The sequence below is a fragment of the Astatotilapia calliptera genome, chromosome 22, assembly GCF_900246225.1.
Source record: "Astatotilapia calliptera chromosome 22, fAstCal1.2, whole genome shotgun sequence".
NCBI classification, from domain to species: Eukaryota; Metazoa; Chordata; class Actinopteri; order Cichliformes; family Cichlidae; genus Astatotilapia; species Astatotilapia calliptera.
Window position 1 is genome coordinate 19,757,384 of NC_039322.1, and position 113,057 is coordinate 19,870,440.

The following is a 113,057-nucleotide window of genomic DNA, read 5'->3' on the forward strand; positions in this document are numbered from 1 at the left end:
TAAAGCTAGTGGGATTTGTGCTTCCCACTTTGAATTACACCTTTTCTCTAACCCCAACTATGTCCTCTCTGCTAATCCTCTCTTATCACATCTCATTAACTCATAGAAAGGACTTTTATAAATGGAACGGCTTCTTTAAATATCTCTCTATAGTTTCTTAACTTAATGGCAATGTTGGTTTTCTCCATTGACTCAGAAACTGGGAATCAAGCCAGCTGTCCCACAGTAACTCAGCAGATATCCTTGAGTCATCCTGTCCCACAATCCTGCCCTTCAGTTATAAAATGCTTCAAATCTCTACAACACAAAACCAAATATTTCCTATTTAACAAAAAACAACATTCCTCTTTTTCACTCGCAATTCAGTGACCTTTTACTTGATATAAAACACAATTCCTCCTTAAGTGGAATTTCAGGTAACCAAAACAAACATATGTCACTTTTTTCTCCAAATCCTTCAAAGTCACATTGAAGTAGCTCGCATGCACAAACTCATTGTCACCTTTTTTTCTTCCGTCATGAGCACAAAGGCTATTGTTTTAGGCTGTGTATGAAGTATTTTGCCCACTTCACACCTGTCATTCTCATCTATCTCAGGAGCGTGAAGGGAGGGTTGTATTCTCCTGTGAAATGCGCAGATTTCCCCAGTGAATGAACAAATGTGTGATTGTCCAGTTTACACAAAAGACACTCTACTTTGTCATTGTTCCCGCAAAGGCAGGTTCAGGGACAGCTAACTCTTGTGTTCTTCTACAGTGTCTGAGGGTAGTCTGTCTTGAAGTTGTTGTACTAAATGCAATAATATCATAGCTGCTTCTGTTTCCCCCACTTCCACACAGCTTCTCTCTGAAAGCTCCAATAACTTTGTAATGTGAGCCTGGTGAGTCAAGAGTTCTGGTTTCGTGATTGCTGGCCCGGAGGAGGTTGTGGTTAGGAGTGATAGGGCAAAAAAGAGGCCATGTGGAGGGTCCATGAAGATGATTACACTTTAAGAGCTTTTTAATGCTCATTAACACACGCAGCTCTCCTCATTCCTTGATTTATATACTGAACGTGCTAGCTAACATGCAATACCTCGGGTAGAACATGTATCGAAGAGTCTACATCACTCCGACACCCCTGAGTGGGTTTTTTGTGCCTCAGAGTAAAACCTAATGTAGACATTGTCCAAAGCACACTCAAGCCTCCATAAATAGAATTTATATGCTGCTAGTTATATTTCTAATACCACTTATGTGCTACCTATGTATGTTTCTTTTGTGACATTACAATCAAGTTTGCCACACCTTTTAAAAAATGTGCCAATGCACGATTTGTTCTGCAAAGTTTTCCTTCAAGCTGCTGAGAGCTGTATGTCTCATGCAGTGATTGTTAGTGCATGTACTATTGTAATTGACGTAGAAATAGGTATTTTCCACCTTGCGTGCATGCATAAATGTGACTACGGTGAGAACAGCATGATCACCTACTGGAATTAAACATAGCTCTATTACACTACTTAAAATTATTACTCTGTCTCTCAGTTTTACGAGCCACCATCAGCGTCTCTCCACAGTTTTCTCTTTTCCACTTTTACTCCATACCTCCTATAGTTTTGGCAATTTAGCATAAATAATTTCGTGATGGCCACATGCTTCACTGCGGAAACATTAGAAAGATGCGAGGAAAGCTCTGTGTGCTGGAAACTTAATCTAACAAGGAGTTGTTGAAATGAAAGACATAATTTCTGGTAGAAAATATAGTCCATTGTACAGTTCTCTGTGCTAAAACCTCAAAGTTTTTTGGGTTTTTTTTAACATTTTACAGCAACAGCCATCTTGATTTTTCTGCTGGCATGACTTGGCGTCATCAAATTGGTTTTAGGGGGACTAAATGAGGTATAGTACAGCTGGCAGGCCCAAAAAAAACAAAGACTAAGCTCTTTACCAAACCATGGCACTGACCAAGCCACTAATCACAGGCTGCTAGACCAAGCCTTGATAGCTTGTGTATTTATGAATGTACAAAATCACCAGGAGACTAAGTGAAAATAGTCAGTTAACATAAACTTGCAATGCTTCTGCTTCTTTTTTACTTTTAAACACTGCTTTTAAACTTAACACGACTTTTAAAAGGAACTTGTTACTCACCTGTGGTCACAAGCTGAGAATAGTCACCAAAAGAACAAGACAAGAGATACAAATGATGATTAGCTTTCTCTGAAGGTTGGCTGGGACTAGGATGCCTCCTGAATGCCTCGTAGGTGAGGTGTTTCGAGCATGTCCCACTGGGAAGACGTCCCATAGCAAACCCGAGGCACGCTGAAGGGACTGTGTCTCTTGACTGGCTTCATAGAAGCTGTAGATGGATGCTACATTACAAGATTACTGCCACTAAAACAGTTACAGTTTTATGTCCTGTGGAAAGTAAAATGAAGACCTGTAATGTTCAGACAGAGTTTATCCTGTTGAACTTTATGTTCATATTGGCGGCATCCCCTCCATCATCTATATAGCAACAAGCTCATTAAGAGAGAAATATTTGGCTGCCTAGCTTGGGTAAGCTAACGATACTGTTACAAACTTAGCAAACAGCCACACCGTAATCTGCAAATGTTTCCATGTGTGCTGTCAAATTCAAACTACAATCACACAATACTTCTCAGATGCTTTGATTCACTCACGCAAGATTCTTCTTTTTTTGTTAGTCGTCCTAAATTAGCACATACAGTAGTTCCCCCAACTCCACTATTCGTCTTACATTTTACTTACAGTTTAATTGGTATAAGTGTCAGCTTGTAGTAGGGTTATTTTTCACTTTGGATTCCAGTCGTGACTACAGTTGAGGATGTTTTGAGTTCAGGTCTGTAAAAGCCATGGAATTTATCAGTCTACTCAGGTCCCTCTTGGTGATTCCCCAAATGTTCAATTACTCATTTAATTATATGTTAATTCAACTCTTGAACCTGATCTCAGTGCAAATAAGTCTGAAAAAACACTGCAGGATCTTCCATCATCACTAAGTTCATTGTCTGTGATTGATATTTCTGGGGTTTCTATCAAACCGTGGTTTACTTAACCGTTTAAGCAGCCTTTCAGTCAGTTGCAAGGATCTTGTGCAACTCCCACCAGTCTTGATTAATTTGATTAATTGATAACACAGCCTACAGCTGAAGCTTACTACAGAGGATTTATTCAACGCCAAGGTCTAACATATTATTGAAAAGCTAGAGTTGAAAAATGGCAAAGGGACATGTTGGTTTGTTTTGGCTTGGGAGACTTGTTCCATTCTACAAAAATGGGTTTGCAGACTACTAGTGTGGAGCCACTCTCTTTTATTTGACTTTGTGCTTCACTGCGAGAAAGGAAAAAATGGCTTTGTATAATCACCAACCAGCCATATGACCTGAAAAAAAAGGAAAAAATGTTGGCAACTGTTTTTTGTGCAGAGCATTAAAAAGAGAGCAAGAGAGAGGGGGTGGGGATGGTGGGGGGGGGGGGGGGGGGGGGGGGGGAGACATTTCTGACCACAACTCATAAACCGCACTTTATTTAGACTGGCGTGCACCCATTATTTGTTCACAGGGGCTTTCAGTCAGTCTGAGGGAAATATGTTCCAGCATCTAGTGGGGGTGGGGGGGGCAGTGGGAGGGAAAAAGAGGGATGATGGTGGAAAGAGAGAGAGAAGAGGTGGGATGAACTCTTGCCAGGTGTCGGTCGTTGCCATGGCGTTCCATCAGCCGACTCCATTGTGGCTCAACGGACTCATCGGTGACTGAATGCCAAAGGGAGGGCGTTTTCGCTGTGGAGAAAGCGGCTCTAAAGTGGGCTCAAACCAGTCTGCACCCACCCACCCGTCCCACCCTACAGGAATGCATAGAATGAGGGCCCGTTTGCGTGACGTATGATTGGCAGGGACAGTTTGTAGTAAGGCACTCATTGCTGGCTTTCTCGGTTAAGTATGTCAGTTCAATGCTTACTGACACAGATCACAGAGCTGGATTTAAAACAAGGCTTGATAATTCCTGATACGCTGTAAGAAAATACAGTTAAAATACAGTAAAGTGCTGCAACTGGATTTGCCAGCATCTAACTGTTATTTTACAGTGTGCCCACTGCAAGTTCCATACCTTATAGTTTGTATTTTTTAAATACATATTTTTCATTTTATTTTATATCATTTTCATATAAATAATATTGTATGATCTTTACGTTACAACATAAAGCGCCTTTAGGTGGCTGCTGTTGCGATTTGGTGCTTTATAAATAAAATTGTATTGATTTGAATTTCATTGTATTGATTTTAGTTTTAAAAGTGAGTTTGCTTGTTTCTGTTTAGTTATTATTATTTTAAAACTTTATTAGTTTCAGTCCTGTTTTACAGTATGGAGGGCATATGCCAGAGGTAAATTTGAGTAAAATCAGTACAGGTGTTACAGTAAAAACACAGAACTCTTTGAAAGCAGCTGACTCATAGATTTGTAAAAATGCCCAGAATGAATAAACAGATCCAGCAAAGGCCTGTCGGGCAAATTGCGATAACAAAATTTACCAAATTAACAAATACTGAACCTTTTATTGAATATTTATTTATTTTTCAATATTCTCTTAATTAGTTTCCAAAGCTCATTTTCATTTAGATTTATTTATTTCAAATTATGAAACAATTTTCATTTCTTTTCATCTTATTTTTGTTTAGCTTTGCAGTATTTTATAGAGCATGCTCGATATGTTGGCCGATATTAGCTGTTTGCCAGCGTACTGATATCGGCATTTATAACAGCCAATAAATAGAAATATAAAAATGTGAAGAAAATATTGAAGAAACACATTTCAACCATGTTATCAGCCCTGACGCTGCATCGTTGTCCACCAGGCCAATCAGCAGCATCCCTGTTTAGAGCAGCGCACACAAATAATCTGAGATTTTAAAACTACGTTTTTCTACTATCTTAGTAATGACTCATGAATACCGAGATATGTTAAATGTTTGGGAAATCTGTTTATGATTCTTGTATTTGAAAGAAAAAAGTCAGCTTTTTAAATCACCAAATATTGGTATTGGTATCGGTTTTAAAAATACTATTTCAGTCAGGCCCTAGTATTTTACTGTGTGATGTTTGGTTGCCATGGCACAGTTATTTTAGCTTTCTGGTGCTAATCTCACCCAAAGGGTTTACTGTACGATATAACCCATCAAACACTAGGATGACCTAGTTCACCTGCTAGTTTTCGTTATAGTGAACTGTTGATTGCTCACTGTTCTCGCTCACTTTAAACCACATCACTCATCAAAAACAATCAAAATGTTTTAATTAATGATTCACAGTCCCATGAGTCTTTGTTCTTATCAAAGAAAAAATACATTATTATACTATACTATTATAATGTGCAGTGGGCTTCTACAGGATCCAGCTGTAATCACTAAGAACTGTTGCATTACTGTTTTAAATCTCCCGTACTTTTACAGAAATTTCCTAAAGTGTAATCATTTGCTGGTGAGCAGTGATGGGTATGATTTCTCCCCACCAGGCTGTAGCCTGTGGGCTTCACTTTGGGTTGATTCTTCACAGCGATGTGCTCCAGCTGCAGCCATGGCAGGGATTAGGATGTCATTTTCACATCCACAAAGATTTGCCTCAAATACCAAATATCAGTGACATTTTGTCTTAGCCACTCTCATGCTGCTAAGGCATGAATGGTTTACATTATCATCCTCTCCAGTACCCATGATTCCTAGCTGTTTTTCGGTGTTCATGAATATTATGCTGCATTGTTGGAAATGTCACAATCATCATCATTGATACACAAAACAGCTCTATCTCTATTCACCTATATTCCTGCTCAGCACCAACTGTACATATTCACAGACTGAATAGGCCTCGCTCGCTGCAACTCTTAGCAACTGTTGCTGTGTGTAACATTGTTGAACTCCACCTCTCGCTCGCTCTTCAAACGCGAATGACTAATCCATCACGGAGCACACTGAAAGCTCTTCGTAAGGCCCCTGGAGCCGCTTGACGCCCCCCGTGACCCTCTCCTGGATGTTTCCTCATTACTTTATAATGTATTCACGCTTATGCTTCCATGGCGCTCGCCCTGGCCTCGTAATGGGAGGAAGCAGTGAGCTGTTCCAATGCATGCGAGCCTGCCACAATTTGCACTTCATTTTATTAACAAAAAAAAAAAAAACATAGCCAGCCCAGCTTCTGGTGATGCCTTGCCAAAGCTCACCAGGTTCCAGTGCGCACTGCCGAGAAATTTCCTGCAATGTGACGACAGGATAGAGTCTCTCAGCATCAGTGGGGTACCTCCGCTGGCCCCCGGGAGATGCTGTCATTATGCGTGTTTGCAATCATGGGAGCTGAATACCTTGGCTGGAAGTGAGAGAGAGGACTGACAGAGGCAGAGGGAGAGGGGGAAGAAATTTAGAGACACAGAGAAGAGGGAGAGAGAGAATGTTTCGGCTCCTCGGCGGTGTTTTGAGCTTTCTGAAATGCATGTGCTATCATAGCAATGTTGTGTTTACCACAGCAGGAGGCAAACACAGAGTCACAGAGGAGAGGCGCGGAAACGCCAGACACAGTAAAATGAGCAAAATACATACATTAGGACTCTCTGTATTCACTACACACAAGCCGAGCAGAGGGGGGAAAAACTCATTTCAATATAAATGGAAGAAGCAGGGAGTGTGTGTCTTTATATCGGCTTTTGAACATTTTTTTTTAATGCTCACCACATGGAAATATCCAGCAGAAGCCCTGAGACGAGTTTTGCTGGGAAGTCAGGATGTCATTCTTTCTGTTGCTAAGGAAACTCTCTCACAGAGGGCCTGCTTCCCTCCCCCATGGCCACCGAGCTTTCAGCCGCTCTCTGTTTCAAAGAAGCCTTTCTGTTTCCAGCCCTCTCCAGTTGTGCAATCAGACTGAGGAACATCTCTCCATCAGGCTGGACCGGGAGACCCCAACATCTGGGGGGGCTGTATTGATGTCTCCCCAGTGAGCTATTCAGAGCCGCTACTTTCAGCCAGTCTTCTCCTGGCTGTGATTGTCATGCTTGTGTTTTGATACCAGGGTGTAGTAGCCGCTTGTCTCGCACAGACAAGCACTTTAATATATCAGTGCTATACCCCCGACCCCCCCCCCCCCCCACCCCTTCTGTGCCAAAGACATAGCCACATCAAGAAAGGGGGGGGGGAGCTAATGTGAGGACAAGTTGCAAGGAAAGCATTGTAAACACTAAACATTTCAGTCTGTCAGCGCCGAGCCAGAAGTGGAAATCACTGACACAAATAGCTGTTGTGTGGCTGCCTTCGAAATGACCCCTCTCAGTCTCCACGGCCACCTTTCCGACTGTGCTAGTTATCATGTAGGCTAACACATCAGGAGCTTAGTTTTAGATGATGTGTTCTTTGGCTCGCATCCACTGCCATGCATAAACCCCCTTTCACCTCAACTGAGCCGCTTCTCTCTCCCTGCAATTGCACAGAAACGCTCAGGTCATTCAATTACCACATCTCTGACTCTGCAATCATATTCTCAGCTGCTTTTGCTGGTAAAACATTTTCCCCCCAAAAAGTAAAAAATCAGTCCGTATCAATCAGTCACCAAAAGAATATAGGGGTGACAATAGTCAAGATGCACCGTGCTGCTCAAAGTTTTGATTTCATTCTTTTCCAATATTAAGTCTCACTCCAGCTGAAAAGCGTTTTGCTCCCGTGCTTCCCCTTTAAGTTTTCTGCAGAAAATCCAGTGTATAGGCCGGTGAATGTTTAAAATAAACAGCAGAGACACTGAATATTGCATGGAGAATTTTATTCACTTTTGAACAGTGAGATACACCCCGAATGTCTCATTTGCACTTGACAGGTTTAATTACATTGCAATTATACAGGATTATTCATAAGTAACAATATAATTATTGAATTTCACACATTTAGCAACTTGGTTTAGCTACAGAATTTATGTAAATATGCAATGCATGATTCAAAAGCCCAAATTTTTACTCTGAAATATAAAATACAGGGTAGATTCTTATGTAATCTTTGAACTGACAACAGTTAGTGTGATAGATCTTAACTAAGAAAAGACTTTCATATTGCATACATACAGTGGGAAACATAAAAATCCGAACACCCTCACAGTGGAAAGGAAAGGAAAATCACTGACATTTATTATCATTCGTTTTCTGTCAGTTGATCTCTTTCCAATTAAATGTTTTTTTGGGGGGGGTTTTTGTATTATACACGCAGGATTCAAACAGAATGTCAGTTGTGCGCACGTCAGCACTGAAAGTGGCCGAGGCGAGATCTTCCGCTGATTTCTCCTAAGTGCATACATGCAGGCAGAAGAGATGCTGGCTGAGGGCTAAACAGGGAAAAGACAAAAATGACAGGGATTTCACCACCGAATCCTTTTAGCGGGCCACTGACACATGAATGGGGGCAAAAGAGAGAGAAAGGAGAGAAGAGGGAGTGAGGGAGGGAGAGAGAGGGAGGGTGGGGGGTGGGGGGGGAGAGTAGACAACCAATTTGTGAGTAATGCAACTAAAAACTGACAAGTGTAATTTCATCCATCTGGGCCGATGTGTAAAAAGCGCTGCTCTGAACATTCCCCATGATTCCCCCTGATTGATCTTCCCCCGGTCTGAAACACCTATTATTAGCCACGAGCCTAATAGCACCAGGATGGCTCAGCGCTCTCCCAGGGGCCAATTCTCCGGTCATCTGCCCCTCACTCACCACAGCTGTGGAAACCAACCAGGGAGAGGGTGGAGAGACAGGGGGAGGCGAGGAGGAGATGGAGCTGCCAAGAGGGGATGGAGGCGTACCTATTGGATGAAGGGTGTGGGAGGGAGGGAGGTGAGTGAAAGAAAAAAGGGGTGGGGGGTGCGGGGGGAGAGGTTGAAGGGGAAAGGGAGAGAGGGGTAGAGTGGGCATGAAGAGAGAAATGGAGAGGAGAGAAGGGGGCAGAATGGAGAAGAGATGGAGACAGTGGCTGGACATGGATTGGGGGGTGGTGATGGTGGTGTGGGGGTTGGAGAACATAAGAGGAACTGAGAGGGGGTGGGGGACACAAAGAGAGACAAAGTTATTCACAGGTATTTATCTTCCTTAAAAAAAAAATCAATCAATCTCACTTTTGCCAAAAGTTGAAATGAAAAACATGCCACCGTATATTTATGCCCGTTTTAATTTTTCAGTCTGACCCATAATCATCTTTCAACTTCCAGGTGAGGAAGCTGCACTTACGCACTGAAAAGGTTAAGCACAAAGAACGATTGTCTGTTTTAAATTGAATGAAAACTCCAGCCAATCAGGTCGTTTTAGCGTTGATTGTAAAGTCTCAGTGCTTAAGGAAAGCACTGAGATCTGTATTATCCTTAAGCAATAACACTTCATTATTTGTCACTCTTTATATATTATTTTTGATTTTAAGCATTTCAATAAATCTTCTATAACCAGAAAACCCATAAGTTTGAGCTTTTGTTGTTCATTAGCAACACTTAATCGTATTTATATCTACTTAAAATTGTATTACAGTCTTTTACAAACATACTGCAAATCAGTGGCTCATATGGTAACCTTAGAGCTGACACTTAAATCATAAAATGTGATACATTTTTTAATAACCCCCCTGACAGTGTCAGATATGTTTGCAAGCAGTGAAGATAAAAGTCAATGTTCAAGGTCCCAATGCCAGAGCTGCCATCCGGATGCCCCAAGGTTAGATGTCAACAATAAGAAAGTTTGCACGAAACACAAAGCTGAATGAGAAATGTTGATTGCTGTCTGCCCGTTTTTTTGGGTAATCTTTTTTTTTTGTTTGCGATGGGTTGAGGTCAGAAGTCATCTGTTAATCGCCCCTTCAGTCTCTTTGATTGAGTGAGCCCTCAGGTGAGGCGTAATGCATTTTCAAGGGCAATGATGACAATAATTGGCTACCTTCACTTCACCAAAATGGACAAAGTCCTAAAAATGTCTCCACTCAAATCTGACAGTTCATTGCAAATGAAAATAAAGCCTGCGAAGGTTTACCAGGCGATGAATTAATAGCTGTGATATTATGAGGCTGGCTATAACCATGATCTCCTGGCCAGATTATTAAGTTGATCTGTGGTCTGTGGTTTTTGTTAACTCAGAGGACACTGGACACTGCTCACTAGTATTTCACAGCAGTGTAAATGCATGGCGTTGTTGGGGTGGGCTTTGCATCCATGTGCCTGCTCCATATTTTAAGGAGTTTGTGTGTTTCATTATTTTTGTTTGTTTTTTTTGTGTGTGTTAGATATAATTACATATTAAATAATTGGCTTCAGAGTAATTTAGAGAAGCTTGAGATTAATGCAATGGCTGTATCGCTGAGTGTAGCAATAATAACAAACCCAGGAGGGCCAAGATATACACAAAGGGTCTGATAATGATTATAGGGATGTTTGATTTATATATATATGTATATAAAATATGTAACATTTTATCTAAATAAAAGCAAAATCTTTATAAAGGTTTTAGCTTTAAAACTATATTTCAGGAATAATTTCTGCAAATGAAAAAAAAGCAGATTTTTTACAGATTTTTTAAAAGATTTTACACTTTTATCCACATTCACCTCATCCGAGGAAGCCTGTGTGTTTCTTGCAGGAACACGACCATATTTCTTAATAATAATAACAATAAAGCTACACTTAATCCACTGAGTTACACAAACTCTCTGTGAGCACAAAACCTTAAAAAAAACCCCAAGGCCTACGAGAGCAGCAGGTTTCAGGTAGGAGTGTCCAAAGGTTCAGCAAAGGTGCGCACCACCTATCACCTGACAGGCTCCTGCTAAGAAGCAGCAGAGAATGAGACGGGCTCTGCCAGCGCACTAGATTTCACCAGGTGTGACTCCCTTTCTCCTCACTTTCCTTCCACTTCAGCTCACACTGTGCTCTTAAATTTCACGCTCTTTTATTTTGCAGTCGGTGTCGGCTATTGTGAGCAGCACCTCCTTCAGCGGGGCATTCATCTCTATACGTGAGCCAGGACTTTCCTGTTTGAGGGCACGCTATTTGGTTATTAGTTTGCACCGTGTGCATTGGGGATATGTGTTGTGGGTGTTTTCTAAGGAGCAGTTTTATCTGCATGTATAGCCCCAACAACAGGATTAAAAAAAAAATGAGGCTCATTTTCTTATTTCTTACAAAGTTGAATCCTGTAAAAGACTAAATATATGTGCATATGTGCATATTTGTAGTCTAATATAACAAAAACATATTTTAAATATTCCTTTTGTTAGATTCATCTTATTTCCCAAGCAGATGAAGCTTATCTTATATGTTAGTGGGATTTTAAATGCTTAAAATCCCTTCATTTGGCCTGCCTGTGCTCTAAATCTGAGCATTATTGGACACATGTGTGTTGTGATCCACAGTTTAGACACACAGATTTAAATTTCTTTCTCCATTCTGTGGCTAAAACATCCTTTTCATCCCTCACATCTGTAAATGAGATTAGGTTCCCTAAGTGGCCACACTTTATTAAGAAGCCAACCATTTTAATGATTATTTCCCAAACAACAATACTGCTGTGTGCTACAGCCTTTTTTATTTTAATTTTTATTTTATCGTACTAGAGAACTCCTGCGAGGACGGACCAAGTTGTGATGGGATGTTTAGTGTCCACGAACAATTTATGATACCCCTTCCTAAAGGTTCACCATAATCCGTGTGACATTTCTCCATCCATCAGACTGCATGCCACATATGACGCGCACCGGTGGCGCGCTCAGACTCTGTGGAGGTTGCAAAAACCACCTGCCTCCTCAGACACAGACACTAAACCCTCCTCCTGCACCGCTGGCCCCTCAAACACTGACACGTAAAGCATACATTTAATTATATCACCTCAACGAAAATGATTTAATTAAGTTTGTAGCACGTTATTTAGATTCATATTATTTTTTAGATCAGGCGCAGTAGAATACCTACTATATGAACTGCAGAAGTGATTAACGTGATAATAATGACGAGGACCGTGACGATAATAGTAGCAGCAGCATAAATGTTATTATTAATAATAATAAGATAAGATAAGATATATTTTCCATACATGCTGTATATAAATATATAGCTACCAATTTAAGGAACGTGTATATAATTATATTTCGCTCTTTAATCTGCATCTTTTTTTCTGTAAAGTTTGCTCTTCATTTGTGCCTAATGGCCAAACATTTCAGGAGTTTGCTTAATGCTCCTCGTTGTCAAGTTTTCTTTACTAATTTCTGTCTTTCATTCTTTTTTCCCCCTTTCTCCTCTCTGTCACGACAGATGAAAAGGCGCTCTGATTATTCCAGAAGGTTGGGAAATAAATGATTGTCTTTGAAGTAGGCCCGGGCCTTGGACTACATTAGAAGCCAAGCATGTGATTTGCAACTGTTGAAGTAAAACCTTCACTCTGCTACAGAAAAAAAAAAAAGGAAAAATGAGGAGGGTGGCTTCTCGGCAAAAGAAAATGGTATCTTTGTTTGCTCCCCTTTGTTTATCAGGGGATTCTTTCTCATTTCCCCCCCTTTTTTTCATTTTTACTAATTCATTTCAATGGCTTTCAAACTGGAAAATGGAAATGTTGCTCCTGCCCTCTATTTCGGCGGCAGCGTCCTGGCAACAGAGCAATTTTCTATCATCAGGGATAAACGGCATCGAACAGTACATTCTGATAAAAAAAAAGGAAAGAAAGAAAAAAAGCCCATGATTGCTGGCCTTCCTGTCTGTCATCTACCGACCAAATCCTCTCCTTCAAGACCGACCACTGTGCTGTCAGACCTAATAATGTCGCGTATTAAGTCGAGAGAGGGGGGAAAGGGGGGACTACATGCACCCCCGGTTCTCACTAGTCTTATTTGTCACCAACATTAAATTCAGATCAACTTTTTGTATGTAGCTCCTTTGTTATTTACTCCTTTGTACAGGAACAGTGAGTTAGGCGTGTGCTCGCCGAGTTATAGCGTAACAGCCTAAAATAAAACAAACTGCTATATTGTTAATTCTTCGCAACAAATGCCCTAAGCAGCCTTCTGCAGTCTTCCTTATTATTATTATTATTATCATTATTATTATTATTATTTTACTTTCATCGCGTTATCAAATTCAGTGGCTTTGAGGCCGTTTTCATTAATCCAGTTACGCTTCACCAGCTCGTTTGCCTTCGTATTTTGCCACCATTTCAGAAGCAAACGAGCAAATATAAACACCATATGACTGGTGCAGGAAACTAAGCAATGCAATCACTCAGGTGGACCTAAACATTCAATATAGGAAGGCGACAAAAGAAACAAGCGGTCTTAATTAGAACATGGGCCCTAAGTGGGTCCAGTGCAGCTTCAGTCGTGCCAAATTAAATCCATTAGTCTACGAGAGGCTGTGAAGACTCAGTGATGCAAGCCTGTGCTTATTTGTGGTCATTTAGCTCAACTACGATGGGTCCATCTGAAGGCCGTTGCCTGCACCTGGGGGCCATCCATGCATGTGCCAATTTTGCTATTTAACCGAGAGATAATGCAATCCTAATTTATGATGCAAAAGTTATGGTAAACAGTCGTCTGCCTGGCAGCGCTTGGTTATCTTTATAGCAAAACCACACTCATTTTTCTCGGTGTAGTTGCACGTTTTTACAAATCACATCAAAGCCTGGCGTAAGCGAGTTTGCATTAGTGCGCTGTGCGCAATTTGCGTGCGTAAAAGCGTCGAGCCGCCATTTGGACACGGATGAACTGTACTGATCGGTGATCGTTTTCGGGCGGTGTGTGTGTGTGTGTGTGTGTGTGTGTGTGTGTGTGTGTGTGTGTGTGTGTGTGTGTGTGTGTGTGTGTGTGTGTGTGTGTGTGAGAGAGAGAGAGAGAGAGGGCGGTTTGCTCCAGTGAATCCAGTTACAATGAACCACGTTATGCTGACAGCTGTGTGTGGCATGCATCTGCGCTTCTCTTTTGCCACTTCCCGCCCTTCGCACGGCAGAGATGGAGAGCAGTCGACGCCTGGCTGTCTGTGAAGCGCCAGTGGCTTTGCGCTGTGGAGAAGGGAGACATGTTGTTTAAGTGCCTCCCGGTGTCTTTCTGCAGTGACTTGCCTCAGCGTCCTCAACCGCTCCTAGTCCCTGGGAAGCCAAAGAAGTGGCTTTCCATGGGAGCCAGTCAATAGCTGTTAGTGGGACCGACCGCAAACACCCAGCCTCTCATTTACAGTTATGACCTATGTTCTGTTGGAACTCTGTGTTAACGCTCAGATACGATTAACACGTGTGGCCAGATAGACTGAAAAAGACACGCGGTGCTAAAACAGGCAGTGACACGCATTCAGAAAGAGGTGGGGAGATCACATTTACGCATGTATAGATCACCTTATCCACAAGCGTGCTGATATTACCAATTTAGGTTATGTCCTATCGGCTGTGTTAACCACAACATGCCGTTAAGTTCCACCTGTAAATGCAGGCGTGCAAATCTTCTCAGTTTCCATGTACTGCCGTCACAGACAGTGGATGTTAGGGGAAATCCCAGGCCTGATACAGACCCGGCGTTTGGATATTGGAGTGATTTTAAAGAGTCATTCATCAGCGTTTATAAGACAGCAGGAAATAAAGACCACTTCTGTTAAACCAGCACGGCCATTGATTGTGCTGAAGGTCAATCATCTACTTAGGGACAAAGTGATTTCTAGATTTGCAGCTGAACGCTGCTCATTTTGTGATTGACATTTTGTCGAGCTGAAATATAAAATAATTTTTCTCCAGAATAAGGCCATGAACTTGTATAATCCAAGATTAACCGGAGACATGATACAGCAGGTGAAGAATGACTCAAGGGTGTCATTTTTAAAATATATAATTTTTATAGGATAATTGTTTTTGCTTCTGTTCTTTTTAGTAATAAAGTACAATTAAAGTTTTTTTAAACAGTCCACTGATTACATGTTATATGGGTCGCTGTTTGCAATCAGACACGGCTGTCAGCACGCGTGCAAAAAGCCCAGATCTTAAACATTTCAAAAACACCAAGGTCGAGTATGTCATGTTCTCTCCATTCAAGCAAATCCGTCCTTTCACCACTTCACTTAATCTCGGTGTGCACAGAAACACGCCTGCAGGGACGTCGAGACTTTGACATTACCCGCACAGTCATCTTAATCTTAATAATTCCGACGGTGGCGCGCTTGTGATGCTGCAAAAAAACAAAACAAAACAACAACAACAAAACCTGGGGAATGAAGATGTCTCATATAACGAAGGCTGGGGTTTTAAGTCCGCGGGGAAGCGGCTAACATCACTGCAAAGCATGTTCGTGTTTGTAGTAGGACTCAAAGGCGATTAGAAAAGCTATCGGATCTGGTTTCTCCTCTGCGTGTCCAAGTGGAACACGGGCAGGGGAATTGGCCACTATGCTAGATCACTGAGGGGTGACCAAGGTGGGCTGACTCATTCCAGGTCTGCGAGGCCACACTCTTTGCTTAAAATAGCGAATTACAAGAGGCAATAAAATCATTCGTCAATGTCAGCAAAAGAAGCTCTTACCTGCAGCCCTCCCGACGACAAAAGAGCAACTCTGATTAATCTGAATCAGACTCGCTTAATCTAAAGGACTCTGCAGGAATAAAACAAATCCATGTGGATGCCTTCGGCTGCAACACATCCCTGCCTCTGTGCTCCCCTCCTTGCTCCGCTGCTGTAAAATGATTATCCGGCTGGGTTGTGCACTTTTAAATCCCACAAAGTAAATAACAACCGTAGCTGACGATAATAGCAAGGTACCAAGTTCTTGTTACAGAAAAGGAGAAAATTGAAACTAAACGCTGCATTTAGACAACCATTTTTGATAAGAGGATAATTGAGGCCACACTGGCGTATAATTAGGGGATAATTTATGCTATATCCACTTTTATTCCACCCTCCCAAAATAAATCCAGTCCATAATCATTACAGGCGAATTGTTCTTAATTTTATAGCTGCAATTTGAGTAAAGTGTGGCCGCTAATCAAATAGGTTTTCGTAGTAACTTGATTGCAACCATAATTATTTTGCGTCGCCTTTTTTTTTTGTTAAATCGCTAAATGCCACATTGCGTGGAAAAAAATGCTGAAAGTGGTGCAAAACATGATTTGAATACCTATTGCATTATTATAAGCGGAAATAGCATTTTATTCTTATTTGCTACTCGAACATGGCAGCCCTTGGAGACAAACTGTATAATTTACATATATTGAGGACCCTATCAGGCCTCATATTGCAACAGGGATAAAAGACACTGTCAGTTTATCCGGGTATCCACCCTTCTATCTGCAAAATAACCTATTGTACCTCAGGCATATTGTTATTTGATGTGTCACATGTACGGTATTTTGAATTGTCTGAGGATCCTTAATCATATGGTCAGTAGCCCCGGGAAAAAATGAACAGTTATAATATATGTTACTTTCAGAGCAGAAGAGGGTGGGGTTTGAAGAGGGGGACAGCTCATTAGGCAAACATCAAAGCAAATACTACACTGCAAAAAACAACAAAAAAAGTGTTTTTCTTATCAAATAGGCTGTCAAGATAAAAAATAAAAATGAAAAAGTTAAATGAAATTAAGAATAACAATTCAAGTCTAAGATAAACTTTCGCTCACTTCCAGATCTACTCCACCTGTTCCAGGTGTTTCCTTGGCATTAAACGCGTCACTCTCCCGCTATAGGCATTAATATTTTAAGTGTCACAAAATGTAAAAACCTTAAAAGAGCCACATAGTGCAGCTGGGATTATTCTTTACTCTTTTATAAATTTGACTGAAAAATCCTTTTTCAAATAAAATTATTGCTGGTTTGAGGAGATTGGTGTTAATAGTATTATTTTTTTTTAATGTAGGGTAAAATAATTCAGTTTCGGTTTGAAATCGATTCAGCTATTCCCGAACACGTGTTTGTGTGATGCTTTCCTATATGCAATTACTTCCTCAGCAAATGAGGACCTAAAGCCAGAAAAGTAAATAGGGGAAACGTAAAGACTGCCCGCTTCAGATTAAATCAAAGTGCACGCTATATGTTGCGCGTCGCGCGTAATTTGGAGTTTGGGTTAAAAAACAAAATCGACTCGGCAGTTTCCAAAAGAGCGGAGGTTTTTTTTTTCTCTCTCCCTTTTTTTTAAACGTGTGGGGCTTGTCTGTAGGAATTAGGCGTCTTTCCCACCACATATTATTTCCCCCATAGTTGTGGTGGGAGCTGGTAAGGTGGGTTAACTCCAGCTCAAGTCTCCGTGAAGCGCAGAGCAGTGATGACGTTGGGTTGGATGACCAATCGGGAGGCGCTGCCCTTTGGAGACAAACCATTTTACTTGTAGTGTCTGCATCAAGTCTGGAAGCAAGGGCTCAATTTTAACAGAATCCACCTTAAAATCTCTCCCTTAACTTATGCCTACCTTCCACCACTTTGAGTGAGAATATCACAGGACAAGGGGGGGAAATAAAGACGCCTCTGGAAAAATCGGGTGTTAATAGGACAATATCTGCTCGCGGTGGAGAGAGGGGAGAGAGACAACAGCACAGCGAGAGAGAAAAAACCGATTTGGTCTTGAGAGAGAGGGGGGTGAGTGCTCTCAAGGCAGAAAATTCGATGATGACCATGACTACGATGGCTGACGGTCTGGAGGCTCAGGACTCGTCCAAGTCTGCTTTCATGGAGTTTGGACAGCAGTCGCACTCACAGCAGAGCTCCCCATCGATGGGCAGCGGCCACTACCCGCTGCACTGTCTCCACTCCGGCTCACACTCTCACCACCAGCACGACAACACCCCGTACCCCGGGAGCAACACCTACAACAGGTCGTTACCTTACCCTTACGTGAGCCATCCACACCACAGCCCGTACCTGCCGTCCTATCACAACAACATGGGAGGACAGACAAGGTTAGACGGCACAGGTAAGAGACCCGCGTTTTTCGCCAGCCAAATGGAAAATGCACCACAGCGTGCTCGACAGTGCCATTAGAGCATACCTCCTTCTTCTTCGTTTTCTTTTCTTTTCTTTTTTTTAGTGCGGGTGGTCCACAGTGGGGATCGAACATTTCTCCATGCCAGCCTCGTGGTGTCATGCCCAAATCACCGCACGGCCGCTCCAAATTCGGGAATTATCTTTCGAGCGTAGGCGGGCGATCGCGAAAATTGTGCGTAAATGGCACCGGATAATTCAAGATCCAGCCTTCTTTTTCTTCCTCCGCCGTCCCCTCCTAGCACTCCCTTCGGTTCCCCCACAAAATCTGCTTCAAATGCCCGGGGTGTGATCATGTCGACCGTGCAATCCTCACCAACTACTCGTGGAAATTAGGCCCGCACGCCTTGAATGTTGTAATTAGCATTTAATTGACATGTCATTACCAGCAATATCCTAAATATGACAGCGTATGAGGATTGCGGGCTGCCTCGGCGCTTAAAGCCAACGAGGGAGAGAGAGATGTCAGCGTTTATCAGCCAGAATTTTCATTGTTTTTTTCTCACATTGTTTGTCCCCCCTCGATTTACTCTTTACCGCAACTATATATTTTTTTCAGCGTGCTTCCTGCACACAAATGAACGCGTACAGCGTGCCTGTGGGCTTGAACAATAATAATAACGTTTGCTTGTTTTTGTTGCAGAGCAGCAGAAGACGACAGTGATCGAAAACGGGGAGATTCGTTTTAACGGCAAAGGCAAGAAGATTCGCAAACCTCGGACAATTTATTCCAGTTTGCAGCTTCAAGCACTGAACCACCGTTTCCAGCAAACACAGTACCTCGCTTTACCGGAGCGCGCCGAGCTGGCCGCCTCTCTAGGACTGACGCAAACACAGGTATGAGGAGAAACGCGCACTGCTTTACATTTTAACACTGCCTCCAGAAACAAAATGTACTGTATCAGTTTGGTAATTTTAATAAACGTTGTATTTTGATTTCTCACTTTATTAATCTTGTGTGCTTCTATATTTTGTATATTAATTATATTAAAAGACGAAATGTTGCGTAAATACAACTGACCTCCATGTGGGATCTTTATCCTTAACTAACGGCGCGCGCCCCTCTCGTCCTCTCCCGCAGGTAAAAATTTGGTTTCAGAATAAAAGGTCAAAGTTCAAGAAGCTGCTGAAGCAAGGCGGTAACCCGCACGAGAGCGAGCCCATCCCGGGCTCCATGTCCCTGTCCCCGCGCTCTCCGAGCATCCCCCCAATCTGGGACGTGTCGGCCTCATCCAAAGGAGTAAACATGCCGGCCAACAGCTACATGCCCGGCTACTCTCACTGGTATTCCTCCCCACATCAAGACTCAATGCAGAGATAGACTGACGACGAAAGCAAGGTCAGGGAGCCTGTCTTGGAGAGGCCTCCGGATCTCGGCAATGCAGTTTCCAACGTAGCCTACAATTTGTGTCAGCTCAGAAACTGGATGCTGGAGAGGAGCAGGCAACAACAACAACAACAACAACAACGAAAAAAAGCCCCCTCTCTCTTCCACTCCTTTGCTGAAGGATGAGACACAGCCAAGCCTCGGTGTGTGATGATGATGACACAAACAAGGGAACTAACCATTTTTAGCGTACATGGCTGTTCAGTGGGCTCGCATTTGTTATGCTTTCATTCTTGTCACCATCTGAACCGTCAATATACCAAATATTATCAGTGACATTTTAGCCACTTTGGACAAAGACTGCTCACACTCTCTATGCGCTGCTGTGGCGCCCAGAAACCTTTTTTTTTCTTTTGCCATGGTGGACTGCTTTTTTTTTCAAAATTTTCTTCCTTCAATTTTTTTCCCTCCCTGATTGTTTCTCCAACATGCAAAACCAAGCAAATTGTCTGTCTGTAAATATAATCTGCGATTTTAGTTGTACATACACTTTTTATGTTTTGTCAGATTGAGTAAACGGTGACTCAAAAACAGACTCCTGCTGTTCCATGATTTCAAAAAAAAAAGAAGAAGAAGAAATGGGTGGGGGTGGGGGGAAGAAGAAAAAGATATTCATTTTAATCTAGGCCTTTTTGTGCGTCATATTGGGCCAACATCACGTCCAAAAAAGGGCCTATTTCCCGTCTCCCTGGTGTGTGCAAGCTCAGAGCAGACAACACGAGCATAAGTTAATGACACGGTGCTCACTGAAAAGCCCATTTCACTAGAGTAAACATTTTAAATAAATCCAATGAATGAAAAACTCCACAGTATATAGATTTATCAAACGCACTCAGCACCAGAGGAAATTAACTTACCCTCAACCCGCCGCTGCCTACATTCACCTCGAAAGACATTTGCTCCAGGTCCAGCTTATCTTGTCATTTTCACCCTCAATTATTAGAAGTATTGACAAAATGTTTTCTCCCTTCTCTCCGTCCTAATGCAGGCCGTTAAATGCCAAGCTCCGCGGGATCGATGCTGAACAAAGCAGCCAGCTGCAGCGGCGTTCAATATGAAGGAGATATTTGGGACAATTTGTGGGTTTTTATCCAAGTGAGGCTTTTTTTCTCTCTCCCCCATTCTCATAAATGCAGACATAATTAGGGTAATTTTTGATGTAGCCCGCTGATTACAGCGTTTTTACCGTCAAAGATAATTACCTGTAATTTTCTACCACTTTTAATACTAAAAGGCATCTTTATTTGGATTTGAGGTAGCACAGATGGAACAAAAGGGAAAATTATTCGGTTATTCATATACAAATTGCTGAGAAGAGTGAGCGCTCGGGATATTATCTGAAATTACAACGCTGAAAAGCTTCATGCAGCTGTCAAGTCGCGGATGTCCCACTGGCGCACATTCAGCATACCTGGGCCCCCAGGCTGGGGCCTATCTGCTCCTGGGCCATGATCGGGCTGCAGGGAGCCGAAAGCAGCAGTCGAGTAAACATCAACAGAGCTCATAAATACGCAGTCGCGCATATTCAGCACCAGAAAATGACGATTTTTAATGGCTTTGATGAGTTTCAGATAGATAGATAGATAGATAGATAGATAGATAGATAGATAGATAGATAGATAGATAGATAGATAGATAGATAGATAGATAGATAGATAGATAGAGCTACAGTAGATGGGGGTGGGGAGTGAGAGATGTGTCACTTGCTCTGCGATGCTCACACTTCTCACATAAAAGCTGCAAGCACTGGACAACATTTCATACAAATTTTCATACAAATTGTACCACATTAAATCTCGAAAAGGCTTCCACAATCCAAACAGCCTCTCTTTAAAAGAATATATATATTTATATATATAATATATATATAACGTAAATCAGATTTTAGATTTCTTTGTCTAAATCTATATAATAAAGTAAAGTGAAGGGTGAAGGGTGTCGTCGCACCTTATCTAAGAATGGAAGCTGTGACAGAAAATATAAGACTCATCCTTACCTTCCTCCGCTTCTCTAACATAGACTAAACCCCCCAAAAAAGCGCTGCACGGTTTTTACTGCTGGTGGTTGAATAAGCAAATCCAGGTGGAAAAGTGTTTGCACACCCCGGTAAGCTCTTATATATTGCCTGCAAAATTAGCTGTTATTACTGTCACTGTTTAGTGATGGCGAGCTTGAAAAAAAAAAGCCCTCTGCAATCAAGAACCAAGCGCATCTTTGCAAATTATAGGTAATTGTCAATGTCCAGATTATGATAATGGAGGCCCTAATCCTGGAGAATAATTATTGTGGAGTGTTACAGTTGAAGCTGTCCAGTAAAGCTAACTGTCATTATTTAGACTCGATTTGCAAAACGGGGGGAAAACTAGCTGAGTGGAAAATGTTCGGTTGGGAAATAAACGGAGGCTCTCGATATAATGGCACCACAAGTGTGTGTGTGTGTGTGTGTGTGTGTGTGTGTGTGTGTGTGTGAGAGAGAGAGAGAGAGAGAGAGAGAGAGAGAGAGAGAGAGAGAGAGAGAGGTGTGTGTCTTTGTGTGTGTGTGTCTGTGTGTGTATGTGTGTGTTTGTATGTGTAGGAGACATATAAACCCGTGTGTGCCCGTCTGTTCGCGCGCCAAAGTGTTCTTGATCACGTGCACGTGCCCTGTTAAATTTTTACATTTCTGGAGTGACACACTAGCATCGCAGTGACCGCTCTGCAGTTTCGTTCACAGCAGAAATCGTGCTTAAAGCAGCAGAGCTGCCAGTGCTTTAGGGACAGCGTTTCCTATAGCTGTGTGTGTGTGTGTGTGTGTGTGTGTGTGTGTGTGTGTGTGTGTGTGTGTGTGTGTGTGTGTGTGTGTGTGTGTGTGTGTGTGTGTGTGTGTGAAGTCTATTCAGTGGGCTGCAATCAGGAAGAGGGTTCTGTGTCAGGTGGAAATGGTAACTTGCATGGGTCAGTGTGTGGGTCAGATGCAGCATTGTTTAGTGTATGTTGTGTGAGAGAGAGAGAGAGATAAAGTGAGAGAGAGAGAGAGAGAGAGAGAAGGGGAGGCATTTTGTGTGCAACATTTGTAAAAACTCACTTATGTGATCTTGGCGCATATGGTCGGGCAGATTCAGTTAGATCAATTCTCTTAAGTTTGTCACAGTGGCACGGTTTGTTTAATGGATTTTTTTTAACCCCCACTGGCAGAGCTGGTATTATCGGCTGCTAATGACATGTTCAAACTGTGTAGGATTTTCTTCCTTTTTCTTTTCAGTTCTTGCATTTTTTAAGCAGGAAGGTGGGCTGTGTACGGCGGCCGGGAGTGGCAGAGCTCTGGAGCCGGTCTACCCCCACAGGAATGCGGATTGTCTCAGATCTCCGTGCCGCCCCCCTCGCCTCCTCTCTTGCCATTCAAAGCGACTAATTGTAGGGGACACAAAGAAGTGAGAAAGGCTGCAGACCGTCTGCAGGAAGAAGCGGGCACTTCCCTTACAGACTATCTTAAAGACTCAATCAGGTGCAATAATAATAAGAATAAAAATATGAAGAAGAATACGGGGACTGACTGAAAAATATGAATTATTACTGTATCATGAGCAAATCCTATCATGTTACCATTTGTCTGATAAAATTAAAAATGACATTAAGAAGATAAGCTACTGCCGACTTACTGTAGCATTAATAGATGCAATATTACAGAACAAATACACCCAGCTCGATTCAGTAAAATGTGATTGGTGTGGTCGGCTGACGCTTACCATTGCCTGTACCGTTCCTTTTACAGGTATTTATCTTGACAAATGTTTGCTTGATGTAAGCTCAGTCAGAAATTTGCCCTTTAATTTTTCCGATTTTGCATTCATCGCAAATGGATAAACTGCCTTCATTCAAATATGTTTTTTTTAAAATTGTCATTTCTTAGGAAAAAAATAGACTAAATTTTACCTGCAAAAATCTTTTCAGACAAATACCATTTTTTAGTAAATATAAAACATAAAAAACCCCCAAACGACGCACTCCTAGGCCGTAATTGCACATGAAAACCATTAAGATTTGATGCTGATCGTTCAGCTCGACGTACCTCGCAGCCGTGATTTACAACCTTGTGGAAGCAAACAACAAAAAAATGTCACCTGAGGCTGTCTGCGAGCTTTTGTCGTGATTTTCAGAGAAAATAACTGAGGGTTTAAAATAACAAGAGACTGCAGGGAGGCAGGGGGGTGGGGTTCAAAGTTCCATTGTCCATTTAAACGTTTAATAGTCTTCCAAAATGCAATAAATTACATGCACACATTTACACATTTTACACGTTTCTTCTATGACTGCCATCAAATACATTGCATATTCCTCTGAAATTTGAACACGAGTCCCATAGAAGGAGGGGGAAATGAAATCAACAATAGGTTTGTTTTTTGTTTAGTGTAGTTTTCTTTCTTTTCTTTTTTTTCAATATAACGTCCCCGCTCCAAGAGCCAACGAATGCTGTATTGAGTTAGGGGTCTGCAGGTGGGAAGTCATGGAGCTGCCGGCTGAGGTGTACCATGACCCCGTGTTTTCCAAAAAGTTAGAAGCCGTCGTGTTGATGCTTTGTGGCTGTAGACTGTGCGGCCTGGAGGGACCCTGTGTGTCCCAGACGGCCGGGGACTGTGGAGAGTTGCAGGCCATGGGGTCGCTGGAGCTGGGGCTGTGTTCCGGGGGAAGCTCGCCGTTTTTCATGATCTTCTTCATCTTTGATCTTCTGTTTTGGAACCAAATTTTCACCTGTAAGGAGCCAAAAATCGCATTATTATTATGATTACTTCCGAAATCACCTCAAAAACAAATGGAGCTTAAAAAACGCTCCTTGCGTAAAAGCGCACAAAGAAAGCCAGAAAACATCGCAAAATCATTATTTTATTCTCAACATTTGAAACACTTAAAACACGATAATTTCTTCCAAATTAAAAGTGATTTGAGAGATCTGAGATGTATTTTTCATCGAAAATCCCACCTGTGTTTGCGTTAGCCCCAGCGAGGCGGCCAGTTCGGCTCTCTCCGGCAGCGCCAGGTACTGTGTGTTCTGAAACCGCCTCTGCAAGGCGGCCAGCTGGAAGCTGGAGTAGATTGTCCGGGGTTTTCTCACTTTCTTCGGCTTGCCATTCACCATCCTCACCTCAGGCTCGCTTATCTCTTTTTCTATTAAAAAACAAAAAAACAAAACCGTGTATAACCATGTATCCATTTCCCCCAAAACCGCATTATCGGAATTTATCTATTACGTGTGTGTGTCATCGTTCAGATGTATTAAAATAACAGTAATAACAAAAAAAACCATACATTTTTATGGACCAGATGCATTTCAGTCCAACTAAAAGGAAAGTAAGTGGTTCCTTTAAATGGACTTAAATGAAATAATTTGAAGCATGCATTTGCATTTTTTCTTTTAATTACGCATTTATAGACCTTTAGTGCAAATCAGCAGTCGACAAAATGGTAAACCTGGATAAAAAATTTAAAAAACCAACCATATATTTATTTTTTCTTCATAACCCTCTAACAATCTGCTTTTATTAAAATATAAAATGTTAGGCCCGTACCTTGTGGACTCGGCTGGGCTTGCACTCTGCTGTAAGTCCCAGCATACTGGTGGTAGGAGGGGGTCGTGTAGGAGCTGTAATCTGTGTAGGATTTTGTCGAGTAATTTCCAGCAGATCCGTTTACACCCGGGTACTGGTACTGATAGGCATTCAGAGGCTTCCCGTAAGAGGTGGAGCTGGGCGAGCAGTAGCCGTGAGCGACTCCTCCAGCGGGACTGTAGTAGCCAGAATCCGTGGCGGAGGATTCGGGTAAAGTAGGAGATTCCTGAGACGGATGGTGCATGCTGGAGAGTTGAAAGGAGCTCTCAAAGTCTGCAGATTTCACACTCGGGATCCTCCGGTCAAAAACTCCGGTCATACTTCGAGAGAGAGCGCGTGGGTTCGTTTTTATTTAATCAGCAGGGGAAAAAAACACGAAAGAAAAAAAAATCAATAATAAAAACCGAGAGCGTCTGTCTCCAGAGCGGTGTAGAAAAAAAACTACACTGGCATTGTTGAAAGGCTCTCAGGCCGTCGGGCTCTGGTGAAGACTGCAGCCAGCCCCGCAGCAAAGACTTGGTTAAATCCTAAATCGCGCTCTTACGCACTGCAGGGAGGATCTGGTTCCATTGGCCAAGGCGCACACAGACACAGCTACACCCAATTCACTCCGCCAGCTTTCTTATAAGGGGGGAAGCCACCCGGGCTGCATGTTGGCTGCATTGTTGTGTTTTTATACTATCAATCAATGGCAGCAATTAAAGTGTCGCCAATTCATCAGAAGGATAAATTAGAAGGACAAATCCTATTACCAAAAAGGCCCGTGCTGCAAGAGCCACCGATTATCACGCTTGTCTTTATTAATCTTTATTTACGCTTTTTTATCAGAACAGAATTCACTAGCTGCTCTAGTCAGGCATGGAAACATGGAATCAAATTTAATAATCTAATAATAAAAGAAAATCGCAAAGACATGAAACTGAGCAGCTTAAGCCAATGAGCTCGGGTTTTTTATACATACATATATATATTCTCATTTTCGTTTTAAGAGGCACATAGCCTAACCCCCATGGAAATTTCAAAAAAGCTTTTCTTGCATCAAATGAATGATGCCAAATATTCTGTACATCATCGGCAAATCAAACACGGTCTGTTTACACAGCTCGGCATCAATAAACGTCTCATTAAATATTAATCCATGTTATTCCCTCCTGAAGCATGCTGCCGAGCACACAAACCAGAGCTCCGGCCGTCAGCCCACACATTCAGTGGTAAACAGCGCCGACAAGAGGACAAAGCGAGGGGCTGCACGTCGTTCACCTTGGCAAACCCACAACACAACATAAAATAAATGCACTCAAATTTGACACAACCCAGACGCCCAGATTAAAAATATACCCATTAGATTAAATTAACGGGGAAAGGGGAATCACGTGACACTGGTAACAGTTTAATCTGATAAAAGAGCCTGCAACTGTTTCAAAGTTTTGGAAGACTACATGGGCGTTTCAGCAGGTGCTGCTAACTGGATGCACACATGCGGAAACATTCTGCATGTTTCATAACTCAAATCTGCAACTCATACAATAAATAATTTAATTTAAACGGCATCAGCTACGCGAAACCAGGCTCACAGTTAAAGAGACATGCAGCACTATCTACTCTCCGAAAACAGAAAGAGAAAGAGCACCCGAAAACAATAACGCAGATTCATTTAATGTGACATAAATACATAACTACACATTAATAAACAAATGGCTTACACAGTGACACCCCTCCATGTCAGTCATATCATTTTAAATAGACCCTCTAAATGACCCATGGATGGACAGGATTAGAAATGAGTCAATTAGAAAGAGGCGAGGCTGAGATGGTTTGGACATGTGCAGTGGAGGGATAGTAGATATACTGGGCAAAGGGTGCTAAATAAGGGATAGGAAGAGATGGCGGTTGTGGCAATCACTAAAGAGACCAATGAAGAAGGATCCCTCTTATTATTGTTTTTCTTTCACCCCAGTCAGATGTAAAATGGGGAATCTGGATGAGCAAATAATAAATAAACATACACATTCAAAAACATTCAATAGAAACAACCTACCTGTGTGTATCGTCTTCAGCTTTTTTGTTACTATAGACAATAATTCACTTCTTGAGCGTGTACATCTAATTTTATTTCATTCATTCCGCTTAATTAAAGTTTAAGTAATTTTTAGCATAAGTAAAATTCAACGTGTAATATAAAATCACATGGCTTGATAAATCTTCTGTATGTACCGTCGTTATATTATAATGAACTATAACGTTGGAATTTCTTTGTGGATCCATTACCATGCACTAGCTATGGGTATTATAAAAAAACAAAACAAAAAACTTTGGTACCCCGGAAATGCTTCCTCCGCCGAAGAAACAAACTACTTGGTATGTTGCTGTGCTTGTTGACATTTTTAAAAACCGAGATTCGTGGCTATATACATATATATGTACGTATTTAAACCAGACCTGTATTTTAGCCAGGTTATAAAAAGTCATGTTGTTTTTTAAGCCAGGTAAGCGATCTCTGTGGTGTTTTTTTTTTTAAAGATTTGAATTAGCATCACTACTGAGACCGCGCAGCGTGCGTCTGACGTCACCGAAAAGCAAGATAGTTCCCCACTTTGCATAAATCTAAACGTTAATATTTCCCCTCAAGTCGAAATAACCGTATTTGAAATGTTTGCAACCGTGTAAAATGTTAACTTTGGCTAATAAAATACTAAATCTGATAGGAAACGTGATTTTTCTAAATTGTGTTATATTGTGTGTACGTATGTGTTATATAGTATGTGTTTTATTTATTTTAAAAAAGAATCAAATTTCGTGGACTGATGCGGATACTAGCTTTTTGACCACATTCATGACTACACTGATGGGATGAATACATATATCTTGTAAAAAAAAAAAGGGTGATTAAAAAAAGAAGTCCAAATGTAAATATATACACTACCTAAAGTAAAGTGACCAAAGGCGGAAGGAATGGGAAGGAATCATCTTGAAGCGCGTGGTTCTTTACCCTGCGCTCTCTTTTCTCTCGGCTCTCGTTTTGCGTGTTGGGGGGATGGGGCCGAGCCGAGGATGAGAGACTTCAAATATTTACCACTTGGCTAACTAAATATCTGTTTTTAGAACCGAGTTTCCTTCCTTGCACTTGGACATATAAATACACTTCGACTACGGATGAGTTTTGGTGGAATTCTGCGAAAAACTAAGTGGAGTGTTTGTGCGTCCACGACACACGCTTAAAAAAAGTCGACAAAATGTATTCCTCTGCTGGAGGTAAGTGCTGCGGCTAACGTTAGCATCGGCTACGTGATGCGGCCAAAGAAAACTGACGATAACGGAGCGGCATTTTTCTGTGCTGCATCGATGAAGTGCTTGCTATGTTCCGGCTTCACCCAACTCGTTACGATAAAACTCAACAACGGCTTTGACGAGGAACGTGTCGTCCCAGTTTTAAGTGTTTTAGTACTAGAGGCAAGCTTAGCTAGCTTCCAACAACAAGCTGCCGCTAGCCACGCTAGCTTCAACGGCACCTGGTTTCCCGAACTTGTTTTTAGTTAACTCACTGCACTTTCACCAAGTGGGGGTTGGCTGGCTTATGTTTTCTTAACAAATCACACGAACGTAAACGCATATCATTCATTTTCTCGAACTGAAGCGCTAAACACACTAGTTGAAGCAATATTTCGAGGCCGACCTAATCTCATCACCAGTCTGGGATACGATTAGCCTGACAGTTGAAATCGCCACATTTACATATGTCACATTAATACACCAGCTGTATAAACGCACTAACGCCACCGGATCGTATTTTCAGTGTAACACCGGCTTTAAGACACTAAACGATATAGGAGAAGTCTGATTAAGTTTGACGTTAGGTAGAGTGATAGTTAAGCGACTGAGCCGCCTGTCGTTAGTCAGACAGACGCTGTGTTTGTGTGTGTAGATTTGCATACATGCGTATTTCATGTGTGCGTTTCGGGGTTTTTGGCAGCTGGCTTTTTTTGGCGGAATGAAAGAGAGTACAGGCGACATCAACACTATGTTGGATAATTTTTTCCCCACTTGCAGTTATTTTAACGAGGATGTTTTGTTCAACCAAAACACGACTCTGTGTGTTGAAGCAGTTTATTTCTAGGGGGAAGGGGTGGCTTCATCCGTTAGATTGCCAGCTGCTCAATACTTTTTGCGTGTCTATTGATAAGACTCCTGTGGAAGTGATAAGAAAGGCCTGCTGGGATGTATCTAGTGTAATAAATGAGCAGCGCTCTCTTACTGCTTACTACATAAACAAATGGTTTTGTTATGTTAAGCAGGAATCTTTGGTTTCTGGGCTGTACTATGTTATTAGGTGTACACATTTGTCACTCTTTATTTTAAAATACAGTGTGTATCAGACTGAGCGGATCTTTGAGCATTTATAACATGTTATTTTTGTTCTCTGTAGCTGCTGAGATGCTTGAGGGACCTCGTTCTACTGGGTCAGTAAGCTCTGGTAAGCTTTTCCCATATTCGGGCTTTAACACTTTAAATTGACCCTAGTAGTGGTCCAGTGTAAGTGGCAACATTTTTTTTCTCGCACATCCTTCAAGCATCACAATATGTACTCATCTGAAAAACAACAGGACCTGATAGTGACACCATCCAACAAAAAGCATATAGGTATTTTGATTCTGTAAGTGAGAGTCTACAGAAGATGCTTTTCTCTTCAACTAGTCAGCACTAGTACACCTCATTTTGTGCGCTTATGTGCAGAGCACTTAACTAAAGGGCACTTATTAAAATCCACCATATATTGCTAGGCTTTATTAAAGGTTTTCTGTTTGAATGAACAGTGCTGGAGCTAAAAGATAATGCACTGAAGGGAATGGAGTGTGTCCTGACTGAAATAACTGAAGTTGCAGATATTGCCGAGCTTGTCCAGCAATAATGAGAGCTGTGTGCATCTCCTACAATAAGTTGCAAAAATGTTAACATTTAAAATAATCTTTCAGGGTATAATATAGTGATTTGATGTAGATTTGGTACATGTGTTAATGTTGTTGTTGTTAATATTAATAAGAATAATTCAACTACTGTATCAAAATAATTACAAATGTGAGATTAAAAAACGTTTTTCTTATATCAACTTGTATATTATTGTCAGTGTGGCTACATAGTGTAGTGGTTTACTGATTTGGAAAAAAAGAACCCCTTTGGGGATGGGCCAGGAAGGGGTATCCAGTGTAAAAAACAAAAACATAATTTAAAAAGAAAAGGTGACAAATCAAACATGTTAAGCTGCCTGCTGTGGTGACTTGTTGTGAATAAAGGCACAGGTGAAAAGTAGCTGTATTATTTATTATTTTTGTTCCAACAAAGAAATCAGAAAATATGAAGAAACATTTTTTTCTCAATTTGTTTAAAAAAGTAAATATTAAATTCCCCAGAAGGCTTACTGCAGATAAGTTAAAACAGTCAAATTATGAATGAGAAAAATAATCTGAGCATTTTAATCAAGTTTGAAAAAGAAATTATACAAGTTGCCTTTTTTTGTCTTTTTTCTTTGTAATTTCAGTTACATTGAAAAAAATTTTAATTGAAGTTCTCTGAAGAATTTATTCAGTGGTGTATTTATACTCCGTATGAGCTCTACATCCACAACTGTGCGGTCTGTTGACTAAAACTTGTTCAAAATGACAGCTGCAGCTTGTGCTTTTTCATTTTTCTAGGACAGCCTGAACACATTTGTGAAAAGTCACCCATTATCACTGTTTTAGACAGATTGTTAGCAGATGAGGCACAAATTTACAGTGGCTGATTTTGTGATGGCTAAATGTTTAAAGCAGAGTCCAACCGATTGCTCAGCCAATTTTAGCTATTTGCCAACTTTCAGTATCAGCAATTATAAAATCAGATAAGTTACAGAACAGGCGAGAGAAACACCCTTTCAAACACGTTCTGAATGTTGATGGTGTATAGCTTGTCCGCTAGTGGGTACTCTGCAGCTTCCCTGCAACAGTGTTTGGGTCACCATAAATGAAAGAAGGAGCTGATCTGAGCAGAGTCAGGCAAAGCATAAACTAGCAAATAAATAAATATACATACAAATTTTTTGTGTGTTTGAAAGAATGAAAATACCAGTCATATTTGAGTTTAAAATACCCCAATATTGGCTTCAGTCTTCAAAACCCTACATGAGTCAGGTTCTAGGTCAGAGATGGTGTGATGAAGAGTTAGCGGATGTCAGATAAATTATTTATAATTTTGTTTGACTTCTCTGAAACACTGAATCCTGCAGCTGCTAATAGTAGCAAAAGTATCAGATGTCACCCAGATCCCCTCCACTGCCCCCCATCCTCAGCCACTGTTCACAAACATACAGTTTTGTAAACATAGATTTGTTTTTCTGTGTGTTTTGGACTTTCGTCCACATGTAAACGTTGTTTCAGATCACCCAAAGCAGCCTTTGCTGCTTCCAGGGGTGAAGATTCACAGATACTGTGCTTCTGTGTTTGTGTGTTGACGAGGAAAACTGACATTTTGTCTTACATTCTCAACATGCCTCGGTTTTGTTTTTTGACATCAGACTGTGAAGCGTGTTATTGTATGTAACTGGCCAGCGTTCCTGTACAGTTAGGGCTACATCATCACATGTTGCTTAGGCATGTTCATCACAGCGCTTGATGTCACTTTGTTATATTTCATGGGGGAAATCCTCGTTTAACCCTGGAGAACCCATGGGGTCAAATTTGACCCCATGGGTTCTCCAGGGTTAAAAAAAAATCCCATGCACACGTGGACATAGCTTTGGTGTGTACCCATTTGTGAAAGTACTGAAATCAGCTGACATGTTGTACCAGATGGAAGAAGTTTTATACAGAACCTTTTATGCTGAATCAATTGAGATGCACACACTTGAATTTGCTGCAGCCCTAGCATAGGAAGAACAGATTGGTTCTGATTTGGAGCTGGGGAGGTCCAAATACTACGATACTGTGTATCAACAGGTGACACTTTTAGTTTTCCTAGTGTAATTGATGGAAGCAAAGCTACAAACATTCGGAGGATTATTCAGTGTATTTGGATAATTAAGTCAGTGTCCTGGAGCTGCAAAACCATGTGGTGTTGTTTAAATTATAAATTGAGTCATTCTGTTTTATTATAATATTAGTATAATATTTTCCAAATAGCGCATATATAATATCCTTGAAATGATGCCAGTTAGAGCTGATGGGTAAGTCATATTGTTAGTGCACATTCGTGATGCTCCTGACTTTAAAAACAAAACAAAAAACCTATTTACCCCTACAGTACATCTTGATCACTTGATTAAAATGATCATACTGCATTATGCACACTGTTATTACTGCTTATGTATGCCTAATCTCTGAGAATTTTTTCAATTGTTTCTTTCCTAACCCTAACCCACTATTAGGCATTATTATGTGTATTCCAATTAGTGGTGCAACGGATCAAAAATCTCACGGTTCGGATCGGATCACGGTTTTAAGTCACGTATCGGATCAATTTTCAGATCAGCAAAAAAAGAAAAAAGACAAAAAATTAACATTTACTTATTCACTTATTGAAGTATTTTTTGCCTGTTAAAAACATTCAACTCAAGACTCATTCCACGCAATTATTAAAAAACAAAAAAATTATGGTTCAATATAGGGCAGTATAGGGCTTTGTATCTACCACCCAATTCAATTCAGTTTTATTTATAAAGCACCAAATCACAAAAACAGTCGCCTCAAGGCGCTTTATATTGTAAGGTAGACCCTACAATAATACATACCGCTCATTATATCGCACTCCGCTGTGATATAATGAGCTGTCATGGTCACGTAGCTTTCCGTTGCCCTGGAGGTCCACTCATTTGTAGTAGTAGGGCAACAGAAGATGCCTGGGACAGTTCAGCCATAACTTTAAACTTTTCCTGCTCATACATGCTTGGAACGATCTTGCCACTAAAGTGGACGCGCAACAGGATATTATAGTGTGGCTCAAGCACGTTCATCATAGTTTAAACCCCTTGTTTTGCACAAGGGAATACGGCCTCCCGTCTGCAGCTAAACACCCCAATAGCTTTTGTAATAGCTTTAGCCCGGTCGGACTGGGCAGGAAAGGACTGCTTAAATACCGCAATTTCCTCTGCTCCTCCACTTGGACTGCTAGCACTGGCCATAACTATCGCTTGACAGACCGACCACGCGCACCATACACATACTTTTTTTTCTTCTTTTTTCGAATCTTCAGATCACGTGCGTCCCGAACCGTGGAGTGGGATCGGTTCGGATTAGGGATCAACTGTGATCCGTTGCACCACTAATTGCAATGCAAACCAACAGCAGATTTTTGTTTTACGTTTGATTTAGATCAGTGAAACATGCTCCAATTCGTTTACATGTGCAACCACAACTCTTTGTTTATAAGGCAGTTTATTGCTGGTTGGGTCTTAAAGGTCTTTTTGATGCCATTCTTACCATTTATTTTGTTGCTTCATTTGATTCACATGTTTTAGATCCCCCATCTTCCCCAGTGCCAGAATATGTGTTCAAGCCACCATCACGGCCAGACTTTGGCACCATGGGCAGGACAATCAAGCTCCAGGCTAACTTTTTTGAGATGGAAATCCCCAAATTGGAGGTCTATCATTATGACATTGACATCAAGCCTGAAAAATGCCCCCGGAGGGTCAATCGGTATATCCTTGTTGATATTTCATTATCGTTCAGCAGATAATTACCTGGGGCATTGCTGGTAATTTGTCCATTTCATTTTCTTTTCAGGGAAATTGTGGAGCACATGGTCCAGCACTTTAAAACACAGATCTTTGGTGATCGAAAGCCGGTGTATGATGGAAGGAAGAACCTTTACACTGCCATGCCCTTGCCAATAGGCAGAGACAAAGTATGTATTCCACACATCAACCTGTAAGAGTAAAAGCTCTATTTTGAGTACAAAACAAAAAAAGTATGAGTATTTCTGCAATATGACTGCATTGTATCTCTTCATTTCCTCCCAACTGATCACACAGGTGGAGCTTGAGGTAACTATTCCTGGTGAAGGGAAAGACCGCAGCTTCAAAGTAGCCATCAAGTGGGTGTCCTGCGTTAGCCTGCAAGCTCTGCATGAGGCACTGTCAGGACGGCTACCCAGCGTCCCTTTTGAGACTATTCAAGCCTTGGATGTGGTCATGAGACATTTGCCTTCTATGAGGTACATCAGAATTTCTGTCATTGTCAGTTATAGTTTTGACTCTTTATTTTATCCTTTTATAATACTGTTGGCTTTCTGCTGGTGCTTTTCTTCTGCAGGTATACCCCAGTGGGACGCTCTTTCTTCACTCCTTCAGAGGGATGCTCAAACCCTCTTGGTGGAGGGAGAGAGGTGTGGTTTGGTTTCCACCAGTCTGTCAGGCCGTCCCTTTGGAAAATGATGCTCAACATCGATGGTAATTTTCACAATAAGATTCATTTCTCATGCAAAATGTGTCTAAAGTTGAGCTTTTTCCATAAGCTGAAACTCTGTGTCTAATTACTTTCAGTTTCGGCCACTGCGTTCTACAAAGCCCAACCTGTAATTGAGTTTATGTGCGAGGTCTTGGATTTCAAAAGCATAGAAGAACAGCAGAAACCCTTGACAGACTCTCAACGAGTGAAATTTACAAAAGAAATCAAAGGTAAGATAAACGTAGGAGCTCATATTTTTAATGATTTTGGGAGCTTTGATGTATAAAAAAACATTTATTTGTGAGTTCAGATTCTTATCTGATACTTTTTTAGATTATTTTCTCATCAATTTTCTTCAGATACAGGTTGTAAATAGTTTTTTTTTCCCCAATTTTGGTTTTTCTCTAAGCGTGACCTGCTGCTGATTTTCTTTTTAGCAACTATAACTGACAGCATACATATTAAAGTATTCTGCTACAGTAAAGAGGTGCAAATATTTGAGTGGAAATTAGTTACTGTCCAAACACCTTTTAGCTCACATAGGCTACGTTTACACTGCAGGTCTTAATGCTCAATTCAATTTTTTTTTGATCAAATCCAATTTTTTCGTCTGCCTGTTCGCACTGCAAATAAAATGTGACAGCAAACGTGCTCTAGTGTGAACCCTCAAAGTGACCCGCATGTGCCAAAGAAGATGGCACACACAATGCACTCTGCTTAGAGCCAGACCAAACAGTATTGTTTCACTGATGGCCCTTAATATAAAGACTTGTTTTGCACTTTACGTTTCCCAATTTTGCTTTAAGTTATAAAGTTATTTTGTTATTTACATATGGCCTAATAATTATTCTTATTGCTGTTTTAGAGCGGAGCAGTGCTTCAAAGGATAGTTGCAGATTCCTGTCAGAATCTGCAGATTATACAGTACAAATAAAATGTTCACGTTTCTCCAACGTTGTCTTCCCAACAGTTTCACTAACATCTACACTGGATGGCCAGGAGGCGTTCGCGATGTCTTCTCGGGCGCTTCTCCAGCGCTGATAATTGGCGTCTGTCTTGTGTCAGTGACGTAAAAGACGGATTTAATGCGATCACTTTCTAAAACATCAGATATGTATCGGATTCAGTACCACGTACGAAAGTGACCCCGGTCGGATTTGAAAATATCGCATTTGTGCTGTTCACACTGTCATACCATGATCGGATATGGGTCGCATAAGGTCAAAAAAGTCGTATTTGATGCGCTTTTGCGTGCGGTGTGAATGTAGCCATAGTTTACCTTACAAAAAAAGCAGGCTCAAACAAATGTACTTGAATCATTTTCTAGTATGTTTATAACTTCACCAGATAACAGGAAAATTATTCTCTTCTCTTCTGCTTTGCTCAAACCAAGGCTGCTGCCTTTAGCTACTTGTCCATTGTTAGCTTCTTTAAAGTGTCCATGTTCAGTTGGCTGAAGGTGATTTAAATGACTGGTTAGGTTTGCTGTTATGAATTTTCCCTTAATTTTATTTAACAAAAATGTTTATGTTCAACCTTTGTTTCCTTTTATTGTGATTGCTTTATTCAGGCCTGAAGGTTGAGATTACTCACTGTGGGCAGATGAAGAGGAAGTACAGAGTGTGCAACGTGACAAGAAGACCAGCCAGCCACCAAACGTAAGAATGCTTTTTTAAAAATATCATTTTTCAATTAAATTTTAAAAACAAGATAAATAGCATGCTTAAAATTCAAATATCAGGTTTGCTAAAGGTTTACAACAGCAACAACAAAAAAATCACCTACAACTGCATTTAGCCCTGTTAGATTAACTGCAAAATACTATTTAAAACCAAACTTTCTGTCTAGATGACTTGTCATGATTATAAGTAGTACAAATTTGGAAACACTGGTCTAAGAATATTCCTGCTGACTGTAGATTTAAAAGGTTTCACATGTTGAATGCTTTTTCTTTTTTTTTTTTTGGGAAATCTTTAGGTTCCCTCTGCAACAGGAGAATGGCCAAACTATAGAGTGCACAGTAGCTCAGTACTTCAAAGACAAGTACAAGCTCATCCTGCGATACCCCCACCTGCCATGTTTACAGGTGGGGCAGGAGCAGAAACACACCTACCTGCCTCTAGAGGTAAGCATCATCAACCTCTTGTTCACCAGCTAGGTGACTTGAGATTTTTGTTTTTTTGTTCTTCTAAATGATTTGCGCGTGTCCGCCCCAGGTGTGTAACATAGTGGCAGGACAGCGCTGCATCAAAAAGCTGACAGACAATCAGACCTCCACTATGATCCGTGCCACAGCCAGATCGGCACCAGATCGTCAGGATGAGATTAGTAAACTGGTGAGTTATATGAACTGTAACAGACACTGTTTTTAAAACTTAAGTTTTCACAAGTTTGACACCATTCCTGCAACAACAAGTGAAGGAAAACAGAGAATGTTTACATTGTGCCAACGGCTACACTCAAGTGATTCATCACTGATGTTTGCCCAGAGTTCTAAGGCCAATAGCAAGCACTGCCAACATGATAAACTTAAAAATTAATGGGTTCAGTGAGGCCAGTGCTGGAAGGACTGCTAATAAAGACAACAAAAGTCTTTGAGATTGATGGTTGTAGTGAACTGCTGATGAATTTGCTCATTGGTATAGAATGTTTACAATTATAGTCCATAATATTAGGGCTGCTCAATTAATCGAATTTTAATCACGATTACGATCTGGGCTTTCAACGATCATTAAAAATGACTGAGCCGATTAGTAGCCCCTCCCTCATTTATCCGCGACACCTTAAAGGCCGTCTGTGAAAATATTGTCGGGCATAAACCGGTCCGTGGCGCAAAAAAGGGTGGAGACCGCTGATTAAGAGGGCCCGAGGGAAGCTCGGAAAGCTAAGCAGAAGTTATTTGGAGAGTGACTGCCGTTGGTTGAAAAGAGAGTTTAAAAAAAAAAAAAAAACTTCAGTGGTGTTGCACACCATTTTACATTATTTTTTTAAAGTCATTGTTAACCCTTTAAAGCCGGTCAGAGCAGCACGCTCCGTTTTGCGTAACTATTTTTAAATCCCTGTAGAACCTGAACCGTGTAAGCTAGCGCAATAATTTGTTTTGCATATGAAACCGGAGGAGTTGTACTTACATCTGATGCCATCAGCTTGTCCTCGGTCACGGTTTCGTTCCACATATAGCTTTGCAAAAATTGCATAAAAAGCGCTTGCAGGAACAAAAACATAATATTCCAGAAACACGCTTTGCCGTTCCTATCAGCTGTTCGTAACACTTCCCACAGTGAAATGATGCACATGCTGTTTTCTTTGCAAATTTGCATCATAGGATTGTTTTTTGTTTTTCCTGCAGTATATAAAAATTGGTGTATCTCCAAAATAAAACTATGAAGACACTCAAAATAAATTTCCTGTGGTGGGAAACTATTTTTTTGCAACTTTATTGTATTTAAAGTTTTGAGGGATAAGCCTCTTAAATTTCTCCAAGTAGAAATATATGTAAACAAAACAAAAGCGATTTTCAATTTTTTTTGTAGTTTATTGCACTTTTTTGCAATTTATGTAATTACTATGGACTTAATGCATACATATTATTAAAATATGGGCTATAACAGTTGTATTGATGTATAGCAACTTGAAATGCTCCCACAAATGGCACTACAACATGTAAAAAAAAAAAATAATATAAGCTCTGGTGGACTTGGTTCTATGGTAGGTCTTAAAGGGTTAAATAAATATCGTCAAATAATCGTGATCTCAATTTCAGTGAAAATAATCGTGATTATCATTTTTGCCATAATCGAGCAGCCCTACATAATATTATGATTATCATTAATAACAATACAGATTACCTTTAATATGAAATGAATAAACATGAATAAAAGAAAATAAATAACTTGACTAAAATCTTAAAGTTTGCTGTATTATGCTAATGAGTGTGTGTGTGTGTTTATTCAGATGAGGAGTGCCAACTTCAACGCTGACCCTTACGTTCGTGAGTTCGGAGTGATGGTTCGGGATGAGATGACGGAAGTGAATGGCCGTGTCCTACAAGCTCCTTCCATACTGTATGGAGGCAGGGTATGTGTTAATGTGCTTTTAATGCATGAATTACTTTATTCGTTTTTATTCAAGTAACTTCATCGTGGATGGTGTGATTAGCACTTATGATGTTGCTCTCATTGCAATTTGCAGAACAAAGCAATAGCCACACCAATCCAGGGAGTGTGGGACATGAGGAACAAGCAGTTCCACACTGGTATTGAGATCAAAGTGTGGGCCATTGCCTGCTTTGCGCCACAGAGACAGTGCACCGAACTCCTACTTAAGTAAGCGCGATACATTGAACGTATGTTATCTATCATATGCAGATGTATGTCATGCCATCGTGTGTGCGTGTTATTGTTTGATAGTAGACAGCTTAAGGCTTATGGTGCCGGGTGTGTTTAAAAAGTTGTAAAGCAGAGCGTAGGTCCTGTACAGAAGTGCGTAAACACAGTCACACAGTCCTTTTTGTTTTTTCTGTTAAATGTTGACCAAGTTTACTGTGCAAATATAGTTCTGTGTAAAAGCACGTGCCAACTACATACAGCTGTGCTGTGTATTTACAGTGTGTAAGCCAGGCTTTGTTTACTGCATTCATGTTATTTTTGTATTTAAGCAAGTCAGTATGTCCTGACTTTTCATGGCACTCACCAAGACTGACCAGCTCCTTTTTAATTGAAGTCTGGAAAACCAAACTTTCACTGTAATTTAAAAATAAATGTTAGGAAAAGCAGTCCAATGGGATAATTTGAAAACTTCATACAATGTATCTAAGGCAGGCAGGCAGCTCTCAAATGTCATCTAACCTAAACTAGGACTGTGTCTTAACCCGTTTATCTTTAAATTAACAAGATCTCCACCTGTCAGAGCTTTCACAGATCAGCTGAGGAAGATCTCTCGAGATGCAGGAATGCCTATCCAAGGTCAACCTTGCTTTTGTAAATATGCCCAGGGAGCTGACAGCGTCGAGCCCATGTTCAGGCACCTCAAATACACCTACCAGGGCCTCCAACTGGTGGTAGTGATCCTACCAGGGAAGACACCCGTTTATGGTGAGGGATCTTCTTTTACTATGGTATTTATTTTGTCTGAGAAATTTATTTTTGTTTGATTGTTTCCAAACAAACAAACACTGTGGCTTCTCCAGCCAGGTGCAGTTTAAATTTACCATTTTAAAAGCCGCTGGTGTGGCTCTTCACTCAGAAACAAGTATGGTCATTGTTGCTTCGCCTGGATGCTTGCATTTAGCTCTGTAAAACAATTTGACACTCAAGGGCTGTTTTCAGAGTTTCTCTGAGTTCCCTTTAAATCTAGGTTAAGTGGTTAAAGTTGTGACATCACAAACAGATGTGAAAAATATAAGCCTGCTTTGTAGAGAATGAGAGTTGGTTAAAGTGATTGAGTTTGGGTAAAGTTAGGCATCATGTACTTGTACAAAAGTATCTCATTTTGATAATTAAACTCTTATTAATAACTGAAGCATTAACCTTTTATAAAGAACAGAAATCAGGGAACAGTTTTATTCATGTTATTTATAACTCTCCTTGAACCTGAAGGGGGTCTTTAATTAGTCCCTACCACTCCAACCGCATTCTGCTGCAACTTCAAAGACGACTCCCCACTTCTAGTGTATCTGAACATGCTGCTGCGCTATTGCCTACTCAACAAGTTTTACTGCTTCTGTATCTGCTTTAGAAGTAAACCACAAGAAATTACAGAAAAAGTTATATACTCCGCTTCATTTTTGAGCTTCAAGTTAGTTATTTTAAGTCATTTGTGCATAAATAAATAAAACAGACATTTATCCTTTACGTAGAAAATACTTTTAGTCAGCTTACTTATGTGCACTAAATCGTCTGGGGCAGATTGTGCAACACTCCATTTTTTTATTTTTTATTATAGCAGATCAAATTATATCTCCCCCTTGTCCTGATGTGTTTTTAGCTGAGGTGAAACGTGTTGGGGACACGGTTCTTGGCATGGCCACACAGTGCGTGCAAGTGAAGAACGTTCAAAAGACGACGCCTCAAACTCTTTCCAACCTGTGTTTGAAGATTAATGTCAAGCTGGGCGGTGTTAACAACATCCTCCTCCCACAGGGCAGGTTAGTGGAAATTCTGGTGAATTCTTATCATGAAACTAATGAGTTGCTTTTATATTTTTTCAACACATGAAAGCTATGCCATTGTGTTAAACTTTTTTATGTACATCTACTGTTCTAGGCCGGTGGTGTTTCAGCAGCCAGTGATCTTCCTTGGTGCAGATGTGACACATCCACCTGCAGGAGATGGAAAAAAGCCCTCTATCGCTGCAGTAAGCAACAACACATTACGACCTACCCTTCACAATATGTTATATTTTTGTGTGTGTGTGTGTGGACTGACACAGAGTAACAAGATACTGTGTTCTAGCTTAAACACACACTTCACATATTATGCAACAGGACAGTGACATCACTGCCTCAAAAACAAGAAAGAAAACTGTTTGACCTCCAAGCTCATCCTAATCAAAGTGTCATCAAAATGTGATAGACTGAGAAAGTCCAGTTGTCTGTCATGTTTTTGTTTTTGTTTTTTTTGTTTTTTTGCTTGTTTGTTTTCATTGTAAAAAACTATGTGGGACGGGACATCAAAAGGATGAAGCATCTATCACTATCATTTGTCATTCTCAGTAAATCCTTTTTAATGTGGTCATACCTGTTTTTGTTCATTCTTTCTTTTCATTTTAGGTGGTTGGTAGCATGGATGCCCATCCCAGCCGGTACTGTGCGACAGTACGGGTGCAGCAGCACCGCCAGGAAATCATTCAGGACCTGGCTACCATGGTGAGGGAGCTGCTGATCCAGTTCTACAAGTCCACCCGCTTCAAGCCCACCAGAATCATCTACTATCGGGATGGCATCTCTGAGGGCCAGTTCAACCAGGTGATCCATATATCCAGGACCACACAGAATAAACTATAACAAACAGGAAAAGTGATTGATTTTCCTTATGCACTTGTGCTGTTGTAGGAAATTAATTGAGCTGGCAGAAGTTGCTGTTAAATGTTAATCATGCTTTTGTTGTACATATATTGTTTTATGGGTTACCTTTAAGATCTTACGACTTTGTTGCGTGCAGGTTCTTCAGCATGAGCTGCTGGCAATCCGGGAGGCCTGCATCAAACTAGAGAAGGACTACCAGCCTGGTATTACCTTTGTGGTTGTTCAGAAGAGACACCACACGAGACTGTTCTGTATGGACAGAAATGAGAGGGTTAGTACTCTGTCACTGCTAGTGCTGGGAATTTATGAATGATCTGGGTCAATTATTAACTGAGTGCATATAAGTTTAGGAATAGAGTGATGTAAGATGCTCTCACCAGTGTCCCTAATAATGCTTCAGAGGAAGTTTCAAAGATTTTTAAGTATCCCATCATCATATGCAGTCACTATGAAATGCAACAACTTGTCTTATAACAAAAACTAAAAACAATAACTGGGATAATAAAACACCTTGACACACTAACTTCTTGTCTATTAAAATGTTTATGATCCTTCAAGGTTTTAAATGGACTGGCGGTACATTAATTAGCTGAACTCTTGCTTTATCATAATCAGGTTAGAGCTCTAAAGCCAACCAACCAGATGCTCCTGTATGTTCCATGATCCAGGCATAAAAATAGAGGTGATCTAAACCTTTGTGGTGGCTGCAAGTAGAGTGTGGCACCTTTGACTTTATCTCCTATCGTGCTGCAACTCTATTCTTGTTGTTTTTCTTTTCTTTAGTCACTGTGGGGATTTTCTTGTTGTGTTTCATGGTTTGGATATTTTCATAGTTGAGAAATTTGGCAAACTCTTGTATGTATGTATGTGTGTGTGCGTGCGTGCGTGTGTGTGTGCGTGCGTGCTTTTTCTTTTATATTCACCAGCTTGGGAGGTTTCAAAGTAATGTAGGCTTGTTGGGTCAGAGTGCACTTAAGCAATTCCAGCTTAACAAGCATTTCCATGGATGTCAAAGGAGCTTGCAAAGAAAGGCAAGCTCCTTTGACTACAATGACCTGGATGACTGAGAACCTTCACAGACATTTCCATGGATATTTTTTTTATAGGTTGGGAAGAGCGGCAACATTCCGGCAGGCACCACAGTGGACACCAAAATAACTCACCCATCAGAGTTTGACTTCTACCTTTGCAGTCATGCTGGCATTCAGGTAAAAGTCAAGTTGGATAAGATGTATTGATAAAGGCGTCTTCCACTGTGTTTTCTAATGAAAGCAGATTGTGAGTTAAAAACAACCCATTATACCTGACATCCGCTTTACTTCCGGACAGGGAACCAGCAGGCCGTCTCACTATCACGTGCTCTGGGACGACAACCACTTCTCATCAGATGAACTGCAGGTCCTTACCTACCAGCTTTGTCACACTTATGTGCGCTGCACCCGGTCAGTGTCCATCCCAGCACCAGCTTACTATGCCCATTTGGTGGCTTTCCGGGCTCGCTATCACTTGGTGGACAAAGAGCATGACAGGTGAAGAAATTAAAATCTCTTAGTTTGCAGATGTTTGTCTCCTTGTTGGAAAAACTGACAGTTCTGCAACTTTTTTCTCTTTCAGTGCCGAGGGCAGTCACACATCAGGTCAAAGCAATGGGCGTGACCACCAGGCCTTGGCCAAAGCTGTTCAGGTCCACCAGGACACCTTGCGCACCATGTACTTTGCCTGAGAGCACCCAACTCCCAGGAAGGCGTGGGTGAGACATCACTGATGGAACGCACTACCCTCCGCTGTCTCACTGTCAGCTGTAGATAACATTACAGTGGTTTCACATTGTGATCTCCCTACCAGACAAACATGTCAGTAACCCAAATGTCTACAATTGTACTTAAACCCACCAAAACCATTCCAGCAATTAGACTGTAACATGCAAAAGAGTCATTCTTTCTTGAGGATTGAGCTGGAAGAGGCTTTATTTACATGTCGTGCATTAGTTGTATTTGTACTTGTTATCTGTTTAAAAAAAGGGTGAAAATTATGAAAAGACAAGGCAGAGTTTGTATGTTAATAGAAGAATTTTCTTTCTTTCTTTTTTTTTTTACTAGCAGGTGGAAACAGTATACAGTGGGGTGGTTTCACATTTCGAAGAAGCCAGTCGCCCTCCTTCTCCTTTTGTTTTGTTATTAGGCTCTTGGTGCTTGAAGGGAGAAGGCAAAAATCAAAAGATGTGGGGGTCCATTAACTGTTATATGCCTAATGATTTAGTCCTCCCCACAGACATTATTTATCAGCCTATCAAAGCAAAGTGCACTGACCAGGATGAGCGCTTCAATCAGGACAAAAGTACTTATATATATATATATATATATTGAGGGTTGTTTGTGTTCGTTTTCCCCCACATAGGGCACTATGTGATGAAAAGTGCCATTTAAGAGTATCTTCTTTCTTTTTTCTTTTTTTTTGCCACTTCTATGTAAAACAATGAATTTTTCTTCCAGTATTTGTCCTCTTGACACTGATGATCTTATTATGCCAACTCTTTTGACAGTTAATGATCTTGACATCAGATTTGTTTAACCCCTGAATCTACACTTTTTAATTTATTTTTTTTTAATGAAGCTCTTTTTGTATTTAGAAATTTGGGGGGGGGGGGGGGACAAACATTTTTTTTTCCTCCTTTGCCCCACTGTTAAGTCTGAACTGACAAACCAGTGACCTGAGATGTAATATATTGGGACTGGTTCCCAGTAAGGACACATTTCTAATGTATTCTGAGCCATGTTGACAAAAGACACTTGATTAGGAAGTCACCATAGTGGGGAACATGTTAAAATCTGTGTGATTCCCATCTGTTCTTACAGACTTTTTAAAATTTGAATAACTTCTCCAATGGATATGCATGTAGCTGGCTCATGTTTTAGACATTTTAGGCATTTGTGATGATTGTTTATTTCTCCCTTTATACACATCAACCCTACTTCTATTTTTTTAATGTATATAACACAGGATCGTGTATTCTGCTGTGTCATTTGTGTGGCTTGTCGGTAACCAGGCATTCGGTACAGTGGAGTCAAAGCTGCAACATTTTAGAGTTTAACTGATTGAAATTCCTTAAAACCTCTTTAACGTAGTGTTTGCTCCAAGAACTAGGGGCTGTCATCGCACAAAAGCTTGGGTTTTATGCAAATGACTTTTTTGTGAGTCTTTATACTATTTAGTAATGTTGGTAATAAGGTATATTTTGAATAAGCCTTCAGTGGAAGCTGCTGAAAGATTATAGTTTTTTTTTTTTCTTTTTTAAAAAACTGGCCCACGTGTTAAAAAAATTGTCTAAATTAATATTGTCTTTGTATGCAGATAAATGCAAATATATGGCCTTTTAAGACTGTCATGTCTTACTAATAACATTATTATATAATAATATCCCACCTAAGTTTTACTAATGCTATAAGCAGGCGAATGTTGACATAGTCTTGAGTGGAGGCGAGTAGTTTATCTTTTCTAACTATGCATCATTTTTAACCAAGAGATTTAGCAGTGGGTATCTCACATGAATTGGAGTCATTTCTAGAGGTAGATAATCAGGGCTTTTTATGTTGTTTTTAGCATATTGCATTTAGTAGCGTTTCTTAGTGCTTATCAACGTCTTCATACCTTTCTAATAGGATGAAGTATTTATGTGGTCATTTGTAACATTGTAGATTTTATAGCCTATAAATTGGGTGGATCCTTTGTAACACACAGTCTTTCCTAGCCAAACAAGATTATGAACTTTTACATGATGAATATTAAAAAAAGAAATATATATATATAATTATATGAAAGCACAAAAGGACATCTCGATTCTAGGTGCTAGATGTTTTCACTGTAAAACACCTTAAATCCTCACTGGACTGGTCCACAAGTCTCTGTAGTTGCATGCTAAAAAACAAGTAAGCATCATAATGTTTTGGATCTTTTCTCTCCCTTTGATGACCTCTCTATGGTTCCCTTTGTACTCATGACCTGTAAAAGCAACTAGAAATCCGACTGACTGTGTTTGTGGGGCATTCTGAAAATTCTGTACTTGATATTTACTGTTATGATGTCAATATTGTTCTTATCGGTGCTGGTCTCACAACATGTAAATTTGGATGCACTTTTGATAGCAATGGTGTGACTTTTATAGATAATCAATTGAAGCGAGAGGCTCGGCCGTTTTGCGTGACGCCGGCGTAATTGTGTGGAAATGGCCGTGTGTACTACCTCTTGTTACCTGTTTTAAGTGTTATGGTAACATCACACTGCTGGCCATTTCTGTATAATTACCCCTGCAATCTATCTAATTGGCGCTGTTTGAGTCTTGCATCTTGACAGAATAGGTTTTAAACGTTTGCTGTGCTTGATGGTGAACGTGCTTTCTCAGTTTGTGGTTAAGCGATTTATTTTTTAACTTTTTTAATTTTTCACCCTCATAGTTTTGCTCAGACTGATGAGAGAATGTGTGTTTTGAGTGTTGAGCTGTACGACCAAATTCCTGAACTGTGTTTGTACCTACACACAGATTTCCCTGCTTTCTTTCCTTTTATTCTATGCACCAATAAGAAGCAGCATTTTTTTTATTTTATTTCTATATTGAATAATAACTCCTTTGCTTTTCAGTTGAGCAGTATGCCATCAAGTATGTCACCCATATTTGGTCTGATAATTTTATTTCATTATTCAAAAGTAGAAGGTACAAAGTAAATGTACCCAGTTGGTGCTGTGTGTCAGACTAGGGAAGTAATCTAGAAAAGACTGCCCACGGATAGATTGATAGAGCCTGAAAACTATCACATAGTACTTGTTGATATCTGTATGAAAATGACACAGCCGAAGATTTATGTCAAATTTCACCCCAGAGCATTTATTTCTATGTACAATCATGCATTTAAGTCCTTATTTAAGCTTTAGGTTTGTTTTGATCCAGTCATCTCGGTCAGAGTAGGTGGATCAGAACAGATGAATTAATCAGGAGAAGCCCATCTTTGGCTCTGTACTTGGAAATGTGAATGTCTTTGTTCCTGTGTGATTGCAGGCCTTTGTAACGCGACCACAGCTATCTTCACTTACTCGAATGTTCAGTTCTTAGACTGTTCCTCAAAGGGACACGTCGGAATATAGTGTAATAGTTGGAAGTCATTCTCTAGAAGTTAACCGTCATGTATTGTTGACAGATTGAATCATTGTTTCCTGTAACAGCACAAACATCAGAAACTGACTGGCTTGTAACTTTAAGCTGTCTGTTTTTTAAGAGATGACTTTGAACTTGTTTCCGCTTCTTTACGTTTTACATTACCTACACCAGCACCTTATAAAACCTGGTCAAAATGGCTTTTTTCTCCCTATACTTAACAAACAATATTCGACAGTGTGTTTTGTTTTGTTTTTCTTTGCACTAAACAAAGGACTTAGAGCTAGTCATGTATTGAGAGTGTTTATCAGGGGGCAGGCTGGCAGCCTGGATTTTTGGATTTTGGTGGCTTTTCAAAATAAAAGATGCACAGTCAACAAGTGTCGCCAATCATAGGCAGGAGATTTGCGGGGGGTTTGTAGCCGGCGCATCAATGCCACAGTGTTTGAGTATTAAGGTTTGACACGGCTGTGACAGCCATGTGCACATTAAGTTGTTCTTAGTAAGGCCTCTTTTTCTCTAAAATCGCTACAAACTACACATATCACAACTCAGAAGAGGCTTTTCCTTTTTCACATAAATCATCTTCGTCACAATAGAACAGAATACTTTATTGTGACTGTTACAAGAACAATGAAATACAGTATGAGCTCAGTCAAGAATGTTTAACAGACCAATACTTGTAGCCTGGATGAATGTGGCAATGCTTTTCAAGTAAAGTGGAGCAGTGAGGCTTTCAGAACAGCTGTAGTGCTGCCCCTAAAAACATTCTCAAACAAGGCAATTAAATGCACACATTCACCTCACTTTGGCTGTTTTCCCATTATCTTTCGGAGCGGCCAAAACGCGGATAAAGCAAGTTTTAGAAATAGCTTTTTCGTAAACTAAATGGCATATCATAAGCTATTTTAATCAGCAAATTATTTTCTCATAATTTTCTTTAGTTTTTAAGAGGTAATGATAACATTTCTCCAAATGGTAACCATCAGCCTTTGCGTTTTTGTTTGTTTGTTTTTATTAATAGTATTCTTTTTAATTTATTTTCATTTTTTTTAATGGTCATGGAGTACAAAATTAAAGCCGGCTTTCTAATGAAGCAGTCCCCTTACATGAATTAATTCCATACCATTACCCTCTGTATAGTAATGTCTCCTCTTTCTGTCGCTTATCTGTCTCTTGTGGAGAAAATCTTGCTGTTATAAAGAGATCTCTTGTAGAGTAGATCCTATTTTCCTAGCTCCATATATTAAAAATGAATGTAATTAGAACCTGCGTGGTTTGTAATGTTGTATAGGCTATCCATCCAGTACATTTATACTCATCTTTGCATCTTATGTACAGCCTTTTCTTTCTGTTTTCTTCTCTTTATTTATAGGCTTTATTAATTCCAGAAAGTATTGTTTTCTTCTTCTCAGTCATTTAAATATTGCTCATGTCACAGACCATATAATCTTTTTATTTTTATTCTTTCTGATATGAAATGAAAGTAGTAATTTCACAGTTGTGCTGTCTTTCTCTGGATGTTGGCTACTGTACTTTTAGGAGACATATGTTTCACACTGGTGCAAAGAGTAGCCATCCTTTGAGTCCTGGCATCATACTTGTGTGAGGTGCTAAAACATAAGCGCTTTGTGTGTATATTAGGTGGTTTGCGTAGGTGTGTGATCTCATTTGCTGTTCGATTTTAAACGTATGCTTAAGCCCTCGGGTCTCGTATTCCTGTCCAGCCCCTACAGAGCTGTCTTGTAAAATCCTCCCTGAATTATTACATTAATTAGTGCAGTGCCACATAAATGCAGAGAAGCTTTTTGTTTTAAGTGTTACTTCTGTTCCTTTTTTCATTTGTATTGCTACACAGCTGGGTTTTTTGTTTTGTTTAGTTTTTTAGTTGTTGTTTTTTTTTTTTTTTTTTAGATCTATAACTGACCTATATATACATGGCATATACATAACATCCCGTTCCTGTGTGACATAGATTTTTTTTTTCTAAATAAGCATCACTTTTTGTCTCTGACAGTTATGCCAATGTCCACTCAATTATCTGTAACCATTTGCTGCCCGTTTGGTATCCATAAAGTTTGCCTGTATTCTTGTTTTAGCTACAAGTGTCAACAATTAGTATAAATTCCAGTGGTGTACCAATAAGGAAAGACCTGTTCAATTCCATTGGATGCAGCTGTTTCATTCACTTTACCTTGGATGTGTTTAAGACATCAGTCACACAGGCCTAGAGACCAGTTGGGGACTGCCTGGCAACCATTTTTCAATGTGGTTGCTGGAAGTTTCTTTTTCTTTGTTTTTTGTTTTGTTTTTTGCGGTCACTAGGTCAAGTTGGCTGCAAAGGGGTATACAGCCCTAAGCCAAAATTCTCCTTGTTTTGGTTGCTAGCACATTTCCATGGTCGCTTCTAGTTTGCATGGGAGATGCCAACTTGTCTGCAAACACTTAGCAACCACCACCAAGCAGTAGTGAAACTGTGAAAAGTGCGACACAAACTGGAAATGGTGCTGGTTTGCCATCAAAGCAAAAGATGTGACTTTTAAAACGTGTTGGTTTCAGCTAAAATTTCACTTTTACTATGACAGTTTTTGTTTTGCATTGCACTTTTCACAGTTTCACTACTACTCAGTGGTTAATTGGCAAGTGTTTGCAGACAAGTTGGAATGTTCCATGCAAAATATAGGCAACCAAACTATTCACTAGAAAGGTTTTGGTGACAGCCAGGAACTTCCAGCAACCACTTAACAACTAGTTAGGAATAAACATTGTTCCCTGGCCACTTGAGGTTTCCAGGGATCGCCAACCACTCTCTAGACCTGTGTGACTGAAGCCAAAGAAACGGGAATGCAAGATTACAGTGTTGGCCGTACTACTTTGTTTCTAATTAAACATCTAGTGGAAAAATGGCCAGGAAAATGTCTTGATCATAAAAGGATCAATCCCAGTCATTTTGTTAGCACTTGAATTTTCTTTATCCACGGAATATTTTAATGTCAAGTAGATGGTTTGGTATGCTCGAACTGCACTTTTTTAAATCATTGCCTGCTGGATGCCATTTTATCCTAATTTCTTGTCTATAAATTCTAATTGAATATAGCTATTTATGTGCATTCACAAGTGAACTTCTAAGCTCCTCTGGCAACCAGCAGGGTGCAGAAAAGCACACAGTAATCTGGCAGCTGTGGCATTGACAGGTGACACATCTGCATCCAGGTGGCTATTCAGGGTTAGGCTGGATGACGTAGTAAATCAGATCTAGACTGAGGAGAGCCGTTACAGAACTTAACCAAGCCATCACCATTAAGCTGAACTATATGAATCCAATCATGCAAGACTTGTGGGTATTTTTTATTTGTATTTTTCCAAGCATTTTTAGTCTTGTGAACGACTTGGCTTTTTATTTACTGACTTGGATAAAACTACCTCAGAGCAGTGTCGGGTGCTAGCTAATATTATCCCTAATTTATGAGTGACAACAAAATGAAGAAATTGTAGTGACCAAACCAATGAAAGCCAATATCACATCAAAGCACTGTCTGTTTTGGGGGGTTTTCACCCTTAATAAGTAATCCTGCATGGACTGGTTGGTTGCTTTAGTTGGTTACATTTTACCGGACCAAATTTTTTTACTATCGGGAGTCTCATTGTTTTTAATGTGAGTCGATGAAGACAGCCAAGCACAATCTAGGACTCGTTCACGTGTAATGCTAACTATAAAAGATGTCTGGATCTTTTAAAAGGTGCCATCGTAATTGCTAATTCATGACATGTTGATAATCCAGCAAAACCTGTTGATTTTAAAAAGACGTTTGTAGTGGCGACGAAGGTTTGTGGAAAAGATGTATGCACAGCAATAAATTTCCTGAGCGTGGGCTGCAGATTGTTGGTGTTTTTTCTTTTTCTTTTTAAACCAGTCTGTCCACTGTGGGCAGGCTTTTAGTTGGCAAGACAAATGCCTGTGAGATCAGACAAACTTAGTCTCAATTTATGGAACCAGCTTCTTTTTCAGTTTTTGTTTTGCCAGCAAGTTTAGAAATATCAAGGCTTCTTAGTGAACAGAGCCACGCTGTTACCACATGCCTACATTTTTTTCAACCCAAACTGCAATAAAATCCAGAGTGGATTTCCCCATCTGGTACTCGCCACACTCAATGCCATTATTTTTTATTATTATTATTATTATTATTATTATTATTATTTTTCATTAACAAAGGGAAAATCCACATCTGAATACACTTCACACAAAGAAAAAGAATTGAAATCCGACGGAAGGCACACGCGAGGTCGTGTGTGGTTGTTGAGTACAGGTCGTAGCCTTTTGTCGGATCTCTCTCTCTCTCTCTCGGGTTTTGTGAGTCCTTTCAAAATAAAGTTTTGACTAAAATCTGTCATGCCGCATAAAAAGTAAAAAAGAAAAAAAAGTTTTAACTACCATGCAACCTCGTGTGTAGATGCTGCATAGAACGATCAGTATTTGTGTTTTGCACTTTCAAAGCGGTCTCAAGAAAAAAAAAAAAGAAAAAAAAAGGAGGCCCATCTGAGATTGGGCTGATAATAAGAATAAAACTGACGAGGTATTTTACGCTATCAATAGGAATTATAAGGAATAATATGACTCGGAGGAGCTTTTCTAAAAACATTGATATATCTATATATTCATGAAGTACCTCATAAGCCTGATATATGCTGCATTGACCTTTTTTTGTTTTGTTTTGTTCTTTTAGTGTGCTTCATATTGTCCAGTAACATAATTTTCCCCTCTAGGGGAGGTTTGAATGTCACTTCAGGCTGTGCCCACGCTGATAGCTCTTCTTGTAACATGTTACACCATGTGGCCAAATAACGTGTCATTTATGCAAGTCATAATGTCAATCAGAATATTCCTCGTCTCATTTCTGCGTCCTTTTCTATTTTATTTTATCCTTTTTTTTTTGGCATCTTCCCTGCATGTGCGTAGCCAAAAAGGAAAAAAAAAGATTGGGTTCAGTTAACCAAGGGTTGACGTGCACCGAGCAGCTGTGGTAAAGCGCGACTGTTGACTCAGGCACTGACATGTAAGGGCTGTATCTGCTCACCCTGTCCTCCACCCCTCCATCCCATCCCGTGCACTTCCCTCCTCCACCCTGACACCCTTTGTCTTAAAATAGCCTTAGATCTACAAGTGAGGTTCCTATTTGGCCTTAAACAAATTATGCACTACAGTTTCACAGACTTGACAAAGAGCTCGATTCCAATTTAGACACGCTTTCTTTTAAGACTTCATGTTATCTACCTCCTGAGAATGTACAGTCTGTCCTGGAGTTGCAGTTGACTACAAAACTTTTTTGTTGTTGTTTTCTGACAGAAGATAATCAAAATTGATACAAAATTAACTCAGAACTAATACCAGGACACTCCTTTTTTTTCTTTTCTTTCTTATAATTATAAGCCATGACAGAGAAGCAAAGTGACCAAAGTCTCTTGGCAGAGGTAGCCCTGCAAAGCCGCGTGAATTCAAACCTCCCTTTCCTCCTGTCATTTTGAGCTCACTTATATTTTGCATATATTTTAGTTTCTCTATCTCTTTTACTCCCTTATTTAAACCACAACATGCCAAAACTGAATTTGCTGTCATTCCTGTTCTGGTGAGGGTCTTTTGCTCATTTCATATGTTTCAAATCCACTGCTAAGCTCCTTGTTCTTGTTATTGTAAGCTTTGATTTCTCTTATACGTTTTCTTTTTTTTTTTCTTTTTGTAACAATTATGCTTACAGAACACAAGATATGCTGTAAACCCTGTTAGGACATAATGTGAATACGTATCACTTAATATAGTTCGCTCTTTGGCTTGACTGTAAATTGCATTAATTAATAAAAATGTTTGAAAAAGGTTTTCTGCTGCGTTGTCACTTGATGTTTTCATTCCTGTATTTTCATATCCTGTCCAGTTTTGCTGAACTGTTACCAGAGAGGAAGTAGAAGTTCACATCAGAGGGGAGAAGGCCTGATTCAGATACCTGTAGACTGAAACAAGATGACTACACTATCAACACTGTCTGTGAAGATGATTATGTGCCAGTAGAACAAGCAACACAACAAAAAATATCACATCAGCTGAGTCAGGATTGTTTTATTTACTTAATTTAATTAAAGTATCAAAGCACAATATGCATTAAAAGAAAGGACCACTCCAAATAATAAATAAAACCAATGAATGGAACATCTTTATTCATACTCTAAGAATAAATCCCTTTCCAGGTGGTTCTTGCATGAGGTCAACTGTGTGAATCTAAACTGGCTGCCTTGTTTTTGTTTGTTTGTTTGTTTTGTTGTTTTTGTTTTTTAAGTGCACAATAAGTAGGGGGCCATGAATGTGTGGCCCTATCATGCTCCGTATCTGCATTGCTCTTCTGGCACTGACTCATTTTGAGTCTGGCTGCCTCTACTCGGCCTCCAATATCTATGGGCCAGATGGTGTAACAATTGGGGCCACATCTGGCCCACATAACACCCGCCCCTGTCATATTTGAGTCCTAAGAAAACCAGTGGAAATGAACCCTAAATATCAACTTAAAACTCAAGGCAAGAAAAATGAAGATAACAGAATTTTTCACATAAATATTTTATGGTTTATATTAAAAAGATTGAATGTAAAGAATATACATTTTAAAGGGCCTTGAACTTCAACGATTGACCAGGAAGCAAAATGCTCCACATGTCCACTGAAGACGAGCAGCGCCCCCTGCAGTTTGTGTAAGTGAAAAAGCTTACAGCACCTGGTATTCCCAGGAGGTCTCCCATCCAAGTACTGACCAGGCCCGACCCTGCTTAGCTTCCGAGATCAGACGAGATCGGGCGTGTTCAGGGTGGTATGGCCGTAAGCGACACCCTAAACGACAAACACCCCTTTTATTAATGCTTCAGGAGCACTTCTCAGACTTTTGTCTTGCAGATCGTCTCCAAACAGTTTGTTTTGTTACTTAAATAAATGCGGTGATTTTAAGAGCCAACTGCACGCTATTCCGATCTAAGATCAGTGACGTGTTACTCTAAACAGCTTTCTATGCTGAAGTGAAAAGTTTACCGTAGGAATAAATGTTTCATCATTGGATGGAAAACGTGTTCAGAATCTTAATTGGCGAAAAAAGTGGTATTTGGCATGTATAAAAGGTCAGTTTGTGTGCACTTCTTTCGCTTACGGCCATACCACCCTGAACACGCCCGATCTCGTCTGATCTCGGAAGCTAAGCAGGGTCGGGCCTGGTCAGTACTTGGATGGGAGACCGCCTGGGAATACCAGGTGCTGTAAGCTTTTTCACTTACACAAACTGCAGGGGGCGCTGCTGCTCTTCTTCTTGTTTGCGTCAAACGACAAATTGCAGAAAACAAACCGTTTCTTAAACTTATAATAGCTTGTCATTTATTAAGTACAAATTTGTAGGTCATAATTACTTTGCAGGGCATTTTTTCCTATTTTTTATACTTTCTAATAGTAACAGTAAATTAATGAAACTCCTCATTCCAAAAGATCCACTATACAGCAGCTAAGGCCAGAAATGTACATAGACTCATATCTGAGCCCAAACTGTGCCAACAACATATCCTCCACACCATTACACCAACAGTCTGAACCGTTGAGACGCAGGATGGATTCATGCATTCGTGTTTTTTCTGGTCCTACTATCTGAATGTTGCAGAAGAAATGTTTCCAGTTGTCTGTTGTCCAATTTTGATGATCCTGTGAGAATTGTAACCCCAGTTTCCTGTTCTGAGCTGACATGAGTGGCACCTGGTGTGGTCTTCTGCTGCTGTAGCCCATCTGCTTCAAGTTTCAGCGTACTGCATTCAGAGATGCTCTTCTGCACACCTTCATTGGAATAAGTGTTTTTTTGAGTTACTGTTGCATTCCTATCAGCTAGGAGTCTGATCATTCTCTTCATCAAATCAACGTGCCCATGTCTATGCACCTAAACGCACTGAGTTGATTGGCTGATTAGACATTTGCAATAAACATTTGAAGAAGAGGTGTACGTAATAAAGCATCCGCTTTGTATGAGGTTACTAACACAAATACGTTTACATGTTGTTTTTAGACACAATGACTTTGCTTGAATGCAGTTTTTTTCAAAGTATTGAGGTCTGATATTTTGTTTTTGTGTGTCTGGATTTGACGGAAATGAATCTTACGAGGTATAAATGGAAATGTTGCACACATAATTTAACAAGAAACTAGTTTATGAGGTTTATCAAATTTTATTCATCACAAGTTTGCTGATAAAAATGTAAAAAGAAGACATGAGGTTGATGTGGAAACACTTGAACAGGCAGCAGGGCTGTCACAGAATACCCTCAGCATTTTGAAATGGTATTCACTGTACATTGCAACGAATATCCACCTAAAGTGATTTAATACTCATTTTATCCTGAAGTCACGAAGTCCAGGACAGATTTCAGGTTTTTCTCAATTCTGTATCTGATTTAAGAACTGTGAATTTAATATTTGATTCAGAGCATGATCACAAGGGCTTTGGCATAACCGCAACACTGAAGATGAGGATCATTAAGGAGCGAGTGGGTTTGAGCCACGTTCACAAAAAATAAAACATTAACACATTGTAGCAGGTAAAGATGATGGCCAGTGACACTGTGACACTCATACTGCAGACAAACAGACGATAGAAGCAAACGATTGAATGCTACACTCTACTAATCATCACGCTGATTAAAAAAAAATAGCAAAAACAAAACAAAACTAGAGAAAATGAACAGACATGGTGTTTGATCTTTTAAAAAGTACGTCATAACATTGTTTTTCTTTTATATACCGGATGAGCTTTTTAGCCCCTCGCTCATGGAGAAAACCGATTGAGGATTTTGGGGCCGACGACATTAAAAAAAATAACATTAAGGATTCAAGTAAATGAAGGTGAAAAGAAAACAGAGCAATGATGTTCAACATGTGCCACACCGTGAGATTTCTTGGACAATGACGGCTTCAAGTTCTTGTCATCGATCGCCTTGTCCTCGTCTTTGTTTTGGAGTTCGGGTGGCGACCGTGAATCCTCCGTGTCAGCGAGGGAAGACTGATAGAAGTATTTAAAAATGAAGGAAAACGACTACAAAGCGACACTACAACAATAAATTAATGCAAAAAAGTATGGCCCGAGCATGTGACACGACTTTCTTTCTTTTTTCTCATGGTTGGTTTGTTTCATTCTCACCGTAATCCCACACTGAATAGAAAGATCTTTCATAAAAAGTTATAAAATAAATAAGCACTCTTTCCCTTTGAGTTTCGAGTAGAAAAAAGTTGCAGGCCCGAGAGGAGAAAGAGCGATGAGATTTCATTGATTACTTGCAGTAGTATCTCTGCCCTTCGTCTTCTTTGGCCTTTGTGATCACAAGCACACGCACACATACACGCATACATGTTGGTGGGTCACTGAGGCCCACGTAGACTGGACAGTGTAACGAGTGGTGCTAGTCCTCAGTATACCCAGTTCACTGGGACCCACTGGGGTTCACTGCACAGTTTGTCCACGGCTGCCTGTAACGTCTCGAAGGCCTTATCCAGGTTGTCGTTAATGATGGTCAGGTCAAAGTAGTGGCAGTAAGCCCTCTGGATGCGGGCGCTCTCATCCACCGTTTTCCTCAGATCCACATCCTGCAGAAACATGAAGGACGGGTCAGTTCTGGGGATAAATCCAAGTTGTATGCATGAGTGTCAGTGTCCAGCACATAAAAGTGAAGACCAGGACAGGTGGACAAATGATGAGTGTATGGATATTTATAGTCATGGTAAAAAGAAAGTAGACCCTCTGTCAATTCTAAGGTTTTACCTTTCAGGTTACAGTAAAAAATAACCTGGTCTTTCAAGAACAGAAGAACAAAATATAACACAACAGACTGTGTCTTACAAAAACTAAGCCAAAAATGCAGAAACAGTACGACAAAGACAAAAACTACACCCTTACTTCTTCCGTATTAGCAGCAATGTGCAGCTGATATGGTGCTGCTAAAAGAGGCCAGGTGCTGTCAATCAATTCAAAATCGCCTGATTAACTGATGATCAACAAATGTAAGGACCTCCATAAAGGCAGAACCTTTGCCAGCTTGCTGGTCTGGAGCATTCGAGTGGAAAGCATTCATGACAGTTGCCAGTCTTCCCAGGAATGAACTTCCAAACACATTCACCTCAAGGTCAGACCGGTTACAGGCCTCAGCACGATAAATGTGAAAGTTCATGATGATTCAATTAGGGAAAAAACGAACTCGTTTAGAAGGGTTTCCAGGAGAAATGCTCTTCTCTCTAGAAAGAAAATGGCAGCAATGCTTAAGTTTAAAAAGTTGCATCTGAACAAACCACAAAACATCTGGAAAAATGTCCTTTGGACAGATGAAAACAACGTGGAGACGTTTGGCCATAACACACAGCAACCAAACACAGCACATCAGTACAAACACTTTCATATCAACTGCCAAGCACTGTGTTTGAGGCGTGATGATATGCAGCCAGAGGAAACGAGCAGCTTGCAGTCATGGAGTTGACCATGAACTCCTCTGTATACCAAACTCCACTAGAGCCACATATAAAGCTATCTGTCCAACAGCTAAAACTTGGGTCATGCAACAGGACAATGATCCCAAACAAAGCAGCAAATCTACAACAGAATGACTGAAAAAGAAAAGAATCAAGTTGCTGCAATGGGCCAGTCAAAATGTTAGACCTCAGATTGATTCAAATGGTTTGGTGGGAGCTTCCGAGAACAAATGAGTTCAAACAACGTCGTAAAGAAGAGTAGAGCAAAATTCCTCCTCAACGATGTGCGAGACTACTGAAGTCATACTTCAAGTTATTGCTGCTAAAGGTGCTTCTACTAAATCAAGGGGTTTATGTCACTTTTAACATGACGCTTCTGCATTTTGGCTTTAAGAACATAGCATAATATGTTGTATGCTGTTGTTCATCTCAGATTTTTTTGTTCTGATATGCACAATGATAGAGATGATAGACGGTGTACTTTATTTTCACCACGACTGTATGTAATTTAAGGTACTTTTAGAAGGATTTTGTTTGACCAGCAAGTAACATGATCTGCTTCCAGGCAGTGTTTTGGCCACAGGGTCATTCAAATCGGCATACTTATATTTAGCCACCCTATCCCTCAGTCTATTTTTAGTAAGGCCCACATAGAAAGCATATGAGGGTGATTTAATCTTAAAAGTGTTAAAAACATTAAACCAGAGGGAGAACAAAATCTTAAACAATGAGAGGCAAACTGGCCACCAGTTACCACCACACCTTTTTTTCAAATGTCTTTAGTGTGTCTTTTATCTCAGTGAATCAGTCATAGTTTTTGTGACTGACTACAGTTGACATAAAATATTGCACAGTTATCCCCATGATATGTAAGTGAGGGCTCAAATGTCAAAAAACAGTGACAGATAATGCAAGCATATCACTATGTATGCGTGTGTGTGTGTGAGAGAGAGCATGGTTGTTTGTGTGTGTTTACTTCATCCCATTGTTACGCATGGGTGTTGTTAACCTACCGTGAGCTGCTTAGTTGTGAGGCCTGCATCCACCACAGCTTTGTGCATGGCCTTAAGAGTATCAAAATCTGGTGCTCCAATGAACACCACATAAGGCATGAACTCTGCTGTTTTCAGTACCTTCAGAGCCTGAAGAGAGACAAAGATGTTTTCATTATACTATACTTACACGGACCAGGTAATGTGTTAGGAATGAAAGGATGCCACATTATTTGAAATAATAATTGTCAACCTACAGAGGTCTGAATTCAAAGACACCCCACAAATCAAAGTGAAAAAAATGACACATTTTGGCAAACTTTCATTGCAGCAATAGTTTGTATGCATGCCTCACAATGTTGGGACATGCTTTTTATGAGAGACTGGCTGGTGTCCTTGGGGGTCTCCTCCTAGATCTGGAACAGGGACCTGGCCCTGGGGAAGTTGGATAGATTAGGCCGGGCATTCTCGTGCACCAGGAGGAACCCAGGACCCACCGCATCAGCCTAGGGTCTGGCAATGGGTCCAAGGATTTCATCCTGATAACTAATGGCAGTGGTGGACCTGCCAATTCTGGTATTCTACAGGTAACGCCAATCAGACTCCATGGTCAGGGCAGTGAATATAGAGACCACAAGACGCTTAGGCGTCCTTAGACCATCCTCATGAAGTCTGTTTCTGATTGTATGGTCAAACATAGTCACATCAGTGTCCTACTGCAGGTAATTTTGTAGCTTCAGCAGTGCTCATCCTTCTTGCACAAAGGGGCTGATACCGATCCTACTGACTAATGGTTGACGGGTTAAGGACCTTTCTCAGGCCTCACCAGCTCTCCTAGAGTAACTGCCCGACTGCTTTTGAGACAATGCTGGGAGACACAGCAAACCTTCTGGTAGTGGCATGAGTTGATGTGCCATCTTGGAGGAGTTAGACCTTTTGTCCAACCTCTATGGGGCCCAAGTATCACCTCATAATAACAGTAGTGAGACTGGCCTTAGCTAAATGGAAAACTAGTGAAAAAACAATCAAGAAACATTAAATACCGCCTCTGCTACTTAACTGATCAGATCAATATCATAGAAGTTTGATTGACTTGATGCTATACTGCTATACTGATTAATGTGTTCCTTTAAGTGCTTTTGAGTAGCATATTTTTTCAAATCCTTTAACACAAGGTTATTATAGTTTAAAAGTAGATCTGAAATTGCAATTGAAAACCACACTGTCTCATAAGGCTTTGGTGCACTAAGACTTGGCAAGTCTACATGACTCTGATATATGATGTCATTTCTGAACTTTTCCCCTGACAAACATCCACCAATATTAGATTAATTAAAAAGACTAAACCTAAAAGTGGAACTAATAAAAACTCAACTGAAAGTAAACTTTCTGAAACAATGCAAACTCAACTGAAACAAAGTCCCGCTGGTCCAAACTTCACCTAATAAAACTCTCCAATGTTCTCACTAAAGGTCAAACACAGTGAGTAAATGCTGCATGTCAAAGCCACCCTTCACTGCATGAAAATAACCCTGCCACTGACATTCGCTCGCTTTGGACCCCTCTCATACCTGCGGGTTGACATCCAGGATGCAGGTGCGTCCCATTGCGACCACCTCGTGAATGCTATCAATCTTTGTGCCGTACAGGTTGCCGTCGTACTCGCCGTGCTCCAGGAAGCGGCCGGCCTTCACATCAGCCTCCATCTCTGTCCTTGAGGTAAAGTGGTAGGAGTTGCCGCCTAGCTCCTCATCACGGGGTCTCCGTGAGGTGTCTGACAGAAGACATGAATCAGGTAAATGTTGCACTGTTGTAGCAAAATTTGAGAAAAGCGGTTAGAAACCCAAGTGTGGCATACATGGTATAGTGGTGCCAAAACGCGTGGGATGGAGGACCATCAATCGGTTCTTGAGGCTGCGTCGGCCCACTCCTTGGGCACCTATCAGAACCAGCGTCTTCCTCTGGAAAGCAGGAACCTTTGCCACTTCCTCATAGATCTGCAGTTCATGTCTATCGAACTCTGTTCAAAGACATTTCAAAGCTGTTAGCCACTTGTAGAGAAAGACAATGAAGACATTAACCAAACATCTAGACCATGAAGAATATTCTGACCTGCGTTCTTGGCTGTTAGATACATCATCTTCTTCTTCTTTTTTCCAGCCAAGGTGCCACAAAGAATTCCTGCAAGACAAATATGCACGTTTATATCTTTGCTGTTACAGCATTTGGCCAGACGGGGGCAGGCATGCACTGAAAATACTAACTACCCATTATTTTTTTTATTTTTTTTGCCATCAATCAGCTAAAAGCTTTACAAGTGATAGAGGTCTGGCAGTAAACCAGTTCACAGGCCACTCCATCCCTTCAAAAACAGCCTCGGCTTAAGAGAAACATTAAGAACTTGGGTGAGTTTTAGCTCAGGAATCTTTCACAGAGTGTTTACACAAAGGTCTGGCATCACTGCCAAGAAGTACAGGTAGGGTACTCACCTGATCCATCCAAGTCTCTGGGAACAAAAGCTTTCCTCTTCTCCTCCAAGAACTGACTGGGGATCAGACCCGTGGCACCACCCACTACGTGACATGCCTGGCGTGGATCAGTTCAAAGTTAAATTTAGAAAATTGAAAGTTTAAAGTTCGGTCAAAGACAGTCTGTGAAGGAAGGCTCACCTGCCACCAGTTGGGATCTTCTCTGTTTACAATCTGAAGAATATCACCTTTCTTGAAGGCCATACCTGCCTCCCGACAGGGGATCAAGCTGTCATTGGCGGGATCATAGTCAAAGTATGGCCGGACATATACCTGTGAGGAACAGAGGAACAGGTGTGAGCTCCTGAAGCGCTTAAATTAGGATTGAAGAGGAAGATGGTCGTTCACAAAGCAACAAGAAAGACAAAGCAGCTTTAACTCAGCATGGCTTCTCACACGTCGGCATGGTGACGGCAGCTCTTTCACACCCATTACGGCCCGTTTCCCACAGCCGCAGCCGACACAGCTCTTCATGCTGCGTCAACACGCTGCATGGGCTTTTGCTAGAAAGGGTAAGTGCTTTGGCCAGAGCATTAGATTAAACAAGCAGCCAGAGGAAGCAATAAAACAAGCCAGTGAAATATACTGTGCAGCGCGCTCTGAGCCACAGAGCAGGAAGTGATTTTGCATTACGTCTCATTCACTTTTACTGCCCTTCATTCAGTTTATAAGCATTTCCAGGTTTATGTGTTCCAAGATTCAAGGTATATATATATATGTGTGTGTTTTTTTTTGTTTTTTTTTACACAGAAGACATTACTGGAGCGTGGCTGACGGGAACTGTACAACAGCGTCACACACTACTGTACTCTGCATGTCAGAGAGCATGAAATTACTCCAAACACATGTGCGTGTATTTGGAGTGCGTGCATGACACAGAAACTGCTAGTGTGACCTAGATAGCATCTGGAGTGTTATTAATAGGACTCCCAGAGTTCAAATTCCTGCGCGAGGGATTGTGGGAAGGCCGTAGGACATATCGTCAGGATGGTGCCACCACCCAACATCTGCCACCGGTTACATAAGCAGGAGAGTGCATGCCTGTGCTTGTACGTGCTCACCTGTGGAGGAGCAGGAGCGTCTCTGTAGCTCGGGAGTATTTTCAAGGTGATCCCTCCGCTGCAGTCTTTGAGCATCTCCTGGAGCTCAGTGGGATTATTGCCAACGTCTTTCCCGTTTACTTCCTTAATGATGTCGCCCACGTGGAGCAGACCCTGTCTGTCAATCATGCCTCCGTGAAGGATTCTCGCGATCACCAAGTCGTCTTTCTCCACACGAAATGTCACACCCTGAGAGGAAGAAGAGGGATGTTTTATTACCTCTGATTCCTGCGCACTCACACTCACCCCCTCCCTGCGCCTGGAGCCTCTGCCAGAGGTTTCTTCCTCTTAAAAGGGAGTTTTTTCTTCCCACTGTCACCAGGTGCTGGCTCGAGGGAGGGTTCGTCTGATTCTTGGGGTTTGTGCTAAGCCTCACCCCTGTTAATTTTAGTAACCTATCGACCATGTTTGTAGTGTTGGCAGCTTTTGGAGCATTTTAAATGGAATTATAAAACAAATATGGTAAATGGCCTGCATTTGTATAGCGCTTTTCTAGTCCATAGGACCCCAAAGCGCTTTACACTACATTCAGTCATTCACCCATTCACACACTGGCGATAGCAAGCTACATTGTAGCCACAGCTGCCCTGGGGCGCACTGACAGAGGCGAGGCTGCCGGACACAGGCGCCACCGGGCCCTCTGACCACCACCAGTAGGCAAACACGGGGTTAGTATCTTGCCCAAGGATATTTGGCATGCAGCCAGGGTGCAGCCTGGGATCGAACCACCGACATTCTGATTAGTGGCTGACCTGCTCTGCCACCTGAGCTACAGCCACCCCATGGATAAATAATGTGGCACACTCATGCAAACACATTCAGTCAGCGTGCAGTCTCCTCTCACCAGTGGCTCCCCGGCCTTCTTTCGAATGCCAATCATGCGCACGGCATCGGCCTGCATAAGAGCGCTGTTCACCGCTGCGTCATTGGCTGTCTCAGTCGGAGGCGGGGCTTCGTAGCATTTTGAGGCTACCATGTCATGAGCCTCTAAAAGAGACTGAGAGAAAGGGAAAAAAAAGGAGAGGGTAGGCGAGTGCTAAGGCTTAACTACATCTTATTGTAGAGGAAGAAGCACAATTACACTTTCACAAAAGTAAAGTCGATACATTACTGAGTTCCATTCCCTCAGTAGTTTTATTGTAAATGTCACTTGTGACCACATTGGAAATTTAGTCTTCCTCACAGTAATATTAACAAAACTGTGACTTGATGTTTCAAGTGAATAGAAAAGCTCTGTTGGCAGACGTTATAACAGTGAAACGGGACAGTTATACCTCCAAACAGCCAACTAGCATATTAATAATTTAGGTGCGGCTTAAAAAGCAATCATCTAATGGATAAAATCCCAAATATGGATAACCACCCAAATCTAATCACTTAATGTCTGATTCGTGAGTATCCCTCCAACAGCTTTCATTCAAGTTGCTTTTTCCCCATATATTATTACTGGTTCCAAATCACCACCAACCGCTCACTGGTGAAAAATACAAAAAGTCTGTAAAATCAAACACTCAGTTTGTGATGTAATATCTGTTTTCCTTTTCCCACCTAGCCTGCTTTCCCCCCTCCGCCCTCCGTATCTCTATTGCTCAGTAGGTCAACAGAGTCTTATCTTTCAGCTAAAGGCACAAAGAGCTCTGATTGGTGCAGGGGCTTCGCTCGGCTCAGAAATCTACCTCCTATTGGCCCTGCCTGCATAAAGCCCCTGCTAAGTTCAGGCACAGAGGTTAGTGTTCTACTGATGCATGAGCGCAGGCTCCAAAACATCTGATCTGTGCCACTGTAGCTAGTGTTGTAACATTTAGAGTACGACATACTGTTCAGATGAAAAGCAGTCCCCATTTCACAAACGTGCAGTAACATTACAACAACTACTGCTAATAATAAAAAGTAGAATAAGGTGGAAAAAAGTGTGCATCACTTGGAAATATATAAATTCAATAATTATTTGAAATGATTGCATTTAAAAAGCTGTATTCTTTTCAAGCTAACCACTTTTTCTCAGGGAGCATCAAGAAATGAATGTTGATGTAGAAATAGAAAAGAGGATGAAAACATACAATGTGCCACTCAACAAACGTATGGAGGGTCAATACATAACAGCTAAATGAAGAAATATAGAATAGAGAGAAGCCATAAGAGGACATTTAGCAATGAAGCAGAAGAGTCAGCAAAGCCAAAACCAATATGATAGGATACAATTTTTAAGACCTATTTAAACAAGAGCGCTTTAGATAAAACACAAGTCTTATTCCTCATGAGGCCCACAGGGAGACACTGTTCCCAGATTCAGAGTCAATATTCGCTTTGCTTTTAAGAGACAGTGAAAGTTTTATTGCTGCCAACAGAGAGCAGCAACACCAGAATTTATGTATTGATTATGACATAACATTATAAGTACAGTGCTGTAAAACAGCATCTGGTTTATCATAGTGTTTTGGGTTGCCACATATTACCTCATAAGCTAAGTTAATAACCAGTGCTTGTGTTAACGGCGTCTGTTCTAGCCTACCTAACTGTGCTCGCTCTTGCTCTGGCTCACCTGGAAGTGCGGCTCCTGGAGGATTCGAGACAACTCAGCCGCGCTGTCGTCTTTAACCTTGAGGTTGTTGATGTCGCCCAGGATCTCTGTCACCAGCTCGACGTTATTGTCCTGCACCGCTTCCAGCTTCACTTCCTCCAGCTGCTCTTGAGCCTGGGTGAGACAAAGAAGCTCAGGAAAAGTGGAAAGATGGCGGTTGCCTTTCATAACCTTCCTGGTTTTGTTGGTATTTATTTGGATGTGCAAAGAGTGAATGACAGAAAGTGAGACTTGCTCAGTAGCCGTGATTGTAGATATGATATGGTGCTCTACAGGGAGCATTTGAAAAAGCACAACATGACAAGACCCTGTATGGAGGAGCTACAGCTGTGGTTAAACTGAACTCACTGCACACTAGACTTCAAACAGCAGTGAAGGCGTGTTCGTAGGTGCATGCACTGTCAATAAAAAAGGCACAGAAATGCAAAGCTGCACAATTTTCTTACGTCATTATGCATTAGGTCTGATGCACATAGCACTGTGTGTTAATCAAAGCCTTACTGTACTTCAACGCCTCAGCCAGAGCAAGCAAAGCATTGCTGAGAGCAACATGTGGGGGAGTTTGAAGCTGGCTAGTGGTTTGTCTGCTCCCTGCTGCTTGCCCTGAGCTATGTGTGTGTGCTACCTTAGCCAAGGAGCGTACAATGGGACTTTCCATGATGCCGCGCAGGAAGAGCAGGTCGATGTCTTTGGCTCCGGCAGAGGTGGGCAGCTCACCCACATTATCCAACACCTGCTGCATGGCTGGACGGATGGGACGAGACACAAAGATCCAGAGAAACAGAGACAGAGAGAAAAAGAGAAAAGCCAAGTTAGCCAGGCCTGAAAGTCATTCAGAGTGTAAACATCCATGACACTGTTGAAGGCAAAGCAACAGCAAAAAGAGATCTGCTCACACTCCAGTGCAAAAGAAGACCCAAATGTTTCAGATGCAGTGAACGGGCATGCTTTCACTCAGTTTAAACTCCACAGCCAGGATAACATCTGGATCTAATCTGAGATGCTTTTGGTACTAATTACAGCACTGAAAATGATGTGTGGCCTAGACAGCATAAGATGGTCCAATATGGTAAGTGCAGTGTGTGCCAGATGTGGCCCAAAAGTCACGAGTTGGGCTTGAAACATGTTACAGTAAGTATTGTCTGGGCCAGCTTTCACCCAAATGTCACAACACAGCTGGCAAATGGTCTTTGAGTCAAGGCAGCCAGTCTTACCCTGAGTCAGCGCTGTCAGTCAAGAGCTGATTTGGCCGACAGACATCATGTATTGTTCTCTGGGAGAGTTTTGGATACACATACTTTGTATACACAGACAAGCACCCCAGAATATTAAGCCTGGTCTGCACAGAGTGTGCACAGTTGTGTATATTCACTTTAAAAAAGCTTAACTTTAAAGCTTCAAAGTGCTTTTTTTTCCAGATTCCCTCAAGGCCCTAAACATTCAACTAAAGGCTCCTGGATTCAGATGCAGTCAGCCTCTATGCTGTTAACATAAACAGAGACAGGGAGAGGTGTGGACTGTAGGTATCAGCTAGCTGAACGCCCTAATGCCAGTGTCTTAAAGCCAATCTAAGCACATTTTAGCCATTTAAATCCCTGGAAATGTATGTGTATGTGTGTGTCATTTTACACCTATGTGGGTAATAACTATGTCCGGTCAGCACTTGTATACAGTTGATTCACTCTATGATTTCACTCTGCGTTTTGCTTCACTAACCCATTATTACTCTTAAACCCTGAGACATGTTCCATGTCATCAAGTCAAGCTATAGTCTATGACTTCAGCCCCCTCTTTAGAATAAAGTGCCCCATACCAAATCGCTGCTTTGAAAATACAGATTATGAAATGCTGACGTCTATATATTATATTTTTGGTAGGTTTTGCAATCTGGCATGTATACCTATTAAAAAATATTGGACATTTAGCTTTTATTTAAAAGAAACAGTAACAAAAAGATGAAAAATAGAGAAAGAAAGGAATCGAAGTCGTATTGGACTGAGGAGCCGCTCAGGACATTTATACAAATGCGATATGACCCTTTACCACTTGACCACAGCGCAGCTCTGCTGACATGCACTTTAAAAATGTTTAATCAGCTTTTCCTTATGTAAAAGAGGCATAAGCATTAAAAGTTTGGAATGCATTTTAACCAAGATAAATTGCAGCATCACACCATGTGGGAGAGTTGTAAAATATTACCGAAAAAAGTAGCATCTCTTGTGTAACACACGTTTCCTTCTGGTTGCTCATTTCTATCCAAATGAATGCCTCTCTGTGATTTAGATCTCAGTTTAATCACTGTTTAAATTCTGCTTTCTCTGGTTTGCTGTACTGAAACAGTCACGGTTCAACTCGAGCTCTACAGCGTCTGATAACCACAGGAGCGCAGGGAGACTGCATAAACAACAGGCTCGGTGCAAAACAGACCTTAAATATTTATGAGCCTCTTTAAGAAGGACAAATAGGGGGGAAGAAGGTTAAAAACAGCACTGCAGACAATCAAACCTGTATATCAGTGAAGCTTTGTGTATTTAAGGCACAACAGCACAATCTAAGACTCAGTACGGACATATGGACACAATAATTTATTTCTTCTTGGGGAACCACACACAGATCTTCCACAGGGCAACGGTCATTTCGGGAAAAGGCATCTACACACAAACACAGACACACACAGACAAGACGAATATGGAAACTTAACACTACCATGGCACAACTAACTTTTGACTTGTATGCAATAAATAAAGCTACGTTTACTGCAAAACATGAACATATCCGGAGTGAAAACCTCAAGCATACACAGAATAACACACAGCTGAAACCTTTTGTATATCCCGGTGTCGTCTTCATTGACCTTTACCTACTTACTACATCCCCGACAACAGGAACCCTTACTCGTCCACGCTTCTGTGCATATTACCTGTTAAAATTTCTGTCCGGTAAAAGTTGGGAAATGAACTAAAGCCTTCAAACTAAAGTCTACATAATCTTTTGAAATATGACACAGAGATCCAAATGCTGTGGCCTGAAGGAGTTGTTAATGCTAAGAGATTACAGCACCAAACAGTTGTTTTTTTCCAGATGATTTATTCACATATAATGAATCACTCTCTTTTACCTCCTTGTAATTTCTCCCTCCGTGGCACTTTTGTCTGCAACATCTAACCACTGCATCGGTATGCACACCTACGAGCATGATGTGCACTGAATGCTGATGCAGAGATCACTGCTCTGTTTTTAAAGGAATGAAATCCCAAGAGAAAGAAAAAACCTCGCAACTTGTATTAAACATGGTATCATTATTTATTTTTTATTTTTTAGCTTCTGAGATGACTGTCAGAGAAGCAACTCCACTGACACATCATCCATAACAAAATATATCTGAGGGTGTTTTTTTCTTTTTTCAGAAGTGCAGTGCAGTTCCTGGGACTCTCACAGCTAAAGCTGCTGTAAAGCAGCGCTTCTTAACCGCTCGACTGGATCCCAAAGGTAGGCTGAAATACTGCTGTTTACCTAAACTACTTTAAACATAATTACACTTGCTTATCCTGTGTTAGCTGTAACACCAAGGCGCTAACTGGGAGGACTGAGAGCATGTTTAAACTGCTTAGGAAAGAATCAAGGATATCTGAAATGCTAACTTAAAGTAATACATAATATAAATGACTGAATCAGTTGGCTTTTACTTGATAAACTGTTGAAAAGAGAACTGAATAAACTGATGTGTGTTAAACATTATTAGCAGGTTTTAGCTAGCTAAAGGTTAGCTAGCTAAAGGTTAGCTAGCTAAAGGTTAGCTAGCTAAAGGTTAGCTAGAACGGACAAAGGATTTAAAAAATTCACTGAAACTTATAGCTGCAGGTAAAACTGGCTAATTTAGGTTCAAATTCATGTATTAATCAAAGTAGAACAGAATAAAAGTCAAATAAAGTAGTTCTAAAATGAATTAATAAGGAGTGAGAAATTATTGGTTGTAACAGATAACTGCTAAAAGATTTGGATAAACGTTCAAATAGCATTAGAAATGGAAAAATTTCTAATGCTAAAAATTGTCTTATCTACTGAAATTCAGTCCCCTTAGTTATAAAAACATATTCTTCATCTAAACTAGCACTGGTTTAAAATAGAACCTGTTTTTTTTTTAAATTCAACTTTTTTTGTATATATCGGGCAAAATTTTTTCTTCTTTCAGACATATGAAACACTTGTTGTGTGCAGTTATTATTTACTTTTTACCCTCTGCCTGAATCTGCTCCGATAGACTGGTTGTTGTGGTTTTCAAATATGTGCTGTCAACAGGAAAGTTGCAGAGTGCTCTCTCGTGGGCAAACTGCGCAACCTCATCGCTCACAGTTTTTGTATTTGTTACTTACTTATTTTTTTAAATCTTCATTTATAAATGATGATGATATTGGCCCACTGATAAATCAATCACAGCACTGGATACTGTTGATTGACGTATGACAGAATAGTAAATACATTAATGTTACCTAGCCTGTCTGGTAGCGACCAATCATTAGCTGCATTAAACACACATTAACAAACTGCTGTCCTGTGTGGACAAGGCTTTATTTATTCATTGCTTGGTATCCATCACAGGGGACTCAAGCAAATCTGACACAACTGTGGGGATATAAATGTTGGGAACTGTCGCTCTAAAGACTTTCCACATGAAGCTGAAGAAACCACTGGAGTTACCCATCTAAAGCCTTCCATCTTAAATGAAAGATAACAATATCCCACTATTCATCCTAATATTTGAAAGCTCCCTTCTTCCTCCTACTGTCCTCACCTCCAGATGTTTCTGCTCCCTGGGTGGATCGTACAGCCGGGGGCCCCTCCATGGCATGCTGTCCCAGGGGTCTCACCTCCTCCTCTTCCTGTGCCCCATTGGGACAGGAATCCTCCATTGCTGTGACCATCGCCAAGCTCTTCCTCTCTGTTGCCACAAGTATGCTAAGGCTAACCACGAGTAAACCACCAGTAGCTCTGCCAATATGTCTTCTGTCTTGTCTTTTCTGGCACTGCTGACCCTCCACACTTCAAAAAAAAAAATGCAGAAAGGGGAGATAGGAGCAAGAGAGACAGAGGGGATTGAGGGCGAATAATGAGAGAAGAGACACAAAGACAGCGACAGTAGAATGGGATTAATATCAGAGGATTTTAAGAGACGAGGAATGATAGGGGAGTGAAGAGAAGTAGGAAAGCTGAAGGAAGATATTTTTTTAAAAAGAGAAAGGAAAAGAGGCTGATGGTTGGACGAGTTTGCAAAGACAGGCGTGAAATGAGACGGAGAGAGGCAGAAAGCTGGATAGCACTCACAGATGTGGACATGCATTCAGTGCCTGCTAGTTCCCTCCCTGTACTCTGACTTTAATACCTTCTCATACTACCACCCCCGCCTCTTTTGATAACACACATAAACACACACACACACATAATCCCACGATCCTCCTTTACCAGGCCTGCTTGAGTACCCCTCCTCTTGTATCCCTGACCCCACCCAAAGTCAAGTTAACCCTCTTGTCTAGACAAAGGCACACACACTCACACACACTAGTTGAATGTGTCATTATGTAAGTAATCTTACATAAGTGCTACTAAAGAGGGCCTGACCCTACATTCCCATTCTTGTCCTCCTTCTTGCTCCCATTCACACTTATTCTGCTCAAAGCCAGAAACTCTGTTTGTGCACACTGTGCTCGCACGAATTCCCTCAGTGGTCGTCCAACTCTTTGATTCTTCCTCAGCCCAACGGGAGCTTTTTCTCTTTAATTTTTTGCTTCCCCCCCCTAAAATGAATGTGCCTCTCACCACCTTACATCTCATTAAATGAGTAGACTCGAGGTGCTGACAGGATTATGCACATTTTTTTGGACTGCAGTTTTTCTTGTTTCTGCCTTTTGCCTAAGTACGTCTGCACAAGCTGCTGGCTGCATGACTGTTTCTTAACAGAAATATTATCTTAATAACCGTTTGACCCTGTCTGTCCTGATTTATATTGAGGATAATAAGTAACATTTCACAAAGAATGCTTTAACACATCACAGCAAGGCTCTCTTGGAAATAAAAGGCAAGTTATGTTGCTATACTTACTAAGAACTCTTTGAGGCTATGCGGCATAAAGTTGCTAAGAGCTAAATAAAAGCTCATAATCATAAAGTTCAGTACAGCTCACATGTTTAAATTACATGCTTTAAAGTGAATACTAAAGGGCAGTTGATAAGCTTATATAGGGATAAAATTAGGAACTGACCAGAATTCAGTTCACCTTAGTGGTGCGGCCCCCAACAACAGTCCCAGTTCCTCATGTGGCCCCTTGGAAAAATCCATTGCTTACCCCTGCTTTAAAGTATTGGCTCTTCCTTTTCTTCAGTAAGTACTTGATAAAGCCTATTTTTTTATCAGGCAAAATTAGCATTCCATTTAATATCACAAGGAATCTTGCTGGTTAAGCAGTGCTAGCATTAGCAGATGTGATACCAAACACATTATTGACTCCATATTTTGGAAGTTCTCCCCTAGTCTGTCATCTGATTACGACTTGGTTTAGAGACAAACAAAGAGACAAACAGCTGCCTGACCATGTCAGCACAGTCCAATTAGACCATTTTTGTAGGAGGCCAGCCTATGGGCCATTACTCTATGAATAATAACATAAAAAGTATAATCACAATAAATACATTGTGTATACAAATGTGACTTAGATGTTATGATGGTGGTCAGAGGGCCCGGTGGCGCCTGTGTCCGGCAGCCTCGCCTCTGTCAGTGCGCCCCAGGACAGCTGTGGCTACAATGTAGCTTGCTATCGCCAGTGTGTGAATGCGTGTGTGAATGGGTGAATGACTGAATGTAGTGTAAAGCGCTTTGGGGTCCTATGGACTAGAAAAGCGCTATACAAATGCAGGCCATTTACCATTTACCATTATGATGACAGGGAGCAAACATTGGCTGAATGCTCTGGTGCGTTTAGCTCTAGCATGACGTTACGTAAAAGATTAGCATCAACCACACAAGAACCACACAACTTATAATATCATGTCAGCAGTGACACTACTGTAAAGTATGGCAGCTAGCCAACTCTGCACTGCTGTCATCAAGAGTACTTAACTGGATTGCAGAAAGCAGCTACAAGCAGGTCAATTGCGCTTGTATAACACATGTGACGATGTGCTTTGGTCACCATGTAAAGGAGCACTAAGTGAGCAGGTGCTGGACTGGCTAACTAATGACAGACATTTCAATTTTTACAGCTATGCAAGAAACAACAGTCAGCTTGAGACCCCCTGAATTAGTGCAACCATGGCGCTCTATAAGACGCGAAGGATATGCTGTGATTTAACCTGAGATTCAAATCTCCATTTCTGTATCAAGACCAAAGTCATGGAAGCAAAAATGAGAATAATCTAGAACAAGCTCCTCCCACTGCCCCCCATCAGGCTCCTCCCAGAGCGTCACAGCTGTGCAAGAAGCAAATCTGTAGGCTTTAATCCACCCCGCCTCTCCCTCCACCCCATCCTCAGCAATACCAGTCAACCCCTCCCCCAACTCAGGACGCGGGATTTTAATCCTGCCACGAAAGCACTGGATTACAGAATCTCTCTCTCCCTCTTTCGCCATATCTGGTGTTCAAACATGTCCACAGGGCTGAAGTATGCTACATAGCTGTGCTTGGCAAGGGCTGAAATGGCCTTTAGCGACGCACTGCAACACACTGGCAACGACTGAGTGCAGAGGGAAGCAAGAGATTTTCTCTTTGGCCATCAGTGCAGTGTCACAGCACATTTCTCCAACTGAACTACAGGCACTAGACACAGCTGATCGCACACGCAAGGTTTTTTCTCTAAAACGTCGATCTAATTGCTCGCCTTTAGAAAGTAAGGCAGCGACTGCCGACTTCACACAGAATTTAACTTAGGCAGAGCAGCTGCATGAGAAGAACTAAAGCACCGTGCCATAAGAAAGCACCCTGGGAAGTCTGCACAGACTTAAAAAACAAACAAACAACTGATCCACAAGCGCCAGATCTGTAATGAGCAAAGCAAGACTGTGCTATAAATTATTAAAGCAATTGTTCTATTATTCAGAAATGAGAAAATTTGTGTATATATAAAAGAATGCATGCTGGTACTTTAAAAGGCGAAGAGAGAGAGAGAAGCTTTTGCGTATTCTATCGAAAATACAATGACATCTAATAATAGCCAGTAATGCAAAAGCTGTACTTTCTGCCAGTCACAGTCAGGTAAGATTTGGGGACGCTAAATAAATATATACAGAGTTTGGTTATATAAAACTGATGCTTTAATCCCACGCTTTTAGTTTAACATCAGCATGGCCCTTTCAAGTACAGAGGAAGTGCTGTCAAAAGTGAAATCCACACGGGTACACAAGCACAAACACACACACTTAAAAGAAAACCAGCTGCTTCCTTACTTATTCAAAAGTAAATCTTTAAAAGTAAAGATTTCCGGACCAACACAGTTCTGGCTGGCAGGTCTCCCAGCGAACCAACAAAATCATGTCAGCATGCAAGAAAAAAAACACATTTCAACATCTCCGGTGGGTTGAGAAAGTTGTGTTTACCTATGCCAGTCGGTGTAGCCCAAGCCCAGTCCTACTGGCTGCTCATCAGTCAACTGTGAAGACCTGAAAAGACAGGGGAAGGGTGGGAGATGTGTGAAAGTTTGTGAGGATCATCCATATGAGCCATGAATATTCAGTCCTGTTTGCTTTGCTGCTCGCCAGTTTTCATCATTCCTCACATAAACTCACTTGAGGATTCAGATACACAGTCGTGCTTACCAGTCCCACCTAATAACTCTAGTCTCCCTGTGAATTATTACTTGTATCTGTCTATGTCATCCCTTCCTCTCGTGGGATGCCTTTTGACAGAAATCCCTGACAATTTAATGTCTTTAGCTATTCAACGATGCCCGCATCATCAGCTGGCATTGTATGGGAAATGGCCACTATTCTCTGAAAGTAATGACGAAGCGGTATGCATTCACACCCAGTAAACCTCTCTTCTCATTTTGACTTGCAAACCTGTCTGAGTCTCATGCAGAGGTTTGCCAGCATCTGAGGTGTCGTATTACAGATTTTTCTGTCTCAGCGTGCTGTTGAACACTGTAATGCAGATACAGTCATTCTTTCACTGTTTATCCAGCACAGTTGATATTTAAGAAAGAAACTGTACAGAAAAGATGGAGTGTTACTAAAGCTGTGCATTTCTCAGTTTTAAATTGTATCTTTGAGGACTTTGTTACTAGTAGCCTGTCGCAAAAACACATAATTTGCTCACATTTTTTTAATCGAATCTATGGGAAAAAGGGGGCAGACCTAACAAAACAATTTAAAGAAGATAAACAGTATCTGAAAGTCATGTCCTTAAGAAACAGATGAAAATACAGTAAAGACAGTCTCAGTGGAAGCATGGCTGTCAAGGAGCCATTCTTAAAGAGGGGAAACGTGGAGAAAATGCTGAGGTATGCCAAATTAAACAAGAACTGGACTGAAAATCAGTGGGAACAGGTCTGATGGTGGAGGGACTCCAATTGGGAAATTTATGGTTCAAACCTTCATCAATAGGTACGAAGCAGGTCAAGAGAAAGACACAACAGTGAGTGTCTGCAGCCATCTGTAAAACATGGTGCATGGTGCAGACTCTACCATGGTTTTGGGCTGCATTTTAACCAGTACTATTGGGAATATTACCAAAATTGATCAACTTATGAAACAGAAAGTACTGGCAGATTTTGAACCACCATACAAACCATCTGGAAAGAGTCACATTGGCAACAGCTTACGTTTCAGCATGACAATGTTCCTAAACCGTAAAAGCATACAAGGATAGAAAAACACACAATGGTACACTGTCAGTCATGGATCGAGCTCTGCAAGGTGTGAACCATAGCATTATTGAAGCAGTGTGGGATCATCTTGTTATAGAACAAAAGAAAAAGCAGCCAGAGAAGATCCAAACATCCAAAAAAGAGTTTTGAATGTCCTTCAAGAAGCTTGAAGAACTATTCCTGAAGACTACTTAAAGAAAATACAAAAAGGATAAGAGAGTTCAGGCTGTGTTGAAGAATGAAGTTGATCATACCATATTAACTTGTTAGAATTGTACAAACCCTGTTTTTGTCTTATATCCTACATTCCCACCTACTTTGAAGGACTCTCTAAGCACATGAGGTATTCAGAACATGGGCGTTTTAAGTCTGCTGATGACTTTCATATATGAAGGAAAATGTTTTATCCTGTTTTCCTTGTCAAGAATGAACCTTCAGGTCTAAGTAGTCAGAATTAGCTTTATACACACACAAAGAGGATTTTTGCATCAGCCACATAAAAGCCATTTCAAACACCACATCCTCGCTTCTTTTTCTTTTCTGTCTAAACTGTGAATGCAGGCAGAAAGCACTGCTCCTTCCAGCAACATGCCCTGCCCCGCTGTACGATATTTAATTGTGTCTAATAAAACTGCAAAGTCTGGCAGAGTTAAACACATTCACGCTGCCCTTAAGAGCCATTGTGAAATGGACCGTTACAAAATGCAAGCCAGCATAAAGAAGAAAAACCTGCTTTGAAATGCTGTTATTCCATATAACTGATAGCTACATGATCACTGCATTCAGCCTTTTTCACGTTCCCTTTATTTTTCTCACCTCAAGCAGTCAAGGCTTTCAATAGTCTAATAAAAGTTGCAAGTTATGTCTGCTTATTTATTATGAGAAATGATCTGGAAGACCTCTCAAATCAAGAAAGTAATCTTCTTTTATATACTCCCCTAACACACACATCGCAGGTACATCTTGGTCTTAAGCCGCTCCCTAGGTAACAAGTACCCTCCTGCAAAATCACTCTACAGAAAATTAACAAAAAGGCGATGACAACACAGAGGAACCTCCACCCATCACTTGTTAGCAGTTATCTCTTATTTCTGTGGCAGTATTTTTTCACCCAGTCGTACCAGAGCTAACTGGTCACCTACTATTACAAGAGGGAGAGTACAGGGGTCAGTTCATTATACAACACAGATTAAAATCAGGTTCTGCACGCTCACTGGAAGTGAAAGATATCCCCTGGAAGAATGTTAATAGAGGCAAAGTCACTAGGCAGTTCCTCGCCTAATCATCCGCATCGAGGGGCAGGGAGCCAAGATGGACCAATCGAAGGGGCCAAATGAGGAGGGAGGAGCAAAGAGACAGAGCCCTATGATATATCATTTGGCTGATATCGGACCTTTCCAGGTATTTCAGTATTGGTATATGTTGGTCAGTATAAAAACCTTTTATTTGTTTAATATTATGCAGAAGAAAATGCAAAGGAGCCGTTGTGAAATAATGCTGATCAAAGCAGATCGAGCGCTACTGTTCACAGTACTTCCAGGATTGTCTGCAACACAGAGTAGAAACACAAAGCAGTAGAGTCTTCATGGTTAGTTGGACTGGTAGTTATTTAGCACTCACCATTTCATATACACATCCATACAGGGCCTTAGTGAATGCACTATCTGTATTAATATTATATCTGTCCCCCTAAAAACTAAACCATTAGATGGGAAGAAAGAAAAAAACAGCAAGGGTCACAATCTGGCCCTTCGAGGAGTGTGTAAAAGGGAGTGAGAGAATGTCAGACGAGCCGAGCAGGAGAGAGATTTAGAGCATGACAATAAGGACCAGATAAAAGGCACATTAGGAGTCTTGAAGAAAAAAAGAAAGAACAATCCTTTAAAGATTAGACAAGGTTGTGGGGAAAGCCTCTCAAGTCTTGGGAAGTTCAGAGGAGGAGAGAGAAAACATGAGAGTCTAGAGGGAGAACAGAGAAGAGTGGTTGCTGAACGCCCTTTCACTTTTTCAAGAACCTACCAAATAACCTTGTCTAGCTATAAGCACAGGAACGTAATTGTAATTAAAGGTCCATAAAAATCTGATGGATATTTGCTTAGCTTATTTTTTCTGCACAAAGCTCCTCAGTGACCAGGTTGATCTGTCTTATGTTGAATTTATGGTTCCACAAATGTGTCTGTTTGCATATGTTGCAGTCAGAAGTTCACACACACTCATCATGGGCGTGAATATCATGATAAATTCAGGCTTTTGATGATTTCTTTAAACTGTTTTTTTTTAATGAGGTGTATTGTTTGTACGAATACATCTTTAATGACTTTTAAGCAAAAACAAGAAGAATTGGCTGCACATGTTTGGATTTATTTTGGTTTTTCTCTAATCCAAACAGGGCCTAAAGTCAGGCTCGAATATATATACATACACTACTATTAATATTTGGTTTAATGCTCCTTTTGTAGCCATCAACAAGCTTCTGAATTCATTCTGGCTGGATATTTGACCACTTTCATTGGCAGAATTGGTAGAGATGAATTGCCAGACTTCATTTGCCTGCACTGGCCCTATGGCGAGGGGTTTTGAGCAATGTAAACATGTTTCTGTGCAGTTGTTCAAAATCCCAACTAAACATTGCTTGAGTTGGATGATGCTGTGCATCGGGTGAATGCTGATTGGTTGAATAGTGGACTGCAACAGGGAAGTGTGTGACATCAGAGTTCATAAAAATGGGAGAAATATAAAAAACAAAAACAAAAAACATTCAAAAAATCACAAATACAGCATGAAAAGTACAGACAGTGGCTGCCAGTGGACACTTTTCTTTGGTGCACTTCAGCTCTTTGTATGTTATAACTTTACTCTTCTCTTTGGCTAGCTAGGGTCAACAACAGCACAAGCAAGAGTAGCCCACAGACTGGTTATACAACTTATTTTTGACACTACCCCCATCTAAAAACAGACGCTCTCTACAGGTAGAAGGACTGCCAACACGCTAACCCCGCTGAACCATAATTTCCCCTTTTCACTCAGCATGTCCTGTGCTCAGAACTCCTCTGATGTCTCAACACCTCTGCAGTCTGATCCTCTTTTCCAACTCTCAGGACGGAAAATCACAGAAAATGGTGATTTGCATTCCTGGCTGCCATTGGCTGGTCCGTATGAAAGAACGAGCCCTCCGAGTTCCTCCCCGTTGCCAAGCACTCAGATGATGGACGGCTCATGGAAGAGGGATTATGGAGAGGATCAGAGGGTTTGTTCTTGTACAAAACATCACTGCCGCTTCACTCATGTAAACATGCGTGCGTGTGCATGTGCATATGCATGCTATTAAAGGCGCAGGCGAACATCAGCGGGATGTGTGGTTTTAATTCCTCCAGTTCTGGTCACACTAGCAGGAAATCTGAACTCTACCCGAGACCTGCTGTGTGGGAGTGAGCACATTTTGCAAGTTTATAGTCTACGGTGAACAGTGCTACGCCCCTTGGGATTGTGAAGCACAAATGCACACTCAGAACCTGCCCCATAAGGCATCCATCCCATGAGAACTATTCAGCTGATGTTTGTATATTCTGTCCACCCCTATTCTGTATCCTCCTGTGCCCCAGGCTCTGCGGAGAACTGGGCTCTGAGAGCAGCCGTCACTCTTAGTTCCTCTCAGTGACTTGAGAATCACAAAAGAGGCCAGTGAGCTCTGTCCTGCCTTCAGGTCAAGATGTCACTTCACTGGCTGGTTCCAGGGGAAGTTTACAGGGCAATTTGTAAACTTCCTTTAACCTTGAGCTGCAGTGGCAGACTCATAAGAACAGTGTGTATTTGAAAATGTACATGAGTGTGTAATAACTGGCTATTCATGCAACAACTCCAATCACATAGCCATCCATGCTGTCGTGCCTCTCACCCATCACCTTCTGCCTCCAGACAAACCCTATGTAGGTCACTCCAGCTGCTCAATAAGAGGATTACACTGCGACCCCCTAAGATGGCTATCTTAGCAGATCAGTGTATGCTTAATTTTTTTAACCATAACCATGTTTCCCAAACAGTCATCATTTTATGACTGCAGCTGCAGGATGTTGATTAAGCCACCTCAGTTTCTCCCGATCCACCTCTACGATGAGCAAACCGCTCCATCCTTGTGCTGATTCACGCTTACCTCTGCTCATCACCTGATGCTCAAATCACCACCATTTTCAAGGCAATAAATTTCTGCACTGGAGCGATTTCCACACATCACCAAGAAATGACCTCAATTTCCTCTCTGGTGAGGTTCCAGCTGGTGGGATGTCTGCGCTTTGCCTCACAGCTTGGGAGGATATAATTACACAGCTCGTCAGAAACTCTCAGCGCCCAGCGCGCATCATCTTAATAACGAGTACCCTCCTGACATAATCTAACCCGCCACATGGCCATGCCTGCATCTTTGCAGCCTTTCCGCGTTCCCAGCCTCCTGCTAGTGATCGTTAGTGTTAAGGAAGAGAGAGGGAGGGGATGGAGTGGGAAGAGGTGATGCAACAGTGCTTAAAAATGACAGCAAAAGTTTAAAGATGAGAAACCTGATGAGCGGTGTGGGGTGGTAAAAAGGCGAGAAGAGATGGGAAAATGAAGGATTTTGTCTTATTTCATATTTGGATTTTTAAAATTATTTTTTGCCAAATACTGCAATCAGATTTAGCCTCTGTCTAAAACTACAGCCTGCAGTATCCTGCTAGCTGAGCCTCCTCCAGGAAATGGACCGAGACTTTGATCTGGTATGCGCTAACGATGGCCTTACATCATCTCAATGCAAATAAGCTTCCAGAAAGAAAAAAAGAGGAAGCTGTTGATCTTAGATATTTATTCTATCATCTTCCCTATTTTCATCACTCAGTTTTTGTGGAGTTTGTAAAGGAGATTCAACCTTTTATTTACCAATTTGAGCAAGAAAGACATGTAAAACCAGGCCGTCTTTTTTGGCAAACAGCTTGTTTTATTGCTGGTTTGTAGTGGCATGCTTCTTTAAGGCCTCTGTGATGGATAAAATCTGGTGAATCAGCAGTATAGGCTGCAGCAAAAACTGCCAGACATTTGCCTGGCAGCGATTCTGACACAAGGTTCTTTTCAAAATAATGTTCCTTTGCACTTGAGGCTTAGTTTGGTGTTCGCAGAGATGCCGTTTGCTCATGATAACAGTTACTATGGTGTCAGTTACACGTTAACAACAGGGAGGTGCAGCCTGGTGGAGGGCAGGGAGGGATTATTATGTAGATAACAGCTTTCTCATACATGTGTTGTTCATAGCTGGGAGGCCTGAGTCATTCCACTTTCCCCAGTCCATTGCTCTATGTCTCTACCCTCCCTCCTATCTCCCACACATGATAATTAATAATAGAAACGACGAAGCTTCGGAGGGTTGGATTTGGGGTTCAGCATGGCTCACTGACCGGGGGCATATGTTTAACTCCGAGATGACACAAGGGGGAAATGCATAGCTGGGCTGAGAAGTCTTACTTCAGCAGAACAATAAAGGTCATCCTGAATCATGACTCAGAAGTCTTAAAGGACATCCCCAGCAGCCACTACAGACTTGCTCTGATGTGCTTAACTAACTCAGTCTCCTTTCTTTCCTCCTTTTGTTTACACTAAGAGAGTCACTAAATCTGATTAGATCATTGACATGAACAGAGAAACACCCATAAGCGCCTGTTAATAAGATGCAACAAGATACATCTATTCCTCTCAGGGGTCTGCATAGCCTGTATAGCACCTCTGGACAGATCCACAGTGATGTTGTGTATGTGCATGGGCTTCCCCCGTCACGTGCACGATGCTAAACTGCTTATAAAGCTTGCCCAGTGACCCTGTGCTGTGTTCCTCTGAGCAAGGAAGTCTCCCTGGTTTTATGTTTCGATTAAGTGGCAGTATAAAGTGGTTCTGACATCATGTAAGGAGATTATTATGGGATGGTGCACTCATTCATTTCCAGTGGAGGACAGAAAATAAAAATCAATGCAGTCGTCTAGCTGTACCTCTGGTTGGCCAGTTTGTGCCAAGCCAAGGGTCTGCTGTGTTTTCATTCAGCTTTAGCTCAGTGTGCTGATGCTCGCTGGTAAAGTTTTTGTCTAGTCAACAAAATAAAAGAAATAAAAGAGTTTTAATTTGGTCTGATGACAGAGTAAAAAATCTATCTTTCTCGCTCTCTGTCCTTTCCTTGAGCCCACCCTCCTTTGCTGGTGGATGTTGCAGTCAGTCACACTGGGACGTACGCGTGTTCCAGCCTTCTCATCCTGTCAGCGCAACAACCCGCAGCTCTTTCCTCTTATCTTCCTGGAATCGGCGCACGGATCTGGCGCACGGATCCGCGCGCTCGAACAAGTGTGCCACATCCCGTGCCAAACGCCTGAGCCGCTTTGGCTGACCGGACAACCGTGCGCTCAACCATCTCGCCACACGTGCGGCCATTTTTTTGTTACCCATCCGAGCCATTGTGGCGTAAGCACACTTACGACTACAACCCATCCCATGTATTCCTCGTCACGATAGGCAGGAGTAAAGGGGGGAGGAAAGGACGCGTCCGGGTTCACAGTAAGCGCCCACAGCGAGCTGTTACGTGTCGGAGTGGAGCTTGTTCTGACAAGCAGAGGGGACGAACCTCTCCTTCTTCTGTCAAACTCCACTGCTGTACCTCAAACACACACACACAGCTAAGTGTCTTTGTCTCCCATTTATAGTGCCAGTTGATGAATGAATTCCCAACATCCACGTTTCGGATATGATCACGAGCAGTGACTTACCTGTGGATGGCGCGTGCGACTTCGCGGTAGTCCGCCGATCGTCCCGGTTGGACATTCAGACCCCCCTCAGCTGTCTGTCCCGGTCCCGCAGCAGACTACCAGAGCACACGACGTCAATCAAACCGACACGCCCGGCCTCCTCCCTGACGTCAGGACACACAGACCAATGAAAGCTGCGGCCCGGCCCTCGCTGAAGTGGAAACAATGTAGATAGTATTTTCTTTTCGTCACATTGTGATGCGCTCATCCATTCACGTATGGATATTACGTGAGGCAAGTCCAGCTCAGACTGTGCGGGCATCGCATTTCTAACGTAATGTGCGTTATGTAGTAGAAAATAACTAGAGATGGCCGGTGCCGTCCTGTTGACCTTCATTTCGCTATTTTTAAAGGAAAGCACAGCTGCTTTGCGCCCTACAGGTGTGCACCGCATTTATTCTTCATTTTGTCTTTGCGCGGAAAGTACGAGTGAGAGAAAGCAGGGCGTAGATTTAACGTCTTCACTCTGAGGCCTGCTGCTAACTGGTGAAAAACTAGTTTTGAAATGTTGAGCAACCACTCTGAACTGAACTCACTCGCTGGTCCTGTTTGAACAGTTCCCCCTCCCCTCCTTCGGTGTATTTCAGAAGATTGCGTATCTGCAGTGCCTCTTCACGACTTAATTTGTACTCTCAGATCTGATTGGGTGTCAGGCTGTGGCACCTAACCGCTCGGATAATTGCAATAGTGCTCCTGGAAATTACCCCCCCCCCCCCCCCCCACACACACACACACACACACACACACAACACAACACCACCTCCACTATGTAGTTTGAGATGATGTACTTATATGTGCGGCCACAAGAGAGCGCCATTAGCCATTCAATTTTGAATTCAACTGGACTGTGCGTGCTTAACTCGGTTTAACTCGCTTCCCTGCCCAATTACCCTGTCTCATAGAGCTTCACCAGCTGCTACAGTAACTGGAAGACAAGGTGTGGCACAGCAAGTCCGAACCCGATCTCTTCATGGGTGACAAACAGTTTCTGATGATCAGCTTTGAAAACAAGACCTCCCTTAAAGCCCTCATTAAAGCCCTCTGATTACTTTTTGCAAATAATATACAACACTGTCATCGTGTCACTCGTCAAACAGATACCAGGGGATGCCTTTGTTCAAACAGTGAATCTTTAATAGCACAAATATACAATACAATCAGCAGACCCCCCCTCCTCCACTTTACGATCATGTTGCACAGATGACGACTCAGAATCAAGTATTTACAGTTTTATGGCACAGACTTCAAGCAGTGTTGGGTGTGGCTGATGCGTAAGGAAGAGGGGTTGGATATATACGTTGCGGCTCATGGAGGCGAAAGGAGGGCAGAGGCGTGGTGTTCGTTTGGTGTAGGACGTAAGTGACGGACATGTAGAGGTCAGAATGTCAGCGCTGGCGGGACAGCAGTGAGCGAGACGAGAGGGATGGCAGCATCACCACAGTGATGGGTCATATCTGGAGACACGGAGAAAGAGAGAGACAGAGAGGTGTAAAGATCGAGATACAAATACAACGACAGAAAAGTTGCGCCTTTAAACGCATACCTTGACTGTGGAAGCGTGTCTGTGCTTTCCTTCAGCAGCAGCTCTGAGACCAGTGTGTCCAGAATCTCAGGACTGGATCTCTTCCCATACCTGGAGCAGAGCGAGATGGAAAGAAGGAATTAAAAAGGGCGAGCTTAAAAATGAATAACAATAAATATAAATTTCTTTGTCCAATTACGAGCGAACAACTCTAAGTCATATCTCGCTGTGTCCTTGAGTCATATGTCCAGTCATGAGCTGAGAGAAATCTGTGCAGGATCAGACCCAGCAGGCTCAGATAGGAGTTCCATCGCAGGTGGTCACATTTGCCTGAAAAGATAAGACGTGACGGCGCATTTGTCCCTCTGGGTGGCTTAACGCCTGCAGAGGTATCCAGCCCACTGACAGCTGAAAGCCAAGAACAGCGGGTGACTTGCCACTGCACGGTGACAGTCTGGACTTTCTTTTCTTTTTCTTTCTTTCTTCCTTGCTTTCTTTAAAAAAAAAATCAGTGGTAAATGGGCAGCAGGCGATATCTGCTCTGTCACAAGAGAGAACGAATAATCTACAAGACCTGCAAGGTTCAGATAACTCCAACAAGTAAAATTCCACCGGACTGCCAGCTTATAGCCTCCTGGCTTTGAATGACATGACAAGCACTGTCAGAAAAACTCAGTTTCCTTACTGATCAGTTTGACCAGTTGGAAGATACCAGAGAAATAGAAGGAAAAAAAAGACGTGTTATTGCCTTTACCCGTGTAACTTATGGCATTTCAGCCCAGGGTATAACAACGTTTTGAGATAAAATGAAATAGTCCCACTAAAATAGATTTATTAAAAATTATTTTATAAAAAATAAAAGAACAGTGGGGGCAGCATTTGAAGAGGAAAGAAATAATGAGTAAACAATAAGTACTCTGTTATGTTCAATTCTATTCTATTGGGAGGTTTAATTAGTCCGCCCACCTCTGTCTTGTAATGAGGTTGATGTAATGTCTCAGGGCTGAGTAGTACTTGGCCAGCTCCTCCGCGGGGGCGTCCTCCCCGGGGTTCTCTGGTTTCACCGGGTATGCCTCCGTCAAGGCTCCCAAGCAGACCAGCGCCCACAGCAGGAACCCCAGAGTCCCCAGCCAGCTTACCAAGTTAGGATGCATCTGGCAGAGTGAAGTACAGAACAGTTAATTAACATCAGTGGACACCTGTTATTCTGTGCTGTAAATTTCTTGGATTTGTCATTTATTCTGGATAAATTTCTTTCTGAAAACAAACAAAGCATTTTTTTTTTTTACTGCAAACAAGGTTAGTATTCCAGAAACCAGGACTTTCATGGCATACCCAGTAGATACGCATTAGAAGTGCTACGGAGAGACTTTAAAAAGCTGAAATAATATCATGTCAACCTAATATTTACATACTTACTTTCCCCAAGGGTTAGAGCGAGATCTGCGCGCTGTCCTGTGGCGTCTCCTTTTCTCTTCTGAGCGCTTGGTGCGCGCGGCGGTTTATATGTGTGCGCCAGACGCGCTGCAGAAAAGCGCGTCAGAGCAGCGCTATCTTTGCCTTTCTTCGCGTGAACGTCACCGCTGATGCTGTCATTAGCGCGAGTGTTTTTTTATATTGAGTATTTGAAGCTCTTCCCATTAGTTTAATAGATGCAAAATAACAACGGAAAGTAGAAACAGAGTGCGTTAATAACAAGCAGTTTTAGGGATGGTTTTTCCAGACTTTAGCCAACCCTGGTGATACGATGGTATTTTATAATCCAAACCAATTAAGACAAGTCATGTCTATGAAGGAGCATAACATAATTATTGGTACAGGATAATTAAATTCTAAAAGGTCCACAGCAAGTGCACAGTTACGCATCTAATGGACAATTTTCCTATTGGAAATATGCTTGGATTATCTTGACTTGTTATTAATGTAACAATATTTTTATTGCACACACACACACGCACGCACGCACGCACGCACACACACACACACACACACACACACAGCTGCATTTAAACACACACTGTCACACAGACAGGCTGATACACACGTCAGCTCCTCTGTGGAGGAAGAAGGTAAACAATTTCACAATCAAGTAGTGATTCTTCTACATAATGAGATCAATAATCCCATTTGAAGTCACAAAAGAGTGGCAGTAATGCAACACTGTGGGCGAACTTCAAATGATTCCTCTATAGAAGGCCTCCTCACGAAAGAAACTCCTGTGACGGCGCCCTCGGCTGATCTGGAATAAAAAGACCTCAAACCGACTCACATGTGCATGAGCGCCATTTGACTGAATCAGTCCACTAATTTCATTTTGCCGTTATTCCCTCAGATGAAATGAGACTGTGACTCTCAACATGAACAAAAGCCCTAAATGTGAATGTCACGACACGTCAGCCAAAGAAGAGCCCAATCTCCAAGGAACCCACTTAATAAGAAAACCCAAATAGCACTTCAAATGAATCTGTATCACCGAGTGCTTCATTTACCTCCCATTCATAATCCTTTTGTATACCAGCCCGCAGCCGTATAATCTGTCAAAATCAGTATTCTTCAGCAGTGCTGCTTTTTTAAGTTGCGCAGAGGATGCGTTAAGAGGTTTTTGTGTAACACAGGATGCTAAGAGGGGAGATGAGGGATGGGGCACAAGTGAGAGAGTGTGGAGCACAGAGTCATGACCAAATCGTCATGATCGCAGGCAGGAATGAGAACTTTCAGTCCTCCTCAGGGCATGCGTGCGCGCAAAGAGAGCACTTCATCAGGTATAACAACGTTTTCAAGGAAACAGCTTGCACGTATACGTAGGTGTCTGACTTGTGTGAGTGGAGCAGATGTCTAAAGCACTCCGACAAAGTTGAGAGGTCAAATAGTGTCTGCTTGATTAAAAAGGCGGGGGGTGGACTTTTAAGTTTTTGACCCGATAATGGCACTAGATAAAACGTTAAAGGAACTAAAACATCTCACCGCTAATGGTGGCACTAAAGGAAAAAGCCAGGGCATCACCTTGATAGAGATTAGTCATCTAGGATCCGTGCATGCCTGTGAAAAAGTTTGCTGATCCATCCAGCAGGTGTTTAGAAAGTGTACAGCTCCGAAGAGAAAACGCAGGCTTCCTGGCGATGCTTACAGATGAAGTCATGGGATCACTCATCCACTGGGAAACATGACTGTGTGATCATGAATTCACTGGATGCAATGTTGTTGAGATCTTTCAGTTTGCACCAAAGTGAATTAGAGCCAATCAGTACATTTCCATACAAAGATGTGGAGCATTCAGCATTTGCTCCTGTACTATATTGTACTTTTAGAGGTCTCTGGGGTCATACCATGTGAGGTACTGCTGTTGTACCCTGGACAGGGTGTAGTTATTTGTATGGTTTAGTTTTTACAGAGAGAAGTCTTGGTCTTCAGGTGACATTTTTCTATTTTATTCTCTTATTTCTTAATGAGGTACATGGGCTTCCATTAGTTTAGCTTTTTGATTAATTCAGAACAGGATTGGCATTTTGTAAAGCATTTCTTAGTCTTGTTTGGCCCTTAGAAAGGTACATGTAGTTACCTTTAGGTCCAATCAGGGGGGAATATTCATGTGGATTGTTCCTCTAGGGACAGAAATTGACTTTTAGTGTGGCTTATATTTTTGAGAGCATTAAACAGCAACTCAAAAATATTCCTATGCAGGCCTAAAATTTGAACCCAAAGAACTTCCTTTGAGGCAGTGGATGAATCCCAAACTAAATATGCCTGTCAGACAGTGGATTAGGAGACACGCGCAGACAAATCGGTGTCTTTAGGGATACCTTTGAGCTTTTGAAACAGCACGCATCCTTGCCAGCAAGAGTCAAAGAGCCTTTAGACATATAGAAAGAGAAGCTCGGTAGATAAACTCAGGGAAAATATAACAAGTGGCGAATAGCACACCACTACATGAAGTCCCCCTCTGCTGCTTGATTGAAAGCTGGATGGAAATGCAATGCAGTTTAAGTGAATCAGAGACATTAATTGTGAGAAAACTCTGCAGTGCAATTCACACTGGACAGGTTTGATGGGTGTAAAAGGGTGCTATTGTAAATCACTGTCAAAAGTATTTATTAATACACAGGTGAAAATAGTCCCCAACAAATGCACTTAGTCCTGCTTGAACTTTTCTTCTAGATATCCATTTAAAAAAACAAAAGGGCTATGTCTTTAATTCATTATTTAAAGACTTTTTTTTTTAACAGTAAGAACAATATATAACACGACCAGCCTTATCATTTTACATCTAAGGTGAGACAGGGGATCAAAAATAATTAGCTAACAAGTATGCAATTAGGAGACATTTTGCCAGTGACATCTTTGCTTATTTGCGGCTTCTTTCTTACTGCACATACAGAGGATTAGTCTGTGCTTGGGGTTATAACAGTCTCATCCAGTGTTCTGTTCATTAAATATTTACATCATGATCTATAATTAAAAAAGCTCTGACAACCAGGTCAGATATTGGAGGAAATCTGGTGAATTTCTGCACATCACAAAAGAGGAAAAGGAAGAGGACGAGGGCACCGTTCTTCAAACTCAGGGGGAGAAAAATGGTTAAGTGACAGGGCTAAGAGAGTTCAGGGGAAATGTGATCATTCTTTTATGTTAGCATCAGCACTAATAATATCAGTGCTATTAGAAAGATGGCTACCAATCAGCCTAATACAGTCCCAGTTATGCTGGCTAATTAGACAAATTAAAAAAATACCTGCAATTAAGTTAACAATGACGTATCAATGCAGCACCTTTAAGGTAACCGCTGCAGAAAATAATTTAATGAAGAGCTGGCATTATCAGAAATCGGCTCTGTGGAGACCGACTCCTTCAGAGAGCAAGCTGTTTAAATGCAAATTTGTTTTCTCCTCCTCTCATCAGCCTCCTGGTTTGTACAATAAGTTCTCTCCCGGGATTTGTAGAGATGAAAAGGCTCGCAATTTTCGGCTGCTCTGAATGACACTTTTCAAATTTACAGTGTGTACGAGCGCACGAGGAAACAGAGACAAGCAGGCTATGTGCGTCGTCTCTGTCAGGCAGTTGCATGCAAACAGGCCAAATCCCATTGCAGCTTTGTGCTTTCTTTGGCTATAACGGCATTTTTACATACAACTCTGACATCTAAATTGCTGCTTTTGACTACACTATTGTGCAATGGTGACTTGTGGTAAGCAAGCACTACTATTACTTAGATAGGGCACGGCAGCTCCCGGTTTAGCTGCAAACTGAAGGTGATTTGAGCGCCATTGCAGAGGATTGTGGTTTGTCATCGATTAAATAAACCAAGGCACTGGATTAGCGACTTTAACAAAGTCTGATTGTTGCTTATATAGCTCTGCTTCATCATAATAACAATTGACTTACATTAGGTGACATTTAAGTTAACAATAGTTTTACAGAAAGATTTCTGCTGAACAAACTTCATAGAAGCATATCCACAAATGGTTCTTCTTTGTCTTGGCTTTGACATTAACTGACAGTCTTTGTAGGCAATTATGCAACATCTCAAAGAAACCTAAGCTTCTCCTCTACTTTCAGATCACAGAAAATACAATACTGACAACCCTCATAGAGGAAACATTAATTTCTTCTTCTGTTTATTCATTTCTTCTTCTCCTTATTAAACACCCACTGCTTTAAGAGTCAAACTGCTTTCACTCATTTTAATTTACCTGTCTTAACCTTGTCTGTCAGCGCTCCTTGCTGTCTCCTCTGATCTGTGTGAGTATGCGTCTGTATCTGTATGGGTGTTTGCAAGTGTGTCTCATCTGCTTCTGGGGTGAAAGCAGCACCAGTGTCATGTCAAGAGAAGCATCATATAAGGTCTTTTGAGAGACAGATGAACAGAAGGTCACGCTAGCAAGCTGTGACAGGTTGGTTCGGCTCAGGTGTGCAGGTGGGAGTCCTGAGCTTTTATATTAGGAAACCTGATGAAACCTGTAACACGTCAAAGGGCCCTAAACTTTAGTTTAATAAATGTTACGACCTGTGTAAGACCACGGCAGTCTGTGTGCGTCACTGTTATGTCTGCTGTCACATTGAATTGAATTTATCTGAGTCATTTTGGCGAGGTTTTAATTTTTTTTTGAGTGGCAGAGTGACAAAAAATAACCTTAAACAACAATTAAAATTGATTCTTTTAATTCTTTTAAAACGTATGTATTTAAACACAAGACACACAATCAAATGAATGACGTCACAATTTCCAAATCATAACTATTTAACATATTAGTATGTCTACTGAATACATTGACAGTACTTATCCATCCATTTATTATACTGTAGCTGTAAATATATGTTAAAATATTTTACCAACTTATTAGATACCATATAGAAGACGCCTGGTAATAGTGTGTAAACAATGCATTAGTAGGCAAAGCATCAAGAGAATGTGCTGCATTCATGACGTTCACATTCACTGTGAATCAGCCACTGACTATGCCCCGATACTTATTTTGTACATTAAAAGCATCTGCAGATTTAATGTTATTATTAGGGTAGCATAATGCATGGTTAGGCTACTGTGAATACAGATGTTCACACTAAAACAGTGGGAATTTTTTTTACAACAAGTGCAATATTATAAGTAAAACTGCTTATAAAGATGTTTGAGTTTAAGTGCTGTTTCTTGCATAATTTATTTACTTAGGATTAATGATACAAAATAGTACTGCACTTTAAGAGGCTTAAAATTGGGCTAAGTCTTAAGACAAGGGAGATATTATTCTCATCTAGGCTAAATGTTTTGACCTCTTATAATGGCAAATGCGTAATGTGCTTTAAAATGAACTGCTGCGGGAAACATGCTTGTTTCCTTTGTTGCTTCTTAAATAGGAAGATCCCACAGCTGTCTATTAAATGTAAATCCATGTAAAGCTAGGCTGGTTAGCTTAGCTTAGTCTCTGTTCAAAGGCAGCAAATCCACTAAAGCTCACTAATTAACCCATTATATCTCATTTATTTAATTAAAGAGTGTTTTACTGTATATGCAGAGTTTGAGCTGAGCACAAACACACAAGCACAGGCCCACAGAGAGGGTCACAGCACTTGTTGTTAGCCAGTGTACAGCTAATGTTTAACATAGTTGTTACATTGGTTGTTTAAGATGATTACAAATGGCCAAAAAGGGTGGATTCACACCAATAACAAGGTCAAGAAACATTTTACAAGAGAAAATACAATCACTAGTAATTCATCAGCGTGTCAGATAGGTGTTTTCCAGTCTTCCTAGTTTTTATGCTAAGCTAATTAGCTGATGCAAGGCAACCCTATACTTAACTGAGAGATCTGAGGATAAATGGGACATTTCCCAAAATTGAAATGTATTCTCTGCGTACTATCTTTAAAATTAAGACTAGATTCAATCATCTGACACAGATTTTAGATTTGTGATCGTTAATTGCATGCTAATATATGCTGTCTTTCATGTTTTTATTTTTTGATATTTTGTTGTTTTGTGTTTTCTTATTGTACTATGAAATTTCATGCTGTAATTTTATGTACTGTTGTAAATATGTATTTGGTTTTTGGACCAAATTGTTGTACATTACCTGATGGTTTATTAAATTTATTATTGTTTTTGTCTGACCTGCCAGGGAGTACAGACAAAAAGTAGGTTTTTGGTTTTCTCGCATATTAACTTTACGCTGTCCCTTTAAAATAAATAAATTCATATATATAGGCATCAGTTAAGTTGTCAAAATCTGCTGCTAGGCTTTTAACATGCAGCAAAAGGAGTAACTACATTACATCAGTCCATGCAGGCCAGTTAACTGTTAGTTTTAGAATTGATTTCAAGATTTTACTGCTGCTTTTATTAAGTGCTACAGGTTCAGACTCCAGCCTATATCTGTGAGATGCTGACATAAACCTGCACTGGTCCCAACTAAAAGTCTTGGAGCATTTGAAGTTCAGGCCCCACAGATGTGGAATATTCTGGAGGCAGATCTTAGGTGGGCAAACTCTGTAACCTCTTTCAAATCTGAACTTTAAAAATGCATATTTGTTGCTTTTATTATTATTAGGCGCTTTGTAACTTTTATTTACTTTTATTAAGTGCTATATAAACACAAACAGTGTAAAGTCAATGGATTTTCTTTTTGTGCGTGTATAATTTACCTGACTTTAAGAGAAAAAAGAGCTACAGTTTTGTGGAAACTCTCAATCAAGAGAAAGGACAAGAGTGAGTCTACAGCGAACCTTAGGCTCTGTCCTGCCTTGACAGCTATAATTTTAGATATTTTATATTCTGGGCCTCCTGTTACTTTACATTGTTACTGAAAAACAAATTGTGGAAACCCTACTGTCCTTTATCATTGACTTATAGCTTTCATGGTATCCTAGCATTTATAAGTGCCTCATTGCTAGGTTGAATCAATAACAGCAACACTAGTAACACTAATTCATCTCTATCACTGGCGACTTTGTGTATTTGTTTAAACTCATATGAACTCCATCAGTGTTCATATATTTATGAATGAGTGTGTGGGTGTGTGTAGCTGCTTGTGTGTAAACACGTGCTAGCCAAACAATCATTAGTTATACAATACCTTTGACTCTGTTATCACAGTGTCTTACGAAAAAGCAAAATCCATTTCTCTCACCTCACTCGCCACCCCCCTCCCGAGTCTGTCGACACAGGAGGAGATCGAAGCACAGCATCTATGAAGTCAATTTCCCACTGTTTCTACCAAAAAAGAGAGGAAACACACACATCTATGCCTTAGATTCATGAAATTCTGATTTTTTTTTTTCATTCCTCTTACACATTACTCTGTTTTCTTCAAGTAAGAACAGAAAAAAGCTCTTCAGATTCTTTTGGTAATCAGGAGAGGATTCATGGAAAAAGACTGGCCTGCCACACTGAAAGTCTTGGGTTGAAGATGTTAGAAAATAATTTAGTAATCAGATTATTAATGAATAACTAAAATGGTAAACTAGGGAACTATAGATCTCACTACATATCTATAAACATAATATCATACTAATAATACTGTATGTTTGTGTAGTAGTAGGTCTACATTAAATTGGACTCTCACATTATGGGACATTCCAACCATTAGATTTGGTGAGAGTAAATTGTCACATGCTAGATAAGGAGGACCATTATGTTAATCATTTACTCATGAATTATATATTATTTATTATATAAATATATTTAATATGTAATTGAACAATGTAAATCTTGTTTGTGCATTGTGGATGCAAAAGTGGAACAAGTGAAAATCATTTCCATGCTCTGTATTGGAAGTGAACTGCACTGTACCTTTTAAATAAATAAACAAACTGAAATTGAAATACTTATGTTATGATTTAGCATTTTTCTCTTCAGTTTTGGGCAGCACAATGGTGTGGTGGTTAGCCTCAAAGCCAGAAGGCCAGTATAGTTACAAAACCATAAACTGTGTGTGAAAGGTAGAAGTAGCCCCTGGTCTGTAACATGAAGCCACTTTGAAAAAGCTTTAAACCTGCATTTTTACTAATGGCCAGCAGGGGGCAACTCTTCTGTTACAAAAATCCTGGTTATGTGGAAGTCTATGAGAAAATCACCTTACTGCTCATTTGATTTGTGTTCAGTAAGTATCTCATAATGAGTTTATAGTTCCAATCACTAGTTTAAAATCTTCCACAACATGATGTGATATTCATTGAGTAAATGTAAAGTAAAACAGGTAATAAAGCAGGTCATTCGTGCCAGCATGCTAATTACTAGTATGATTGCCAAGATGCTAATGTATAGGTGTGCCCTTACATCCTGCAGTTTCTCAGCCAGATCTTGACAGTATTTGTTTCTTTTATTACCTCTGGTCACCTCTGGTTTTTCTGAAAGTCAACACAGGAAGAGCCAAGACGCAACCTTGGATATACACATGCATTCATTCAATTTATTGTTTATGTCAAAAAGCCATGATTTTAGCTAATAAATAGCAGTACACATAGGCTGTCTTCCTCCTTTCATCCTCAACTGATTGTGGCAGATGGCTGGCCTTCCTAAGCCTGGTTCTGCCAGAGATTTCTTTCCTGCTAAAAGTGCAGGTCATGCACTTTCTATGCAGCAAGTTAAATAAGAAATATCCATTGCAATAATTTGAAAACATGCCACATTAATTAATTTTCCCAAATATTTTGCACGGTACTGTTTTACACCCTTTGTAAAGTGGTTATAATAGACTCTCTCTGAGTTCTTAGCATCATTTTGGGAATTCTCTTCAAAATTGTATCCCTAGATTCTAACTTAGCATGTAAGTGTTTTTTTTTAATGATGTGTCAGAACCTATCTGTTGTGTTTCTCTGTGCCTCTGCATGAATATTTTTTACCCCTCTGTCTGTGGGGAAATTGCAGGAAGAGTTCTTTACCTCCAGTTAATTCAGTCTTTGTTTACGATAACTGTCACACGGGTAATTAAGTGTCTTCTTGCGCAGTAATTGCCAATTTAATCTTCCGTTCTTGTCTCTTGATTTGTTGCGTCGAATCTGTCAGTCAAGCAGGGCGTGGTTTCCATGGGGATGAGTCAAGTGTAGTAGTCATTCCCCTCAACAGGTTTCTGAACTAAATTACCTGTGGCCTCCTTAACGAGGTTGCTATGGAAAGGCAATTACACTAAATAGTAATCGTGCCAGACTAATTCGTCAGGCCTTTACCTCTTAAATTAATAGGTTTTTCACCTCTTGCTCTGCCTCACCCCATCCCACTCTGCGATAAGCAAACACTGTAAATAGGTAAAGTTTTTCTAAGAATGCTTGATTCTCTTCTAAGTAGCAAAGGAGAAACACGATTAATATTTTGAAGTGTGTAAACAGCTGTGCATGCTTTATTTAGCCTGATACCATGGGCATTGTTTACTCTGAATCTGAAGTTTCAGCTTTGAGATTTCAGATTCCTCTTGGTTCCTTTTTAAACACTCGCCCGCTGAGACCCAGGTGCATCCATGTCGTCCTTCGAGCACAGACCAACATTCTTTCCCCCACGACCACCTGCTCAGCTCACTAACTCGCACAAACACATGCCAAGTTCCCTCAGGTAATGCCAACATTACAACACAGGTGACTTGAAATTCACTGGGCACCGCCAATGTGGATGCTGATCCAGTTTGACTTGCGATCATCAGAGTAGGAACATCTGTGTGGGAGTAAATCCTCATTTGGAGCCTCATTAATTGTGTTTCTAGGTTGAAGACGTTTGAAAGTGGGCTGTCAGTGAAGAATACATGACCCGCTTCTATCGTCATTCACTGGATGGATTAAATCAACTCTCATCATTCCTGATCTACCGTGAGGAATGGGATTAATCAATCGGAGACAGTACATCTATCTGCAAATTAAAAACTGCGCTCATCAGTGAGCACGTAGCGCCGTGATTCTGCTGTTATTTTAGTGATGTGTTGAGTGGGTGGCTTCTTCGCAACAAGAAAACGTCAGTCATAAATGGCTCACATGCGTAAACTGACCAGTTTTATAACTAAATGTTAGAGTGACTATTCATTGCCATAAGATTTTTAGGAATTAAACTTTAAGGACCACTAGTTCATAGAAAATATATTTCTGGAAGTGGAAAACATTCAATATAACTTCCAATCTTCCCAGAACTGAACATCCCAGGAAATTCACCCCAAGGGCCAACCATGCAACGCTCAGAAAAATTGTAAAAGAAAATCCAAGTGCTCGAGCTCAGACTCTACAGCTCTCAATTAGATGCTAACATTTGTGACAATAATCTTTGGCCTTTGTGTCACTTTGGAGAAAACCAAACACACCTACTGTCAGCACGGTGGTGGAGGGAAGATGACTTTGGCTTGTTTTGCAGCCACGGGACCTTGGCAGCTTGTTATCCCTGAGTTGACCATGAACTCCTCTGTATACTAAAAAGGCCATAGCTAAAGAAAATGGACAATGATCCCAAGTACAGCTGCAAATCTACAACAGAATGAATGGGGGGGGAAGTCAAGATCCTGCAGTAGTCCAGTAAAAAGTTCAGGTCTGAACCTGAGTGAAATGCATTGGACCTTGAAAGAGCTATGTATATACAAATGTCCATAAACCTCCTTGAGCTGAAGCAACATTGTAAGGCACAATTTAAGAGAGCAATCAAGACACACAGAAAACAATGACCTTAAATTCTTCAAACAAAGAAGAACCACCCATGAGAAAACTTTCTTTTTCACATGACTATAAAATGGCTATAGATGTGAATGTGAGCAAGAATGGTCGTAACCCTCAACTTGTTGGCCCTGTGATAGATCAGCGACCTGTCCAGGGTGCATCCTTCCTTTCCTCTTATGACAGCTGGCATAGGTTTTAGGCCCCCATGACCCTGAATAGGAAAACTGGAAGAAGATAGACGGGTGGAAAAGTTTAGGAAAAAAGATAGCTGGTGAACAGGTTCCAAATCTTAGAAAAATGTTATGATGGTGATTGAGTAAAACTCAAAATGATAGCTGAGCAGGTTTTAATTTAGTCTTGTATTTTTCATCTTTGGTTTGCTGTTACAAATGTCTTCAGTCTCTCACTCGTGTAGATGATGAGTGGCTCTTGAGAAAGCTGCCAGGGCTGCTTGATTATGGAAAAAACAAAACAAAACTTAATAGCACTTATTTTGCCCACTGCTGAGATCACAGTTGTTTAATACAATTACACACAGACTTTAGGAAAATTGTAGTCTTATATACTTTAAAAAGGTTGACCTTTGGATTAATTTGAGTTTAAATAACTTTAATAATAATTCAACTGAAGATGACTAAATAAATAATTTAGTCATTCAGGGCGATCGTGGCTCAAGAGTTCGTCTTGTAATCGGAAGGTTGCCGGTTCGAGCCCCGGCTCGGACCGTCTCGGTCATTGTGTGCAAGGCACTTCACCTACCGTCTACTGGTGATGGCCAGAGGGGCTGATATGGCAGCCTCGCTTCTGTCAGTCTGCCCCAGGGGAGCTGTGGCTACAACTGTAGCTTGCCTCCACCAGTGTGAGAGTGAATGAATAGTGGAATTGTAAAGCGCTTTGAGGGTCTCGAAAAGCGCTATATAAATGCAATCCATTATTATACATCATATCTTAATTTTTACCATCATAGTCACACTTGTGAGTTTCAGCAGAGACGCCAAATAAAGAGGACCGTGGTTTATGCATCATGGCAGCACAAACAGCATTATAAAACAGACAACATCTACTTGATAAAGCATTGTTTCCTCTTCTTAAAAGTTCACAAAAACAGTGTGTCAAAATCTGGATCATCGTAATAATGTTGCCAGTGGTTCCCCCACTCAGCTCTTTGACTGAACCGATATACTGTATTGTCAGTAATTGTTCAGTTGCATGGTGGGATTTAGTCACAGCTTTTGCTGACAGCTGATTATATCACTTTGTCACGACACTGACAAAGACATACTTTTCAGTGAAAGCTGAAATGATTTCACTTTGAACCAAGCTGCTTGTTCTTCAACTCTGAAAAAGGCATACCTTTGCAGTCCAATGACATTTTTTTAACCTTAGTCTTGCTTCTGCACACATGGTAGATTTTAAATCAAACAATCAACATGTGATGTGCAGATTTTCGAAGTTTCAGATTTTTAATTCAGGGGGTTTAACAAAAGTAGTGCATCAACTGATTGTAAATTACAGCCATAGCATATGCAGAGAAATGAGGGTGTGACTGTATGCAGATAGTATGCACAGTGCAGGCTGCAAACATAGCCTGTGGATTCCTTAATCTAAATATAGCAGTAAGCGGTTTACACATTCACCTAATAAGCGGGAAATCTCTGGTTCGATCCCAAGGGGAGACACAAATCCCTTTGGGGTTACATCAGGAAGGCCAACCTACGGTAAAAAATCTGCCGAATCAAACATGCGAGCTACCCCTGTGGCGACCTCTTGTGAATAAGACTGCAGCTTAAAGTAGCTTTCTACAGGACTATACTGTGTACACAGATGCAGCCAAATACTGCAAAACTGGAACACCATGTCAAAGTGCAAATGGATAATGACCCAAAGAATACTGCAAGAGCAACCGAAGAGTTTCACAATGCACAGAAATGGGATATTCTTCAATGACTAAGCCAGTCATCCAATCTGAGCCCAACAGAGTGTGTTTTATAGTTTCTGAAGACCAAACTCAAAGCACATACACCCAAAAGCAGCAACAGAAGGTCACTGAGCATCTCATGCAAGAAAAAGAGCATTTGATGATCTCCATGGGTTCTAGACTTCAGGCAGTCACTGACTGCGCAGGATTTTCACAGAAGTATTAAAAATAACCTATTTCAAATTATGCTGGTTTTGTTAGGGTCCCTGGGTTGTCGACCCAGTGTTTTGTGTTCTTGGTTCTTTGATTTTGTTATTTCATTATATTCTAGCTTTGCTTTATGGGTTTTAGGATTATTCTTAGTTTAGGTTCTCTGGGTGGGGTTTGGTTAGAGTTTTAGTGTTCTGGTTTTCTGTCTGTGTTCCATAGTTGCTGTCTCCCCTGTCTGCAGTATCCCCACGTCCAGTCAGTGTCTGTGTCTGCCCTGGTCCCACGTCTCTGTTCCCTTTGTTATAGTGCTTGCCTGTGAGTCTGTGTTATGTTTCCTGTTTTACTTTGAAAGTCCATGTCTCATGTTAATGTGTCTGGTTTTGCTTCCCCTTGTCTCGTTAGGCCTGATTTGCCCCAGCTGTGTTTCCCTCCTGTTGCCCATTCCCTGATTGCTCCCTCTATGTATTTAAGCCCTGTGTTTCAGTTTGTCAGTGTCATGATCTACTCGTATCTTGCTGTGTGTGCTGTCTGCGTAGGTGTATTTTGTAGTCTCAGTTTTGTTACACTTTTGAGTTCAGCATTAAAGCTGTGCTGAACGTTTGTCTCCGGAGTCTGCACTTTGGGTCCTTTTCCTGCCTGCATACAGTCGTTTCATAACAGGTTTATCTAATTACGCCTCTGTAAATGGGGGATAGTGTATAAAAATGGCTGTAATTCTTACAATGCTTACTCACTGCCTGCAATCCACATACAATCCGCATTTCGCCACACCCCCATTTAGTTATACAGCTGTAATTCTTAATCAGTCAATGCAGGACTTTTGTTAAACCCTTGAATTAAAGCTTTTTTCTTTTATCTAAAATCTCCCAAAAATGACAACAATTTCAGCATTGTCCAAATATGTATGTATTGAGTATTTCATATTCATTATCCTATGGATACACACAAACCGATGTTGTATTTTATTGTTTGTTGGTCCCTCTCTTACAGAGAGCAAACCTTGATGCTTTAGCTGATGTTTGGTTGGTCTTTAATGCCGAGCAGCTCTGCTGAGGGCTTTCTTGATCTAAAAAAAAATACAGCAGAGAGTATGGAAATCATGTATGGAAGGAGGTGTCATTGCAAAATATATGCAAAATTATGGAGTAATCAGTCCACTGCATAAAGTTTGAATCTTTTTTACACACTGTACTATAATCAAAAGAAAGACATATATTTTTGTGTCCACACAGCTGTACTCCAAATCGAGATAACCACACACAGTCTTTACTCTACACTTTTCACTTTTCATGAACAAATCGCAGCACTGCAGGTTTCTTCGTTTCAACACTGACACTCCACTGCACTTTGCTGCCCTCCTATGTGCTTTAATGGAACTAACAGTACATACAGTTGAATGCATCCAAAAACACCCTAGCAAAGGCTGGATCACCAAATCCCTCACTCTATAATTCAAAGAGCCTGAGATTTAAAAAAAAAGGGCTTTAATGGTCTTAGTGCTTATAGGGTGTTGGTGTTAAACCATACATGTGTAAAAACGGATCTCTACTTTTGCTTCCCTTGGAAGAAAGACAAAAAGGTTATATGCAGTTATAGTCTTACCTGAGCCACTGATTTCCAAAGCTAGGTAACCATCAATCAAGGAGCTGAACCCTGTCAGCCCACCCATGGCAGCATAAGGGACATCCCTGCCCACAGGCTGACCGCGTGCCTGCCTCTCCAGTTTTGTCTCAACCTGCCAAGAAGATAGAGCAAACACAATAAAGTTTTATTTGAAATTATGCAGAGTAATAGAAATCTAGATCTAGCATCTGCTTCTTTAACAAGAAGAAAACATGTTTGATGTTTGAGTTGTCTTACCAGAGTCTGGTGTTCAGAGCTGGGCTGGCCACACCCACAGGTGTAGGGACTCTGGAATCCAGAACAAGAACTGCCTGATAAAAAAGTCAGCAGAACAAGAGTCCACATAGGTGCTGGAGTTCACACTGAGTGGAGTAAACCTGTAATACAGTTTTAAAATGTAGTGATTTCAGACTCACAAGACTTGCACAAGTGGCCTGCTGCTTCACTGTGATGTTGAGGTAAGTGTTTACACCTGCAGCGCACAGGGTTTGGTCCAAGCCGAGGGACGTACTCGTAGGCAGGGCAGCAGCATCCCTTGACTCTGCATGGTAAGGCCAGGGGTCGCTCAGAGGGAACCACTTCCCAGTCTGTTTTATGTTGCTTGTACCTGGATTACATTTCATTACTGAGCATGTGCAAGAGAGAAGGATGTCTGAGTGTGTGAGTTATAAAGGAATGTGTTACCTATGTGCACAGAAGCACTGTGTTTCTGGGCCAATCAGCTTACAGTCAATACCCCCAGGCACTCCATAGCTCACATATAACCGGTTTTTAAGTCGCTGAGAAAACATCTTCTTCCTGTATTCCTCATATTGCTCTGGAGTGAAGAGCTTTTCTCCATCATCATCACCCACAATCCTTCAGAAGACGAACCACCAATAGGAATAATATTACATACAGTTAAATCTATTTATATTCCTTGTTTTCCTATAATACGAGCTTATCTAAGTGTAATAGCATAGTCGCTATGTTAACTTTGGCAAAAGCTGTCACGTGACGGTGACTGAAAACCCAAAACCATCAGTCAAAAGACACTCGCCAAACAAACCTTCTGTATTCCCAGTAGTCATCAACTGCTTTTAAAGCGGATTGATCGAGATCTATTTTCTCCATGTTGTTAGAGGGTTTAACTTGTAGCTGTAGCTCGCTCCTTGCACAGTAGCTACTCTTTGTGTTTACAACCAGTTTTAAAATTGCCATGGAGATGGTTTTAGACTTCCCTCTAATGGGCGCAGGGTGAACTACACACACGCGCACACAAAGCAATGACGGATTTGTGGCTTGCTATCGTCGTGAACGTTACAATATGCCGTATGATTTCTTTTTTACGGAATAAACTCATTGTTACTTAAAGGTTTCCCCTTAAATAATACTCGTAGATAAACGAAAGTAATTCAATAAAATATTTGGTTAGAGGCGATACACCACGATAAGTAGGGTATGAATACATTTCCCATAATTCAATAGCACTGACGCATGCACGAGACGTCCAGTGGAACCATGACATTCAGCGCAGTTGCATGCTTGGAATTTAGCTGCCGACTTTTGCATACAGAGACCCCGTCGGTTTTTCGAGGCTGTGTCGGAAGGCGGCGGAATGACTTTGAGCCGGAAAAGACACCTTCACTCGAAGTTCGGTAGCTAACTTTTCGTTAACGGAAACAAAGGGAGGGTGCCGTTCACAACACAGCAACAACAGCCCTGGGTTGCCAAACAACAAGCATCATTCAGTGTCAGCCACCGGTAGCCGCTGGAGCTCACAGTCGCCTCGTCACTGCCTATCTGCAGCCTGCAAATTTCCGCTTCAGTTCAAGTTAGTTTCCCAGATAACACGGTGGGTTGAAATGTGTGTTTTTTGAAAGGTTTTGGGACACGAAAAAGGTTTACCTTCCCTTTTCGCTGTTGACTGTATGGTTTCAGTGCTGGCGAGCAGAAATGTCGAGCTAACGTGAAATATCGACAGAGTTGGAAACCGCTTCAGTGACTGTTAAGTAGTTAAAAACAAATGTCCCGAAATGCCTATCAGAAACGAAGCACACGTGTGGTTTGGATTCGTTTTCAGTGCTGGGTTGGATAATCTACTTTAAACATGTTTATTTTATATTCTGCTAGGTGATAAACAGGTTCAGTAAGTTCTGTATTTTGTTTTTTTGTAAAACCCAAGCACTGTTGACAGTTCGGTATTGCGCACCTGTCGCCCAATTGAACCATTCGCTGACCCTGCCAGTTGTTTGCCTGTGCAGATGACATGCGACAGCTGTTGTGGTCAATATTTAACTTCTGGGATAGATGTGAATGGCTGGTAAGGAGTCCGATAAGCCATGCGCCCGATTAGGCACGCTGTGTTAAACAGTCCTCTAACCAGGTGGAAGATTATTTGTCTGAAACGTTTGTGTTTCCATGAAATTATGGTCCGGTCATGACAAGAGTCTCACTTCCTGACTTACTTATACCGTTACTTTAAGAATTTCTTCCTAGTTGAGTTTGTATTTGCTGATAACTGGTTTTGCCCAGGTCACAGAAAGGACATGTTTGCGTGTATGAGAAGCATCACTTAACAGATTGTGTTACTCATCTTTTCATAATTTATCTGCTCAATCACCATCTCCTCTCCAGCCTCACAAAAAGAAGTGACACTCCCTCACCCAAGAGATTTTTCAGAAAATGAACTTGGTGACAAAGTTGTGAAAGCTGAGAAATTGTCTAATGTGCTTTGACTGTGCACAGTGCGCTTGCAGATTATTTGTCACTATTGTGCCCATTGTGGGATTGGGGTATGAATGCCCTCTGTCTGTTTCTCTCTCCCCTATTTGGAGCTGCAAAGTAGGTACGGTGAAATCTAAACTAGTAATCAGGTTTCTGGGCTAAGAGGGCTGAAAGAGATTTGTAGCTTAGTGTTTGTAACCAAAAGCAGTAAAAGGGGGAAAATGTCACTAGTAACAACAAGGTATTTCAGGAAACCTTGCTATTAATGATAAGATAGATGTGATAATTCACATGAGGTTGTGCTTTCATTAACTCACCCAGAAATACTCATTCTGTGTTTAAAAACATTGTGAGCCCTTACAAATTTAGAGGATGAACAAAAATGAGACTGCAATGGGTTTAAGCTTTTTTTCTTTTAATCATGACATTGCAGCACTGCAAAAAAAAAAAAAAAAAAAATCCATCTCATCCATTTTCTTCTGCTCATCCTTATTAGGGTCGTGGGGGGCTGGAGGCTATTCCAGCTACCATAGGGCATGAGATGGTGTACACCCTGGGGAGGTCGCCAGTCTGAAGCAAGGCTAACACACAGAGAGAGAGAGAATCAGTCACACTCACATTAACACCTGTGTATAATTTAGAATCACAAGTTAACCTTATCTCACTAACTGCATGTCTTTGGATTGTGGGAGGGAGTTTTGCTGCAGTGTTTAAAGTAATTGTTTTGTAAGATTTTTCATTGCATCCCTAATGTAAGCATGTTTTTCCTTCTATATTAATGTTGTTATTTCTGTCTGTTGTCTTCTTTTTCTTGTTCTTGTTTGTTTTTAAAGCATTTTCAGCCATGTCTGCTGATCCCCTGCCTAAAAACCCAGTCTGCATTGGTGATTTGGTCTCACACATCTTGCAACCCAAGCACCTTTCCAAACACCCCTGAGTGCCGATGTCTGTGGCTACACTTCTTGGCTTCTGCTGTTACTCCAGACTTCTTCATATCCCCTCACGATGAGCAGGATGTGCAGCAGACTTTGACAGCTTTGACCTCTGTTTGACTAAGGACAGCAGGATTTGTTTCCTGCAGGAACTGCTACGTTGTCAAGCTGATTGTTTAAAAATTCAAAGAACTCAAGACCTTCAGCCTCAGACCGGGCATTCATAGCCACCTTTCCCCTTCACCACAGTACCATGCTGGCTGCACTACTGCGTAGGAACATGTCTCAGAAGCTGAGTATGCTACTCCTGGCATTTGGCCTGGCATGGGGACTTATGCTGCTGAGGTACACTGTGCAGCAGCCTCGCCATCAGAGCAGTGCAGAGTTGCGTGAGAAGATACTGGAGCTAAGCCGGCGATATGTCAAAGTGCTGACAGAAGAGAACCAGAATGCACCAGGTGGGCCACAAGGAACCTCCATGGCAGGATATGGTAAGAATTTAGAAAAATTCAGAAGTGGTGCAATATTACCATACTTTTTAAATGGAAAGTATGATGATATTGCACCATATTTTACTAATACCTACATGACAAGTGTGTCTCATAGTTGCAAGAAAAGCAGCCTCAAGGACTGATTTTTTCCCCCTTCTGTCTTTTTCTCTGTACTTTACTCAAATAGCTGACCTGAAGAGGACTATAGCTGTGTTACTGGATGACATTCTGACACGGCTTGTAAAACTGGAGGGGAAAATTGAACTGGTGGTCAATTCCTCCTCTACAAACAGCTCCCACACAGCAGGGGGCCTGCTTGCATCTGCTCCTGTAGCCCTGCAGAAACCTGTGAAGCAGCAGGAGAAACCTGGAAGTCACCCAGGGACATATCGCCTTCATCCACACATACCTAATAGGGCCCGACCACATTAAGAAGGCCAAATATTATATCTTTTTGTTAAATAAGCACACCAAGTTTTACATCTTTCATTGCTAATGAAGCAACATCAGATAAATAAAGAGCTGCAGGGATTCTTATGGATGCCCAGAAGCTTAAGTTATGGAATGTGTCTCAGAAATATTCATCCAACTCAGAAGAAAGAGGACCTCTTTAGTCTCTCAATGCTGATATTTATTTCATTTTTTTGTACCAATACTTCCAGCACATCTTTTTCTTGTTTTGTATTTCCATTGCTGAAACTATTATGCCTATTTTTTCAAATGTAAGGTGACTGTTTAAGTATATGCCAAAAGCAGATGCTTGAAACTGTTCCTGAATTCTAAATGCTTAATCATAAAACCAGCTTAAAATGCTCCCATCGCCAACAAGTTACAGTACTACTTCAACATATCAAAATGCTGTACATGTATGATAGCTTAGAATACAGTTTTAGTTTTTTGCTGCCACGATTGCTAAGAACTAAAGAACTTGAAGATTCTTCCTTTAGCTTACAGCTAATGAGGTTTTAAGGCAAAATTAACTAGGTAGTTTTCTTGTAACAAAAAATCCAAAGAATATTATTTGCACTCCATGTGAAGGCAATATAAATGTGTATGTGCTGTTGCTGTGAGACGTATGGAGAATATCATGGGATGATGCCTATTTGCCGCTGTAAATGCGTGCGAGTGTGTGTGCTTGCTCTGTCTCACTTCAAATCCAGTAGCTCAAAGAGACTGAATGTATATGCAGTGAGTTTTTAGCCCACTAATGCTGTTAGGATAAGTGACTCACTGCTTACACATATTCATGGTGCACTGTGATTATAGAAACCTTTTAAAATTAAATCATCTGCATTGGACCTGTGCTCTTAGCATAGTTAACACTGGTTTGTCCACCAAGAAAGAAAAACTTGTTGGTCGTTATATTGGATTTGCAACATTTTTATCAACATTTCTTCCTTTTTTTTGGCAGGAGGGGGATTATACAAAACACAGCATGAGTGGCAGAATAAAAGTGAGGAAAAATAAGGCAGTTAAAGCAGCTTTGTTTCAGCTTAACAGTATGTGGCGATCACAGGACTAAATAATCGAGTAGTGGCGTGGCCTTAATTTGCTACATGATGCAATGAAGTAAAAATGATAAGGTGGTGACCTGATGGGAGATGTCTTTACTCACACAACCCTATTTTCCAAAAAAACAAAAAAAACCCAAACTGTAAAATAACTGATTTAAAAATAAAATAAATTTAAGCAGTAGCAGCATGCTTCCCAGAAAGCCTAGTCCAACACTAAAAGAAAAATGCAGTTTAGTCCAGTACTAGGTATAATGCATGTCTGGGAATCTTTATTTAAATACAACAAAAAGAGCACTACTATTTGTTCATGTTTTTATTGAGAAGTAGAATAAAAACTTCACCATCTTCCAATGTGTATGAAGAAGGAAAGAAGACACAACTCCAGGAGCATAATGTAGAAAACAACTTTGTTGCTAACCCGTGGACTTTATTTTATGACCTCAAGCTAAAGTGTCACACTGCAGGAATAAAGTTGCTTAATATTTAACTGCAGCTGGACGTTTGTCTTTTTTGTAACTTGTATTTGGTGGAGCTTTTTTTTTTCTTTTTTAGGAAATGGGGTTGTAAAGTGTGATTTAGACTTCTGCGGAAAATCTGGCACAACTGACTTTGCAACCGGGAGCTCCTAATACCTACACCGCAACCTTTGTCGCCATTCAAGTCGTTGACCTGTAGTTACGTTTGTCGTGAGGAGTACGTCAGGTTATACAGAAGGTTCCGGCGTAAGGTTAAAATGGGGTTCCGATTATGGTGTACATCTGACGCGGAAGTGTAATTCACCTGCAAATTAACATCATGATTTAAAAAAAAGATCACCAGTAAGTTTGTGTCCTGTCCTCTGACATAAAGAGAAGCACAGCACTGAAATACAAAGCAGGTCCTTCTTGAACATTTAAATGTTTTTTTTAAAATCATGTTTCTTCACGTGACTGTAGCCTCTACTCTGCCTCCAACGATCTTAACTCTCACTCTCTACAATGAGAAATTTTGCTCTCCTTGACAATAAATTACTTTATCCTGTGTGGCAGCGTTGCTTTGTACTACAACATCTTAATGTTTCTCCGCGACACTAATGGTCCGTGAAAGAACATTACAACTTCTCCGTGTGTTCGCCATGTTTTTTTTTTATGTCGAAAGGGGGGGGGGGGGGGGCGTGGGAGATGACGTCAGATCCTGCGGCTCATAAGCATATCAGCAACCTACGTTACGCGCCATCTTCTAGCTACTGACCAGAAAATATACGTAGCATATAAGCCCACTTGCTTATTTTTTGTCCAAATAACTGCTTTTATTAGCTATACCGAGCAATGAGTGACCTCGAGGAAGGAAACTATGAAGGGCGGGTAAGTAGTTCCCGTCGAATGATATCGGTGACATCTTCCTTTCTTCCCTTTCTCTTCCGTGTGGCTTTCAGTAAAGAACATTGTTAGGATACACTAACTACTAGCCAATGGTAATGTGTGCTAACTCTAAATAACCTGCAACGCTTCATCGGCTTGCGTTACAGTTTTCAGACAGAGGCAGAGAAATGCCTCAAGTTAACGGAAGAAAACTATGCTAATACCTGTTTTAATGTGAAAGGTTAATGCTCTGCTAGCAAGGCTGCTTCTAACAGGCGCTAGCTAGCAAGCTAGTTGGCTTAAAATAATAACCAGTGTTAAAACACTGGTGTGTGCAAATTGGCTTCATGCAGTGTGAGTTTAATTGAGTGCACCTGACTCATTCGTTAATGAAAGGAATCACAAGTTATCTCTTACGTTATGCTAGCGTCCTTTTGTGCGGATAGCTCTGCACACTTACGGGTTTTTTTTGGGTTTTTTTGTCTGTAGTACTGCTTTGTGTCAGTGTATGAGGGTTAGTCCTAAGCCACTCTTCGTTCTCAGCGTTCATTCTCTGGTTTATCAGGTTGAAACATTGCTAGAAAATTCATTTAAGCTCTTTTTATTCCCACATATGTTACATTGTTCTGCTCATTTGCATAAATTCTGGGTTATTCAAACCTAATGAAGCAGCACTGTAAATGTAATGATGCATTCAGTTTTCCTTTTCATTTCATTCACGATATTCTCCTTTGCTAAAACACTCTGATCTTAATTTCATTGAATGTTCTTTTTTCATTAAGGTTATTGAACCTGAAGGATTTGAAGAGTTTTATCCAAGAATGATGAAGAAAATTTTCAAGATAAAAGAAGGCTAATGAAAACATATACAGAACAGAACATAGAGCTGGAAAGGGAGGAAGTGTACCGGAAGAATGGTGTCAGATAGACGCGCTTGCAGTGTAATGGCTAAAATGAAACAGACCTGGAATCAGAAAATGAGAAAACTGAAAAAAGAAGAATGAAGAAGGATAGAAATCCTCAGAGAAGGGAGTAGCGTGTAAAGAATCTGGAAGAATGAATGTGTCCCTAGGTTAAGTAAATATATTGTTTGTGTCAAAATGTCTTTTCTTTATCATGCTCCGTTTCTGTAACATAAGAAAATGCATGTTTTTTTTTTTCCCGTGTTAATAGTCCAGGTGAACATGTACATTTTTTAAAATATTGATATTTTAATAATATGCCACACAGAGGTTCATTTATTGAAATTACATGATTACTAACCCTTTTTCCCGCAGTATATAGGCTGCACATTTTAGATAAGTGTACTCTGTGTGATACTTCCATTTTATTTGACTGCTTATTGTGATTTGTATAAATAAATAAATTTTGAACGAGTAAAGGTTGTTAACATACTGCTATGGCAATAGGGGTCACGCTCCCCATCTAAATCGGATCGTGGGAGTCCAGCTCGGGTCAAGTCGGAGAGCAGGTCTCGCTCTCCGAGCCCATCCCGGGTCTCCAAACACTCCGAGTCCAGATCACGGTCTCGGTCAAAATCCAGGTAAGCTTGGCCCCCACCCTTCCCAAAACACACACACACATACACACACTCTGATTATCCTAAATGTTGCCATCTTCTCTTGTGTTGAATTCACTACTACTTCTTCATTTTTAGATCTCGTTCTAGACGGCACTCAAACCGCCGGTACAGCCGTTCACGCTCTCGGTCCTATTCCCACCGGAGGAAGTCCCGTTCTCGTTCCTACAGCCCTGAATACCGGCGCAAGAAGAGCCAGAGCACGTCCCCCATGTCAAACCGGCGCCGTCACACCGGCAGTAGGGTAAGTGTAACTCAAGATGTTGTGGAAGGAAAGGTAAAGAACGTATACATTCACAATCAGACTTGTAAAGACTGAGTTATTGTGTGTCATAGCTAGTAAGTAGTGAGGACATTGAATATATACTGCACGATATACTTAAAGTGAAAATTTATACGCTCAAAATGCTTGGGGGGGGTATTTTTAAAGGAGGCCATGCCTGTAAGTGAATTTCACACCACATTTCACTCAACACATGACACATTTTTATTTAGCGCACCTACATGTTTCCAGAGGCTTCAGGCTAATCTCAACAAAACAGTTTTGTCATTTTGGTTTATTTTTTCAGTATGTATATTATGTATGTTTGTTTGTTTGTTTGTTTGTTTGTTTGTTTTAAATTGTTATTAGGAATTACAACTGTTTTAACAGGAAGTGTTTAATTAAAAGTCTTTACAGTCCAGAGAAGTGTTCTCATTGCGTTATGTTATAAAAATATATTGTTGTGTAAAATATGTTTTATGTTATCAGTTGATTGTGGTAAATGCGGTGGGAATCCGCTTTGACATGACATTTAATAATCCCTTTGATAAACCTTCCCTCCATTTCATTATATCAACAGAGCCATGACTTCACAAAAGAAGCATACAGTCATGGCGGTGGTGCTGATGTTAGGGTATGTGGACCTTCTGACATATTTTGGGGGGGTGAAGTAATGTTGTGTGTGGGTCAAAGTTACCACTCTCATTGCAGTGCTGCATGAGGTATAAATGCATAAATAATCATAGGGAAATTTTTAAAAATACAAATAACTTGATGTATGTGGACACTGTGGCTGGTTTGCAACCAGCGTCACCTTTATTATCTACAATAAGTATTAGGTCACCTAATAAATCAAGTTATATTTTGAAACTCCAATGGAAAAGAGGCCTCAACTAACATTTAAGTACTTAAAAAAAATGCTGTCACTATTTCTTTACTGTATGTTTATTTTGTTGCTCCAGTAATTGATGATTTCTGATGTGTGTGCAGTTTTAATGCATATAAAGTACAATGTGCTATATGTGTTTGACAATAATTTTTGAGCAGATCAAATGATATACTAAGTGCCCTGCCTTTTTTTTTTTTTTTTTTTTTTTTTTTTTTTTTTTTTTATAAAGTGACTTTAAAGATTCAAATGTAAAATCCTGGTAAAGTAAAAAGATCAGTAAAAAGATATTGTATATATTTATGCCATATGCACTAAAAGTAATGTGTTTCAGTGGTTCCTCATCTGCTGACATGTGCTTGCAGCACCATGTTTAACTAGTTTGACTAGCTTTCTTAAGCTCAATATTTGTAGGGCACAGCTGCTTTATGTGGGCCAAATAATAATACAAAACAGAGCAAGCATGAGGCAAGTGAAAAGGTTTTATAGCACGTGTGTATACATAGCTCTCCCTGTGACATATTTTTGAAAGCAGTTTAAGGGGTTATTAAAGCTGTCATAGTTTACCCACTGAGAATTTATTGTGCTACTGTTTCATCATCTTTTGTTACCCCATTATACAAACATAAATTATATGGATTATATCCTTCAAAGCAACTCAATAACTGCCTCAGTTATAAGTCAAAAGTCACAATGTGAGAGCATGTATCCAGTGTAGGTGAAACAGTATTTTGTCCATAAGCTGCAAAACTGGTCCAAAGCAACTATTAAGCATCAGCTGCATCAGTTATAAATTAATTGATTTAGTGTATTTTATTAGTGATTATTTTCTGTGCTGGGTTTTAGGGAAAGACCTTTTTCTAGCATCTGTGCATAAAGTATGTAAAGTGATCCTGTGTGTATGTGGTGGAGGGTGAGGGGGGGCATCATAAATTCATTAAATATATTCTGTATGCAAACCATTACAAGGGTCGATGTGGTAAGCTACGTCATCAACTCTTACCCCTATCGCTGACCTTTCCAGGCGAACCCTGATCCGAGCACGTGTTTGGGGGTGTTTGGTTTGAGCCTGTACACGACTGAGCGTGACCTGAGAGAGGTGTTTTCACGCTACGGTCCTTTGGCTGGAGTCAACGTGGTGTATGACCAGCGCACAGGTCGCTCCCGTGGATTTGCCTTTGTTTACTTTGAGAGGCTTGAAGACTCTAAAGAGGTATGAAAAATATTTAGGGTGTTATTTATGGATCAGATGCCCAGTGGTCTTCAGACTTGATGCAAGCAACTTATTTTTATTGTAATATTGTATTTTCAGGTTATCTTGTTTTTTTTAATTTTATTTACTATTTTAAATCTTTAAAAATGTTATTTAGATATCTGACTGAAAATTTTTGAAATCTATCTCAATTTTGAGTTAAGAATGGAAATGATTAAAACAAAAACATTGTTGGCAGAAATAGGCTCGTTATATCAACAAACATTATCAAAATTGCCAGAAGAAAAAATGTTTACCCCATAAAATGAAAATAGTTTTGGCTACAGTTCCTAATGTTTCTGGACTATTTCACAGTTACCCCAATAAAACAAAAAGTCCAAAAAGAGGCAGTTCTCCATTTTTGTTACCAGTTGTTTAGATTTGCTTCTTCAGAGAGTTGTTTTTTTTTTTTTTTTTTTTTTTTTTTTTTTCTCTTAAAAATTGGGTGTGATTACTTGAATATGCCACTAGGTGTCAGCCTTTCTTTACATTCTCTCACCACCCAATCATGGGGTCTAATATAGATGGTTTCAGTGTGCAATATTGGTGGGCCTTCATTATTTAAATACATTTTTACCAAAGAGCTTACAGTGGTCTGACAATATCTTTGTATTCTCCTCCCTTTTGTGTTCCCAGGCAATGGAGCGAGCCAATGGCATGGAGCTGGATGGGAGGCGCATCAGAGTGGATTATTCCATTACTAAACGTCCCCATACCCCTACACCAGGAATCTACATGGGCCGACCTACACAGTAAGATCAGCATTTGTGTCAAATCTTAGATACCCGTTTCCTTAACCTACTGCATGACACTGGAGCTCCATTTAAAAGCTCCATGAAGCTTAAATGCACCTCTGAGTCATACTGATTAAATGCAGTATTGTCTGTGCTTAACATGGTGCTTTTTTCCCCCTCAAGTTTCTCAGAAGTCATTTTACTTTTTTTTTTTTATGTATTTATTTTTTTAATTAATTAACTTTTTTACATTTTTACAGCAATGGTGGTGGCGGCGGCGGTGGTGGCGGCAGCAGCAGCAGAAGGGGAAGAGAGTCATATTATGACCGCGGCTATGATCGCTACGACAGATATGATGAGTACGACTACAGATATAGGTGAGCGCTAATTTTTCTGAGTACAAAGTGTTGTAGTATTATATGGCAGAAGACGCATTTCAAGTTCCTTTTGTCTTTTTGCAGTCGCAGGCGCTCTCCATCACCGTACTACAGTCGATACAGGTCTCGCTCACGGTCTCGCTCCTACAGCCCACGTAAGTGTGAAGAGAAGTGGCGCACAAAAAGCTGGTTATTGCACTTGTTCGAACACATCTCTTGTGCTTAACTCTCTGGTCAAATGATGATCAGTCTTTTTGCACTTCAGACTTCAGCCATTTATTAACACAAATGTTTGTTGTTTCTTGTCTTTTGCAGGCCGTTACTGAGTTGCTTCTTTCAACATTCAGCATCCCTCCAATAACTGATGTGTGTGTGTGTGTGTGTGTGTGTGTTTGCGTGTGGTACATCAAAGTGTTTCAGAGGGAAACATTTTGATTAAGCATGTCTATATCTGCAGAACTCTTGAGTTTTAAAGTAGTTCTTGTTTACATGAAATGTCTTAATTTTTAGACCTTTGGATGCATCCGTGTTGAGTTTGAGCACAGAAATCAGCACCTGTGGCTTACTCTTGCCTCATTATTAGACCTCCATCTTTCCTTCCTCCTTCATTTTCTGGAGCTCGGATCACGTGTTTTGCTCACTTATGGTTGATCAGATTTCTTGTACTCATCACTGTTAACTTTGTATAAAAAATGGGGAAAGAAAAATGACACTGGATTTTGCAGCCTGTGTTAATGATGCACTCTGTGTGTATAAAGATAACAAATTAATGCGAGTGTTAATTTTGACACTAAATAACTTTAATGGTAACTAAATCAGGTGGTTAAAATGAAGTGCTACCAACATCAGAAGTTAAATTTTTTTTTTTTTCCCCCCAGTCAAGAAGTCATTGTTTAAGTTTTCAGAGAGTTTTAATATCATGTTTTGCAATTTGTTTTATTTTTATTGTTGTTTCTTTGTATGGAAAATACAAATTTATGAAAACCGCGGAAAGTTTAAGGTGTTTTTCTGACTTAATGTTCATGAAATTGAAGTTGGGATTTAGTTGTACAGGTGGGAGTGAATGCTGTAAGTTGAGTGGGTGAGGTGGGAAAGCAAGAGATTCACACAACAAGATGAATTCCAAGGTGGTGTGCACGATAAGATATCGACACAAACTTAAAGTCGCCTGCTGTATTCTTGTGTTGAAAATACAGTGTATCCTCAATATACATTCAGTTTACTTTCATTAAGATGACACCAAGGAAAATAAACACAACGGCTTTTAGCAAGACTTTTATTCGACTGAGTTAATAAAATACAAAGTTCACATGGAGGGGTAATACATTAAAATGCACTAACTTCTTCACCGTTGTGACAGTGGATATTACATAATGAAAAGGAGACAACATGATTAGATTTGTTTTGCATACAATGGTGTTACCAGCCACAGGTACAACAACCCTGCAGAATGCATGAAACCACCATGATCACTCACTCTGTCCCCCACAAAGACAGCTAAAATTTGAAAAGATTGAGAGGAAATGGGATTTTGACACAGCGGATAATCACAAAAGTAAACCTGAAGGAATGAAGGGTCCTTTATCTGTAGACCATGGGACCAATAACAAGGCACTTCATTCAAATGGGGTTAATAATCACTGCTGACATGTCATGGGGCCCCTCAGAGTTATGCATTCATTCCTAGTCATTCACATAATTCTTATGATTTCAAGGTAACTACTAGCTCGAAGGACACAAGGGTCAAAAACTCAACACTTTATCGTTGTCTATATCATCTCTAAGTGTGCCTGAGCATTCACTTTCACATTTTCATGAGTGAACTTGCACTTGTACGTACACTTGTTCCTATAAACATTTGATTGATGAAGCAAATTACAAAGTTGTTTCCTGATCGGACTCCTGTGGTAGCCAAATTAGCGTTCAGCGTAGAGAGCAGGTGCAGGGAAATGAGAGAACCCAGGACATTTTCTAGATTGTATAGTTACATGTGCAGTTGTGGGGGTTTTTTTTTAGTCACTGAAATTGTCCTATGACCCAGGTGTCATGGCAGGGGTCGAGAACCAGAAGGAAATATGTTTAAGGGTTAGCGAGATATTATTGGGATTCCATAAATTACACCTATATACCTAGCTTCAGAGTAACATAGTGTGTTTAGACGAAGAATTAAACACATACACTACACAGATTTTTTTGAGAGAAAGATAACAAAATCATTGCAGCACACTGATTCTACATAAAATGTAGAACTTTCTGAATTTTCCATGAACCTTCACGCATACTTTAACTGTTTCATTTTTATAAAACTGAACCAAACAAGACCAAGGTTTACACCAGGTGCAACCTGTAGCTTTAACATGCCTTTGTGATTAGATTAAAACTGGGAGGAGACGCTTGCAGCGTACAGGACACCGTCTGAAGGTTAAGAGGCAGCAGGAACACTGATGGGGGTACTTCTGAATTCTTCGCATTTAACCAATAAGCTTGGGCTTCTACTTGGAATAACATACATTAACAGTGGTTGATTACCTAAAAATTTCTATTTTTCTGTGAGCTCTGTTCTTAAGGAAATTGGGGTCTTACATAAATACCGCCGGCCTCTTTTAATTGTTTTCATTTGGACCATTATCTCAAATTCTTAATCTTAGTCAGCAGATGCTTTCAAAAATTACATTTCTGAAAGTTAAATTCATTTTTCTATT

The 113,057-nt window shown here is 40.8% G+C and overlaps 8 protein-coding genes, 1 long non-coding RNA gene and 2 other non-coding genes across 18 annotated transcripts; 5 read left to right on the forward strand and 6 right to left on the reverse strand.

The window, feature by feature from the left end:
• Positions 1-7,775: 7,775 nt before the first annotated feature.
• LOC113014556 (uncharacterized) lies at positions 7,776-8,869 on the reverse strand. Of its 2 annotated transcripts, none has more exons than XR_003270978.1 (2): positions 8,719-8,869; positions 7,776-8,344 (listed from the first exon to the last, which is right to left on the reverse strand). It is a non-coding gene; the product is annotated as an uncharacterized LOC113014556 (long non-coding RNA). The 2 variants fall into 2 exon arrangements; XR_003270977.1 differs by having other exon boundaries at positions 8,536-8,869.
• Positions 8,870-17,572: 8,703 nt separating this feature from the next.
• Positions 17,573-19,886, forward strand: dlx6a (distal-less homeobox 6a). The gene is made up of 3 exons (XM_026156168.1): positions 17,573-17,898; positions 18,610-18,803; positions 19,048-19,886. The coding sequence occupies exons 1-3, from the start codon at positions 17,592-17,594 to the stop codon at positions 19,285-19,287; spliced, it is 741 nt and encodes a 246-aa protein (XP_026011953.1). The 5' UTR covers positions 17,573-17,591; the 3' UTR covers positions 19,288-19,886.
• A 3,655-nt stretch (positions 19,887-23,541) lies between these two features.
• dlx5a (distal-less homeobox 5a) lies at positions 23,542-25,515 on the reverse strand. Its single transcript, XM_026156301.1, has 3 exons — positions 24,897-25,515; positions 24,311-24,495; positions 23,542-24,081 (listed from the first exon to the last, which is right to left on the reverse strand). Exons 1-3 carry the CDS (start codon positions 25,252-25,254, stop codon positions 23,767-23,769), a joined length of 858 nt encoding a protein of 285 aa, XP_026012086.1. The 5' UTR covers positions 25,255-25,515; the 3' UTR covers positions 23,542-23,766.
• Positions 25,516-27,906: 2,391 nt separating this feature from the next.
• On the forward strand, positions 27,907-44,004 carry ago2 (argonaute RISC catalytic component 2). Of its 2 annotated transcripts, none has more exons than XM_026156018.1 (20): positions 27,907-28,187; positions 29,359-29,406; positions 33,418-33,598; positions 33,686-33,806; positions 33,934-34,115; positions 34,214-34,350; positions 34,444-34,578; positions 35,919-36,006; positions 36,326-36,473; positions 36,565-36,684; positions 38,303-38,425; positions 38,540-38,673; positions 39,257-39,441; positions 40,334-40,493; positions 40,612-40,702; positions 41,118-41,312; positions 41,509-41,643; positions 42,479-42,580; positions 42,702-42,901; positions 42,987-44,004. In XM_026156018.1, the coding sequence occupies exons 1-20, from the start codon at positions 28,169-28,171 to the stop codon at positions 43,093-43,095; spliced, it is 2,613 nt and encodes an 870-aa protein (XP_026011803.1). In that variant the 5' UTR covers positions 27,907-28,168; the 3' UTR covers positions 43,096-44,004. The 2 variants fall into 2 exon arrangements, with proteins under 2 accessions (XP_026011803.1, XP_026011802.1); XM_026156017.1 differs by lacking the exon at positions 27,907-28,187 and adding an exon at positions 28,196-29,262.
• Positions 44,005-53,261: 9,257 nt separating this feature from the next.
• On the reverse strand, positions 53,262-53,380 carry LOC113015439 (5S ribosomal RNA). The gene has a single exon (XR_003271110.1). It is a non-coding gene; the product is annotated as a 5S ribosomal RNA (ribosomal RNA).
• Positions 53,381-53,690: 310 nt separating this feature from the next.
• LOC113015457 (5S ribosomal RNA) lies at positions 53,691-53,809 on the forward strand. Its single transcript, XR_003271127.1, has one exon. It is a non-coding gene; the product is annotated as a 5S ribosomal RNA (ribosomal RNA).
• A 925-nt stretch (positions 53,810-54,734) lies between these two features.
• On the reverse strand, positions 54,735-80,949 carry pals2b (protein associated with LIN7 2, MAGUK p55 family member b). Of its 3 annotated transcripts, XM_026156055.1 has the most exons (14): positions 80,857-80,949; positions 72,822-72,884; positions 69,031-69,278; positions 64,882-64,982; positions 64,200-64,352; positions 62,502-62,654; positions 61,619-61,846; positions 60,699-60,830; positions 60,519-60,615; positions 60,142-60,210; positions 59,888-60,049; positions 59,601-59,803; positions 58,051-58,179; positions 54,735-56,161 (listed from the first exon to the last, which is right to left on the reverse strand). In XM_026156055.1, the coding sequence occupies exons 3-14, from the start codon at positions 69,158-69,160 to the stop codon at positions 55,985-55,987; spliced, it is 1,734 nt and encodes a 577-aa protein (XP_026011840.1). In that variant the 5' UTR covers positions 69,161-69,278; positions 72,822-72,884; positions 80,857-80,949; the 3' UTR covers positions 54,735-55,984. The 3 variants fall into 3 exon arrangements, with proteins under 3 accessions (XP_026011840.1, XP_026011841.1, XP_026011839.1); XM_026156056.1 differs by lacking the exons at positions 72,822-72,884; positions 80,857-80,949 and adding an exon at positions 72,672-72,690; XM_026156054.1 differs by lacking the exons at positions 69,031-69,278; positions 80,857-80,949 and having other exon boundaries at positions 72,822-72,885.
• A 1,062-nt stretch (positions 80,950-82,011) lies between these two features.
• Positions 82,012-83,920, reverse strand: npy (neuropeptide Y). The gene is made up of 4 exons (XM_026156149.1): positions 83,837-83,920; positions 83,384-83,571; positions 82,439-82,528; positions 82,012-82,349 (listed from the first exon to the last, which is right to left on the reverse strand). The coding sequence occupies exons 2-4, from the start codon at positions 83,569-83,571 to the stop codon at positions 82,328-82,330; spliced, it is 300 nt and encodes a 99-aa protein (XP_026011934.1). The 5' UTR covers positions 83,837-83,920; the 3' UTR covers positions 82,012-82,327.
• Positions 83,921-97,549: 13,629 nt separating this feature from the next.
• fam221a (family with sequence similarity 221 member A) lies at positions 97,550-99,845 on the reverse strand. 2 transcript variants are annotated; one of them, XM_026156642.1, is made up of 6 exons: positions 99,757-99,845; positions 98,967-99,140; positions 98,699-98,889; positions 98,520-98,593; positions 98,262-98,394; positions 97,550-97,725 (listed from the first exon to the last, which is right to left on the reverse strand). In XM_026156642.1, the coding sequence occupies exons 1-6, from the start codon at positions 99,831-99,833 to the stop codon at positions 97,622-97,624; spliced, it is 753 nt and encodes a 250-aa protein (XP_026012427.1). In that variant the 5' UTR covers positions 99,834-99,845; the 3' UTR covers positions 97,550-97,621. The 2 variants fall into 2 exon arrangements, with proteins under 2 accessions (XP_026012427.1, XP_026012426.1); XM_026156641.1 differs by lacking the exon at positions 99,757-99,845 and adding an exon at positions 99,331-99,747.
• Positions 99,837-104,945, forward strand: ccdc126 (coiled-coil domain containing 126). 3 transcript variants are annotated; one of them, XM_026156643.1, is made up of 3 exons: positions 99,837-100,116; positions 101,822-102,411; positions 102,599-104,417. In XM_026156643.1, the coding sequence occupies exons 2-3, from the start codon at positions 102,174-102,176 to the stop codon at positions 102,841-102,843; spliced, it is 483 nt and encodes a 160-aa protein (XP_026012428.1). In that variant the 5' UTR covers positions 99,837-100,116; positions 101,822-102,173; the 3' UTR covers positions 102,844-104,417. The 3 variants fall into 3 exon arrangements, with proteins under 3 accessions (XP_026012428.1, XP_026012429.1, XP_026012430.1); XM_026156644.1 differs by having other exon boundaries at positions 99,837-100,095; XM_026156645.1 differs by lacking the exon at positions 99,837-100,116 and adding an exon at positions 101,595-101,703 and having other exon boundaries at positions 102,599-104,945.
• A 140-nt stretch (positions 104,946-105,085) lies between these two features.
• On the forward strand, positions 105,086-111,622 carry tra2a (transformer 2 alpha homolog). Its single transcript, XM_026156524.1, has 9 exons — positions 105,086-105,268; positions 106,675-106,808; positions 106,923-107,088; positions 107,687-107,740; positions 109,017-109,205; positions 109,881-109,996; positions 110,239-110,355; positions 110,440-110,510; positions 110,671-111,622. The coding sequence occupies exons 1-9, from the start codon at positions 105,233-105,235 to the stop codon at positions 110,679-110,681; spliced, it is 894 nt and encodes a 297-aa protein (XP_026012309.1). The 5' UTR covers positions 105,086-105,232; the 3' UTR covers positions 110,682-111,622.
• Positions 111,623-113,057: the final 1,435 nt, after the last annotated feature.

Excerpts from the sequence above, each read along its gene's own strand:
- dlx6a (XM_026156168.1), top strand. The coding sequence starts at position 17,592 with ATGATGACCATGACTACGATGGCTGACGGTCTGGAGGCTCAGGACTCG. Across the intron at positions 17,899-18,609 it reads GACAAGGTTAGACGGCACAG|AGCAGCAGAAGACGACAGTG; the intron begins GTAAGAGACCCG and ends TTTTTGTTGCAG. Across the intron at positions 18,804-19,047 it reads TAGGACTGACGCAAACACAG|GTAAAAATTTGGTTTCAGAA; the intron begins GTATGAGGAGAA and ends CCTCTCCCGCAG.
- dlx5a (XM_026156301.1), bottom strand. The coding sequence starts at position 25,254 with ATGACCGGAGTTTTTGACCGGAGGATCCCGAGTGTGAAATCTGCAGAC. Across the intron at positions 24,496-24,896 it reads AGCCCAGCCGAGTCCACAAG|AAAAAGAGATAAGCGAGCCT; the intron begins GTACGGGCCTAA and ends GTTTTTTAATAG. Across the intron at positions 24,082-24,310 it reads TGGGGCTAACGCAAACACAG|GTGAAAATTTGGTTCCAAAA; the intron begins GTGGGATTTTCG and ends GGCTCCTTACAG.
- ago2 (XM_026156017.1), top strand. The coding sequence starts at position 29,217 with ATGTTAAGCAGGAATCTTTGGTTTCTGGGCTGTACTATGTTATTAG. Across the intron at positions 34,351-34,443 it reads AATGATGCTCAACATCGATG|TTTCGGCCACTGCGTTCTAC; the intron begins GTAATTTTCACA and ends AATTACTTTCAG. Across the intron at positions 38,426-38,539 it reads CCATACTGTATGGAGGCAGG|AACAAAGCAATAGCCACACC; the intron begins GTATGTGTTAAT and ends TGCAATTTGCAG.
- pals2b (XM_026156055.1), bottom strand. The coding sequence starts at position 69,160 with ATGGTCACAGCAATGGAGGATTCCTGTCCCAATGGGGCACAGGAAGAG. Across the intron at positions 60,616-60,698 it reads AAGATCCCAACTGGTGGCAG|GCATGTCACGTAGTGGGTGG; the intron begins GTGAGCCTTCCT and ends GATCCACGCCAG. Across the intron at positions 59,804-59,887 it reads TTTTGGCACCACTATACCAT|ACACCTCACGGAGACCCCGT; the intron begins GTATGCCACACT and ends GTCTTCTGTCAG.
- npy (XM_026156149.1), bottom strand. The coding sequence starts at position 83,571 with ATGCATCCTAACTTGGTAAGCTGGCTGGGGACTCTGGGGTTCCTGCTG. Across the intron at positions 82,529-83,383 it reads AACCTCATTACAAGACAGAG|GTATGGGAAGAGATCCAGTC; the intron begins GTGGGCGGACTA and ends GCTCTGCTCCAG. Across the intron at positions 82,350-82,438 it reads GACACGCTTCCACAGTCAAG|ATATGACCCATCACTGTGGT; the intron begins GTATGCGTTTAA and ends CCGTGTCTCCAG.
- fam221a (XM_026156641.1), bottom strand. The coding sequence starts at position 99,482 with ATGGCAATTTTAAAACTGGTTGTAAACACAAAGAGTAGCTACTGTGCA. Across the intron at positions 99,141-99,330 it reads GACTACTGGGAATACAGAAG|GATTGTGGGTGATGATGATG; the intron begins GTTTGTTTGGCG and ends CGTCTTCTGAAG. Across the intron at positions 97,726-98,261 it reads TTTGGAAATCAGTGGCTCAG|ATCAAGAAAGCCCTCAGCAG; the intron begins GTAAGACTATAA and ends ATTTTTTTTTAG.
- ccdc126 (XM_026156643.1), top strand. The coding sequence starts at position 102,174 with ATGCTGGCTGCACTACTGCGTAGGAACATGTCTCAGAAGCTGAGTATG. Across the intron at positions 102,412-102,598 it reads AACCTCCATGGCAGGATATG|CTGACCTGAAGAGGACTATA; the intron begins GTAAGAATTTAG and ends TTACTCAAATAG.
- tra2a (XM_026156524.1), top strand. The coding sequence starts at position 105,233 with ATGAGTGACCTCGAGGAAGGAAACTATGAAGGGCGG. Across the intron at positions 107,741-109,016 it reads GCGGTGGTGCTGATGTTAGG|GCGAACCCTGATCCGAGCAC; the intron begins GTATGTGGACCT and ends TGACCTTTCCAG. Across the intron at positions 109,997-110,238 it reads TACATGGGCCGACCTACACA|CAATGGTGGTGGCGGCGGCG; the intron begins GTAAGATCAGCA and ends ACATTTTTACAG.